Source organism: Sceloporus occidentalis, unplaced genomic scaffold, assembly GCF_023333645.1.
Source record: "Sceloporus occidentalis isolate IW3139 unplaced genomic scaffold, rSceOcc1.0.p SCAF_15, whole genome shotgun sequence".
NCBI classification, from domain to species: domain Eukaryota; kingdom Metazoa; phylum Chordata; class Lepidosauria; order Squamata; family Phrynosomatidae; genus Sceloporus; species Sceloporus occidentalis.
This window is the reverse complement of record NW_028316995.1, coordinates 13418359-13562537: the sequence shown is the minus strand read 5'-3', so window position 1 is coordinate 13562537 and position 144179 is coordinate 13418359. Positions and strand designations below refer to the sequence as shown.

The window sequence follows — 144179 nt, the reverse complement described above, 5'->3', positions numbered from 1 at the left end:
CAACAATCTTCTGTACCAAATATTCCTCTATACCATATATGACAACTGGAGCAGGTGGAGAAAGAACACAGTTGAGAAAGGGATTTGTAACCCAAGGTTTTAGCAAAGACAAATCCTACAAAGCATTGTACAGCTATTTTGTAGGAGGGCACCAGCAATTCTAGTACTGCAGTTACTTTCTTCAGGTCCATCTGTATTTGTCCATTGGCATTTCTCTAGTTTAGCGTAGAGATGGTGCACTTGTAGGCATTCTAAGGTTTATTTTGACATGAGAAAAATAAGATGCCATCTGGGTATATTACTAGGAAAATATCCTAGAATACATCATTCAAGAAGTGTTGGAAGGTTGCTGGAGTATTGCACAGTCCGAAAGGCATTAAGAGATATTCAAAGTGTCCATATCGGCTCTGGAAAGCCTTTATCCACTCATCCCCTTCACTTATAGGTACTGGATTGTAGGCGGCTTAGACCTAACAACTTTATTTAATAAAAAGTTTTTAAAAATAGTGTTGTAAGCTGCTTTTTGTTATAACATAGTGTTCTTCAGTTCCTCTCTAGCTGATGATGGAGAGGAACAGAGAACATACTATTGCACTCTGCATCCTTAACAGTAGTAATAGAAGGACGTAATAGTACGTCACGTGTTGCAAAGGGGTTAAAATTCTCAATCCAAAATTGTCTTTTTGATGATTTTGTAATTAATTAAATAGGCTGGGGATGTATAGCTTATCTATAAGGTATTTGACAGTATCCACCATAGTTGAGTTGATGATAAAATGCCTAAACAGACAACAGAGAATGTTTCTTAATGGAAAATACTTAAATAAATAAAGCCAATAAAGCAGATGGAGACCTTAGGTATCTGTGCTGGGTACAGTACACATGTCTTATTATGATAAGTGCAGATACATTTTTATGTACATCATGTACAAATAACGGGCTGGAAAATAAATAATTTTTCTTTAAAAGCAATGCTCTTCACAAAAGTGACAGAACTCTCCACTTAGAAGTCAGTCACCAAGTGTCTATCTTATAGAAGATGGATAATATTTGGACCGCAATAAACATAGTAAAAGATAGTGTCTAAAGGCTGTTAAAATATTTAGAAATATACGCCACTGCTTTATGAGTCTGACGAAATAAGGAAACCCAAAGCAACAGATGATCTTTTTTACATCATATAACATTGTTACAGCTACCACCTCCTCATAATATTTCTAAACATTTATGGTTGTTTGTGGGAGAGACAATCTAGATGTGGCCTAACACTCCATGAGTTTTTGTTGGGGGCTGACTTGGGCCTGAACCAGGGTTGCACCAGAGGATTCATATCTATGGCCTCCATTCTCTCTAATAAGCCTTAGAAGGATGCATGGTATCAGATACAAAGTGCTATGGATGCTGCCCACACTAGGCACAGACCTCTAAAGTGGAAATGGACCAGTAGGAGACCTAAAAAAACTTAATTGAACAGTGTTACACTATCAAGTGTGATTGCCCAGGTTTGTGGAAGATGAGCAGCTGCCATAGGCCTAGGCTAATTGGCTTACTACTATTAAAAGTTATTTCTATCGCTAGTTATGTGTGGGCTTTGTATAACAAATGAATGGTAAAAAAAGAGATCTGTACAGAGTTAGAAAACATAATACATTTTCAAAAACTCCATATTTATGACTGGTTTGCTCGATTAAGATAAGTGAATAAATACCACCAGAGATGTTAATGTGCTCATAAGAAATTTATGTTTACCGTATTGGCTGTTGCCTCATTCCATTAAAAAGCGTCAGAAACCAGCCTCACACTAATGAAACTGTAAAGCTTGAAACCACTGTCTGGTTTCTGTGGGTAAGACTACTGGCTAAGTATCTGTAATTGTCTATACCATACACAAAACAGCCTTAAGAACATGAAAAATCTGTTTCAAAATGAATACCAGTCATAAGCTTGGGCATTTAACACATGTGCTATAACCACTATTAGACATGTACTGTAATTGTTGGTATTTACTGATGCATTTGTAGTCTTTGTCAGCCCAGCATCATAATTCCCATACTTACCGTCATATAAATGCCCCAGGACATTGGTCACACAACTCTGCCCAAAATGAGTGGTCAGTAGGTGCCTTTTGTTACCTGGTCAATATGGCAACCCTATATAACCAGGTCATCTGAATTCTTCATATTCATGTGTTTTAACAGTACCTGACGCTTTAATAATGCACAAGTAATACTATGTCTGTCAGGACTGCGTTCTACAATCTGTAGGGAAGCTATGAAGCTGTGTTTTGTGAGTGTTTCGCTATCATTTTACTGTTTTCCTACTGGGTCCCATGCTTACCGTGGGCACAGTTATGTACAACTAAGTTGTGCACAAAATAGTAAAGAAGTTTTTTTTAAAACTACTGGTACCCAATATGATTCTTCAACATTCTGCTTGTGCCAAACAAATAAAATATATTTACAGTACATCTTTACATTACAACTTAAGCTGAGTCTCCTGTTTTAATAGGGGCTTCCTGATACCCACAACCTGTAACAGATATCCCAGAAATAAAGTAAGGACACAATTGACCATTGAACTCTCTTTCTCACACTCGCTCTTTAAAGAAATCTGTCTTCAGGTCCTCCTGTGGCATCCAGTGCCTGTGCCCTGGTCCTCCTCTGTGACAGGTCCTGTTAGTTAGCACAAGAGAGACCAATCAGGATGCGCGCTATGTCATCTGCTTTCCCAGTTTCTCCAGAGCCCGTCTACCACAGAGGAGGACCAGGGCACAGGCACCGGGGCCAGACAGCCATCATACATGTTTTGTGGCTGACATTACTTTTTTCAGGTCTGAGTTATGACAAGGGCCCTGTTGTGGAGAAAGAAAGAAAAGAAAGAGAATACCATGGTCTTCGCTTACCCTGTGTGCAAGTATAGTTATATAAGAAAGAAACACTGAGTCAGATGAGGAGGTTAAGTAAAAAATAATAACATAGGGAGAGGCATAGAACACACATATCCCCATTCTTGCCCATCCCACGCCTAGTGAAATGGGTGTTAGATCTAAGTAAACTCTTAGGAAAAGCATGGAGCACCAATGTCTCTCCCCCTCCCGCAATCATCTTTGCTGCCCTGCACTAAAATAAGTTTAAATACAATTAAATTACATTACATTTTATAAATAATTCCTATGTACCCTTTCAGCATAAATATCCCTTGGTAGGAAAGGGTGAGGTCCAACACCTTTTGCTCTAACTTCGCTCTTTGCCTCCCCTAGGTTATTATTTATTATTAAAACCACAAGGGTTTCCTTGTTAAATTTCCCCTCATCACACACACAGTGGGGAAGAGGGACACTCATTTTTCCCCCCTTGTTTTTAATTCATATAGGTGTGCCTCACCCTCACCATAAAGAGGTGGTCCTCAACACCTCTTGAGGAAGTAGGTTAAAATTTGGTTACTGGAAATTAGTTCCATCTCATGCACCCAAATCACAATCTTTTTTTAATCATGAACATACACAAGTGTTGACTGATATCCCAAACTTTAACATAAAGGGAACTTAACTGTTTTTAGTTTTAAGACTGTAATTAATGGAAGATGTTGAGTTATAGAAGCCTCTTTACAAATAGGTTGGGATGATTATGTATTGCGGGGAAGGGACAGGAGTTGAGGTTTTTCAGTGGCATGCAGAAGAGTGGGGTGCTTTTACAAAGGCTGACTTATGAGGCACACTGTTCACCTCATCTGGAGTCTGAGCATTTCTTATATACATCCTAAAGTATATTTAGTGAAAATATTTACCCCAAATATTAAAAACAGAGTTCCCCAGGAAGCAATTGAACCCCACCATGTGGGCTGGTCCTGGGGCAGGGATAATTGCCCCACAGGCAGCTCTAAAATTGGTGGGAAACCAGCTGGGTCATATAGTCTGTTAACAGACCCCATTGTGAAAGCGTGGCTGAAAGTACATAATGTGTAGGCAGCTAAGAAAAACCTATGGGAAAGTAATGGTCTTGGAAAGAAATGGAGTTAGCGAGGGAGTGAGTATGTGTGTGTGTCTGTTAGCATGAGTGTGTTAGCATAAGTATGTGTGTTAGCATGCGTGTGTACATGTAGCATTAGTATGTATGTGTGTGTAAGACAGTGTTAGTACATGTAAATATGTGTGCCAGCGTATATGCTAGTTACAGGGAAAAGGCAAGGGGCCAGTGGGGCCATTCGGTTTTACCTGCCCATAAGCTGGAAGGTGCCAGTCCTCCCTTGCTGACAGGGCCCCCATATTACCTTTCTGTGTGTCAGTCATCCTGAATGCATTGCCACCTAACACTGAATGGGTTAAAGGAAACACAACCCTTGAATTCACAGTGGATTACAGATGTATTTTTTATAAACAAATTGAGTTTATAAACAAAATGAAAATGAAGAAAAAAAGACAGTAGAACAGGCGTATAGCTTATATGTGTGGGGAGTTTTCTTTCTTTCCTATTCCAACTTAATTCTGCAATTCCTGGTATTAAAAATAGAAACATAGAGCTAAATATGGGAATGTGGAAGTGCAAAACAAGAACGGTATTGTAAATGGAAAGTAGCGTGGTGTGTTTCTTTTCACACAACTTCCTTGTTGGTCTGAGTTGGCCTCACAAAAGGGAGCCGTTCATGTTCAGACACATCGCAGACTTCTGACAAAATAGTCCAGGCTCACGAAAATTTACACAGCTCTGGCACAAAGCCGAGTATACAAGTGAGACGTAACTTCAACTGCTTTATGTTACAAATGCCATTTTTGGCGGTAAAGTGGGTGACTTGTTCTGTTGGAAGGGTCATGGCTGTTGAAAGAAATAATAGTCAGAGTACAGAGACCAATTCTTGTAATTATATCTGTCAGATGACTTATAATCAGTGCTCTTAACTGTTTCTTGCAGCTCCTGCTATTTTATTTTTCATGCTTGTGTGACATTAATGTACAACATCAACCTTAAAAAAGTCACTTTTTTTGTTAACATTTTGGGGGGGTACTGGCTGTTATTTTAAGAACACATGGTATAAAATGTTATCTAGAATAATACATAATAATATAGGCTCTGTATCTCACTAATTCAATAAACACATTATTCTCTGTGCGTACAAAGCTTAAATCCATTCTTTCTACAGAAGGTTACCATATCTATTTCGTTATTATAGTTCAATTGTTTTATACAAGTTTTAAAAGTTGCCTTATTATTTTATATTTTGTCTAGTTAATGGTAATATTAATGACCCCTGCCCTCCACATGATGCTGAGCCCTTCCTGAAAGCTGCATTGAAGGGCCCCAATTTCTATGAATGAACCCAGTCAGGGGCGTACCTAGAGTATTTGGCACCCGGGGCGGATCCTGTAAGTGGCACCCCCCCCACACACCAAATGTAAAGACATCTACAAAATTATGTTAAGAATATTTATTGCACCAATTTGTAAACTGTATGTCAACTGTAAACAACAAGAAATCTGAAAAAATAAATTAATAACTTATAAGTAAAATAAATACGTTTAAATAACATTTACTGAACATATAATAGTGCTTTCTTTAATAACCCTCCAAAAAAAACAGCGTCCACATTGCCCACATAGAACCTGACCAGCACCCAAATTACACACACATAGGACGTGCCATCTCTGCCCCCAAACAGCCCAGCATGTGTCAGCATTGTTCCCAAACAGCCGAGTGTACGTCATCTTTGTCCCATGAACACGCTACCTGTGCCATCTTTGTCCCATAAACACCCTGCCTGTGCCATTTTTGTCCCATAAACACCCTGCTTATACCATCTTTGCCTTTTTGACAAATCAACTATACACCTATGATTAACACAAACACTTTTACAGTCACTCACTAATTCACTTTCATTCACACAATTCATTTACACAATCATTTATTCTTTCACACAAATTATTTACACATATTCATTGATGCATTCTCACAAATTCATTAATTCTCTCACTCATTCACACAATTCATCCACACATTAATCCATTCATTTTCGCTCTCTCATTCTGATTCTTTATTTCAATATTCTTGCTACCCTCCTTTCTCCCTATCTACCCATTCTCACCCCCTTCTGCCCTATCTACCCCGTCTCACTCCCTTCTCCCTATCTACCCCCTCCTAACTATCTACCCTCTCCCCCCTTTGAAGTTCACTTACCTTTCAGGAGTCCTGCGGTGGGGGTGCAAGGCCTCTGTCTCCCAGCTCTACCACTGTATGGAACAGTATAGAGTGATGGGAGTTATGATGTACTTTAGAGCATAATTATATAATGAAAAAGACATTGGAAATGGTACAGCATAACACCCATCACTCTCACACATTTACCAATCCACACTTACCAATCCACACATACCAATCCGCATTTACCAATCCACAGATTCCACGCATACCAATCCACACATACCAATCCACAGATTCCACACATACCAATCCACAGATTCCACACATACCAATCCACTCTCACTGAATGATTTCCTACCTTTCCTCTTTTCTTCTTACAGCAGTCAGCTTCTTTTCTTCCTCTTCGCTCCTCTTCTTCTGTCTTCTTCCGGTTCAGAGGGCACGGACTGCGGTGGGCGCGGCTTCAGTGTTGTGCGCCGGGATCTGACAACAAACCCCGGCGCACAGCAGCAGTTGCCGCGTGGATCGCGAGGGAGCGGTATCGGAGGTCTTTAACAGACCTCCGGCTCCCTTGAGTGATTTTAAGCCGGTTCCCTTGAACCGGCTTAAAATCACTCAAGGGAGCAGGAGGTCTGTTAAAGACCTCCGATACCGCTCCCTTGCGAGCCTTCTCCTCCAGCGGCGGACATTACTGTCCGTCTCTGGAGGGGTGCCGGGTGCCGGCAAGTTGGCACCCCCCTGATGAGCGGCACCCGGTGTGGACTGACCCCCCCGCCCCCCGCCCCCCGCTAGGTACGCTACTGTACCCAGTCTTGGCTGTTAATGGCATCATGTCTCTCTGAAATAAGCCAGTGACATGATAACATTGGTAACAACTTCTGCTTATAGACAAGTACAGAAGTCATTACCAGAGAATGTCATTAGTGTGGCATCAAAAGGCCCACCTGTGTACCAAGAAGTCTTGAATTCACCCTCTAGGACAGACCTGGGCAAAGCACGGCCCGCGGGCCACATCCGGCCCGCTGAATAGCTCGGACCGGCCCGCAAAGAGTGTCCTGGTGACTCACCAATGAGTCCGGTGTCCCCCCCCGCCCCGGTCACTTACCTTAAACTCCTGTGTTGGAAGCGTTTGTCTCGGGTGCCGGCGCTTTACGCTGGGCGCCGGCATATGACGTCAGACGCCGGCGATCAGCAATGAAGCGCCGGCACCCGAGACAAACGCCTCACGCTTCCAACACAGGAGTTTAAGGTAAGTGACCGGGGCGGGGGGGGAGATCCTGAGAAGGGGGGGTTAGGGAGTTAGAGGGGAGATACTGAGAAGGGGGGGTTAGGGAGTTAGAGGGGAGATACTGAGAAGGGGGGTTAGGGAGGGAGGTCTTACTGTGTGTGTGTGTCTTACTGTGTTTGTGTGTGTGTGTCTTACTGTGTCTGTGTGTGTCTCACTGTGTCTGTGTGTGTCTCACTGTGTCTGTGTGTGTCTTACTGTGTCTGTGTGTGTCTCACTGTGTCTGTGTGTGTCTTACTGTGTCTGTGTGTGTCTTACTGTGTCTGTGTGTGTCTTACTGTGTCTGTGTGTGTCTCACTGTGTCTGTGTGTGTCTTACTGTGTCTGTGTGTGTCTCACTGTGTCTGTGTGTGTCTTACTGTGTCTGTGTGTGTCTTACTGTGTCTGTGTGTGTCTCACTGTGTCTGTGTGTGTCTTACTGTGTCTGTGTGTGTCTCACTGTGTCTGTGTGTGTCTTACTGTGTCTGTGTGTGTCTTACTGTGTCTGTGTGTGTCTCACTGTGTCTGTGTGTGTCTCACTGTGTCTGTGTGTGTCTTACTGTGTCTGTGTGTGTCTTACTGCGTGTGTCTTACTGTGTTCATAGCTTATTCAGTTATTGTAATAAATATTTTAGCCCATTTTTTAGCTCAAAATATTTTTTCCTTTTTTTTCTCCTCTAAAATCTAGGTGCGTCTTATCAGCAGGTGCGTCTTATAGAGCGAAAAATACGGTATGCACTCCGAAGCCTTGTTCATTTTGTTCACTTCTGTGCTGTGCTAATAGTTATTCAGGCCTTACTTATTCAAGCACCTCTACCAATGACGTAGGCTTGAATAACTTTATTAAACAGCACATAAGTTAACAAAATGGACAAGGCTTCGGAGTTTGTAGTTTGTAGAGGTCTGGCCCTCTAAAACCATTCCAATTTCTCATGTGGCCCCATGGGAAAATTAATTGCCCACCCCTGCTCTAGGACCTGGGGCTGCTAGGAGTTAGAGAGGTCAAGAACCATCTAGTCTGCCTATTTTTTACAGCAGTAAACAAATTACCAAGTTTGTGGACTTCTCTTATATCATGGACAGCTGTAGGTACTGTCACGGTCAGGACTACTTGCCAAGCCGTGACTGTGTGGAGGGTGTGGGCATGAAGGGGTTAATAGCACCAGGCCTCTGGATTTACTAACTTCACCCCTTAACAAGGCATAAGTTACACCAAATTAACCCCCAAATCCTGCCTGTATCCCCCCAGGTAGTCTGCCACCACTCACGATTTTGATACCGGATTCGTGAGAAATCCGAATTAGAACCTTTATCTCTATATATATATCAACCCAACCAACATATATATATATATCCAGTAAAACGTAATAACAACAATATGGTAACGTGTTATCCTCTCTTAGGGTTCGTGGATATCGATACTAGAGCCCAAAGACAGACTTGGATTATGAATATTTTAATAACAAAAAGACAAAGATTACACAGTGCCAGAATTACAAAAAAACAAGACATACAAAATAAAAATAAAACAGCAAACAGTTCTTAAAAACAAAGGGACTTAAACACAGGACCCTCACTCACGAGTTTCTCCAATAAGTAGGCCTGTGGGAACTCCTTAAGTCCAGATGGTTTCTTATGATGTTGTTCCGATCAGAGTATATCATGGAGTTCTGCTTTGAGGTCGCTGCTTTGTCCCTAAATCAGACTTTTGCAAGCAAACGCCCCTCTGACCACATGACTGATTATATGACACCATCCCCAAGAATTGGGTCCCATTTTTGATGTGCCAATAAGTTATGGTGGGGTAAAGGTGATGGAAACCCCCCACTTAAGATAGGAATGGAATTCCTATAACTCAGGGTCCTTATCTGTTAGGCCATGAATCACCACAGGGGTCCTTTGGGAAGATGACACCTCTAGCCAGAACAGATACAGAGGGCATTCACAAAGAAACACATTAAATCAACCTCAGATTAACTCATTGAATGCTTAAACAAAGAAACTAACCACCTCTGCTGGGTTACCCTTCCATGCATCCACTACGTTATATGAGTTAATCATGACACCTCCCCCTTTAAGATGGTGGACAGAGGAGGTCAGCACACGCTGATCTACTATGTCTGCCTAAATCCTAGTCTCCCCCTGACAAGACAAACTGTCAGCACGGGACTCCATCTGAGCAACTTGCTAAACTTCCCATCTACTCTATCTGCCTGAAGAGAAGGGTTGTGATAGATTATAACAGTGAAGTCACAACCATACAAGCATGGCTGTAACTCCTGCAAAGCACACACCAAAGCGAAGCACTCTTTGCCAACCCTTGAATAAGCCTCTTCCTTTGGCGATAACTTACTCGGATGTTTTAAGGCCTCATCCATTTGTTTCTCTGCCCTGCTTAGGATTGCAAAACGCTGCCCATTCCCAAGCAAGACAGCAAACGGGTGTCCATTGTCCTGGGCTTCCTGTGTGGATCCCAGGCTCTGCGCTTCACCTACACTCACAGGGCTAAGGGTTTCTTGCTGACTGGTCAATGCAGCTGTCTTTTCATCAACCCATACTATATTATCCTCTATAGCTGTTGCCCCAGCATCTTGCTGGTAAGCCACTACAGCTACAGGGGAAATATTCTGCCCCTCACACTGCCCACTCGGTAAACACACAAAAGGGATAACAGGGTGTGAATTTTCCTCCCCCTCCTCCTTATCTCCAGACTTTACAGCTTTAGGGGTCTTAGGCACGGTGGAGAAACTACCCCCTTCCTGCTTCTTAACCTCCAGCACTTTAAGAGTTAAATGAAGCATTTCCTCTGGAGCATGAAAGCAGGGTTTTGGCTGTTGACACACAGATACATCACATTCCATATATCTCTTGTTTTCCCTTTGAGGAAAGTCAGTAACATGAATATCCGCAGACACCCCTATATCATGTATACTTTCTCCTGCACCCAAACCTAAATACTCAGGTGCTGTAGGCACGGTTGGCCACACATCCCCAGTCCCCTTTAGTTTTTCAGGGATAATACCTTCTGGGCATACAACTTCTGAAGACACTTTGGCCGAAGTATCCCCAGCATGCCCGAATCCCTTGGCTACCTGATCACCCATAGTAACACTATGCTTTTCCGTATCAGGGGGCATTGAACCAGAAGAGCCACTACAGACTCCCTGTTCCTGAAACTCTGCCCCTCCAAAGGTCAAACCACACTTTTCCCCTAGAGCTTGCTCGCTAGGTGTGGTCCCTTGGTGCACATCCCCCTTCATCCCTTCAGGAGACAGGATCCTGGGTGCTGGTTCAGACAGGCATACCTCTACCTTCTGGGCTCCCTCCCAGCTACCCACTACTCCCAAAGTTTCAGACAGTACCTTAGGTTGGACAGGGCTCTCTACCAGCCCTCCAGGTTTGCAGGTTTCCTCAACTGGTGCATACTGGCAAACAAGTCGACCCAGATCCTTGCCCAGCAAAACATTAACAGGAATATCCTCGGATATACCCACCTCCCGCAAACCCTTGCCCACACCCCAATCAAGGTACACACGTGCCACTGGCACTGCAGGGCGCACCCCGCCAATTCCATGGATGGACATGGTCTTCCCAGGGATATGATCCTCCAATTTTACCATCTCAGGCCGCACCAGAGTGCAAGCAGCCCCCGTATCCCTGAGTCCCATAGTCACACGGCCACCTACGGTTACTCTTTGTAGGTTCTCTTCTTCATTCCCCTGAAGCCTGGAAACAAACAAGACAGCTGGGTGTTCCCCAACTGTTACACACTGCAAATTGTCTCCTTGTGCCTCCTTTGGTCTAGCCACAAATAAAACAGGTACAGCTCCCCCAGCTGTACCTCCATTTCCATTTGTCCATGGAGATGGTCTCTTAGAGGGGCAGGTGACACTCAGGTGCCCAATCTGGTTACACCGATAACACCGGCGGGTATCCCCCTGGCCCGATGTGGCCCCTGCTCTGTTGGCTAGAAAAGGTGTGGGTGATGGTCTCCCTGCTGGCTTAGGAGTTGGTGGCTGGTAGGCTGCTCCTTTCCAGGTAGATGGTCCTTGTGATGCTTGTACCCGCTTGGTTGTTGGAGTACGGTTGTTGGCATAATCGTTAGCCAGATCTGCCGCCTCTGCCGTGGTTTTAGGTTTTCTGTCCAGAATCCACTCTCGGGCCTCCGGACTTCGTGTCCTCAGGAACTGCTCCAAAATCATCAGATCTTCCAGGGCCTCATATGTAGCAACTTGTAGGCCTCCAGTCCATTGCCGGAAAATAGTCCGAAGCTGTCCCGCGTATTCGGTGCAACTGTCCGATGTAGCTTGCTGCATCTCTCGAAACTTTTTCCTGTAGAATTCAGGGGTGAGGTTAAAACTTTTTAACAAGGCAGATTTTATGGCCTCATAGTCCTGATCAACTTCCATTGGTAAGGAAGCAAACACATCCAGGGCTTTCCCCTTCAGACGTGGGGTTAAAAACTTTCCCCACTCTTCCTTGGGCAGCTGGTACTGCCGGCACACTTTCTCAAATCCTCTCAAAAACACATCCAAGTCAGTGTCCTTTTCCAGCATTGGAAAGTGTTCCAGGCGAGGTCGGTTAGCATATCCATCCCCGTTAACAATGCTTTGGGGAGACGGACTATATTGCTTTAACCGTAGGAGTTCCAGCTGATATCTCCGCTCAGCTTCTCGTTCAGCAGCTGCCCGCTCCGCAGCTCTCTCAGCAGCCTCGCTCTCTCTTTCCTTGTACTGCATAATCAGGTTGAACTTTAGCTGAGGATCCACACTCCCCAGATGTTTTAGTACCACTTGTAACTCAGAGTCAATTGCACTCAAGGCGTTAACTTTATCAGGAAAACATCCTTGATCCACAGGCTCTTCCAAAATCACATCTGCTCCAATGGCCTGCTCTGCACAGAGTTTATCATGTTCCAGGAGATCCAAAATCAGCTGCTCTTTGCTTTTGCCAAAAATTTGTATATTCCTTTCTTGACAAACCAGCTCCAGAGATTCTTTGGGCTGTCGTCGATATGCCTCCATAATGCAGTATGGTAGAGAAAAACAAAAGGGAGAGGAACGAACTGTTTTGCACTGTATGTCTGTAATTAGGCACTGAGTAATGTCTTTGGGAAATTACACAAAACCCATGTAATTTCTTCTAGTACTAAAATCACCAAACCGGGCAATACAAATAGTACTAAAAAACTCTAGATATCCCACCTAGCTGCCACCAAGTTTGTCACGGTCAGGACTACTTGCCAAGCCGTGACTGTGTGGAGGGTGTGGGCATGAAGGGGTTAATAGCACCAGGCCTCTGGATTTACTAACTTCACCCCTTAACAAGGCATAAGTTACACCAAATTAACCCCCAAATCCTGCCTGTATCCCCCCAGGTAGTCTGCCACCACTCACGATTTTGATACCGGATTCGTGAGAAATCCGAATTAGAACCTTTATCTCTATATATATATCAACCCAACCAACATATATATATATATCCAGTAAAACGTAATAACAACAATATGGTAACGTGTTATCCTCTCTTAGGGTTCGTGGATATCGATACTAGAGCCCAAAGACAGACTTGGATTATGAATATTTTAATAACAAAAAGACAAAGATTACACAGTGCCAGAATTACAAAAAAACAAGACATACAAAATAAAAATAAAACAGCAAACAGTTCTTAAAAACAAAGGGACTTAAACACAGGACCCTCACTCACGAGTTTCTCCAATAAGTAGGCCTGTGGGAACTCCTTAAGTCCAGATGGTTTCTTATGATGTTGTTCCGATCAGAGTATATCATGGAGTTCTGCTTTGAGGTCGCTGCTTTGTCCCTAAATCAGACTTTTGCAAGCAAACGCCCCTCTGACCACATGACTGATTATATGACACCATCCCCAAGAATTGGGTCCCATTTTTGATGTGCCAATAAGTTATGGTGGGGTAAAGGTGATGGAAACCCCCCACTTAAGATAGGAATGGAATTCCTATAACTCAGGGTCCTTATCTGTTAGGCCATGAATCACCACAGGGGTCCTTTGGGAAGATGACACCTCTAGCCAGAACAGATACAGAGGGCATTCACAAAGAAACACATTAAATCAACCTCAGATTAACTCATTGAATGCTTAAACAAAGAAACTAACCACCTCTGCTGGGTTACCCTTCCATGCATCCACTACGTTATATGAGTTAATCATGACAGGTACATCCTAGGCATGATTAAAATCCATGTATTAACATCTACCACTTCTGCTGTAAGACTGTTCTACAACCCTCTCAACACAGTAAAACTTATTCTATAGGTTTACACCATGACATTTTGTCCTAAAATTTTTCCACTTAAACCTAGTTATCTGGTTGCTCTAACATTAAAATGGTACTTACTCATTAAACTGAGCGTTTAGAAGTATATGTGGTGAGTCTAAATATTCCAACTTCACTGACATCACTTTTAAACAGGGCCAAATTGGCCTACTGGGAAACCAGGGACCGGTTGAATCAGCACTAATGCCACACTGACGTCTATGTGGCCCGACGGCAACCTAAAGTTATTAATGTGATCAGGCCATCCGCTCTAGGAGGCCCGGGTGACCCCTATTACCGCTTGTCCACGCGCCTGGACCCTTTCTTCTAACGCAGGAAGAGGCAGGAATACACCATGTTTAATCATGTTGCCTGATCTTGCAGCTTTCTGGCTTTCCTTGGCGGTAAAAGAGAGGCTGCTAGCGCAGTGTGCGAGCCCCACAGAGAAAGCTGCAGGTGAGGTAAGGGGGTGTGGGAGCAATTATGAGTAAGTGAATGTATGTATAAGTGTGTGTTAGCATAAATGCATTGATGTATAAATGTTTGGGGCAAATATGGCAGAGGCCGACTGGGGCAAAAATGGCACAGACTGGCTGTTTGGGGGATAAAATGGCACAGGCAGACTGGGGGCAAAACAGTACAAACAGGCTGTTTGAAGGCAAAAATGGCACAAACAGTCTGCTTGGGGGCACAAATGGCACAGAAAGGCTAGTTTGGGGCAAAACGGTGTTCCAGGGATTTTAATAATAATTTGGTATTCTGTAATAGTTAAGGAACAATTTAACTGCTCAGGAGAGTGGTCACAACCGCCACTGCAAGAGATTTTGACACTGGCAAGATGGCAGCATGACCTAAAAATAACCAGGTTTCCAAAGTTTCCAAGAGGGTCTCTCCAGACGCTCCTGAGAACTCTAGCTCCCCTTGCAGGTTGAATACAGGTACTGCATTCACCTATGCAAGTCGATGGAGCCCAGCTTTCTAATACAATGTGAATGTGAAAATAATAAAAATAAAATATGGGAAAAAACAAAAAATACCACTGCCATTTATCCCATCAAACCATATATTCTTGAAAACTAGACATCCCAAGGTATTTCAAATGCTGGTATTTTAACCCTTTCCAAACTTTGTGGTAGTTGGCTTTAAATATACCCGATAGCACATGGGGCAGAATGACCAGATTTGGGGGAAAAATGGTTTCAAAATGGCAAATAAAACAAATTAAATAGTATTTATAGATTTGAAAATATATATATTTATATATATATATATATATTTATATATATATATATATATATATATATATATGAAAGAAATTCTACTTACAACAGGGAAAAGATAAACAGAGACGACCGAAGGTGAATGATCTTAAATCATTCAATAGCTAATATTGTCAGATAACCTATAAAACAGTGTGTAAATTGCAATTTACAATAGTAATCCCTCATCACTTTTATTGGTAACAATAAATGTGAGAGCAAAGGGGTGGGACAGAATGTAGAGATCCATACTTGTACAGAGAAGTAAAATGGTTCATTTAAATTCTTAAGAACTGTGTGGGAGTGAAGGGAGACAATAAATATCTCGAAGAAGAAAGGCCATGCGTTGAATAAGCTAATCACATGGTAATCAAAGTAGAATCGTTACAATGCATACTTCGAAGTACATTGGAACACATTGGAAACAGAAATAACAAATGACTCTAATAAGTGACACATTAAATTAATTATGGATTAAAAGCATAAAAGAATGCACAGTGAATAGGAAAATGACTTTGTGTTGTCACTTCACTGTTTATGAGCCTTAATGACCTATTTGGTACAATGCCATGGTGTATAAGGTCTTAGTACAGGCAGGTAACGATTAACTTCTACTTATAGAAGGAACTATACAAATATAATACAACATCAACACAAATACTGTAGTTTATCAGTAATCAAGTATGAATAATTATTTTATCTGGTTTATTTAGATTTTTTTACATTTCTGTATAAATGAAGAGGTTAGCAACCAGCAAAAATCAGACATAATGCAGAGATCTGTATAAAGTATCAACATTTGTACAGGATTTTAACGTCCCTTCAAATTTGAGGACAATTATTGAGCTTTTTTGGTTCCACTTTCATCTATTTATAAAATTAACAATAAACACAAATGTGCAATAACACAGGTATTGAATTTGATTAGTATTATTAGTATTATTATTACTTTAATATCCTATTCATTTTGTTCTTTTACCATAAGACTACTTTTAGCACACATGGGCCTTACAAATTATTGTACAAGCATCTTCAATTCTAATCAAGGGAGAAGAGATACATCAAGTGTTTTGTTTTAATGTAATACACAAAAATGAAAGTTGAGAATAGGGCACTCAGTTATGGAGTGGTGCACGAGCCAGGGTACCACCAGTCCCTCAAATATATGGAATAAAGAAGCAGAGGCTCAACACTTCAATGGTGAGGTGAGTTTATTTCACACAGGCATACCTATTCTATCCTGTTTTAAGAAAAGTATTTCTAGAGATAACATAAAAGAGCCCACCTGGACCAATGAAGAAGTCATGAAAGCTGGCCTATGCATAAGGCAGTAGTATGGTTTTCTACCATTGGAGGGTTGCTGAAACAATCTGGGTTGCTTTTGTGGATAAATCAGGATGAGAGGAAGTTTCCTACCTTTTGCCAGCTAAGCGACAGCTGTTTCTTCCCGCCTGCCCTCTTTGTATGGCTATATTATGTGCTGGTGTGTATTCTTCTTCTATTTGCTGTAATATGCCATTATGTATTTCAGTGGTTTCCTTTCTGATATTGTACATGTTTTTCTCTTTTGAAGTCACAGCTGCAAAACGGGTCAACTGGCCAACATGAAATTCAATGACAATGGAACGGTTAGCCCAAAATGGGCCTGGGGAGGTATGTCTTGCATGGGGCTTCTGTTACCTGCAGGACTTGGACTCTTGCTGAAGGTGTTATGAAGAACTGCCTATGGCTTAGCAGCTAGCCCCGTGTTTATAATTCTATTGGTGTGGCTGGCTTGAGGAATAACTGTCAATGAAGCTGTGACCACCGCCCTACCCATACAATTAGTGTCCAGTGTGTTTATTAGGTCAGGTTGGGAGATGGTTGGTTTTAAAAGTGCTATAGTGCTTACCAGTCACGTTCTTTTAATAGACTATTAACCGACACAGTCAATTAATGCTTACAGCCTGTACAAACACTAAACTTTTGTGTATTTCAGTATGTCTCAATGAACCAAGTTTAACCTTACACACATGGTAAATGACCATTTTGATTGTTAACATTTTTAATGTCACATAGTATTGCTTTGCAAGCCACTTACCCTTACACACTCTTCAGTGCCAACCACCTATGCAATGTGATACTGGCAAAGTCAGCGTTGAAGAACTGAATTATTTTTCTTCTGAATAAGTCCATACTATGATGAAGACATATATTGTATGTATTATAAAAATTAGACAAAACGCCAAAGTTAGAGGAGTAACTACTAGCTAACATGTAGCAAAAGATATTTTGTTTTGTTATGAAGGTAGATTGACCTGCAATATAAAGGTACAACAGTTTGACCTCATACAATTATGCTAGTTGTAATTTGTAGAGTGACACCGTGTATTGGAGAAAGCGAGCAAAGGGAATGTATGTAATGATTCTTCATGTTTCCAGACAATTTCACAAATAGAGAAAGAAATCAGATAAACCCAGCAAACCACAAACACCTAGATTGCTTCACTTTTCACATACCACAACCTTCGTTATTTCGGAAGCACAGTTGCAACTCCTTCTGGTTACAAAGTATGATAGTATTGAAGCTTTTATAGCATGTAACTGTCCTGTGTAGAAATTAGAATTCTGAAATTTCTGCTTTTTTTTCTGGTACTATTAACCATTTTTTTCTGTTTGAAGGTAAATATTACACACTATCCCTCAAAGGGTTAAGTCTTAGGTCCGTAATTGACAGGGGTAAATAAAAGATAAGAACTTACAAAGTCTGAATAAGAGTTAATTAGTGTACAACACATGTATTCTGTGGTCATATTAAGGCAACGATTATACCTTAATGGCAGAATAATAATTTAATGAGATCCAATCTTCCCTTCAGCAGGGCAAATGGCCGAGTAATTTAGGCAGCACAGACTGGACCTGAAATTTTCTTTTTAAAATCTGGTTCGTTTCATGTGCTTCTAAATCAATATAAGGGTTATTTGCAGGCACATATTTGCAGCTGGTCAGATCACATATGCTATCTATCATACAGATTTAATTATGGCTTTCCTTTGACTGTTTATCATAAAACCAGGCATGATGCTAGAATTTATCATAACCTCAATATTGTCATGTTCTAAATGGCAAATGTTTTTGTATTATGACAAGAAGACCGTTCATAGTTAAAGACTTCCTTGAAGTAGACAGAAAATTAGAAAGCTTAATTTGCTGTTACTTTAGAAATCTGGGTCTCTTATGGACTTCCTGGTGGCCTTTAAATTGGCATTGCTGTAAAACTTTAGTGCCGCGTCTGCTTTACAGATGAAAAGAGGAAGAAGATTGAAACCTAAAGGTTAGGATGAAATTCACGTTACTGTTATCTGGGAGAACAAATGAGTTAAAAAAATTTCAAATACCAGAATACCCTACAGGGAGGAGATATTACTATTAAAGGGTTGTTATAGCTGCAATAAATGTAGGAACAATAAAAATAAATTGATGAAATAAATGTCAAAGCTTTTCCCCTGAGCTGCCCCCACACCTTTGTCCAAAAGTAGAACATCTCCAATTACGGAGGGTGGAATCAGCCTTCAGTGACAATATGACAAGATCAAGATTCGGCATACTGGCACAGTGAACACAATTATGCATAGCCTTGAAATATTTTATCAGAGTAGAATATAGGAGAGAAAACAATTAATGATTCAAGGCCTCGACCTCTGGCTAACATCCATGCAACAGAACCTACAAAATATCTGCATCAAAATAAAAAAATAACGTTAAAGTAGAAGACTGCAGGTCACGCTATTGAAATACTAATGTTTGGAATATGATAAAACAGCTATTTTCTATAACATGGCGTTATAGAAAAATGACTGAATTACCCTTAGAAGCAGCATTGATAGGAAACGGTACTGAATAGAGCTTTTAAAACAATAAAGTAGGAAAAAAGAGACAGAAATTGCATGTAGCTTCACAGCAGCGTGAGTTGCTTTGTTTGACTACAACTAGATATAGAAAATTAAAACCTATTAACGTGGGTGTCAATAGTCAAAGCGCTAACACACAGAGACTGGATTTCAGTCGAAACTGAAATCCAGTTTTAACATGGTTGAAACAAATGTTGGAAATGCCTCTCAAACAGAATTTTTGAGAGAATATTATTATTTTACATTTTAGTAATCCCAGCTCATTTGCACATTGTGTAATGTTTCAGGCCCAATTCTCTTGTGCAAGAGTAAAAATAGTTCATAGAGATGAGGCGGTATCTCTGAGATCGTTTTTTCTCTGTCTCTGTGTATAGAGACATGTATAGAGACGTGTGCGAAATGGCATTATACACTAAGGAGCAGCTGCTTAACTATGAAGAAAACAGTGGGCCACAAAGTGTGTAGTAAAGTGGGTGTAACAGTTCAGAGGTGCAAAGTAAAAAAACACTGGTCCCTGAAGAGACTAGACACCAAGATTGTATCACGTACCCCGATGATAAATTGTTGGTACATTGTCTGTGACACTGCTTTTGAAAGTCCTTGGTGCCTGTGGGGTCCCAGGAAGTGCTACAACTCCCCTTTAAAAAATGTTATATTATGGAACAATATGAAAGAGATTGGTAAATGCAACATAAATTTGTGGACTTTTAATATTACTTTGTAATCATTTAATTGTTTTTTTTAGTAAAACATTAGGAAGAACAAGAATGTATTTTATTTAAGCACTGTGCTACACTCGTATCCAACAAAAATTCTGAGATCATAGAAAAGATGATATCAAAGGAGGAAAGAGGTTTTGGCTTCTTCCTTGGCTAGAGATTGAAACTTACGAGGTATGTCAGTCATACGTAAGTCATGTATTAAGTGACTTCCATCTTTTATGCAAATTAATGAAATGACACCTTTAGGTAAATATGCATATGAATTAAAATGTTGTATGGACAATCAAGTCTAGGCAAATAATGTTGTTTCTTGGGTATTGCAGTAATTGATGTCCAGATGGTTATATTGTTCCTTCATCAATTAGGAGAATCCATACCCACAGTACATGTACCACTGCTTTAATTAACCTTGTCACTTATATTGGTGGTCTAATTAACTGTTTTACTGGTAACAGAAGCCAGGGTCCAATAAAGTAATTAAAACATAGTGGTACTATTGCGTTAAAGAGCACTGTCATTGTTATCAGTAGTAAGTCAATTATTATTTTCCTGTGGGTCAATTAGACAAGTTACTGTTCTGGGAACTAGTAATTCATCCAATTGTTGTAATACTCTATGTTAATTGCACATTCTGTTTATTAGAAGATGATACTTCTTATTGATTAGAGTTAAATTAACTAAAAATATCAGTCTTTTTATCACACATTAACCACTTAAAAAAGATATTCTGTTTTATCATGTCTTTACTTTTAATGTAGCAACTGTTTGGCTTTTAACCTACTCTGTTTGACAGTCACACAATTTCATTGGTTATTTTTAGGATTTTATGTTGCGTTTTCTGTACTGTAGCCATCACATCTTTTTTTTTTTATTGAATCTATAGCTTGTAGTTCTTTTTAAAGGTGTGCACAGTGTACTGTAGGACTCAACTATACCCCCATGCCCAGAAGATGATGGATGGACTTCATCTCACCTATCTACAGTTTTTTTTATTTCAATTCAAGGGAAGGAGCTACTTGAAGAAAAAAAACATTAAAAACCCCAAAGCAATGATTAAAAACCAATAGACAAAAATAAAAATCCTTACCCTACTAAAGCATTGTAAAACGACCACTAGTTACACAGATGCTTGTAAATATGCTCCCATTCACCAGCAGTATCAAGTGACTGGACCCCATTCAAGTCAGTTGGGATCTATATCACCCTGGAGTCTTCTTAATTTCCCCGGCCCCTGTTTAGTTTATTTATTATTTTTAGTTTGAATGATTGTTTAAACTTTTTGATGAGTCAGGAGACCCCCCTTGTAAGTTTCAACCCAGATCTTGAACACGCAAGCATTGTGGGTTAATAAACCTGCAAGGTGCTTGATTTTTCAACTCACATTAACTTGACTCTCCTGCTATTGAGTGAATGTGAGCTGAGGGCATTTGCATGTTAAAATTAGTTTATTTTTGAGTTGGACTTAAGAATTCCCAGTGGATAAGTTGGGTCACTTTCCTCCACTCTTCTTGAGCTTGGTTGAACCAGATGCTGGACTCTGGACATGGAAAATCTGTAATCTGGGCATGATTTCTGATTAGGTCTCCTTTTCCAAATTTAGAGATATGTTGAGGTCTTTATCCTGGGTAGCTGCCCCCTACACCAGTAGGTAATCGTCAGCATGTGTCCAATATATAAATTATCTTCATTTAAAATATATACTTATTACACTTAAATTCTGGTTCCTTTTAATGTAGATATCTAAAAATGAGAAGAAAAAAGCTTTGTTACGTGTTTTAAGTTAAGTTTTTTTAACAATTTAAATGTATTTTTGATTTGATTTTTCTATTGCTACATAAACATATTAAATCAAAGATATTCTGTGTATAGTATGGCTGAAAATGCAGATGAAATGCCGAGAGTGGGCTGCTTTTCATTTCGCAAAACTAATCATATTTCTGATTCTATTACGCATCATACATTATAATTACAATAGAACAGCATATCCTTTGTATACACTAAAAATGGATTACTGTGACATTATCACCATCATTCAAGTCAAATCCTTGAACTTTCATCTTAAAATGCGATGCGTGTTTTGTCATGAAATGGGCTCTGGGTTCTGCCATCTTGTAGAATCATGTGTGTCTGTTAACGTGCATTAAAATATCACAACTGTCAGTCAGCATTGAAACTGTAAGACAATACAGTGAATTTTAATAGACAATACTTCAGGAGATTGACTGTGATTTCATCATTAGGTTAAACAGAAATGTCCGACACAATACAGTATTAGTATGTTATAAAGGAGATGTGATCTGGTGATAATGACACAGGTCTAAAAATACAGGAATGGTTCATTGTGATAACTGTTTGTTCAATCAGGGTTGCATGAATACTTTGAACAAAAACAGAGAGAACAAGAGTGTGTAACAAGAAAAGGGATTTTTGGATTGAGGCATAAAATACATACTGCATAAAGATCAGAAATAATCTTTATGAGTATAAGACTAATACATGAATGTATAATACACATCGATGAGTTGGAAATGGGATTTCCTTTAGAAAACTTTTGGAGAGCATTAAGCCGGCATTACTGATGAACATGTTAATAGATGTGCTACTAAAGGAAACCAAAAGGGAGTAGGGGGTGAGGCTGTGATGTGAGATTTGGCTAATGTATAATTTACATCCATCAGAATCCGGTTCTGTCCTAGTCAAACTGATAAAATTGTCTGCATTTTTTTAACAGTCTGTTGGGATTTTTTTTTTTGTAGGTAGTATTACTACTTGAATGAGCATACTACAGGGATGCGCAATTCGTACCGCCCGATGCCTGAGACATTCAGTTCCGCGTGCTGGGCCCTGCTGCGAGCAAGCTCTGTGAGGGACCGGGATCCTCCTCTCTGGCAGCATGGTGGACGTCTACTCGATGCACATAGACAACCTCTGCTACTGCCCACCACTTCCACTGGGGCTTCTATGGCTTCATGGGCTTGAACAATATTATTAATGTTTGGCTTTCTTTATTTAGAATGGAGGGTGGTTTGAAGGTAGGGAGTCACTTGGTGTGGTACAATGTCTGATCCACTGCATGATACTATTTCCTTAATTCCAACATGCACACTTTCTTTGACTATTGATGGAATGGTAGCAAGCAGCCATATTAAGTCCCTTGCATGCACTGGTCGGTGTTTTTAGGAAGCTATCATATATATTTTTTTAATTATTTAGCAATTTTTTAAGCTGCTGCTCACTAGCTCAGACTTCCGTCAGGGAAGCAACTGTTTCTTTGGACACCCTTGGGTATGAAGCAAGCCCCTGCATTGAGGACATTATAAATGGTGGAAGGGTTTAAACCTGCAAAAACAATGTTGGTTCTACCATTGCACCATATTGCTCTGTAACTAGGCGCCTGACAACATTTAGCAATGTAATTGAGAAACTATTCCAACAGCAGTATTCACCCAAACAACATTATTAAAGTTTTCTATATGCAGAATACATTTGTAACAGAATAAATATGAATGAGATATTTAAAGTATGTTTTTTTCCAAATAATTATAAAACATTGAAAGAATAATGACATCGCAGTAAAGTTAGAAAGGCTTAAAGATACAGATATAAGATATAATGTATATATTTTTTTAAATCAGTATTTGGTTTTAACTCTCTACACAAATATGGTATAAGAACAAAGAAATCTAATAAGATCATATATATTACTCCCAAATAAAATGAAGATAAAATAAAATATAGAAAAAATACCACATTAATTACCATTCTCAGTTTCAAGGTTATATCCTCACAAATTGTAACCATTTTAATGTATGCCCACAGCCCTCACCATGAAAATCTAAGCTATTTTAAAACGGCTTAACATACACACTCGCTACTTGCAACAGAAAAAATGCTGTCACTGAAAAATGCATACATTCAACGTATGGTAAGCAAAGGTTAACGTAACGTACACACCCTAGTCTGGATTCCTGAGACATCTTTCAGAAAATGTTCACCAAAATATAAATTTTCAGAAGCAAAATTTCATGAAATTCGTAATTGCATGGAAATTATATGTACAAATGCTACCAATGCCAATTTAATAATTCTGTGAAATTGTATGAGCAGAGTGTGTTGGTGCCAACATAAGACATTAAAAAAAACATTGACATACCTAGTTGAATATATCTGCAAAAAAAGAGATATATATTATGAAATTATATTAAGGTTCGTTAAGATTCTTATGGAGAGTTAACCTTGCTTTCATTTAAATGCTGCATCTTTTTAATCACAATAGGCTCTGTTTTTGGAATTATTCAGAAGGTCTCTGTCATTCTATGCCTAGGGCAAAAATCTGTTGAAAATATTGTTCTTTATTATAACCCCTAGAGATAACTTTCCAGTTCTTCCTTCTGAAGCACTCCTTTTGCTGACATTTTTGCTGTTTTAAAATTGATGATGTGGGATGCAGTACAAAATGAAAATCATGCAAGCACACATTACCTTGAGATTTTAAAGCTAAAACTATTTTGCTTTGAAGCTCTTTAGGATAACTGTTTTGTAGTTAAAAGGCTTGTTCTGAAGGCAGTAAAAAGGCTAAAAGTTTTGAAACGAATGCGGCATGGTGCTTACATGTACTTCCATGTCTCCTTGGAGGCAGCTCAACTATCTTCCTAGGCACTACAGAGAAGACTCTACCCATGGTCTTCACTGCACCAATCAGGAGGGAGATGAGTTGCTCCCCAATGTGTCAGGGCAGGAAATTAGAAAAATATCATGGGGAACGTAAAGGAGAAAGAGAAAGTATGGATTTTCAACCACTGTTGTTTAAAGAGTTATGTATTCTGTCTCTATTAATAACTTCTCTGAAATGCACTTGGCAGGTGAGTCACCAGACCACCAAGTGTTAAAGTTGCAGTACACCTGTCAATCCAAATCCTATCATCCCTGCAGAAAAGCACTAATGATGGGCAAAAAAAACATTTTTACACACAAATGCTTTATCAGTACAGCTGGTTCATAAGGGAAACTCCAGTGTCCCAAACACCCTTGAAGAATGCATAGTAAAGCATTTTAAAATGCTTTAAATTATTATTAGTAGTAGTATTAGTAGTAGTAGTAGTAGTAGTAGTTGTTGTTGTAGTAGTATTGATTTATAAAGTGCAGTGTTGTGTAATGAGGAAATAAGACACAGCAAATAGTACATAAGAATTTCCACTTATGGAAACAAAAAGTAAGTGGGGCCCTGCTTACATTTATAAGTGATCTCCATACACAGATATCTTGAGAACCAATTCTATAAAGAAATGGGACCCCCTTTCCAAGTATATTGTAATATGATATATTTGCCTAAACAATACTCTAAATAAATTCTGTTTGCAAGTTGTTTGTAATTATCATAAAGCATATTTATATTACTGAAAAGGAAGGTGTTCCAATCTATTGTAGATGAATTCTTGTAGTACTTTGAAGTTGGGAAATCATGTGTTTGTTTTTTTAAGTTTATGCTGAATGCCGCTATCATCTTTTCATATATCCTTGGGAATATGTGTGATATTCAATGTAAATGACAGAAGCAAGTAGCTGTTAAGAGACTATTGAGCGATAGAACGCTTGTAAAATGGAAAAATGTTAATTATAAACATGGGAACTATTGTCAGATGCAGAAGGTCTGTTTTAACAAGTGGGAAAAAGTAGCCTCGCTTTTGTGAAAAGTTGTATGAATCCAGCATTTGATTCCCAACAGCTCTGACCTTAAGAAAGCCATTGTCCTGTCACCTATAAAACACCCCTGATTGTATTCACAGATTCATTATCATGTGTGTGTGTATGCATTATTGACATTAAGTACACTCCTCAGTAAAGCCAGCCATTATCTCATTGTACTCAGCGGCACAATGACATTATAGCGAGACCAATTACAATACTCTGACTATTGTGGCCATCAGAAGAGGATTATGGGAAGACGCTTGATTTGAATAAATTACAATATTTTAATGAGCACAGCCCAATAAATCTGTGTAATGTATAGTTACACACTCAAGAGGCTTATTTCCATAATGGTTCATTTGGGTCTCTAATGACAGGTTTGGTATTTTACACTATTTCACACAAAAAAGTGTTGTTTTCCCAAATAACTATACACATAAAGTGCAAAATCTGTCTCTACTGATTTAATTGTGTAGAACACAGTCTTATCATTTACTTTGCTAGTTATAAGAGCTCCAAAAAAGGATGTTATAAACTTTTATGGGATTCCTTGTGCCATTTTTTATTTTAGGAAACTCAAAATAACAAAGAAAACCAAGGCGCTAAAGACCCTACTCCCAAGCATATAATGGAAAGGTACAATGTAGTTTAGGTAAAAGTAAGAGCTCCTGTTTTCTTCTGCATATATTCAGATGATAACCCACGACACATGAGTATCACTTTAGAGCGGTCCATAGCATCACCTACTACTTTACACTTACATTCAGACTCATACAACTCACTAAACTGCTATATGGTTTATTACTGTGTTTAATTGTAAATGTGATTTAACTACTGCCTAGCCCAATCAAGCATATATTTTATTTTATAATTAGAATAATCAATACATTGTCATCAGCTATGTCTTATTAAATAGTTACTTGATATCAAACTTCAGTCCAAATGTACATATACATTTGTATCTTATTTTAAGCTATGTTTTGAAAAAGTACAACGTATTAATATAATCTTGGCATAAAATGTCATCAAATATTATTAACCTAGATAATGACGGGGCAAACGTGATATTTAGCTTTGTAGAATATTTGGGCTGATTAGCACGTTTCTGAAATGTTTTCCCAGAACAGATATTTGTTCTGTAAGATATTCTTATTATTTGCTTATTTTTAGTAGCCTAAAAGTAGATCTAGCACCATCTAGCACACATAGAAAATCCCCTGTTGCAAGGTACTCCATATTAGTAAAACCACTACAATAGCAAGTCTAGTGGTACTCAAAGAGTTAATGGACTATTGTTTCACTTTTTTTTTTTCATAAAGCAGTGCTGAATTCAGAATACCAAAAGATATAAGCCACTACAGTGTCACAGATTTCCCCTTTTAAGTAGAAACAATGAACATGTTTGGTAAACAGAAAAACTCTATAGACATCTGTGCAATAATACCATATCTATTAATTTACTTTACTTTTAATTATTTAAGATAACAAGGACCTTGCGTCCCCTGTTCAGACTAAATAACGCTATTTGAAATGTCAGCTAAAATTGAAATTACGAAAAACACTTATCAATACATCATTGTTTATCTTTCATGTTAAAGGTTACTCTTTTTCTTTTTCAATGAATATAAGAATTGTTTAAAATAACATCTGTTTTAGCAAATTAGCTCTGTAAACAAAGTCCTGTATGTATTTTGTAATTTCTATTAGTTATTTATGGTGTTCATTGCTTATATATTTATTTAATATTTATTTATTCAGGTGGAATTTAGATTCACAAAACTTTTATTCTGCTACATTTTTTTCACTTGTAAAAACATATTAAAAAGTAAAAATACTATATATATATATATATATATATATATATATGTGTGTGTGTGTGTGTGTTTTAATTATTAATTATTAATTTGTGTAAACTACCTAAGGCGCGTGCTTTATAGCTTAATAGTTTACTTTATAGAAACTGAGATTTGCAGCAGCCTAGCTAATCAATTTCAAGTGCACAGGTTCTCTCCGCTCCCTTCACCCTTCCTCAAAAAAGAATGCTTGAGCCAATTAAAAACAATCAACAACTTAACTTTAGAACAGAGATAAGCCAATGGGAAGATGATCTAATGGATGTTCTCCATGAGCTGCATGTTCCATCTCTCTCATGCTAAAACTGGCCCTGACACCTGTGTCTTGGTATGGTGGACCATGCGTACCAGCACTGGCATGCCCCTGACAAAAACATAGTCTAGAGTTAATGTTGCATAGGATATTTCCCTTCTTCTAATTCTCTTCATAAGCCACCTTCTCATCTCATAGTAATGTGCAGAGTGTTAATGTGATAATGCCTCCTCTGCTGAATATATCAACCGCCACTATGTTTGTTCTACAAGATTTCCTGTTAGTTTAACTTGCTGCAATACTATGTAAACCTACTGACGCATGGAGATGTGGCGGCCTGTCAGACTTTTTAATGCTGGAAACTATTTACACAGCATACGTAACTCCCATAATATATACTCAATGTACTTAAAGTTTGTGGAAAGCCCATTACATATTAATAATTGTGTAGCCTTGATTAGATGGCTTATTAGGTTTTGCCCAGCCTTAAATCATTTCTCAGAAATAAAATATGGACAAAGTAAAACACCAAATAACATATTCAAAACTCGATTTGAAAACATGCATGATTCATTTTCTCCCGCTGTGTCCCCGTAAAAAAAATAGACTACTGTGTATTTGAAGCTTTAGTCTGACCTTTCTGGTCCTTGAGTTACACAGTGTTTACATAGCAGGCCAAGATAATTTAGACTGTCTGAGAGAATAAACAAGACCAAGATTGCAAATGTGAAGATACATTCCAAGAATAATTCTGTCTTTTTTTCTGGGTGTGTCTGAAATGCCTTGGCTTGTAATGAAGTCAAATAGTCGCTTTAGCATGAAGATGTAAAAATGTTTATCAGATGGAAATGATTGTTATATCATAGTATCAAAATGCCCCCCCACAGGTGACAAATGGGCTCTGCAATATCTCCCTGAGCCCTGACTGTCTCTATATATATATATATAATCCTCCATTTCATAATTTCATAATCAATTTGCGTGTTGTTGTAACTTATTTATTATTTTCCCCATACATATTAAGATGTGGACAACTTTTACCCACTATTGTTGTGTCATTGTATTCTATTTTGATTGGGTAGTGAGGTCACTAGGCCCGGGCCCAGGAATCGACTATGCCACAGTCAAGTCTCCCTTGCAAAGGCAAAGTGGGATTATGCAGAATCTCTCAATATGCCTCCCCCCTAGTTAATGCTGAACACATCTCCTTGCACATTATGTAGATGCACTGGCCACTTTATTAGGTACACCTTGCTAGTACTGGGCTGGACTCCCTTTTGCCTTCAGAACTGCCTTCATTCTTCGTGGCATACTTTCTACAAGGTCCTCAGTGGTTTTGGTCCATATGGACATGATGGCATTACGCGGTTGCTACAGATTTATCGGCTGCACATCCATGATACAAATCTCCCGTCCCACCACATTCCAATGGTGCTTTATTGGATTGAGATCTGATGACTGTGGAGGCCTTTGGAGTACAGAGAACTCATTGTCATGTTTGAGATTATGTGAGTTTTGTGACATGGTGCATTATCCTGCTGGAAGTAGCCATCAGAAGATGGGTACACTGTGGTCATCAAGGGATGGACATGGTCAGCAACAATACTCAGGTAGGCCCAAAGTATGCCAAGAAAATGTCCCCCACACCATTACACAACCACTAACAGCCTGAACCGTTGATACAAGGCAGGATAGATTCATGCTTTCAAGTTGTTTATGCCAAATTCTGACCCTGCCATCCGAATGTGCCAGCTGGAATCGAGACCCATCAGATCAGGCTACATTCTTCCAGTCTTCCATTGTCCAATTTTGGTGAACCTGTGCGAATTGTAGCCTCAGTTTCCTGTTCTTAGCTCACAGGAGTGGCACCCGGTGTGGTCAACTGCTGCTGTAGCCCATCTGCTTCAAGGTTCACCGTGTTGTGAATTCAGAGATGGTATTCTGCATACCTTGGTTGTAACAAATGGTTATTTGAGTTATTGTTGCCTTTCTGGCATGTCAAACCAGTCTGCCCATTCTCCTTTGACCTCTGATATCAACGCAGCATTTTCGTCCACACAACTGCCGCTCCCTGGATGTTTTATTTTTTTCTGATGCTCGGTTTGAACTTGAGCATGCTGTCTTGACTTGGCAAGTCTAGTTGCTGCCATTGGCTGATTCCAACAGGAGAGCTTTAATGCCACTTGGCTGCGTCAAGAGACAAAGGTTAAGTTATTTTAAGGACATACAAATATGAGATACACTGGGAAATTTAGGCCTAACTATTTAGGAACCTTAAGGTTCCTTAACAGCAGGGTAGAGATCAAATTCACTAGTTGTCTACGTTGTTATATAAACCAGAAAACTGTTTAGTAAATATTCAGAGAAATGTTTGAACATGGAAGATAAAAAATATTCCCTGTAATAAATGGGCAATAACAATAAAATATAATGAACTGGCATTTCAAATTATTGGATGGTCTGAAGATCCTCACAAACCAGATACACCTACTTAAATGGACAGATTCATTTTCCAGACATCGTATTAAGGTTCTCTGTGAGATAGAAAATATAAAAAACTAAACTGATCTAGAAGTTGCCGCCCTCTGTGGAGTTGACTGGAAATAAGTACCGTATTGGCTCGAATATAGGCCGCACTTTTTTCCCCCACTTTAAGTCTTTAAAGTGGGGGTGCGGCCTATATTCGGGTCAGGGCAGGCAGCGGGGTTAGGATACAGATCCAGTCTGATCCAGTCACCGGCTGCGGAGGTTGTTTACCCGCATCACCGCAGCCGGTGATCGTCCGGCACGATGCATTTTACCTCTGCCCCCAAGACTTACCAGAGCAGACTCCCGGGTGTCTTGCGGGGCCGGCGGGGGACATCTACGCAATACGCGTATACAACTTCTGGTGCCGGCACATCCGGCAGCATACCTCGGGGGGGAGGAGGACAGTGGCAGCATATCTCGGGGGGGAGGACAGTGGCAGCATATCTCGGGGGGGAGAGTGGCAGCATATTTCGGGGGGGGAGACAGAGTGGCAGCATGTTTTTTTGTTGCTTTTTTATCCGCGCCAATACGGTATATCACATTCAGGGTGAGTGGCTGTTTCTACTGAAACCAGGAAGCATTAACATGCTCAGTTGTGCCCCAGATGAAAAAAGATGGGCAGCAGCAGTGAACTGTATGTTTGATAGCAAAAGTATGTGCAAGACGTGTACTCACTAATGCTAGCTGCTTTCAGTAGAGGCCTCTGAGAGAGTAGTTTTCTAACTTCAGAAGCTAAAGAAGGCCTCAACAGATTTGCATACAGTAAAATGTACTCCAAATAAATTCCAGTATGCATTTAACATGAAAATAGGACCAGAATGCTCCTTTAATGGAAAAGTTTGTTTGGTAGGGCAGTTACCATGTTTTGCTATGTAGAAAACCTTTGAGGATTCCCTCTCTCTGAACAGTAATGTCCTCTGATAACACAGAGGCCACTGACTGCCATATAAATCTATTCACCACAACAGAACAACCAAAAACTACATAATGTAACAACAAAGTTATTAATTGCATTCTAATTCTGCGAAGTCCAGTGCAACTGATTTCAGAACATATAATCTGCTCTCTGAAATGTCTTATCCTCAGAATGGCAGGGACGCATCAGACAAGGAGCACAGTGTGAAGGGTGAAGTGTCTTCTCACTGATTGCTTCTGCAAAAGGGCAGAACCTCCACATACATTGGAGAAATGAGGAAAAGGCTGTTCTTGTGGTTCCAACCTTTTGCTGATGCACTTCAAGAAGACAGAATATAGCAGACTGATTCCCAGAGAAAAGAAAGGTGCAGAAATGCTTCTCTTTATCCTTAAAGCCTTATCCTTATTGTGCAAAGATGCTACGCCGTTTTCAGCAAGTGCTCCTGGAGACCTGGACAATGGTGGTGATACTGGGGAGAAGCGGAAGAAAACAGAATAACAAGAAGAGGCAAGAGAAGAAGCAGAGTTGCAGACGAGGAGACAGGAATGAGGAAACGGATGGAGGAGGAGAAGGTAGGGAGACATTGAGAGAGAGTAAGAGAGTGAGTTAGAGTAAGTGAAAGTGTGAAAGAATGAGTAAAAGAAAGCATGAGAGAGTGAGTGAGCGTGAAGAAGCAACAAAATGAAAAGGAAATTGATGAAGGGAGATTTATGCTTTGCCACCATCAATGCCTGGCTCAGTATATAGTGATGGGAGTTATGGTATACAACAGGGTGTCCAAGTTTTTTCTATACTATATTTATATGTGTGTGTGGGCCGCACTCATTTTTCACTGAGAGAAAATATAGCCTTTTAGCTTTATAATGCATATTAATATAGGGTTAATTTGGCGATAATGAAAAAAGCAGTGGACAACCATCAACTTTTATATGTCATTCTATCAATACTAAATTATTTAAACAGTAAAACAAAGTCAGTCCACAAACAATTTGAAACAAGTTTAGCCAAATAAAACTGCACAAGCCTGGAGCACACTGTGAGTACAGACTGGATTCAGGCTGGCTGACGCACACTAGAGGCAGGGCCGGATTAAGAGCATCATGGGCCTGGTGCTGAGGATTTTGGTGGCCATTATATGGAAAAAATAAAAGACAGAATCTTAACTCCTTGGCATCGATGTGTACTGGATAAAGATGACATCCCTGCTCGACAAATAATACAAGATAGAATCTTATGTGATGGGATTGGGAGTACCTCAGTATACTAAAAAGTCATCATATACGGGACGCCTGAAGCCACCATTTAGTACCACTGATCCTTTTTAATAAGATATGCAGCTTGAAATAGAGTAAATAACACAAAACCTTTACTCTTCCTCCCACTGATTTATGGGCCTTGAAAGTTTTGTTCTCTGAAGTGACTACAAATTTAGGAGGATGTTTATCTCTGGATAAGTAAAAATTACATAGTTTCATTTATTTCTACAGTAAGTAAAGTACCAAGAAACAGATAACCAAACACACACCAGGACAGGCTCTGCCACACCGACACCCAAGCACACACACCAGGACAGGCTCTGTCACACCGACACCCAAACACACACCAGGACAGGCTCTTGCCACACCTATACCCAAACACACACACCAGGACAGGCTCTGCCACACCGACACACACACACACACACACACACACACACCAGGACAGGCTCGGCCACACCGACACCCAAAAACACTCACCAGGACAGCCTCTGCCACACCGACACCCAAAAACACACACAAGGACAGGCTCTGCCACAGTGACACACACACCAGGACAGGCTCGGCCACACCGACACCCAAAAACACTCACCAGGACAGGCTCTGCCACACCAACACCCAAAAACACACACAAGGACAGGCTCTGCCACAGCGACACTCCAAACACACACACACCAGGACAGGCTCTGCCACACTGACACCCAAACACACACACCAGGACAGGCTCTGCCACACCGACACCCAAAAACACTCACCAGGACAGGCTCTGCCACACCGACACACAAAAACACACACCAGGACATGCTCTGCCACACTGACACCTGCATCAGGATGGGTTAAGCTACACAAAGCATAAAACATGCTTTCCACACTGCTTTGTTGTTTGTGTGTTTGCCCCATGTGTATTTGTGCCCCCAACCAGCTCCCCTTATGCATTTATGCCCTCACACCCTTGTGTATTGATTTTTACGCAATGCCCCCAGCCAGCCTCCCTCCCTTGTGTATTGATGCCCTCAAACCCTTTTGTACTGGTTAATGTAATGCCCCCATACCCATGTGTATTGTAAACAGCCCCCCCCTTTTTGTATTATTTGCCCCAAGGCAGCCCCCATTTGAATATGGGTCCCCTTCCATCTATCACCCTAAGCATTTTTTTTAAATACTTACTTTTTGCTGGCTTCCTTCCCTGCAGACCGCTCCCCTCCGACATGCTCTTCTCCAAGTCACGAGGAATTTTTTCGTGTGAGCCCGCCCCCTTGAGCGTCACGTTGCATCTTCAAAAGGGCGGGACGAAGAGCCTCATGAAGGCACTGGGTGGCATGGTACGTGGACGCCGGCTGCTTCAAAATCATAAAGTGGCTGGCGGAGGCAGTAGCATCTCTGTGTGCCGGCTGGCCCACCGGGAAATCTTCCGGGCAGAACCTTGAAGTCCGGCGGGCTGCAAGTTGGATGCAGTAAAATAAATATTCCTGATTTTTTTTAATTTTGAAAATGTTTTTCAAGATATAAAGAGACCCATTTCAGGCATTTATGTACATAAGGAAAAAACAACCAAAATTATGCCCGAAATGGGTCTCTTTTTCTCTTCCTTCCCTTTCTCTATCTGCACCGATTTTGAGTATATAATAGATTCACAGTACTTACCACCGATGACTGCTCTAAATCGTATGTTTCTGTCCCCGCCCATTGGGGTGGGAGGTTCGCCTGAGGACTTCCCCGAATGAAGGCTGGACAGCTCTTGAGCCTTTTTTTCTGCTCGCAACTTTATCAACAAAAGAAAGGGAAATCACTGGAAACGTACGATCCTAGATGACATCAGCATACGGAAATAAACATGAAAGGGCAGCAACACGGAACAAGAACACTCACCGATTGATTTTACTTCTCCTGAGGAAGCCGATTTGGTGAAACGCGTCGGAAGGATCATATTGGACATTTCTACAATCAACCTTTGGTGGACTTTCTACATGTACGCTCTTATATGCACTTTGTGCATTTTTACCGGCTATATTTGCTTTTATCTAAAGATACTGCACCTCAGTTTGTTTTTATAGATTCTACACGAAGATTATTAAAGATACCATTCCACTTCACTCTGATGGGTCTGAATCATCTATACCATTTGTGAGTGCAATCACAACACCACTTACACTTAATATTGACTATACACTCTGCACTATATTGTATTTTTTTCCCCTTACATGTACCTGTGCCCCATATATCGGTTTATCTATATTTCTACACCCTGAGGAAGAGTGTCTTTTTGGGCTGCTGCGGTCATTTGGGAAGTATTATTTATTTACTATTATTACTGTTTTTTCACTCACCTTATCACAGGTTAGCACGAGAATTAGGTTCAATATTGTTTCAAGATATAATACACAAGTTTTCGCTCATACAGAAGTCATTAGTGTATCCATTATTTTTTTTTTATGTTCTATAATATATTTGCTTATGATTATAATTATCAAAAAAGCAGGGCTTGTTCTGGGTCTTGCTAATGCATCAAAATTCCTTATTAGATTGTTACTGTACTCTTCACTTGAATATTAAATATATCATTATATTATTAATATATAAGAGAAAGTTCAAAATCAATATGAACTTGACCTTAGAATAATCATCTTTTGTTAAAAACTTATTATTGTACACTAACAAAATAATTAATATGATCATATTGTTTTATTTTTTTCCCTAAGTCTTCCAATGGCCAGCTAAGCATTGTTTTCAGTCTTTCCATTCAGTTGATGTCAAAATCGGGTGAATTCACAAGCAATCACGTTAGTAGATTATGAGAGGAATAAAGCAAACCAGTCCATTGGTTGATATGATCATAAGCACTTTTCAAACTCTGCTTTTTACATATAACTTCCAGTGAATATAGCTTTTCCCCCCAAAATATAGACCCTAAACAAACACTAAAATGGCTGATAATTTTACAAAATTCTAAATGTACATTTCAAAAAGTATTTAAATGGTATTTCATATTTTGTAAAATTAGAGGCAACTAACCCAGAGGATGGGTTAAGGATGGGATCTTGGCGAGAACGGACACAAAACACAAAACAGCATGACGTCAGCATTTCAGTTCATCTTTCCCAAGTCTTTTGAGCATTTTGCGTATTGTGGTGGAAATGGCCTGACAGTTGCAGTCCAGTACATGCATTAATAAGTGAAAAAAGCAAGCGCTTCACTTAAGTACATTTTCATTTTACATACATGCTATGGACCACATTGTGTACATTAATCTGGGGTATGCCTGTAGTAGGATTGCATTACAAACTATTTTGTCTTTTTCATAGACCTATACTTTAAATCTCAACTAAGGAAACCCTCTGATGAAACTGTGATGCTTTTGAGTGCTTCATTGACGCTGCCAGTAGAGAATACGTGTACAGAATACACTACAGCACATATCATTTTAAAAGAGGCCAGTGAAGATATTTCCATTATTAAGCAAAAAACTTACAGCTATCTACTTTAAATCCTGCCCCAGAGTTTTATGACAGATCCTACCATAAGATTGTGAGCTAAGCTAAAGATCACACAATACTACAACCAGAACCACAATGATCCCTTGTTGGATTAGATAGTCCAATGGCAGAATAGGTCTCCCAAGGCTTGGCACAGTGTAATTACATACCCTCATGGGTTTGGCTCCCATATTCATTTAAACACATGCCCTTCTGTCTGGATAAAGACAGAAGGTAAGACCCAACCTGAGCAAGGATAATTTAATTGTCACTAAAGTCACATGCAGGACATCTTAAAGGTGGAATCAACCAACGTCATTGTACAGCACTTTGGAATGTGATGGTACTATATAAATCAATGAGTAATACTACTAGTAATAATTATTATTACAAACTGCACAATGTTGAGATTTAAGAGAATATGTTGTATCCTTTTTCTGACTATGTGTTTTTTGGAGGGGAGTGTTTGCTGCTAGAACAAAGTGGAGGGATAGATAAACTCCTGTAGACTTAAGTAGAAAGAATAAGACGAGCAGGTTGTGGACAGAGGTCAGATAAGGAGACAAGTGTCAATTAGTAAGGAGTTGTAGTAATGCTGGCAGGGTATCACAATATTTGCAATATTGTGGAACTGTTGACTCTGACAGAGATAGTGGTGATAGAGAAGAAAGGAAATGACTGAAAGTTCAGTCTTGGGGCTTTAGGTAGTGTGATGCCCTTTAGGATGCTACTTCTGAGAGACAATTACTGTATCTTATAGTTAGATACTTGGTACAGACACATTATGAATTAATGTGTAGATTCTGTCCTCATCTCCTCTGTTCAATATTTCAATTATCTTGATTTGAGGTAGCTATAAAGATTGGCTAGAACAGGGCTTCATTGTTCAGCTACTCTCATTAATCCGGCTTCACCATTCAGCCAGGGTCACCCAGGTAGGTAAACTATAATTCACCTACCATTGGGAAACGGGGAAAGCTTTACTTTCTACTGACCTTATTGCGTGTATAGTATTTACTGTGGAAGGGGGAGAAAAAAGCCTTTTTTTCCCACATCTTCCAGCTCTAGATTAGCTGATGCTCATATCGGAAGAACATAAAAATGTCAGCTCCTCCTGGTTGGTGCTCAGTGGTTACAGCCCTCAATGGAACAAATGCGATTCTGTAAGGATACAGAAAGCACTCTTCTACGTATGTGTATTCAAGTATTATTCCAAAAAGTATTTTTCTGTGGCCCCTAGTTACCCTGATCCAACACTGTTTACTTTAGCATACTGGACACAGCTTGTGTAGTAAATCTCACAGTTCGCTCCTTTAAACAAATATAAACAAAAAGCCACGTGCTTTATTCCCAGTAGAAGCTGCCCTTTTGTATGAATTCCAAGAAAACACTGATTCGCTATGATCTAAACGGTTTAACTCTGTGTACTGCAGCCAACAAAGACAGGGGAATCCCTGCTCCACTGATTTACTCATGAAACCACTGCCGCTGCATGAATGAACGGTATGAATCAATATGTTTTCTCCACTTATTAATCCCCAAAAGCATACTGTACATACTGTCAAACTTTATATAAAGATGTTTTCATGAATGAGTTGGTGCTCACAATACAAGTGCCTGTCAAATTTAATGAGTAAACATACAACTAGTGTTAGGGTGCATAGGGGCTACAGTTGTTGATTCACTAAAAGATAAGTTTTGCTTAGTTAAAAATGTAAATTTTAATATCAACGATTTAGCTAATAGTTTTGAGTCCCCTCAGACTATTATTATTATTATTATTGTTTTAGCTAGCGCCATCATATTCCGCAGCACTGCACAATGGTTAAACAGGACATGACACGAAGTAACAATTAGATTTACAGATACAACAGGTGATGAGGATCCTGCTCAAACCATTAACATTGAAGTGTTTATTTCACATAAACATGTTACAAATTATTTAATGAATAACTATTTTATCACCGGCGCTTAAAATCCTGCTTTCCAAGTTCAATTAAGTTTAAATATTAATAGCTAAAACAGGTCATTGTCCAGAAGATGGCTGTAAAGGTGGTATGTAGATCAAAGCTCTGTAATAAAACTCAGATGACTAAGAACTGTTTATGGCACTTAAAAAAACAAATACACAAAGCCAAACAATGCAAGTGCAAATTAACAAAATACTGTGGGGTTTGAGGAAAAATAATGCAAATGAGTATATATTAAATGTAATGAAATTAATAAACGTTTAAAGAATGCATTTATTTTTTATTTTATAGTCACCTAGAATGTAAATTCCTGCGGGAACAGGGCCCTTCATTCCTCTTGTATCTGTTTGTCAATTGCTGTATTGTACTTGTCATTATCTGTTTTTTAATCTTGTACAGCGCTGCGGAATCTGTCGGCGCTTTATAAATAAAGTATAATAATAATAATAATAGTCAGTGGGATCAAGTACAATTTGTTTAGAGTCAAGTACTAAGAAATAATTAATACAATAATTATAACTATATATACCGTATTTGCTCGATTATAAGACGAGGTTTTTTCAGAGCAAATGCTCTGAAAAATATCCCTCGTCTTATAATCAAGGTCGTCTTCTAATCAGACCTCAAAAAAAATGTCCTGTGGGGCCAGGCTGCTTACCGGTGCTTTGGTCGCAAGCAGCAGGAGAACAGGAAGCTAGCAGAGTGTCACATAATTCTGCCTCCCCCCTCCTTCCTCTGGGGGCGGAGTCAGAGAAGTTGCTCGCACAGCCGGGCCCCTGCAGAAGTCTGCGAGTGGGAGATCTGCAGTTCAGGTAAGGGGGTGAGGGAGAGTTTTTGAGCAAGTATGTGTGATTAATGGAATGGTGGTGGTGGTAGCATGGCATAGGGAGGCTGTACTCACACTCCTATCATCCCCAGGTTCCAGCATGTACTGGCTGCCTTGGCTTGATAGGAGTGTGATTGCTGTTAGCAGTTATATATATATACCTCCAGAAATGCCTTTTAACCCCCTATATGCCACTCTGCCCCATGATATGCCTTTTAACCCCCTATATGCCAGAGTGGCATATAGGGGGTTAAAAGGCATATCATGGGGCAGAGTGGCATATAGAGGGTTAAAAAGCACATCATGGGGCAGAGTGGCAAATAGGGGGTATAAGGCATTTCTGGGGGCAGAGTGGCAACCCTGGGGGCAGATGTGCATAACTGGTGGGGCAGGTTGGCAAATAAAAGGAAATAAAAAATATATATTTTTCTCAATCATAGCTTTTATTAAATATGAAAACATTGTTTACATGAATTAATATTTACTAGTAAAACTTTTTTTCCTATAGGGTAGTCTTATATTCAGGCTTTTTGTTTTTTTCCTAAATTAATATTTAGATTTTGGGGGGTCGTCTTATAATCGAGCAAATACGGGGTTATATATATATATATATATATATATATATATATATTTAAAGTGTCCTTTCTTCACCAGGGCTATTTTGTACTTGTACTAGTATAAAGTAAATTTCTGTAGGCTTGTTTTGTTTTTTTGTGGCCACCATTAAAATCTGAAAACATTACAGCTTGAAGATGGTGATTTGCACCTTGTAGTAATTGCTAAAATTTATGAAAATCCTATGCATATGGGGTGGTTTTCAAATCAGGCATTCCTACGCCAGGAAGTGTTTCTGGTTATTCAGAAAGTAGGTGGATACTGCGGGGTACAGACTGTAACAACGAGATTCCACTTGATTATCTTGAGAATGTGATGCAGAAGCAGTTTGTACCTAATGCAGTACAGATCCTCCAGAAACCTTTTTTCACCCCTGGGACTGTTGGGGAATTGGTCTTACCTAACTGAGTTTTAGGATTTAGTTAAATTTTATAATTTTATTTTTTAATTTTTATTATTATTTGAATGCTTTGTTGATGTACATTCTCAGAGGCGAAAATAACATGCATTTCCCCTTTGTATATATTTTTGGTCTATACATTATTATCTGGGATAGAGAATGGCATGATAATGTTCTTTTATTTTATGCATTTTTGTGTTTATGATCTACAGCACGTGTTATACCAGTTTTAGTCTACTTTGTTCTCTTAGTTATTACCATAACCATTGTGTTCATATGAAATAAATATATAATAATGCATCCAACAAATTTCTCTGGAATCCTCTTATTTTTCACTTTCTATCATAGAACTTCAAGTATGTCTTTATATTTCAATTATTTTGGGAGGCTCGTAAGACTTGAAAGGTGAAATGGGCCCAATGATAACCCAATTGCGGAAGAGAATTATTGCCGTTGCGGTAACTTGTCACATTCAATAACTTGCTTTGCATTTTATATTAGGCGATGTTAAAACAGTGTCACATATCAGACTCTTATGGCCAGAGAAAGTAAGATGTTACTTCAAGCTTTGTGATTGCTGGTAAATAAAATATGACAAAACACCAAGGTGCCCGTTTATCAATGATTTACGGCCCTTTACATTATAAAGCTGAGCATTGCTTCTGTGTGGGTAACGGGAGACCAGCTCATTTATCATGTACCTACTGCCACTATGCCTGTGCCTTCACAACTGTGTTTTGTGGATTATAGAAAAAAATAAATGTAGCTGGAAACAAGTATATTATATATATATATATATACTAAGATGACAGCTGAATATATTGAATAAAATAATTAAACTTAGGTGGTTGTACATATGTGCATAGATATACAGATGGCCAAACGAGGCATAATAGCTTTAAAGTACAAACATTTGGTTCGGAACTGTTTTACCTACATAGTGCTGAATTTAATGCCTGCTTTGCTAATCACTTTCTTGTCCCAAGAAATAATTATTTGAATGTTGTGACAAATAGTTAAGATAGCTGCTTTCGTCTACACATGTATATATTGGTTATTTTAATAGGTAAATATAATTGAATATATTGGTGAAACTCTGAACTGGGAAAAATGTACCATTTGTAAAAATGACAGGTCAACTTAAGGTTTTGCAATGGCAATGGAATTGCTTGTTATGTTTTACCATTCGCAGATACTTTGATTTAAAATATGTCAAAATGAACAGGAAACAGAGAAAATATTTTTGAATGATGCTTTGAATGAAGTGAAATGCCATCAAGGGAAAATAGTACACAAAGAAGATCTGATCTATTTATTATAATTCCCAGAAAATGTTGTAAGAAAAGGGAATATATGTATTTTGTTTTTATAATAATAATAATACATAGAAAGACGCATGACCATATCTAGGATTGGGTATGTTTATGACCTAATAATTTCGCTCCTTACCCTACTTTGCAGCTATGGAGTAAATGGCGTGACTCTAATCGTGCTTGCCAGCACATGTGCAGGAAAAGAAATCCAGACCACATATGTGAGCCTTCTCACCCTAGCAGAAGCCCACCAGCAGCCATAATTAATTTGCATTGGTTTATCTGGAGACATCACATGGGGGGGCACCCTACATGTCTCATGTCCACAGACGCTTAATCGGAGGGCCTCCTGGACGTTTGTGCTCTGGATTTTTTTTTCTTCTAAAATGCGGCTAGTATGGCCCAAACAGCGATGCAGCACACAGAACCTGAAAACAATTGTTAGCTATTAAAAATGCCTCCAACTTCTGCCCACTATAACTGTCAAGGGAAGAGAGGACCACAAAACTTGTGGAGAGGGTCATCATATGGGTAGAATATTTTCTTCTCTATATAAGTATTAGTATAACTAGAAAAATGTATGCATACGGAATACATATACAAAAATACCCTTAAAATATGGAGTAGAGTTCTGCCATTGGCTATTTGGTTTAGCAGCTTGTCATGCAAAGCCAATAAAAGGCTAAGCTCTATATGTGTAAACTTTTTTCGGAGGATATGATATCCTGTTGGGTCATCTGAGATGAGCACATAATTCAGGCATCTGCAATATTGCCGAACACATTTAAATAGATATGTTTGTACTGTGAAAATGATTTGTTAGAACTCGCAAAATAACTTGAAAAGTGGTATCAGTAATAAAAAAAATGGGAAATCATCTTAAAATTTTTACATACCCATTAAATACTGACTACTTTTTCAGGGTGAGTAAACGATACATCTGAATTATATGAAGCCGGAAATGCATTAAAGAGGAATGAACTATAAATCTATGATAAATACTGTAGATGTATCTGTGAATTCTCAAGATATACCTAGGCAGATCTAGATATCACAGCTGATTACCAACCGTCCAAGACAGTCTATTGATCTCAAGTAAGGAAGTGATGTGTAGAGAGTAAGGAGGAAATCTCCAGAACAACATGTCAGGATAGTTTCCAGTTTTGACTACAATGGGATGCATATGAGAGCCCCTACATCATTGCCTCCCCATGTGATAGATGAGACTCTCCTGCACTCGTTCTACCACTATGCACACATAGCTTACATCGGCACAGAATATGCCTGTGCTGACATCATCCTCAACAGGTAGACAAGCGAAGAACACGTGCAAGGGTCCACTGGAAGATACTCTTCTTCTCTCCAATATCGTCAGGATTACAGATCACCTGTTTCACCCTACATTTGGTGATGACCTATAATCAAGATGGTAACACAGGGCATATTTCTTAATGTGAATGGTGAAATTGAGTTATTGTTTACCTGACTCCTTCACTGCCCTTATTACAGTCTCTGTTGGTAACATCATTGTTGTTTCAGTTTGTGTGTGGGTTTTCTGTGTTGTCTATACCCCACAACATTGGATTTTGTAAGGAAGGTGTAGTCTCTAAAAAGAGAGGGGCGATTACCACTTTGGAGAGTATTGAAGAAAATAATTATAATGCTTAACAAATGCAAACAGATGTGTGGTCCATCAAAACCAAAAGGGCAGAAGAACCAAAAGCTCATACCCTGCCAAACCTAAAAGAGTTGATGTGTATTGCATTGGTGTGACGGGCGGTAACAGCTGGCAAAATTGTGTGTGACTACCAACCACCTTCTCCTTGCTGGAGAACGAGACACCATCCACATCTCCAGCAATCAGCTGGAGGTACTAGTTTTGTCCTAATCTGTTTTAGTCTGGTTATGGTTTGCTTTGTACCCTGGAAGCTACTGGAGCTAAAATGTTTTATTTTTTACTTTCAGCAAGAGGATTCTGTGTAAAAAGTATTTCACGGCGAGTAAAAAAAATCTGGTTTTTTTTAATATGTGGATATAAACGGGAAAGAAAATATATTTCCATAAGTGTATTTTGAGTTAAATGTCTAATACAAAGCCTGCTACAAAGCCTTTGTAATTGCAATATTCACTTTGAACTCTTCCCAGTACCATTTTCTTTTTCTCTATCACTAGCTCCAGGCTTTTGACTAGCTAGCAGTGTTTCTATGATGCCAGCCTTAGGACTGGGGCCTGAAAGTCACATTTTTGCTTTGTATGTTCTTGACCTCTTGGCCAAGGAGGGACAGAAAGGGGTTGTGTATCCATTCCTGGAGTGTGGCCCCCAGAAGATGAAGATTTGGGGGTCTGTAGATATAGTGCGGCTCTTACATAGGAACATTTGGTACTGTTCATGTTTTTCTTTACTTATTAAAACACCGCACCTTGTACTTTAATAAACAATCTGTGCCTTACCACTGCATAGAATGTCAATGCCGCTCTGCGTATGTGATATTTTCTGATTTAAATATGGCAGCAAATAGGAGCCAAAATGGCCTGTGTAACTTGCCCAGGACAAGAAACCATTTCTAGAAGAATGTTTATCCAGAAGAAAAAATCATTCAAGTCTTTCTATTTATTGTAGTTTCTATTTATTGTAGTCTCATTTGCAGAACAACAAATTATCTTTTGGGTTATTTGGATAAAATGCTCTACATAGGAAATTCATGTATATTATAATTGTTACTGAGAAATGCAAATACTACCAGAGACCTTTACGCCAAAAAAAAAAAAGTGAAACATGCAAACGTGTGAAACATTGCCATATTTAAAGAGGCAGCCAGACCCAAGGTTATTTTTTCAGGTATGGGTGAATTAAGGAGTTTTCTTCACTGGTCTCTGTTTAAGTGAAATCTGAGCTCTGTTTCTTCTTGCAAACCAGCTTGTTTATTTACCCAGTGTCTGGAATCTGGCATTTGTGTTCAGTTATTCATCTCTATAGGATTCATCTCTATAGGATGCGTTCAAAATTGCCATGCAGGTGACACACTAGCTTGTTTAACAGGTTGGGCTGCCGGGGTTATTTCTGGCTTCTTTTTTTCAAATAAAGAGCCATTACTACAATCAGGTCTCAATATAGTACAAACAATTAAATATTATATTATCTGATTAAGTGATGTAGCAAATTCAGTTAATAAACATGTATTTATATTCTTTAGGCTTGCGTGTGAGTGTGTGTGTGTGTGTAAAGAAAACTCCCCTAGCAAATACTTCAAGTGTGGTCATCTGATGTTTTCTAAGTTAAGAAAGTAACTTGACCTGAGGTTTTTGTAATTGATGGTCATTGTGCAGAAATGCTAAGAATTTTCAAAAAGTCCCCTTGAGCCTTCAAATTTAGGTGAATTATGAAATTCCAGCAGAGGAGTTCAAAGAAAGCGTAATCTTAGCATATGCCTCCAGATGGCCGAATGGATGCCTATATGTAACAGATCATTATAGTTAAATTTTATTTAGAAGTGAAATATATACAACACATATCTACTGAACATATTGCTCCTCCATATGCAGAGCGTCTATAATCGAGTTAAATTTTAAAAGAAAATTATTCACTACACTCGTATTTGTTAAAAGTATTCAATTTTGCAATGTATAATGAATGTTTTAATAATATATGTAATATTCTTTAACTATATATTTTGTCTTAGTAATGTCCGTTGCCAGAAACAAACTGCAGCCGACCCAACAGGGTTAACTGAGCATATGTGAAATTTAGCTGTCATACACCAAAAAAGTGAAAGATGAGGTCATGGGTTACCTTTGAGGTTCAGCAGACATCTGTATTTGAAACAGTACTCCCTTTCAGAGTGTTTGAAGAAATATTGCTTACCTTGCAATTAACCCATTGAGAGAAAAGGAGCTTTTTCTTACACAATTCAAATTCAGTCAAAGGTAAACACCGATTCAAATAGCAAATGCATGCAAGGTCAGAACGATATGTTATGTGGTTTCCTATATTAGTGTATAGATTGCATCAAATTCCCCCAGTGGTAATGTTCTCTTGAACTTTGAGATATAGCTATTCTTATTGTAGTCTGAAGAAATCATCTTTAAGATTTATCTGCTACATGGCAAGTTATGGAATTCATTCTTTTTCGTGAGCCAAGATTTCCCAATTCTTATATTTAATGAAAAAGAAAAAAACAACAAAATGATTCAAAAATGAGAAAAAAGCCAGGCCTATATCTTTACAGTTTATTGTGTCAATTTCATTTTTAGCAACTCAACCTTTTTAAAGGCAAATGTATAACGTGTATTAACAATGGTTCTTGGAATATACTTTCAGTATATAACAACGGTACATCACATTAAATTCACCCAAAATGGGTAACAAATAACATAAGAACTGGCAGATTTATTTATTTATAACTTACAATATTTTACTTTGTACAAACTGCATTAAAATGTCCCCCACCTGTATATTTCATAATGCAAGCAATATATTTTGAAGTTCAGGCACTGATACTGGACTTATTAATTCTGGGTTTTATTGCAACTCGGAGGAACATATAAAATGGAAATTATACGTAGCCAAAAAAATTGTATTTTCTTCACCCAGCTTCATTCATTTTTTTCACAAAGTATTTAAAGTTAAGTTATTGTATCAACAGCAAGTATAATACATTGACATAGTTTCAGTGCTAAAAGATTCTTGTTATCTATAAGTAGGCCTTGAAAATCTAACAATGAACATTTAATGTTAACCACATCATTTTTTTTTCAGTTTGTGAATTTTCAACATAGAAATATATTTATAAAAGTTTATCTGGACAGTAGGTCATGCTTGCATGGAATTTTACAGCAGCTTAACAACACATTATGGATGCCATATAAATCTGGTGCAGAATTCTAACAAACTTGAAAAGGCCTCAATGGTTCATGGTTTTTATAACACCATTAATTTATCACACGGTTAGAAAATGTCACATTTTGTATTAATACGTTTTTTTTAGAGCTCAGAGTACAATGTCTCATTTGTAAAAGTTATGTTCTTGTTGACTAGTTTTAAAGCCCCAGTAAGTGAGAATATGTTGTATATTATCTGTTAAACAAGTCTTTTTTGATGTCTCTCATACACAACAAAGCTGAATTTATTATATTTTAGTTTTGCCATCAGATTTATAATTTGACTTCCATTTTCTTATTGGCAATGGTGAAAATCAGCTGCCATTGGAGCTTAATTTACATTAACATTTTTTTTTTTTAAATCCAAACTATTTTTTAAAGCCTGTGCTGCACACTGGCCAGTGGCCACTCATAGTAGAGAGCAAAAAAATAAAAAAAAATAAAAAAAAAAATACCACCCAAAATAATATTTTGAGTTATATGAGAGCAATAATGCAGAATTCAGGAGGGAGTAATTGGGCTTTGAGAGGATTCCTGCATGGTACATAGGCCAACGCTATTCCGCTAGAACTTTTGTGGTAAGTTGATGAACTTATTTTCATTTAGAGTTATCTGGCCTGTTCATGTTCGTCTTCTCTTTCTTCTCCGTCATCGACAATGCTAGATGTTTTTTTTTATTTCTGCCCAAATTGGTATGCATATTTGTTAATACTTTTGCATATCTTTTCAGACTTCTTGCCATATATATTTGATTGTTCTGTCCTTAGATCTAATGATGCTGTATTTTCCCCCTAGAAAAAAGGGATACAAATCACACTCTTAGTAAATAAAAAAAGTATTCCCTTAAAGACATGTGGAATAAGTAGGTCACATACCAAAATGCATACAAGAAAAGGTAGTGTTGCTCATTTTTACAACAAAGAAAGTTAATATTTGTTCTAATCTGGCAAAAATAAAACAAATGTAAAATAAATTAAAAAAAAAACAAAAAAAAAAACCATAATATATACATTGAAAAGCTATGGAAATGGTAATTCACGCATGGATTGCGAAATGAATAATGGTGCATGAGTGTCTTAGGTGTAAAAACAAAAAAAATGTCTTGAGTTGAGGAGAAATGCATACAAATGTTCTTCTTTACAGCAAATAATGAATGAAGCTGGTGAGATGTGTGAATACCACAAGAAATCTTTATTTATTTATTTGTACGTGTATTTATTTTAGCCCCATTGATTACATTTTTCTTGATTTGAAAGTATTTAGCTGAAACCATAGATGGATCCATAATAAAAGTGATTCTGATTATTAAGAAAATTCCAATACAAAATTGAAAAAAATATTTCTGTATTATATTTATTTTTGTTCAAGGTTTTACATATTTTGATAATAAGTTAAAAGGTATAAAGAATGTATACAAACAGGTAATATATCAAATGAAGGTCTTGGGGGTTTATTCTACTACGGATGTCACCAATAAAATTTCATAATGTTAAATAAGGGCACAAGAGGCTTACAATGTGTACATTATTTCATTTTTTATTTATTTATTTTTTTTATTGTTTTTCAATAAAGGGACAAAATGGGTATATGAACAGGAAAATGCAGACAACTGCCAAAAAAACACAGACAGTGGTTTATCCAATAGAAATTAACAAAGACCAGAAACAAATACAATAAAAAAGCCAGGTTTGTATGACCTTTGGTCATCAAATAAAAAAAATAAAAAATAAGAAATAAGTTTAAAAGAAGAAAATTATAAAGATCAAAAAGTGTGCCCTGGTTTTAAACAAAAGCACATAACCAATAATAAATAGTGACTCCCATAGTAAAAGATAAAATTTCAAGTTACGACAAACAGTTTTCATTACAGGAATAGAAAAGGCCAATAACAAAATATTCTGCATTGCCAGTTACAAAAAAAAATATTAACTAAAGCAATCTTTCACCTTAATATGCTTTGCATATGATGTTTTTTCCTCCAATCTGAATATAAAGCACCATTTAGTTTTTGGCAATGAAATAAAAATAAAATGTGTGTTTCTTTTACTGCATATGAAGTGTTGATGCTGGAATGTAAGGTGAGAGTAAAAGGGACAGAAAGCACATTACAAAACAAACCAACGTCATCATCTTGCGTACTGTATACAGTATGGCAACCAGAGTAGCCAAAACGTAAAGGTATGTACAGTGCTCTGGGACATAGCTCTCAAAATGATATTCTCATGTATTTTCCCAAAGAGCCATCATATGGCTTCTTAACTATACAATATCAGACTTTGTTTTTTGTTTTAAAACATACAAATTATTTTCACTATATTATCCTGCCAAATTTTATATATATATATATATATATATATATATATATATATATATATATATATATATATATATATATATAATACACCGTGGCAGCATGTGTTTTTATTTCACTACCAAAAAAAGGTAAATTGATACCTTTGAACGAGCAACTGTTAAAAATACAAGCTTTAATATAAATACTATAGGTCCTACACTAAGTGAACATTAAATTGAAATATCATTCTAGAAATACAGAAAAAGGATACCATAAGTGTGTTTTAGCATAGGAATCGACATGAGTGTACGTTTTCCTATCTTTAAGTACTATATAGTGTGGAACCTTTCCTAAATGCACATTTTTTCCAACCTTATAAAACTGGGATATGCCCAAGGCATAGAAATTCCTCTACCATTGTTATTTCCAATGAATAATACGTCTTGCACATCACCAAGACAATGGAACCCAAATACAGTCCCCCTAAAGAAAAGTGATGCTTTCTTATAAAAAAAATACATGTTTATACTTCAAACTGTATTTGTACACACAAAAAATGTTGCGCTGTAAAGGCCAAAGCAATTATTATTTTAACGTACATGTGGTCTGTTTCCATTCACAGCATTGTCTACATGGACTTAATGTATATCTGCAAGTCAAGTATGTAGCTGGCACAAACACACCTATGTATATACACATGTGTATATACATGTGTAAATGTGCTATATATAAACATATGCACATATATTTGCATGCCTATATATATGCATGTTAAAACATGGTTGATTTTGTTTTATATAGCTTTGCAAAATTTCCCTTATATGAAGACCTGTAAACAGGGGAAATAGTACAGTGCATTTAATGTATCTGAGCATTTTTATTTATACTCAACCGCTTTGTACCTCTGATTAAAAAAAGGTACACATGTATATGGAAGAGTCAAGTGCTAACTGAACACCAACTGGAGCACATAGTAGCTTAGTAATGAAATAATGATTTTGTTTTCCCTATGAACTGTGACAACTGAAAAATTGTGGGGAGCAAAAAATATAGAATTATAAGAAATTCATTTTTTTTTTCAAGGCAAGCCTTTAAAAATTCAAAGTTAATCATCATTGCCTTAGTTATAGCTTATATGCCTGAATTATTTTCTCCCAATTTAAAAGACTACCACTTTGTGTTCATAAGATGTACATTTTTATCATTTCCCTATTGCTACACTTTATGGCATATCATTTATATCTACTTTTCCAAACAGTGCAGTATCTGAGAACGTTATTAACGTTAACAAGGATTGTCAGTTTGACAACCACATATATAAGAATAACTTATTTTGTTTTAATTTTTTATAATTTTTTTTTACCTGGTTATCTCAAAAAAGTCATTATATTTGTACAAAAATCAAACCCTTCAATATTATATGCTAGGTTGGGTTTAAGACAAAGCTTAATTTGAGAAAATTTCAGAAATAAAAATGTAGACTCCTTCAACGTTGACAACAGGAGTGATTAGCTTACATATTATTAAATAAATACAATGTAAGAACGATGACTAACTAGGACATCCTGGGTCGTATTTTAGGTAGCCTCTGTTACAAGAAATACAATATATCATAATTATATGTCATGTTAATGGAGAACCTTATATTACAATGTCGAATCAAGCTATATGACTTTAGAGATATAGGGCAAACCATAATTATGGTTTTAAATGGGCTGAAGGCACTCTGATATTTGTTTTATAACAAGGCCTTTTTTTTGCTTTGTTGTTCTCTAAACACTACTGGTAACCCTTAGTATAAGGAAATGAAGCCCCTCCAGCATTTTGCAGCACAAGGATTCCTGTTTCTGGAGGATCGGTGAAAAGGTGTTTCATCCGTACATTACAAAACAAAAACTGTACATGATATGTAATACAGAATGTATGCAGCATGGTCATGTCTTAGAAAAAGAACTGGAAACAGCAATGTTTGTTTTGCAACTAATTCAGGGACAATTGAAAATAGATATAAACATACCGTACATGCTGTCTAGTTAAAAAAAAAATAAAAAGAACATACACAACATGTAAATTATTGCACAAGAGAAAGGCTCAAGGTTTGCGTAAAATGCAATAGTATTGCCCCGATAAAGAACATGCATTCAAACGGTGAGAGCGAAAAAAGGATAAGGAATTTATAAAAAGGAAATCAGATGTGCTGGTGACAAGCACGCTCTTGTATTCTTATATTTTATTACGCTTATCACAAGGGACTAGTAATAAAAAAAAAAATCTACAGGGGTTTATCAATATACCTCTATTCAGTTTTTATATCATTATTCAAGACTCGGTCACTGTGCCATTTTTTCATGTGTTTCTCCAAGGTACTGTACACGCTAAAAGGCATCTGACAAATTTCACATTTGTAAACGTCCTTTCCCACCTGACCATGTGTTTTCATGTGCCGGGTAAGTTTGCTACTCTGTGCGCAGGCGTAGTTGCAAAGCTCACACTTATAAGGCCTTTCACCAGTGTGGCTTCTCCTGTGTACAGTAAGGTTACTACAGTTCTTGAAGATTTTTCCACAGTACTCACAAGTGTCGCTGCGCTTGCCCTCTTTAGAACTAGGCCTTCCAGGCCCAGGGCCACTTATATGGGGAGTGCTTCCTCCACTTCCTGTGCCACTACGGCCTGATATCCCTCCATCCATTTCTCCTGGAGGTGTTGAAAATCGTAAACTGCCATTTTCGGATGAATGCTCTGAGGAGGAGGCAAAGGGTGATTGTCTGGAGTCTCCAAAGCTAAGGAATGGATCTTTTAGCTGCCTAGAAGCTGCGTAACCAGCAAGCCACTGAGAGTAAACATTTTCTGTGTTAGGCATAGCTGCAGCAGGTAGATCAAATTCCTTCTCGAGTTTGATGCGCTTAGAGAATGGACTCAAAGAGCTTGGGCTACCAAGAAGCAATTTTTTTGACAAGCCACCTGAAGCGGATTCACCTGGCGAACACCCCCTCCCATTAACAGCAACACTGTCTATACGATCTGATTCTCCTGCCACTGAGTCTTCATCGCAAGTGTCTCTTTGCACTTCTGGTTCAGACAAATGCCCTCTTTTGTGTTTTTCCACCAATACCTGGTGAAAGGTATCATTAAAATGATGCATTGCACCAAGGCCTATACTTTGCATCATATCAGGCATAGATCGGCTCTCTTCGCCAGACCTGGAGTTATTTTGGTGATGGCGAGCAGCTTCAAGATTAAGGGCAAAGCTGTAATCTGGCCTGCTGTCTGTTTCTGTTAAATACTCCTCCTCCTCTTCCTCTTCCTCCTCCTCCTCTTCTTCTTCCTCTTCTTCTTCCTCTTCCTCATCACCATTCTCTGGGATCATATTGGGATCATTTTCACTTTTAAATTTGGCTACCACAGATTTGAGGGCACTGCTTGCACTTCCAACTATATCACTGGTCCCAGGCTCTGGTGAGCTAGCGGTGGAGAGACCATCATCTGATTTTACTGTCATAGGGGAGGATTTATGCATGTGTGTTTTCATGTGGCGTTTGAGCTTGCTAGCCTGCGTGCATGCATGGTCACAGAGGTTGCACTTGTATGGTTTTTCTCCAGTGTGGCTTCTACGGTGTACTACCAGATTGCTTTGAAATTTAAATGTTTTCCCACAAAACTCACAGGATTTAGATTTTATAGGAGGCTGGGAGGGAGGAGGAACTGACTGGAGAGGAGGAAGAGGTGGAGTTGCCAAAAATGGAGGTTTACCGCCCGACTGGAATGGCTGCAATAATCTTTGCATAGGACTGGGCCTGTTGGGAGACAAAGGAGGACTGGAACCAGAAGTGTTTCCAGCTAGCTCTCTAAGTCTCCTTGAAAAATCCATAGCTGGTGGCTCCATGGCCAGGGGATTAAGTCGCAGCACCCTGTCAAAGGCACTCGGGTGATGGGTTGCAAGTGCCATTTCTTCTGCACCCAGGCGTTCAATGCGATGTGGATCCAAGTGATGTCTTGGAGGGGGACTAAATAATGGGGGTGTTGGTGGGAAACGACCCTCTGTAAGACCAGAAGCCTCTCTTGATACTGATCCAGGGATTCGTAATAGGTTAAAAGGATTATTGTCTGCAATGTGTATTCCATGAAGTGGTGGCTGTGAAGGACATTCTGCACCCAGTCCTGATGGAATGCCTACCCTGGGTGTAAGTGGGCTGCCATGTTCACTTTCCAAGTAGATTCTGAAGCCGTGGGTGTTCTGCGCATGTTGCAAGAGAAACCAAGCGCTGGAAAATGGCTGTTTACAAGTTGTACACGTGTAGCTGCTGGGCTCATCTTTACCTGAAAAACAGCATGAGAATGAATCCGTTATTAAATACTATGTCTGTTTTGACTCTGTTTTCAACTTACAGCCGCTCAAAATTCTAAACAAGTCTAAGACAGTATTAAGTTGCAATCATCCTACTGTTTTACTCCTCCCTCCTGCTTTAAAAAATATTTAATATTTTAAAATGCATGTTTTATCATTAATTCCATGCACTGATTTGATATTTCTTACTTCGATAATCATAAATCCTAATAAATATAGTTCAAAATAATTCAAAATAATTCCAATGAAATGTCATAAAAAAAACCCATTGATATCATTGACACTTTATAAGTGTAACATGTTTCCTTGACCTTCTCATTTCAATTAGGCTCAGAAAAGTATTTTGCTAATTCTTACTCTAGCTCAGTAATATACTGAAGGATATGGTCTAGTGACTCAAATTTCTGGCAAGTAGCCATGAGTCCTGGATGACAGCCCTGCTGAAGTCACATTTTTCGCAATCATTCTGAAAAAGATCTGACACTGGAAAGTGCCACATTTGGCAAATGAAATATTTCAGTTCTCTGCCAGGAAGCTTAGGGTGGAAGAGTTAATACATTTATCCACGCGCTCATAAAATAAAGAATGGCTGCCATGGCCTGCATATGCTATAACAATTATATTTGTGTGCAATAGAAATTTGTATTCAAGTAATAAGCTAAAGAGGCAGAGAGAAAGACAGAAATATAATGATATATATACAGTACACATTATATACATTTTGTATAACAGTCCATGATTCAAGACCAGAACAATTACAAGAATTTAAATTGGTAATTGCAAGCAAATTTCAACTTGTTTTAATTATTGTAAACATGTATCTATTACATCATCATACATTAATAAAGGCACAATAATACGACTTCATCTTTTACAGCCGTTGATGCTTTTGATATTGGAAAAAGAAAACAATATCCAATAAAATAAAGCAATACTCAAAGCAATTTCCATGAAAAGTGTTAGCAGCCTATGAAATCTCTTATGTATAAAAAACATTCCTAATAAAGGCTACTTAAAATACAGTGATGCTTAGCTATATACTCTACACTTCACCTTACCTTTAATTTACTTTGCATTGCATTATAATCTCATTAAGTATACCCTGCTCTTGGAGAAATCTCTCCCTAACATTAGATAATAGACACCGAAATTAAGTTTTAAGCATTTCCCTAATGTAAAATATGAAAAGTAGCCAGGTTTTCAAATAAAACTCTGTTGACATTATTGTGACACTAGACAGCCCTCTTTCATTTTAATCAAACAAAGTATTACGCTATTTCCCATGTTTTGTAAATGGAGGGGAAAATGATTAATAAAGTATAATTCCACGTCTAGATGTTTCACTGTTTTAAACTATTCGCACATTGAGCTTTAGCTATCAAATTGATGTAGGTTACAAAAAATATGCATATGATTGTCACATTTATATTTGATTTGTCCTTAAAATTAAGTAAATAGTTAAGTTAATATATTTCCATTTTATTGTCAGTATATAATTACATTAGGTTTAACCATTTTAGTAACAGCCAGTAAGGAATGAAACTATAATTTTTCAAAGGAAATAAAACATATATTCATATATTCATAAACATATATTCATGGTCCAAATCTTTGTGGTATAGACACATATGGGAGCCTTCCAGGAACTCTGACCTTGAAGATCTTCTCCTCCCTCTCAATATGGCAGGAGGTGGTAAAGCCATAATAAAGGAATCCTGGCTGGTCTCTTATTGAAATATCATGATGTCATGGCTATATAAATAGAGCATGATTTTACTATTCATAACCACCACAATTAGAGTTTAAAATATAATGGCAACAAATTAATACAACAGTCATGATTTTCCATGCTTTGATATTTTGATTAAACGTAATATCATATGTTAGCAAGAGAGAGATAAATAGATAGATAGATAGATTGATCGATCAATAATATGATGCTATATATAAATCGGATATATATTTAGATTAATTTACACAATAAGTGTGATTTACACACACCATGCAGCTTGCCACAAACAGAATTTAAATCCTCCTTCATCTGCTAAAAGAGAAGGGCAATGGTTTCACAATAAGGTCAATGAGGTGGGCATTCAACACTTTGCTTCCACATTACTGTGCAGCTTTTAAATGGTAATTATATCCAGCACCATAATAGAAAATAATGCATTCTGTAGTCCCCTTGCTCTCTTACTTTGCTGAACTTAGTCCATTACAACAGGAGATATCTCAATAAGTGTCCTACATGCTAACTTCTACTTGGCTAAATTACTTTGTTCATGTGACCTTCAGGTGCTTAAAGATTTGGACTGATCTATGTTGCACACTTATGTCAACATTTATTCACAGACATGTGAAAATGTGATTTGCTCGGGAGAAAATTTCATAAATTTAAAATAGCTGTATATCTAATATGCACCCCATGAAAACTAGAGTCTTATAAACGTACAGAAAGATACATGTTATAAAGATTGTGAAGATAGATTGTTAATGTTGAAGCTTTTAAATAAATATATATATATGAAATTATGCGATATTCTCTGTATTAGACTTTTTCACTACCGTGAATAATGTTATGTAGGCAAACCCGCTCATCATTTAAGGCTTTTAAGTGGGTGGGACCATGTGACAGCACAGATCAAGTGGTAGAATATTCAAATAATACAAGTATTCATTTTCTTGTCTTCATAGATAAAGCTATGGTGATTTTTGTTAATACAAAGGAATTAAATAACATGAATTATACCACAATTGCAGTCACCACCATCAAGGCATTGACCCTTTAAGGCACAGGAGGAGACACACTCAAATCTTAATTTAGTAGAAATAAATCATCCACCCCGTTGTCTCAAAATTCAGGAAGGTACTTAATATGAACCCTAAATAACAGCAATAAGACCGCAAATTAGCCCATTGGTGTTTCCAGACCATTAGATCATGCAAAACAGCACAGTTCTCAGTGTGAAAGCAAAGAATAAGTAAAACCAGAAGCCACTCAAAAATCAGTTGTTGGATAAAGTAGTATGAAAATAGGTTAGAATGCTTATACATTGTGTACCCCAACACAATCAGAAGACAAAGATAAGCTATACAGTAAAACAAGGTGTATTTAATTGCCTGAATAGATAGAAACATCCATATAAAACACATGGCAATAGAAGAGCCAATACATTACACTATAAGACCAAAGAGTAGACATCCCTAAGGCTGCCCAACGTGTCGGTTGCTTGCTGATACATTATACCCCACAATATAAATACCTTATCATGAGTATTGAGCACGAGCACTTGATAAGGTATTTATTCCAAGGTATACTTTGCTGGGGTAGAGCCACCCATCCGAAACGTAATGAAATATACATAGTTTTGGTGTGCAGATTCTTTATAGTCAAAGTAGAGATGCAGGCCACCAGAAAACAAACAACTTTTGGCATGTTTTATTATGGAACATACCACTTATGAGCATAGTACCACTGAACTGATGGTACCGCAACGGGGAAAGATAGGTGTGCACATCCGATCCGACGCATTCACAAGTTTGCACTTAATTATTTCGATCTTAGTATGCCATCTGTCACATGATTTATTCATGTTCCCCATTATCATTCTGGCAAATGGTGTCCAGAAGCAATAATATCACTGTGTCGAAAAAAAAAAAAACAACACCAAAAGTGAGGAAATAAAACAGTTATAAAATGTGTATGCAAATCTATGATTTGTGGCATATGTAAGTGCACGTATACAAATACATATATCTCAATAATCTAATAATCTTTTTGACACCAGGAAAATATTGTAATTCTATAAAAAAAAAACCCATCGCTGAAAAAAGCAGTGGGTAAAATATTGTCTGTTTCATTTGTAAAACCCCTTAGACGTTTTAGCCCTTTCAAACATATCAGGGTTTTATTCCTGCCTAAATATATCTTTGTAAAAATGTCATAAATATTAAATATTGATTCTGATTCATATTTTTGTATTTGATTTCAGTATAAACCAAACAGCAGTAGGAAATATATATATATATATATATATATATAAATATATAATGTAATTAGTGTTTGCAAAAAAAATAATAATATGTATGAATGAATACAATGAAAAAATGGAGGAAGATTTTAAATTCTTACACTTTCAAGAAACACCGTGTTTAGAAATGAAGTCAAATGCAGCGTCTGGCAGGAATATAGCCACCAGCAGTGGAATCAACTAAGAGGCTGGGGCTTGAGCCAAAAAAGAAGAGAAGCAACATGCAACTACTGAACTAAAACGAAAATAGGTTTCCGTGCCAAGATAGTGTAGGACCAAAGTAAATTCCTCACGCGCCAACTAAATTTGAAAGGATTTCAAAAATCGTTTGGAAAAATAACGATGCTTGCCTTCAAATAAAGGATACTAATTAACTATTGCAGTACCAGTGGTCAGTGATGACAATTCAAGAAATCCATGAACAGAATTATTTTTTTCCCAGATCGGGTTAAAACCATATGGCAAATGTCACAGAAATTCAGTAGAAAAACAAAAAATCAGTTCGCCCGGGGAAAAAAAAGATTTCTGGTTACTGCATTCTTGGAATTTGTCTTAACTTGTATTTGGTAAGGCCTCAAAACGCTACGTACGTCAGCTTTATTGGAGTCATTTAACTATGCCTCAAAACTTGGCATTATACATAGTTTTTGTTTTGTTTCAGATTTTTTTTTCAAGCTATAAAAGGACTAAGAGCCTGGTCTAGGAAAGCGGGAATAGTTACAAAGTTAACCTGTTCATTATATATTATGGGATATTTCCGATAAAATGGAAGAATAAAATACACAAATAAATGGTTTATTGTATATTCCTTATAAAGGGTCCCTCATCCAGAAGAATATTTATTAAATATAATGAATGCTTGGGACCTGGGCCACACTGGGGAAGACTACGTGGTCCTGGCGCTTTAAGGCCAGCGGCTGGAAAATGACATACGTATGTCAGGCTTATGTTACGTTGTTATTCCTTCGCAACACTTCAAGACCTGATCTGCCATTGGACTGGTAGTATAAGTAAATATGCATTTGCCCAGTGGGCTATATGGCCTGCTTGAGGCATGCAGTTACACCAAGTAGGTTTGATAAATACATTGTTGAGTTCCCAAGTCAAGGTCTAGGTGCTTGTCAAAAGCAGCACTATTTTTGGAGTTTTGTGTGAGAAAAACGAGGCTGGGCTTTTGCTCTCACTGTTTTATTCATGATTCACCCAGTTCACTAAATATGCACTACCCAGATAGCTAATGCTATATGTGCCGCAAACAGGAGGATCATTTCATCGGTTGCTATGGTGATCACTCCACATTTAGAACCTTGCACCAGATTTGGCCCATGTTGCCATAATCATATACACTAATTACTATCGTCCTTAAAAATGTATTATTAACCATAAACATTATTTTGGGATCAGCAGTTTAAACTTAGAATGTGCAAGGAAGTAAAGTAACTAAATTCTATTTGTGAAATAGCGCACTTATCTCACTTGTAAAATTTATCACGCTCCCCCTATGATGTTCACATCTACTATAAGTGAAAAAAAAGATTAATTTTCCCTGCATCAAAGCATTTTTTTAGCATACACCAAAGTAATCTCTTTATCTAATCTTTGCATGCATACCGAAATATTTCCCTTGAGGCACAATACATAAAACAAATGCAATTTCTTGACTAAAAGAATATAAAAAGAAACTGTGTGCCAGGATAAGTTTAATAAACCAAACTTGTTGTTATGTAACCCCTATATTGCCAAATAATATGCATGGTTACTCATACAACTAAAATCGGCAATAATCTGTCATCCAACCCAAAGCTATACTCCATTATGTAAATATGAAATAAAAACAATAATCAATTATTTAAAAATTCAATGACAATATGCTACTTTGAAATCACATCATATCGCATCAGTTCTCATGGAGCCATGCAAAAACTTCTATGTAAATGAAAAACATAATAGACCCCACTTGGAAGACATGATAGGACAGGGACCAAAAACTTGCGTCTTGTCATCATAGCAACCTATGGAATGTTTCTGTTGATTGGACTATTTCATGTGTTGCTATGGTGATAAGGCCACTTCAAACTTTGAACCAAAATATTTTTTTATACATCACACCCAAGGACTCAGCTGATCCATGGTTATGTGCATATGAGTTCCAGTTATAGCATCCTTGTAACTTGTTCTCTCTACCAGTTGACACCAGCGACGCTTGCCTCCCTAGACACATTTTCCACCCTTACTAGTAAATGGGGGTTGAGAGAGGTCTTATTTTGATTAAAAGGGTACAATATTTATATCGACCTATCGCACAATGAGAAAACAGGTTAGTGGCTATACATAAGAACTCTCAGGGTTTGACCCATTTGCTCCAGGGTCTTAGCATAAAGAAGCAAAATCTCAGGGTCACACAGTCTGGAGCTACATTGATCTGATGATACCAAAAACTACCAAGTTATGATTTTGCAATGAGTATGTCATGGTTGATATTCCTGTTTGAATGCATGTTACACAATTAAATGTATCTTTAAATAATGAAAAGTGAAGGTTTCCATGAGGACTGGTATTAAAGTGGTTAACACATTTGATGGATTGCTACATAGAATCTGTATGATGAGCCATAAAAGGGTTAATATTAACAGCCTCGTGCTCAGCTCATTTAGAAAGTCGCCAGGTATAGTTAGTGGTCCAAAACGCGAATGTCACCTGAGATCTGGTTTGTTAGTCCATGTAGTCCATACAAGGGGAAATTTAAGCTGACCCCAATCTCCAAAACATAGATAAAATCCTGTACAAAACCTTATTCATTGGATAAAAAAAATATCAAAATCAACCTCCATGTCCCTATATGTTCTAAAATGTAAGATCAAATTTGAATCACTGAATTGGTTATATAATCACACCACATTGAAATTTAGCAAAAAGGAATATTGGCAAGAAGAAAAATATTAATATAATATATAATATATAATTTTTAGTACATAAGCGTAACTTATTGCAGTGGGTTAATTTAGCTTTAATTGGTGTAATAGACACATTTGCACACTGGCTGTGTCATACTATAATTGGATTATGCCATCATTTCCTATAACAGAATACATTATTTCTTCTTGCATTTTCAAAATAAACATATTAAAATAGCGCCATATGGTTTTGAAGTAGAGGCAGAAATACTAATACAAAATCACCCAATTAGGCTTTTCAGTAGCTAATGCAATCCAAAAGAATTCCCAGGAGAAATCTGATGTAATGTGATGTTTAAGGCCACTTTCATCTCGGCTCACAGGACTAGAAATTGCATTCCACACTTGCAGTAATCATGACTTCTCTGCTGGATATAAACATTGGATATGTTTCATTTAAAATGGGCCTTTTTTCCCCAGCAGATATTTTTTTTTTACTTTGGGACCAACATCAAAACATTTTAGAATTGCTATGCTCTACAATATTTTTAGGCAAAGTCCCTTTATCTGATGTTTTATAAGCTCTTATGTATTCATATTTGTGTCGCATGAATGAATGCCTATGATGTTAAAGATATAATGTTTACTGAGAACACTCATTTATATGTTTTAAGTTTTTTATAAAAAATATGGTTTTGTTAGCATCACCTTTATAAAAACAATTACATTAATTATGCTAATTTTTCGGTATAATGTTTTTTTTTCCCATTCATTGCATGTAAATTTGCTTGGGAAATATTAATATAAAATTTAGAAATTAGTGTAGTTATAAAAAAATTATTTCCTATTTTTTATTTTTATTAAAAGCTAGATTTCCATTCCAAGCCAACAAGGAATGTGTCTAGAAAAGCATGTGAAGGTGACATAAAAGTGGAGCTCAGCAGGGACATTATGACCCATCTCTGATAACGTCTTTCCTACACCCATTAATGCCTTACCTACAAATGTGGGCAAAACTGGTCTTAAAAAATATAACTTTGCCTAATGAAAGCTGGAAAATGTTCTAGAACAGATTTTTAATGATCCCGAGAATAATCCTAATTATTGAGGTATGTACGTGTCATTCTTAATAAATGATGCAAAACAGACCAAAGAACTACGTACCCAATACATATTCAACTGATTATAAATATAAATATGCTAATAAATCATATTTATTATATGACATATATATTGTATACATGACATAAATGCTTAATGTTTGGGGAGAGATATATTGACAGCTACTCGGAATGGCAAGGTTCAGCATGATCCTGTGACCTTGAACTGCCTCTTCCTCATTGTGTTTGCATACAACTGGTAAGATTTTATCAATCCCAAACTAAAAATATGGATCATAGATCAAGTTGAGTAGGGGATGCTTCCTATGACCCAAATAGCATATCAGGTTCTAAGTTGTTTTTTTTCCCCCTAAAATTATCACTTGGAGCTGTTGCTTCAGACACTGCCATAAAAATTCCGTTAGCCATGTTAAACTGCATTCAGTTCATCTGATTATATAGTGCCTTGCTTTCTAGAATAAGTAATCATGTCTTTTTGATGACATTTTAAATATCCATCTAGACAAATAATTGTAGTAATAATTGATAGCACAGTCGCCTGGAAGGTTATTGATTGGCATTGTACCCAGTGAAAGAAATGTTCATTTCTCAGTCATTACAGGAAGGATGCTTATATCTGACTTTTGAAAATAAATTACTTTTTTAAATTTATAAATATTACCACTGCTGCAGAATCACAGCCCAGGGATTTACTTATCCGGGGAATTACAAAAAAAAATCAACTAACGCATTTTGTTAAATTATATGTGCAGAATTGTATTGCAAAATATATTATAGTTATTAAGTCTTGCTTTATGACATAAACATGTATGTGAACCCTATATAATTGCACTGCATACCAACTTCAGGGTTCACTTCATTGTACTCTTCCCACATTATACATGTGGCGCCACAGCACCCGACACCCATTTTATATGGAAAGATCCAAGAATCCTTCCCTTTATCACATTCACAGTACATGATTTGGGCAAGTTACATGCAAACATGGCAGTAGTCTCCAGAATAAGGAGACTGGCAGGGTTCACAAGTTTAGCTGTAAGGACAGTCCCAGCCAGGTCATGACAGTTATACATCCAAGCTTGTCAAGATTTTGAGATTAGCATAACTGCAGTTACATGAGTCTTCATGCGACTATTTCTTGATTATAAACGAATTTGTGTTTCTGTCTGTTCAAACCGTTATGTGATACAGTATTTGTTTATGCAGCGCTGTGGAATATTAAGGCACTATACTATGAATAATAGACCTTGGAGGTGGTGGATATGATCCATATCCACCACCTCCAAGGTCTATTATCCGTCTAACAGCTCACTTAAATAACACCAGAAAGTCCTTCTATAGGATCCCCTTAGCTGTCCTACTACTCGTAAAGTCAGCCTTCATCCTGCCAACTCACTCATGGGGCGCTCTCTCTCTAGCAGACTCCTGGTCTGGCCTCTTTTGACATTTCTTTTTCATTTTCTAACAAACAAAAGAAAGTGCAGCGCTCCGTTTGTAATAACTCTATATTAATAGTGTTATGCAATATTTGAACATATCCGTCCTTACAAAATAACACCCACGTGCATAGTAAATACAAAAAACAAACAAAAAAAAACCAAAAAAAAAACAGGTATACTTAGATTCAAATCACATGTGATGTCTTCTATGAGACTCTCAGCAGGTTCACATGAAAAATAAAAGAAGCATATAGATAATAGTATAATATTGTTTATACAAGAGATATTAACCCTCCTATAAGATTGGTACTCACAATCTTTTGAGCAACCAAGTTTGCTCAAACTATAGGGCGTCTGTGTAGAAATATCATAGGATCCAATAGTTTCTGGAAAACAGCAGCTTTGTGGTGTTCCACTCAATGTTGTTGTTCCTCAATGAGCATCAGCTCAAGATATACAGGAGGTCAAAATGAAGAGGAGGATTTGAAAGTAAAAATAGCAATTTATTAGTAGTAAAATCTAAAGAACGATATGCTTGCAACAAGCAAACAAAGTTTGTGCTACTTCCAGGTGGGCGTATCGCCAATTTGCATAACGCGTTTCACCCAATCAGGCTTCCTCAGGCTTCATTTTCTTCTTCCTTTCCTACCCTCCCCTTCCCTTTCTTTAATTTTATTTTACTAGGAGACTCCTTTAAATAATTAAAGTGGCTGATGGCAATCATTCGGACAGTATAGAACTGGCATACATTATCTCTGATATTAGTAGTGAGATATCGCTGTCTCGCTACTCTTTTAAATTTCCTGCAAAAACCAACAAATAAACAGAAAACAAAAAAAATAATTAATAGACCTTATCTGAAATACACCTCAGGTCACGCGTTTCGAAAGATTTGAGCACTAGAAAATATCTCCCCAGCTCTAAATGGGTTAACCAGTTTTGGCTTTTTTTGGGCTGTATTCTGCCTAACATTGTATATTATAATGAGGATACACATGACGACTAAGCTGACACTGTTGGAAACCATTTTGACCTTTTTGCCCGGTTAGTTTTTTACGTGTTTTTACTAAACACTACTTCACACTTCTTGGCCGATAATACACATGCAATAAAAAAAGAAATGAATACAGTGGGTGGTCGTATTGAGGTGGAATTGCTAATGGAGGAAGAGTATAAAATTAGACGTTGCAACTGAATTTTTTAGTGAGAAATCCAAGAAATTTAATTTCATGGAGAAGAGGGATGCCTGTAGATCTGCTTGTAACATTGTGAAATAAAGCTATTATGGGCTGATTGAGTCTCATAGCTACTGTTAAAAATCAGAGGCTTGTTAGACCTAATGATTATCTGTGCCCTGACACTTACACAGCATATGAGGGGGCTTGTCGTGCAGCTTTACTCTAATTTAGAGATCCTCGGTTAATTATAAAGCCCTATGATATTTTTTTAACACAGATGCAGGTCAGTATCGACAGCTCTGGCTTTTTGATCCATTCCACGTGACAGTTGTTGGACTGATTTTCCATAAGCTGGCAGGGTCACCTAGTCTTTTACTATGTCAGGGAACTCACGCCAGCCGGCCTGCCTGCCTGCCAGCCAGCGAGCTTAACCAGTAAGGATACAGTCATATATTCCGTTTCCTTGCATTAAACAAACGCTGACAAAACCTGCTAAATATAGACACAGTATTTTCTTTTTTTAGAGGGAGAGTCAAATGGGGAGGGAGGTCAGCTAAAGTCATGACGTAGCCAGAGTTTCCAGGTTATTAATGGATTGGCATCCTCATGTAAGAAGTTTATGTTAAAGATCTCATGGAATGACAGTATCATGTCTCAAGACGTCTCTGTGAAGGAAAAATAGTATGGGAGAAAAGTAAAGCCTCCCTGCCCCATGAGACTATTCTGGAGAGTTAAAATACAGACATAAAATTATTATTATTTATTATTTTATTATTTCTGGTAGCAATTTTGCTTTAATTATGATTTTGAATTAATTGCACACTATTTATTTCCATTCCTCTACATATCTGTGGCTACCAGTAATAATGCAATTTTGTGTCAAACATGATAGGACTTTCTGGGAGAAGGAAAGGCACAGGAACTGCAAATGGGAGGAACAGAAAGATAAGCACATATGCAAGGACAGTCTATGATGAAGAAGTATGAGGAGTTTAGGAAGGAAGACAAGCTAATACGACGTGATCTAATAATTCCATACTTAAAGTTATTAACACTACAGATACACTCGAGTCATAAGGATACGGTAGGTAGGATGTAAAATGCTCCTGTTCATCAGGACCAGATTAACACAGAGCACACAGAGCAATTGCTCCAGAGCCTCTGGTCTGTGAGGGGTCCATAACTTTCAGTACCAAGATGTGGTAAGTACTTTATCCTGTAGCTCTCTTACTCACACCGCATGCCGGGAAGTGGAGTCATTTCCATGTGCACAGCACAGTAAGGGAGCTACAGGCCAGAGTATTTAAAGGTTGTGGTAAGTACTGTGGCCTATGGCCACCATCACTTTGCTGCGTGTATGGAAATTACGTCACTTCCCACCGTGCAGCGTGAGTGAGGGAACATGAAGAAGGACCTATGAAGGACATCTGGCAAGCAAGCAGTGGATGTGGTAAGCACCTAGTAGAATGGGGAGTAAGAGGGGACCTTTTTTGTATAGCTTCCCTAGGGCCCCAAGTGCCTTAATGTGGCCTTGCTGGTCATGAAAGGGTTAAAGAGACCTGACCAAGTTGTGTGGTCACTTTATCCAATAATGGATTACTAAAAGCACCTTAGAAATTTTAGAACATAGCTTTGTAACTTCCATCATATGAGGTCCAGGAGCAATTCCCCCTGTGTGACCCCATATGTGGTGCTCTAGTAGAAGGTTACCTGGAAATCTCATTTTCCTGCTCCTTTCCGGTGCACTGAAGCAGATGGTATATGAAGTCACATTCATCAGCCCTTTGCTATTATAGTATAAAATGAGAGTCTTGTATCTGTTGAATAAAATCTGCCTTTTAAATAATGTTTATTTCCCAAGATTTCTTATGACTATTAAGAGTTTTTGTATCACTTGTTACTATCAACAGAAAAACTCTTGCCAGTATGTCAGATCTCTTCCATTAATTATTTTTTAATGTGGCTTATAAAATAATAGTCAAGGGTATTGTGAGTGCTCTTCAAATTGCATCAGGTCCGCGTATATTCCTCTCCAGTGTCCGAGGCAATCCAGTTAAGAGTCGGCTGCACTTAAAGATCACACTATTTAAGATAATGGGACAGTGCTGTAACAGGATTACAGGAAATGTGAAAGAAAGGACACTGCTATGAAATGTCATTCAGATAAACCCATCGCAGATGAGTTGATGACTATATTGGTTGACCAAAAAAAAAATAACAAACACTTAGCTAATACAGTAACAGCTTTGTGAAAGTCATAAATTATATCCAAAGAGTTGGTTAAACATTAACAGGTCACTAAATATGTCCTTGTCACTCGCAAACAATGTGCATACCTAGCACAAAACAGACCATTGGTGATCACTGGAGAAAGTCATATCTCCCAACAGTCTTGGTTTTCCCAGGACAGTCCTGATTTTTGAGTACTGTCCTGGATAGCTGCTCAAGAAAAAGCAATGGTGAGCATGGGCCAATTGGAGAGAACCTCGAGTCTACCCAGACTGACCAAGGCAGGTTAAAGATCAATGAAGATCTGTGCTGTTGAGCACAGACCTCCATAAGCGCTCCCAATGACCCCTCTCAACACTAGAATGGCTAGGTCGCTGTTTGTGTAAAAGCTCCTATCCCACCCACGTCTGGGACCAGCTAAGATTTGCACACCGGAAATGTTGGGATTTATGACTTCATTGTAGAAGAGTCTATTGATGCACATAAAACAATTCACAACTAGCAATAGTATGCACAAAGCTCTGCCTATAGTTTTTGTTATCATTTTATATCAAGATTTCACAAAGTATTTTTTTTTTAAATAGCGTAAAGACATAATTACACTAATAAATAAGAAGACAGAAATTAAGTATACCCTAAATGTTAACCTTAACCTCTTATGCTTCTACACTATGCTCGTCCTTTTACATCTCATATTACTAATTAAAAGCTTACCCTGTTGTGCTGACCTCCCTTTCGCATTGAGGTGGTTAACAGCAATATTGAGAGGTCAGGCCTGTGAAATATGAATGCCAACACCATGGCTCAGTTATTTAGCTTATTAATACAGTTTGAGTTATTTTTTATCAATTTAGAATAGAAAAAAGGAAACATTTGGCTTCCAATGTGATGTTAAACAGTCTCCCTTATGTAGCCCTCCACTAGACTTATCTGCCAGGGGGGTTTAAAGAGAAGTCTGGGATGGTGGGGATTGCTTTTTGTATAATGGGTATGCCGAATAACTGCCTAATGGTAGATGTTGACCTTCAGTTCATCAATTTGCACAAAACAAATATCTCTGGTAAGAGCCCTTAAAAATACTTGCCATGCCAGATCTTTAAAAAAAATACAAACACATGTATTGACACATTTACTATACCAGGTAAGGAGAAAAAAGAACCAATTTGGATTTCTTAAGATTGGTTGATGGAAAAATACTAATAACGTTGACCAGTAGGTGGGGTGAAAATAACTTGATGGTATTTGCATCATTTATGCTTCTGCATCTTTCTAATGAAATTCTGGTGGGATTGACATATTAAATGTATACACCCCCTCTGTTGTCCTAAGCAATACATATAAATTAAAATGAAAATCTATAAATGATGATTTCTAAGGCTCATGTTTGTTATAAGGATTCCCATAATATTCTGAAATATGGAGCTAGCACATACACTCGAGCCTGGTGTACCATCAAAACAGGGAAGGTTGTCCCCATCAGTGGTGGGGCCAAAGACCACTGTTCCAGTTTAGGTAGGTATAAGACATCTATTTATATTAGGTATTTGGTCTGTCTGGACTCCAGATGAATAAAATGAAATAACATAAGATGCGTTTCGTACCTAAAACCATAACTGCTTTTCTGCAATGCTATTGTTGCTTCTTTAAATTACATCTTTGCAGATTCCTTGGTTATCACTCACCAAACAACCGCACACCTGCAGAGTCCCATAGGATAATCATAACTTGCTTCAAGAACCAAGGTCACCATAGAAGTTGTAAAATCAGAGACGGGGTGGGGAATGGGCAGAGAAGACATGAAAATACACACTAGAGAATGGCTGTAGATAGAAGGTTCCTCTGGGTACAGCCTATCGGCCTCATTACCTAGGCAGCTGCATCTAGTTTCCAGCAGTAAGATCCCTTAAGACAAACCGGCAAATAATACACCTAAGTTGCTGACATATGCTTAAGTCAGAGGTGAAAACGTGGTACTTAAGACACCCTTTGCAGTGCCAATAAGCTTCGGTTTCGCGATTTAACCCATCAAGAAGTGCCCGTTACACTCATAATCACATTCTAAACTGAAACATATACCCATAAAATAAAAAGTGGAGGGGTTTTTTTGTATCTTTGCTATTATTTCTTACTTTTCCTGCACACAGATCCCATAATCTTGCAGTCAAAGGGTTATTATATAGTCTCAGACAATTCAATGGCTACTATAGAGGTTAATAATTACTCTTGCACCTTGCAAAATCAGTATTCCTTTCTTTATTTTTTTTCTTTTTAGAATATTGCAGCTGCCCCTTCTCAGTGCTCAAAACAGCTTCCTCATTGTCCCAGACCAGACGTTTTCTTGTGTGCCAAGCGATTGACCACAAACAAAAGCTTGTTTGACCAACACTTGTTCACTAACAAAACACTGGCTAAAGGAGGAAGCACAAAGAAGAAGCCTACACTGAAGTTCTGATCATTTGGAACCCAGACAAGGAAGCATTACCCATTCTTTAGCCAAGCTCTCTTGGCAAACAATAGTGTCTGGTCTAAAGACATATATATATATATATATATATATATACACAACCATTTTTCAGACTACATAACCATATACTATGCATATATATATATATATATATATATATATATATATACTAACATTGTACATATCAAAGTATAATAAATATTAAAATTGCACCAAAGTAATTTGTTATATATGTTATTTTTTTAATGTAATTTATAGAATAAAGCGGAAGGTATGATTTAATGTATGATTTCACACACTGCATTTTTTTCCCCTTCCAGAAGCAAAACATTTTTTTTTTTTAATGTACATCTTTTAATGTAATCAGACATACACTATGTGCTTGAGCAGGAGTAGATAGGTTCAATTGTCTTCTCTGTACCAAATCTTGTATTTGTTATTATATGATGGTATCTCATTAAGTCAAGCTTTTACTGCCATCTAATGATAAAAAAACTAAGAAAACTTATTTTGCCTTATGGGCCAATCAACTTTGTTTATTTTCCTTAAATGTTCCTATGTTCCTAAAAAAAATGCTGCCTTCCCCTGCCGACATGTAATATTATTTAAAACCCAGAGTCTGAAAGCGATTATACATTCTGACAACTATGCATATTTTCTTAGGGGCGCGCAGGGTTTCCTTTACAATAACGGTTCTGAAAAACTCAACGTATTATGATGGTGATCCTTTAAAAGAAAAAATCCTTTTAACTTTATGATTTTTTTTTTAATAGAACTGACCACCCTTGCAGATACTCTCAGCATCTTTTATATCTCTTTATTTTGGGGTTACATGTCATTTATTTGGGGTTTCCAAAGTTCCAGAGACTTGCCCTCAGCTCATCATACTTAACAGCTAAATTCCAACATCTGTAATGGAATCCAGAGAACTTCACAGCTGTTACTTAAAGTGACAGCGCAAGGAGGTCTCATGAGGCCCAGCTGTCCAGGATTTTTTAAAAGTACAGTTTAATAGAAATAAAACTGATTTGATATTAAAAAATATGTGCAAAAATACAGGACGAAAACATCCCAGTGTTTCCCACAGAAACCTTTTTTTTAGGCATACGATAATCAAAATGAGCTTAAGATTTTAAGTATATGCCAAAAAGTATTAATCATAGGTAATAACTAATTTCCCAAAGTGTGTACTTTTTAGTAAAGTCAGAACCGGATTAGCCTGGTGGGCCAGTGGCCAAGAGTGATGCACATCGTCTGCAGTGCAGACACCCAGCGTGCGGCCGATGGCTGGATAAAGGAGGATAAAAGCTGCCAGCCAGCGGCCACTCTTACATCATTTAGTGACTGCCAGCCTTAAAGTGTGGGGGCTACTTCCTTCCTCACTCCGGTCTGTTAAAGTTGTTCAATACTTGTCATTTGCATAATATTTAGATTTTTTGGTAATAGTACATTCAAATTATTTGGTAAAACGTCTGCACTTATTTGGGACATACCACGGATCACACTTTATTATCTATGATTAACTTATTCCAGGTTTAAATCCCAAATTCTACCACACACTAGAATTCAGGGGAAGGTGCCAAACATTTCTTTTAATTTCCAGGCGTAAAGCAATTCTTTTTAAAACAAACAAAAAATGTAATAACCACATCTATTTTAGCCGGCCTAGGCCTGGATGCCTGTATATTTAGCGGAGTCACTTTTTGTTATGTTATATAAATGATATCGGGTCTTTCCAAGTAAGTTGGCTCAGTGAGCTGATTTCTTCAAACAGATCACATTCAACATGAGAATATTTTTAAATAAAAACAAATTCAGCTTTTTACAACTTCTCTTTTTGTTGCTGTTGATCAGGCATACCACAGGAATCCACTGCCCACATCTGTTCTAGCCACAACATTTCTGCTCGAGTTAGTGTAAATGTTGATTTATATATATTTTTTTATTTATTTTTTTTCACCCCATCCTCAATTATCATGGGTCACTTGTCATACACAATGTCTCCCCCATTTAAGTGTTTAGATAACAGTATGTCCTGTGAAAAAGATTTTCATTAAAGTTTAGAAACACATGGGCATACCTGGGGCCTTTCTAAGCAAACTGAGACTTAACCTAAGTCTATATTAGGTTAACCTATATTAATAACATAATATTAACCCTTAAATGGCCCATCATGCAGATTCTAAGTGGGATTCAAATGTGTTATACAAATGTCGAAACCTTGAATGGAAACCTTGACTTGTCTTTAAAGATACACTTAATTGAGTCACCTGTATTCAAGCAGGAATATCAACCACATTAAACTGGGAGCAAAAGCACCAACTGCAAGTCTTATATATGATATGTGATTATATGTGATCCCATCAGTGTAGAATAGTAAGGAGTCAGCTGCAGACTGTGTGACCTGAGAATCTGCCCCTTCACCCTGAGATTGAAGCAAAACAACCCAGGGTAAACTCAGGGTAAAACTTTGAAGGTTCCCAGTTATGCACATGGCTAACCTGCTGGTCTGACCCAATGATTAAAGGATTGTGTTGTTGACCTACCCAGCGACAGTGATAAGGTTATCATAAGGAACTACCCCAAGCGAAATAAAAACAGAAACAAAGTCCGCGAATGGCTCTTACCTTTGGCCTTTTTACCACCTATTTTTATTATTATACAGCCATGAGATGTACACCTTGCAGGGAGCTGCGCTTTTTTGTTTTTGACTCATCCTACCCAGATGCATCAGAACTTAGTGGTCCAACGGTACATGTTTCCATATTTACACATATATACACCATATGCTTTGGTCCATGCTTAGGAAACAAATGTTTTGACTGATGCTAGCTATGCTGCGGCGCCCATTGTTCTGCCACCCTGAGGAATACTATGTGTTCACCCACCCCATTTAACCCATGCTTTATAACACCCGGTGCTGGTGGGTGGTCAGCTCGGAGGCATTGTTCTTGTCCTGTATCACACACTATTCAAACCCAGTGGGAACAAAATCAGCAGAGGTCTTCACTAAATACACAGCTGTGGGGTGATATCGTTTTCTTAATTAAAAAACAAGGGGCTTTATTTGGTCCCTACATATCGGAAGATAAATGCAACTCTGGATTATTCTGACGTGTGGATTTGGTTACAGGAATAAGACTCACATCTTAGTCGTCCTGTGGGCAGTATCCAGGCAGCCAGCAATGCAATTACATATTACTGTGACCAATCTATCTGTTTATGTAACTTAATAAGGCAATTAGAATAATGTATTTAGTGACATAGTTTATGACATAATCAGGTGTTTATTTAAGTTTTTTGGCAAATTTTAGGCTGTAGAACACTGTTATAGACTCACACAACAAAAATTATACAATCCTAGAAAAGAGGAAATTCACGGGAGAAAGAAGGGTTTTGGGTCCCATAAAGTTCTTCTCTCCTTAAGGAGGACACTTGGGAAGTATGTTATTGGCACCGCATCATGAGTGCTGTCATCTTTAACCTGCAAACTTTTGGGTTTACCTACGTGTGATTTAGGTGGTCCTATTTAGTACAATAATAAAAAAAAATCTCTGCCTTTAAACTTTTAAGCAAGTTTAGCGTGCAAAGTATTACAATCATTGCGACAGCTTGCATGGGGAGTTTGGAAAAATGCCGGCAGCATGCTGCAGAGTGATAACAATTTTAACACATTTTGCTGCCGATATCCTTGCTAACATATTGGGCTTCTGATATTTTTATATATATTTACACAAAGATAAAGAGGAAAGCAGCCTTCTGCTTCTTTACCAAATAGGTTTCTGTCTCCTGGGTAAAGTCAGTTGCGTAATAATAATAATAAATACATGTCTTTTTACATAATACTTAACATTAGTGTGTAAAAAGCACACTGGCATTCTACACGATGGCCAGCCATTGTATATAATGTCTGACGCTTCTAGTCAAATTGTGAAAGACAAACATTTTCTTTTATGATAACATGAAATACTGTATAGTCAACATGAGCCATTAAACTGTATTTACTGTGTCCGTGTCTACTGAGGTATACAATAAGGGTTGTGTACGTTTAAAAGAAGAGGTATGGTTATAGACAGCCACTAACAAAGATTATGTAACATATATGAAAATTGTGACGGTTCCATGAAAATCAGGACACTTAGGAAGTATGTAACTATGGACCTTACATACAAAATATTTAATGTGGGGTTTTTTGGAATTTCAACCTCCATTTCACCTGTAAACAAGGTTACTTCTACTGTTAAACATGGTGTTATTGCCTATAGATTATATATTAAAGGGACTACAAAATGAATACAAAGTATTGGATATATTTTCAGTTCCTTACCAGTAAATCATATGTATTAATGTTAATGGTATGTTAATGGTATGTTAATGGTGCCATACAAAAGGCAACTACTCACTGTAATTTATTTTGTGACATTAATATAACCTAAGTGTATTTGTGCCATGAAAAGATTGTCTTTAGGAGTGAGTAACATGTGCGGCACTTAAGGGGTTAATAGCTGGTTTGGCTTCTGTGAAGGTATGGGAGTATAAATAAATACATGCTTTGAGGAGCATTGTGGGAGTTGTAGTCCATAGAAAGCTGGAGGGCCAGAGGATGGCTAACTTTGGTATCTATTGTGATATAGCTATCACACATTCAGGAGTATTAACACCATGAATATATCACGAGCATTCTAATGAAATGCACATTAGCAGACCCATCATGTCTACCTCATTACAAATGGGCTTCATTCACTAGAGAATACTAGTACCCATTTTCTACATCAGTAGCCTCATAGATTTCAAGAAATGGTCTTACTAGAATAAGAGCATTTTATAAAACACATATTAAACGTTTGCGTGATTATTGTTATGCAAAATATTACCAATGAACCTTCACTTGAAAAGTTAAAGGTTTGGCAGTACAATTGTGGTTTCAACTCTCCCCCTTCACTATTCATGATGAAGAGCCAACACTGGAAGGTTTCTCCAGCAAGAATGGCTGAGCTGTATAATGTATTTTTCAATGGGACAGGAGACTTTGAAGAAATCTCACTGATTACCTTAACATTATACAGGGCCAGCCAAACTCTTCCTGCTGCAGGCGCTCACTGCGGTTGGACCTCCATAACGTATAATAAAACGAAGGAGCTGAAACGCATCTCTCTGGGAAACTCTCTTATCTAGCCTTTCTTTAATGAATAGACCCCAAAGGTGTAGATATAGCTGAAGTCACAGAGCTTCACCGTATATCAGTAAAGCAATAATCAGTTCTCTAATGATGACTACGTCTCAACATCAACCAGGCTGTTAACTGTTGGATCCCTGTCTGTTCTGTTGTCTCTGAGTGTTGTAGTGGGTTTGCTGCGTTTAATGAGTGCGTTACTGCCTAAATAAAAAAAAGATTGGGCCGAAAAATTTTTGGAAAGCCTTGTGAGTTATAGTAATGTGACGGAAACAGCTATCTGTATAAATATTTGCAGATACACTTATCAGAGCAATAATCAGACTGCAACCCCCCTTTCTAGCTGAATGGTTTCAATAAAGGTAGTAGATTAGTTTGTAGGTCAGTTAAACATAATTACGCAAACAGCAAATACCCTTCTGAAACTTTTTAGTTGTATATTAATAGATTTGACAACTCCCGTGACTCGTCTGGTGATCTAAGTAAGTCAAGTGATTATTTCTGTCTGCTTGAAACCCAAATTATACTGAAAGTGCTTTGCGGAATAAAATTTATGAAATGTAACTAAAGGTAAGATGGTTAAAGTTATAACACTGTGAAAACAATTACACTTCCTGTTTCATGCTTCAATACTTCCTTCAGGACACGCATATACACATACACACACTCATACTCAGAAATCTGGGGTGTGGCAAGGTGGCAAGGGGTGGGGCCAGAATCAGAAATGGGCGGGGCCAGAGCAGGGCCACCCGCCCACCTTATCCAAAGTTTCTATGTTTCTAAGTATAGGCTAAATAAATTTTATTTAAATAAAGAGGGTAGTTAGAAGCCCTAACTTTTATATAAAGCAAATAGGTGTCAGAGGAACAGAGACAAATGTTATTAAAACAATTGTAATAAAAACTTAATTGAAATTGGCGTTTTGGTGTTTTCAGCCAGCTTACATTCAAGGCATGGTCACTGACCAGAAAAATAACCAAAACAATGTATTATTAACAATAGTATTTGAACATCTCGACACGTGTTCTTTTTTTCAATCCATGTTAACTCTCTGTTCTGAGGATCTTTATGATTATTCCTCCCCACCAAGTTATATCTTCCCCAAGTTGCTAGTTGTTACTTGGTTGTGCGTTAAAAGCTTCACTAACAATATCTATTAAAATATTTTCTTTTTCCGGGTGTAGAAACTTCCGTGTTGTTTCAGTGCTGCAATTGCAGTAATTTGAAGAATGGCGCTCTGTAGATTGTCCCTAAAATAATAACCACTGTGTTTCTATGACCCATTCACAGAGCGCAGTTTCTGCTATTACAGCATTCTAAAAGAAACATGATGTTATTTGGAGTGGAAAACCCCTAAAAGGCTACAAGGTAGCTACAGCTATAATATGCTCTACCGGTTTTTAATGTTGTTTCCAGATCACATACCCAATATTTTCTTGTTTTTGCTAGAGTGGCCATTTGTTCTCTATCTGTGGGGGGCACATTGTTGCCTTGGTGACTGTGTTATTTTATTGGAAACTGTGTGAAATTGCTAAGAGTAGTTGATGGTGGCGCCGATGACAATATCTAATTATTTTTTTTTAACCCCTTAATTTTTAGCAGCTCTGTCCTAAAGAAAAGAACAGAAGTCCCCAGTGACACCATTGGAGGATCGGAGAGTAGACACGTAACCTTCTCCTCTTGACCCCGTGTTCTTTTGAAGTCACTGGTATCATGAATTCTAGGATATTGTTTGAAATGAAAGGAGGTTTCACGAAAGATTGTTTTAGAGTCAGTTTTTTTATACCAAAAAGTTAAAAGCTTTTTTCTAAACATTTTCTGTTGGAAATATAGATGCAGGTTAGAACGTGTTTTATGCCTTGTGGTGGAATACTGTAAAATACAGGAATCTTCTGATAACCGTGTCATCTTTTCAGGCTGCATGTGAGCTATCTCTAAACTGAATGTCTACCTGAAAATATTCATGAGAGAGAGAGAGGAGGGAAAGCCAGTTCAAAGTTCGTGCTTTGTGGATTTTCAAGCAGTAATAACAACCGGTAGGATCAGAGTAGCCCTGTTGGGACTTGCAGGTGAATTGTATAAGTGCAGCTGTCATCATGTGTATAGTAGGGTGGGATTGGTTTCAGCTGGACAAACATTTTATCCACATCAACTGATGTGCAACTTTCTGTCCTTCTGAGCAGGCAGATCACACGCTCCCCACCATCCCCTTATCTTTCTATCAACACGCTATACAGGTGGCTGCTTTTTCCTTATTACTGCACCCAGGCTAAGCAAACAGTATCAGAAAAGAGGCAGTGAGTATAGGCAAGCCCTTTGTGACCAAAGTGCATCAAGGCATTCAGCTGTTCCACATTTACTGCCCCTTCTTCTCAACTTGCACGTACACTCACTGCAAAAAGGTTATGGCCTTTGTGTTCACGGACTACAACCCTCATCATCCCTCCTTGTGAGCCAGCAGTAGCAGCAGCTCTAGGTTGATCAGGGGACACAGATGAGAACATAGACTGCTAGACTGCATTCAAAACATGTGTTACCCGATACATTTTTTAATTTAAGGCCCTGAAGTGGCTTGTCATCATAAATTATCTGTACCCCTAAATGTTTGTGATCCCCATTCTAAAATGTATACTAATATCTTTACATATACATTGCACACAGTGTAACATCTTCATCTGTAAAAAAAACAAAAAAAAAACCACAGTGGAAGCTCGTGAAGATTTCAAGTAATAATAATTACTTTCTAATAAACCTTAAATTATTTCACTAAGTAGTAATTAATTGGACACTAAATGAAACCAGTAATTATAATGAAAAGTATTGCATTACCTGGAATTTAAAATATAAAAGGGGGTTGCAGGTCCCTTTTTACCGTTTTTTTATTTAAAGAGGAAGTATTTTTTAATAAGTGAAAACATGGTCGTTTCTCCGGTTCAGCTTTTGTTTAATATCTACTAAACGGATGTTTGGCAGGCAAAATCCATTGATTTCCACAGGAACTTAATTTTCTTCTCAAATGATAATCATTATTAGGAGTTCATGTATTAAATGCTAATATATTCAGTAACACTTTATATCATTCGGTCATCCGATTTTCTACGCGACAAAATCTGTCATGACGATGGACTCTCAGCTGAGTGATAGCCACCTGAGCCACTTCTCCTAGGACTTGGATTTTATTAACTATTATATACGTGTTTATGGAATTCATGTAATGCAGTGCTCCTGTAAAATTATCGTCCCCATGATGCATTTTTTATAAGTATACTTGGTTAAAGCGGCCATCTGGTCACCCTAGTACAATAGGCTAACACAACATACAAGAAGTTGGTGACATTATATGTTTAGACATAGCAGAACAAAAGGTGATGAGGGCCCTGCTCAAATGAGCATATGGTGTAAAGAGCAGTATGTTTTAAAATACAATTTATCCCTGGGAATGGCCAAACAGAAAAATCTTTAGCGACTCAGTACCTGATTAGGATGCATTTTAGTTTACTACAAAGTACACTGGTATTAATTAATATAAAGGCATACAATGTCCACACTATGTTTTTATTAGAAATACTTTTTAAGAAGAGAAAATAAATGATGTGACTTTATGAGTGACGATCTGTTTTTGTTTTTTAAATAGCTATGTGTGTCATCACCATTTTCTGGATTTCACCTCTGTATCTTAGTTATACTTTGGCTTGTATTTGGCTCTTTGAAAAGATAAGGTTACAAGTTGATGCCATGTCTAAAGTTCAGCCCTTTAAAATGTATTTTTTTCCAAATATGCATACCTGGGAAATTCCAAGCTATATTGACCCAAAGGACCTCTCATCTCGTTCCAAAGGAGTCAGTAATACGAGGAGACCAGAAACCAATGGATGGCTATGGTACTAAGGCATCTCAGGTTATCAGCCTTTGATGCACTGTGATATGAATGTGGAAAACGTTTGCTGCTTATATCTATCATATACTCTTTGACTTATAATAATTATGTTTTTTCATTATATACCTTTGTGCTGGTCCTATTTTTGGGTATCTCGAGGCTACCTATCTATAGTTCATTCTTACTAAATGTCTGCAAATCTGAATGGCTATTAACTCCCATACCAACAAAGAGGTTAGGTTTTAAGGTCAGGTGTCCATGATAGAAACGGATCAGACAGAATCATTAAACTATAAAATCCCAATTTATTGTTTGTTCATCTGATAACCAGTATTGCAAAACTCTGTTCTCAAGGGCTATAACCCCATCTTTTTATTTTTGTTAATATATTATACCATATGTTAGGTATTATTCACAATTCCTGGTGTATATGCATCCTCAGAGGGTGTAAGTTTCACATGCTCATGGGCCCTGACCTGTTTGTGCCCACAGTATTTGAGAACACCTGCTTGAAATAACTGTTAGGAAGTACACAAGACAGAAATTGCCACAAATAACGTGACAGCACCAATCTACTGGACAAAGTACAAGTAGCATAAAACATTTTTATGGTAATTACGCTATTTCCCATTATGAATGGTCACCAGGTAAACACAGATGTGAGATAGGATGAACTTGATGAACTTCTTGTATTATGTGGCTTGGTCAAGAAGAAAATAAACAGACAACAAAGGACACTTGTCAAAAGGTCTTCAATTATATGTCTTTAAAGTTGATGTAATCATACATAAGGGCTATGCCTTTTTGATTGTTGGTTGGCAAAGTTAGTGCCATGTGGATAAACACCTGGATAACTAATTACCTGACCTTGTCTCTAAGATCCATAAAAAGCCTTCCAAAGCCTGGAAGGACTACTTAAAGAGGCAGGTTGATCATACAAATGCCTTGACAAATAGATTAGATGCTGCCCACACAAGCAAATGTATAATCACCAGAGACTTGCGTACTTGGACTAGAATGGCGCTTAGTTTTTGCTCCTGTTTTTTGGTGTTCTAGATATAGATAGTAGTTACAAAAACTATACACAGCCACACTAGAGATAATCAATATAGATCATGGTAACACCAAGTAGTAGCTGCCCCTGGCATCTTAGTGGGCTACAATTTCTATCCATGCACACTGCACTATTAGTCCAGTTATTGTAAAAGAAAGAGAGTTAAGAACCATGTCCTAGTGCATGTGAGTGTATATGTACAGATACTCGGATATGCTGTCTAAACTTTGTTTTTTCAGTTTGTTATACTTGTTCTTGCATTTCATCTATACTCTTGTACGCTATACATTTGGTGTAAAAAATGTCCAAAATAACCACTTACCTTCAATGTTTCATTGAAAAGGTAGAGGTTTATAATTGTAAAATGTCATTATGACCTTCAATGGAGCACATGGGTTAAAAGAAAAGAGACTTGGTTCATTTTGTCATAAAGAGGCCATTCTATTATTAGTGTATTTTTTTTTATCCTCCACCAACTAAATCATTGTACAGTAAGAAATGAGTAAATGATTGGCAGCGTTCATTCACTGCCATCATTGTGGGGTTAACATGTGATTTCAGGCATTTTAGAAACATTTAGGTCAATAAGACCATTAATATTAAATGGCCACTTTCCAAAACCCCAAATTGTATCACATCACAGGATACAATCATGAATTGTCCTTGCTTGTTATATACCGCTCGACTGTCTCTGATATGCATAGATGTAAACAAACTATGCCCCACATTAAAGGCTGCTTGGAAGTATCTTTGTGCCTATTCATCATGAAGGACCAACATAAAGTCCTGATTGCCCATGAGCAATGTACCAAATAGTTATATAACTAAACAAAGCAAAAAAAAAATTCAGGGGTAAACTCATGCTTCTGTACAGTCACATAATGCAGAATAAGTCTGAATGACATGGAAAGCTGGAAGAAAGGCTTTATTACACAGTACAACGCCCCAGGCTAACTTCGCTACAGTGGTGAGACACGTAGGCCCAGCAGTGCAGTCAATAGCTACATAAAATCTGACATTTACACATACAAGAAGGGCTGCTGGCTGCTGTGAGACAAACATCCATAACACACTTTTTCAAGGAATACAGCTGTAGGGTTTGGTAACACCCAGCAAAAGGCTATATTTTTGTGTAGGACCTTAACTTTTAATACAATGAAACATTCTAAACATAATATGAAAGATCCTGAATGTCTTTCATGAGTTCAACAGGGTGATAAAAAAATCTTGCTTTTCTCTTATGGTTATGGCTTAGAACATCTATTCATCCTCTGGACATCGGTGAGGTGTTCTTTGAACATTCACATCTTCACTTTCAGCATGACCCTACGTATCTCCATGTGGGACCTTTTGTCATAATATTCAAGTCAGCAGATAAAGTTGAAATGATCTCCTCAACTGTCTGCCACATTTAACAGCTGTAAAAAAGTAATATAATATAAGAAGACAGCTGCCACCAGACTGTATATCAGACTATAATACGGCTAATTAATTTGCTGCCCTGAAATGAACTATTGTCAGAATAACCATTCATCGAATGTTATTAATGGGGTATTACACCCAAAAAATAGACTTTGTGACTATTAAAGCAATAACTTGGTCAAAGTACCCTTTATAATCCCCCAAAAATTGATGCCCACAAACACTATCCTTGTGCTCGTCATCATCCTAGAAAACTGTGTTCTGCCCAAAACATAGGTACTTTAACTATGCCTATGCATGAAGCGATAATAACACATACCTAGGGTTTCTAAATGTACTCTTCATAAAGGACGTATGCTAAAAAATAATGACTACCAATGATATCAACCTTATTTTTTTTATATAGTAAACTATAGGAATTTATACTTTTCCACTTAAAGTAATTAAGTTCCTCTCCAAGCTTTGTGTTGACAATGTCCTTATGCGGTCGATGAGGAGAGATTACTTGAGTGCCAACTGCCTGCCGTAACCCTTTGAGATTTTCCTTGGTCTTAAATAGTTGTACATATAATCAATGAACTAAATCTACATCACTAGCCCACTAAGCCCGACAAATTATTTATATCGGAAATTTGATAGTAACAATGTAGCCTCAACGCTGACCTTTGAAGTTCCAGATATATATGTAAATGGAAGGTCTGATCACCCTATCCTACACCTATACCACACCTCCAAAGTGTCCCGGGTTCAGGTAGTCCCTTTACAAACATTGTCTACCATCTGCGTACCATACACCAATGCAACCATGAAATTCTCCAGCTGCTATAACACACAAGCAAAACAACATCGTAGGTTAAATGCTTCCAACAAAAGAAGAATGCATAAATATGAACAACCGAACAGCTATGATGTGTGTAAATAAATGTTTCTTTTATAGGGTTTAACTTTAATAAAAATAAGTTTATTGTGCAAACACTGGCAAGTTACATTAGTATGATTTACATATTATCCATATAACTGAAGGATTTTTACGATTACACACAACCAGGCCAAATAAACAATCTTAAAGCTGAGATCACTAACAAGAAGACCAGTTAAATTGCAGATTATTAATAGGCAGTAAAGTGAAATATCAAATATCAAATATTTAAAGAGAACCTGCTAGAAGGTCTTGGATGGCTAATTGTGGAATCAGAAAACATGTTTGTGCTAAACAGAAAAACAAAAAGCTAAAACGGTACTATAAAACCATACACCATTGTCTTTTGCAATGTCATTTACCTAAAGGGAAAATAATTTGCATACCGTGCGACACATGTGATGTCACTGTTATGCTGTTCTGTTTTGATATTTTACCTTAGATTTTCATTTTTATTTTTTTTCTTGAAATTCATCACACATTGATTCAAATAATTTGGCATTCATGTCAAATTTTATTTTACCTGTAAATAGAATCTAATATGTGAATGATACTATTTAGTACCTTTGTGAATACAGTAAAGATGTATGAGTTAACATCCTTATAATGACCTCTCCTGTTTATGTTCCATTGCGTTCAAGTAACCTAATTAATGTAAAACACAATGTAATTAAGGAACATATAAAAAATAAGACCTTTTTTTCCCCTTATTTACAGTTTAGAACAAAGACAAAGAAAAAAATGTTTAAAAATAAATAAATGCTCATACGGTTTAAGCGATCAGAGATAGCTGTGAGAGGTCTGGATTCAAATAACTTGCCAATTTGAAAATTAATGCTATTTTGCCTGGCTGCTCTCTGTTCCATTACCAATAAAACACTTAAAGATGCTATTCATGCAGACATAAAGTGCTAATGGCCACTTGTTAACATGTTTATAGTGCTAATATTTTCCTCTTGTTCAGACGGTTCTCTATTTTGCTATATTAAAGACAGAGGAGTGTCAATTTCATCACGAAGACTTTAAAGAGCTTCGGTCTGAATAACTGTACTATTAATGACAGCAATTTTCATTTGCTGCCACATTTCATCCAAACAATCTTCATTCAGTAAACTTAGTTTGTGAATGGTGGAATATATTTACTGTACATATTTCCTGCATTTAGAGCCTCTTTATAAGTCATTCTTTATATCAAAGTTTTACAAGAATGCCGCACGCCATAATGTATTTTGCCGCCATAAATCGGCTTTACAAGTCTAGTAACTCTGTAAAAGGAAGATAATAAATGCAGACTGCAGGGCCATTGCTTTCCAATGTTTTTCTGCCATCGTTGTTTTATAACTGCATACTTAATAACAAAGCTGGGTTTTTTTTAGATACTTTTATTTCCAAAACTGTGATAAGTTTGTCTGGTGGCCACTTCTCTGCCGTTTACAGCACCTGTATTTATTCCGTACTGAGAATGTATGTAAAATGGCTGCCTTTAATGTCACTGCTCGTGCATAAATTTGGGTTCCAGTCACAGTGTTGATATCCCTATTGAGAGAAAGAGAATAACTCTGAAGTACAGGACCCCGCTAAAGCTGTGTTTCTTACATAAACATGCCCCTGTGGGGAGAAAAATATGCAATCTCTATGCCTGGAAATGCACCAAGCCAAAAAAAAAAAGTACCCGACTTTAGTAAATACAGAATAGTGTTTTTCGCTGATTAAAACAGTTCCTTACAGTTCACAGGGCTACAGAAAAATGGTCATTCTTAATTTATTTTTCAAGCTGTTTTTTTTCCAAACGCTACAGCTGCCGTTTCTGTTTTAAAACTGTAAGATATATTAATGGCTTGGTCACAGTCCACAAACTTGTCGACAAATAGCAGAACTGCAAGTTTATTACAGACCACTAAAGGTCCATTGTGGGTTACAGCAAGCGATCTGCCGCTGACATTGCCTTGAATGGCAGTTAATTCTTCACTGGGTGTATTATATGGAAATAAGGCTCGGAAAGAAAATCAGTAATTCACAAGAAACTGTTTCTAGTTTTGGCATAAGGCTTTAAAAAAGAGAATGAGGGATAAATATAATGTAATTTTTATTACCAAAATAATAGGAAAGGGTGTTATCCAAGCCATTGATCTCATGACGTTTTGTGCTTCAGGACCACTGAATCTAATTAAAAGAAGTTATTTGTAGTCCTGCTTTTTCCCATACGTATCTACATACTATTTTTAACATAGGTTCTGATGAGCCATGGGCGGAGTGGGGGGCAATGGACAATTGCCCCACCGAGAACAGTGGCAGCATGCTCTGGTTGTAGGCATAAAGAGCTAAGTCCCGAGTAAATCCAGACTTAACTCTTTATTCAGTGTGTCTCTGTGCATGTGTGTTAGTGTGAGTGTCTGTGTGTTTCAGTGGCTGGTTGTGTGGCTGGGAAGTAAGAGTGCAAGGATAAGGGTCCTACTATCGTGACCCATGTAAAGCCCTAAGAAATCAGGTTCCTACCAATTGTTAAAGGGAATTCCGGAATCCAGATGAGATCCAATGTATTTCAATTTTCTTTCATACACCCCGTATGACCAAGTACACATGTAAACAATTCTAATGAAAAGTGCTGTTTGTTAGTCCACCTGGACGGAGAAGACATATCTTCTTGACATCTTGAACTAATACGCTGTGTTTTGCCAGGAAATCTCAGGCTGGTGGGTCCATCAATTTTCCCATAATTTTTTTTATTATTAGTAATTTCCACTCAAAGTTTTATTTTGAGCTTCATAGTTAAAATTGCTCCTGACCCATGAGAAGTTGCAATGCTGGTTCATCACAGTATTTAACATGGCAGTGTTGTGCAGCTGAGATCACCAGACTGATTTAGTTTTAATTAAATTCGACAAGTATAATTAAAGTCTTCACACAAATCCATGTAGGTCTGTTGACCACTAAATAAATAATACAGCGAACTGTAAAGATTGTGTTGAACACGCATGCAATGTTACACTGATTAGTCATTAAAGCTAAATGTGTGTTTGATTTGATCCTCTATAATACAGGTGGCATATTCCTTTAGGTTAGTAAGCCATTAAAAAAATCTCACCCGTTTGAAAACCACATGCAAAATATTTTTCTCTGTAAACTTTGTATACAACATATATTTTTGTCATCTTAGTAAAATTTTTAAGTAAAATCCCTTAAAATATCAAACCATTCTGTATTCTTTCATGTATCTCTTAAATTCCACTATATATATATATTAAGCATTAGCTCCTAATGATATTTTGCTAAAATAATAAAAATACCGAATTACATATTCAAAGAATGTCTAATATATACTGTACAATATTTGTTTACAGTGAAAAAAGGATGGAAATGGAGTAGAGAGCATGGGGCAGATAGAAATATATGTCCAGTGACAATCATGGAAAGCGAATAACTGGAAATGGTAGGTAGAGACATCAGTGTCAAGCAAAGTGGTCAGAATAGGTAAAAAAGTTGGTCTAGAAGAAATTGAGTTCTGTGTGAGAAAAAGTGTAGCAAGAAAGGGATTTATAAAACATAGTTATAAAGTATGGGTGAGTAGACTGCAAATGGCCAACTGTAGGTTACCATCATAACATATCATCCTTATCTGACAATGGGAGTAAATGATAAGAGCAACTGATTTCAGCCAAAAGAGAAGGTTTAACAGCTGTCAGGGCCGGCCCTACAATGGAGCCGAGTGGGGCAATTGCTTTTTTTTTGAAGCGGAGGAGAGAGAGGGGCGCCGAGTTTTCGCTTACCCGCTCGGCGTCCCTCTCTCTCCTCTGTGAGCCCTCTAGCTCGGTCTCGGTGCTGGCTTGTAATGCTGAGCGCCGGAAGTGACGTCAATTTCCGGCGCTCAGCATTACAAGCCGGCACCGTGGCAGAGCAGGGAGACTCGCCGCAGGGCTGTCTAAAGGTAAGTACAAAAGGGGGGGGGGTAGATAATGGCGTCGGCGAAGTCTAAAATGAGCCCCCCCCCGGCGTCGGCAGGGGGGGGGCGGCATTTTAAACTTCGCCCCAGGCGGCGTTAAGTCTTGGGCCGGCCCTGACAGCTGTGGTAATCTGGACAAATATTACTGTGCCGGTATTTATATAGGTTGTACGGACTATGAGCTGCACTCTTATATTTGATGCGTTGGAAAACAGAATTGATTGTTTTGGTACGGTTCCAGTTATGAAGAACACGTCAGTTTTATGATTGCAAAAGTAACTAGACCTTTTTTCATATGTTTTAATATGAATCTTATTGACCCCATACTATATTTAAACGACTATGTTATTTTGACGTGCTACCGCTAACTCCTTTAAAACAAATGTGTGTAATGAATAATCATTACCGATGTTCTAATTGCAGAACTGAGTGCCATCTGTTTAAATGCAAATACAAATTCTGTGCTCCAAGCCCCTTCAAGCTTTGAGAAATAATAATAATAACAGTAACACTGGGAAGCCTGGCTATGAACCACAACTAAAAACATATCAGATTGTAATGTGAGTGAACATGGGAAGGTAAGATTAAACATGTTAAGACATTTTCTTTGCACTTTGCCAAAAATGTGACTTCATATTTCAGGTAAAGTAGGGTGTGGACCAATTCGAAAAAAAAGGTTCTTACCTTCCTTCTCTAATGACAGACCACAAGTTTTAATCACAAGATTAATTACCTGATATGGCCATAAAAGTAATAAAAACTTAAGAGCAGATCAGAATGCTATACAAGTAACATCTATTAGCTTTATCTTCAAAGAGAATGCTTTGCAGATCATAGACATTAAGGACCATGTATCTTATCTCATTTAATGTAGAGTGTGTGTGATTAACTGAGAAACATTGTGTTGCAGGTTAGGATACCTAGAATCCCTCCAGGTTTGATAAAGAGTCTCTGGATGAAACACTGCTTCCCTGGGTTCCCGGGTCACTTCTCTCTTGGGCAGAGATAGAGTGGTGTTTAGCCATGTCCACTCTCACCTCCTACTCAATGCACCATCCCACACGGCGCTTGTCGAGCCAATGCAACCAGCTAGCCATGCTCCCTCTAGAAGCCACTTCCCCAGACAATGGAGAGCTCCATGTAACTCCAAGGTATGGAGGTGAGAGAAAAAATTATATCTTGCCTTATGATTTTTACCTATAGTCAATTTCCCCTGCAAGATGGACCACAATAGCTCTTCATGATGCCAAATGCATAGGCAAATAGTGGTTGTCTTCAATCCTGAATCAATCCCAAGCACCTATACAATGCACTGTGATACATGAATATGCATCCCAGTGCCTTGAGCATGTATTCTTGCTCCCTTAAGTAATGAAAAAGTAAACCATTTAAGGTTTAAGGCCATTTAAATGTATATCATAAACCGAATACGTTTACTACTGATTATTGCATTGCAATGTGGAGCTTATTGCCCCATGAGGAATGAAAAAACTCTCTATGCCAGGTGATGAAAGTACCAAATTACTATGGGCAGACCCCCCTCGACCTCACTCCTAGTTCCTCTGTATTCACAAGAGAGGTGGTCAGGAACACCTGCAGAGGTTCCAGTAATGTCTATAGAATCTGTAGGGTGGACAGGAAGCTCTCAGTATTTGTTTCACTTCTGGTTTTAGCAAAATAGGTAATAGTGAAAGGAGGGGAAGTTCTAAATGAAACCCCACTTGTCCAATTAAAATGATGATCGGGCTCTGACACCCTCAACGCAGTCTCTCATTTTTTCCGAATCTATGAAGTGATGTAACTATCAAAAACTTTGCTAACTACTATGTAACCTTTTGTCCTAATGAACCATTATAAGTTGAAGTAGTAAATAAAGAAATGTTATACCTCTGGTTTCTTTTGTTGAAGAAATTAAGTTTACAGTTACTTGGTTATAAAAAGTTGAAGGGGGTCACAGTGTTCCTTTAAACAGTCCTGAGACATGCTGCTTGTAAATATACCTGAAAGGTGATTTACAAATAACATGCATCATCATGTCAAGTGATCATTGTGTAGCAGAAGAACAGAAATAACCTGTCCATCTGAGCAAATATCTTTTTCTTTCATCAGGTGAGACAAAGCCGCGGTGATGGCAAGACAATGGTTGACATTCTCTGTCCCCGTGGAGAACAGCTTGTCAGGTACCTAATCTGAAAATAGTCACCTGTGGTTTTCATACCTCCAATAAGGGGAAAGAAAAAAAGGTTTCCTTCATGGCACCCTGTACTTGTTGGTGCCAGATTATATTTCCACAACAGCTGCTTCCTTTGTCTGCTTTCAGTGAAGCCAAACCAGCCTAAAATTTAATTTAATCTCTTGTATACAAAAGTGTCAGACACTTAGGTGGCAGCTAAAAGCACCACTCTCAGATAACCGAGTGACACTTGTTAATAATAGGCAATGCATAAACAGGGCACCGGCGGACATTTTATGCAACTTAAGTTGTGTATGGGAACTGATCAGAGTGGCTAGTCCCAGCTTCTTATACAGCAAGCCAGCCAAGCCCACCCGGTCTTTTATGTGATTAGCTGCACTAAAGCCACTAGTGACCTCCCTTTCAAGAGAGAAGCCAACAATAGCACTGCCTTTTGTTAACGAAAGAACAAAATGGCATTATTTTCCGCTCTAGAATCATAGCTTTCTTCTTTTTTTTGTCTCTAAACCAAGACCACATCTTTGCTTAACATGGAACCCCAGGTAACAGATCATTTCCTTTTGTCACGTTAGAGCATAAAACGCATGGATATTTATGATATTCTTTGCCCCATTCTGACGCACTATATAGTGAGTCACTGGGCATTTATTATATACATTTTCTTTTCCTTTTGTTTATTAGCAAGGCACATAGTGTTTGATGAGTTTTCTAGTATGCAAATTCTCTCGTTTTGAAGTCTGCAAGGAATTACAAAGTTATGTAAAATATACTTCTTAAAGGCTTTTTTTAAAAACATGTAAAAGGTCACATATTGCGTAACTGTAAGACGCTATTGGTTAAAAATATTACTTGTCAAACACTGAACAGTAAAATGCTCATCTCAATGTGGTATTAAAGTATTAAAAAAATCGTGTTTATTTGATTATTCTGCGTTCTTACGCACCTCAATTCCCTGGTGAAAGGGTTAAGAGAGATGCGTGTTTGAAAGAGAACAAACACACAAATCCTTATGTAACCTTTAATACAAGTCTGCAGTGCTAACGGAAGAACTACCGGCAGTCTTCTAACAATTCGTTGATTGCTTTCTTTGATAAACTGCAGACAGAAGAGCAGAGAAAATCTAGTGAACAAAAAACTATGATAAATTTACATTTCTTCAGACTACTGTTAATTAAATCAATGGATCTCTTTTTTGGATACGTAATAAGAATATAACTTAAAAGTCTGAGCAGCTTAATGTCAAGTAAAATAACAGTGAAATAATAAAATAATGATAAGCCACAAGACCCACGCTCTTCCAGATTATTCAGAGTCCCTCCAGCCTCACAAGAAATATATAGTCATGATAGGAATTTTTTTTTATCACACGTGCTTGAACACATGTCGAAAAGCACATATTCTACACAGAAACCCCATGTAAAAATAAATGAATCCATTTATCTTGAATGTCTTCTTATGAAGAAAGGAGTATTTAAGCTATTATTCTGAGGGCAAGTTCAAGACTCAGAATTCCCCCTGGGGGGAGGACATACCTTGAATTAAAGTAAAATAATTTAAAAAAATCCAGTATTAGGTGGCCCTGTCCAGACCAAAGAACATTTTATCTTAATTCTGGTGTGGTCTTCTCCTACCACCCTCCATCATCACATACCCACCTAGCATAATCTACAGGAATCCTAGTGCCTCTTACGGTAACGCACGTAACAGAAAATACAGAATGAGTATACACGTAAAAAAAAAAAGGATTCTAGTGGGTTCAACCTCACACTTGACTGTGTTTCATTCCTCCCATTTCTATATTTAAATAACTATATACATAACTAGGTGCATACTTAGACTATACAACCATTTTTAAAGTAATATCATAGTCTGTATTAGACTGTCATAGGGAATGTCTTTAAAGTTGTTGGATTAGTATTCACCTTATAATTTTTTTAAGTCACTGCCTTGTAAGAAAGTATCCTGTTTCACAAACCTAGTTGTGAATTTGAGCCACGGCTTAGAAAGTTGCAGTTCTGTATGTGAAGGAACACAACTCTTAGTATACCTCGAGAGCCATAGTTGTATTTAACGCAACAAGGGACCACCAACTTCTAAGTACCTGCTAAACGATGAACTTCTAGTTAAAATATCCTGAAGTTGGTTAGTTTATTAGCACAGATAGTCCACAAAAACCTGCTGGGAAAGTTGAAAGGAGAGTACGTTTGTCGAGCTTGTCTTAGATATACAGCTGACTGGATGTGTCAGTTATGTACCAAATGGGTTTTTACAGGTCAAGGTTCTGTAGGCATTGGGAGCATATACTATTTTTAGACGGGATAAGGTCGCCATGCCTATAGAGACAGCGAGGTCGACAACAAAACTTATTGATCAGTCTCTGGAACCAGCGCTCTAGAGACTTGCAGAATGAAACAAAAATTGGCCAGCCTTTCCCATAGTAGACACGCCAGCTAAAAGCATGAAGGTCTAAAGATCTTTAAAGGAAACAAAATGATTACAGTAGTTCACTTAAGTGGATAAAAAGGGAGGAAAAGTCACAAACACGAAGAAAGCAGACACACATTGAACATATAATCATCAAAACTGTCCACGTGTATTTATCAAACAGCTGTGTAAAAAAGATGGACAGCCCCCCCCATCCCCCGCTTCCGGATCATGAGTCAGAAGACTTGCCCATTTTAGAAAAGTTACCTCATTTCCCCTTTAGTCAGCCTTAAACCACCCCTTTTAGACCCAAAAGCAAACATTAAGCAATCACATGAGAATTTCTAGCCACAGACCATTGTTATGAGATTCTAAATATTATCGTATAATGCTGCGAAATAGGGGCTGTGCATAATTTATTATTATTTAATTATTTATATAGCACCATCGTATTCTGCAGCATTGTACAATAATGATCATGTACTTAACTGAGAAAGTGGACAGAATACAAAAAAAAAACCTGTGTGCCCTACATACCCTTGATTCACACAAAGATAAAAGGGAAAGCAAAGTGATGATTTATTGGGTCAATTTATTGGTCGGGCACAGTATTAATAATTGTTTGCAATTAAATATGTCACCTTCTGGCATTAAGTGGTAACATCTTTTTGAGATGAGTTGAGATAAGGTTAAAAGCTTCTTCTAAAAGCTGACTTATATGACCCTAGACATATATACACAAGTAAATATAAACTCCTTGCAAGTAAATATAATGAAAATCTTTGCTGTTTCCCTAGTTGTGAAAAGAATAACCCTTTAACGACTATTTTTGTAATAATGTAAGGAAGTTTGACTTTACTGAGAGTGTGGTAGATAAATGAAACAGCCTCACAGCAGAAGTGGTAGAGGCTAATTTAAATACACATTGCATAGGTGTAAAGCTCTCTTGAAAGACAAGACCAAGGATCATTTAAGATCTTTACATCAGGAATGGGCAGATTAGATGGATTGAATGTTTATGTGTTGTCAAATTCTAGGTTTCTATATTTATTGTATATTTAGTTTAAAAAATGTTAGGATTATTTTTGTATCAAATTTGCATGAACTGAACTATTTATTCCATTAAATCACATGACTCACATGACAGATTCCTGCAGTTTTAGGCTTTTAGTAAGATAATATTTCAAGCTTCGGTGAGGATGGTAGCCCAGTCTGTCTAGAAATCAAAGAGTTAAGGAACTATTGCGGATTCAACATTTATTTTTAAGAAGTCCTTTTTAAAATGACTCAGCCGCTTCCAACCATAGCTTTACTTAACTAAATAATTTGTATCCATTTAACAACACTGTACATTACAAGACAATTGTACAGCGCTGTGGAATATGATGGCACTATATAAATCAATAAATAATAATAAGAATTTGTGAAGGCAGTGGAGTTTATATATCACGGCACCTATCCAAACTTTTGTTCGGATTATGCGCTAGGTGATTGTTTTTTAATAACGCGACTTTAAGGTTTTTTTTTTTTAAATCCTCCTTTATAAATATTTAATTGTTCAAAATTCAAACATTCTGTTTCAAGCTGCTATATTGATTATGCGTTTTGCCGCCTGACCTGAGGCAATGTCTGCAGGCATTTTTCACAGCTGAAGGTTTCTTCGCCAGCCCCTAAATTTCAACCGAAAAGCAAAGAGCGTCTCAGAAAATGGAGATGTGGCTCTCTTCCTGAACCAATTCTTGTAGTAAAAAGTAATATTTTTACAAACATGCAATTTATGATTAAGTAACATTTTTTGTCATAATGAAATCAAATATTAGCAGTTCCATGTAATATGAAATTCAAAATGTCTGATCAACTCGTCAAATAAAACAATTTTAGCTCAAATACTATGTCCTGGGTTTAATTGCTACGACACACTCAATAATTCTTTGTTCTAAGAGGGATTTTAAGGACATGTCCACTTTAATACAAGCCGCTCAACAAAAATACTGTCAGTGTACAAAACAACAAAAAGGGCTCTGGGCTACACAATATTTCTAACCGACACATAGATGTTCGATGTATTAAACTTCGTCTTACAGTCAGGCAGTACTCTTGGTTCATAATGATTCATTAAAGTGGGTTGTAGGTGAATTGAGGTGAAAGGACCGATTTCTTCTCACCACATAAACAATGCGTTATGAAGTACAAAACCGGCTTCTCTTGAATCATGCAGGCCCAACTCACGGGCAAAAATTCTACTTTAGAGCAAGGGTAGTGAGTACCTGACTTTCAATCAGTGTAGCAAAGCAACTGAAGAAAGATATGCTAAAGAAATAATAAATACTTCTTATTCATGAATTATTCTGAATAATTGACCCAAAAAGGGCAAACTGCACGTTGTCCAGGTCTGTAGAATTTAGAGGCCACAAATAATGCAGGGAAAAGAAATCTATCGAATGGAGGCCAGATCTCATCCCGTCTCCTTCCCTTTTCTATCCCCTTCTCACTCCAGCATGTATGTAATCTGAGAGGTAAACACTGATTAGGAACTGTGCCAAATATAATTCCATATAGGACCTTCATCATGCTTGTCCACCGGTGGAAGCAGAGTGTTGCGAAAACAAGGCTATAAAAAACAATGTGCAAGTTGCTCAAAACCATTCCATTTCCCAAAGAAAACAACAAGGGGCAAGGTTGGTGATGTCATTTCCTCAAGGTCATGATGACCTTATACATCCTATCTCATCTTTTGTACATCTGAATAGACCTGCTTTATCCATACTTCAGACTTTTTTTTTTTTTACATTGGAGAAAAAAATTATAGCGTAAAAGGAAATAACGATACCATGAAAGCTTTGCATGTGCAGAATGCAGTCAGTCATTTAGTAAAAAAAAAAAAGCTGGTGTCTTCACCATTTAGATATTGAAAAGTGCACAATTAATTACTGCGGATTCTCTCTCATGTATCTATCTCATGCTGAATCGCCGAAATTGGCCTGTGAAATAAAAATGTATGGAGTAATTAAATGGATATTTATAATTAGAACTTAATAATTTGCATCGGGGACAAACGAGCCCTGATTTCAATCTGCAGTGCATTTAAATTAGCCTGAAGATAGTGTAATTTGAGCCTTTGTAGTCCTCCTCTTGGATTATGAAATAATGGTGTCTGCAGAACACAGCCTTGTGTCAGGAGTAGGGTGATATTCTGCAGCCATAAAGTAAGGCCATGATGGAACATGTTAAAAGGCTGACCAATGAGACGTTTGATTCATTAAACCCCGCGCGGCTCCGTGTACAAGCCAAACACACAGTGAGTACTGTAAATTATCACTAGTCAACAGCATTGATTTTTAGTCAACATTTCAATCAGTTTGAAGAACAAATAATACACAACTCGTTCAACCGCCTATTAACCAGTCAGGCATGGGAGTCGCTAACATTTTAAAGGTGCCTTCGCTCAAACAGGGATATCTATCAAATGTACTATATTAGACTGTTACAACGTAACACGATAATTACCCACTTTGTGCTCTTTTGAACGTGTGACTTGTAAAAAAAAAATTTATATATGGGTTCTTACGGTTGATGCCTGATCGGTGGTTTTGCTAAAGAAAAAAAGGGAATATATATATAGTTCTGGAACATATCACATTTTATATTGGGTCTATAAGTTGTAAATTCTCACAAAGCATTTCCATTTGTGCGTATTCCAACACCTTAAGCATTATAAATAAACAAAATAGAACCAGTAGACCCTGTGTGAGAAACAGTAATTAAAGATGGTTGGATTGGAGAAGTATGTGATGACTTTAGTAGGTTCCTGGATAATGCTTATATAAAATTTGTATTTATCAACATAACGTTCCTTGAACCATACTTTGAAAATCAGAGTGACCCAGGTTATAAGGACTCCAATGAGTTTTATTATTATAATCCATGATTCCCCATAATTTAGGTTTCCACAAGCTTTCAGGTTCCTCTTCCTAAAGAGGCCTTGGCTTTTATCATTGCAGGTCCTAATTACTAGTTTAGGATTAGACTTAGTGGTGTCTAATGTTCTACTTTGGTAGTTTATTTAAACTCTAAAAGGTTTACAAACTTTATAGTAGAGTCCTGTTTTTCTCTTGCCTGAGGTCAAGAGCTCAACCTGAAGTGCAGCTGGGTTCTTATAAAAACTGAACCCCCTAAGACAATTTTAACATTTTTTGCTAATATACATGGAAAATAGGAATGGTTACAAACTAAGGAAGAATATAGTTTATCATGGATACAACTATGCATTAGCAATCTTTAGTAAGACTGGGGCAACAGTTGTCCGTGAAGAAAAAAAATGTCCTACTACTGTGTGGATTATGAGATATTTGTATAGCTTGATGTTTATTCCAGATGGATTAAAGCATTTGTGTATTAATTAACTTAAAATGTGCAATTCAAGAAAGTGTGTGTTATCTGTATGTTTTATTATGTGACAAATTTGGTTCCTGGAAGCAGGAATGAACGCCTCAATTGCTAGCCTAGTGTAATAAACCTCTTTATAGAATAGAGAGGGGACCTCCTTTATTATAGTGTATATGCATGGCAACTCTATATAAACTAGCTAAGCGTTATGGGAATTGTAGTCTATGACAGCAGTACAAGAAATCCATTGTGCATTATGGCTTTATTTTATTTCCCAATACATTTTTTTTTCGTTATTGAGAAGTAGTAAATTGTTTGCTTTTTAAATTTGTGAAGTGTAATACACTTAGTACATCATACACTGAATGCCCATTCCCGACGCCTATGCATGCGCAAGCATGTTCAGAAGATCAGACGACTTGTTCCTCAAGGTTAGTGAACAAGAAGCAATTCTATCCGCTACCCACATTTCTCTCAAATAACAGGAAAGCAAAACATTTCCTTTAATATTCACGGACAAATCTGCCTCTTTAAACTCAATTTTACCGTTCTAGTACTTGTATCATTTATTCCTCCTCTATTCCAACAGTAATTGGTCGTTTATAGCCCTAGTTTAATCTGATTACCTTCTAAATATGGTAGAGAGGAATTGGTTTTACACTACTGTATATACATTAGGGGCTCGTTAAAGAATAATATCTAAATGAACAAACAAGGATACAGTGATTCTAACAAAACAGTAACTTGGGGGACATATTTTGTCTGTTTTATTAGATTTGCCCACATTTAATAGTTAACCTTAAATTGCTTTACATCAATCAAAAACAAAGGCCGCCCTTAACTGAAATACAGTATTAATCCATCGACAAAGGCAGCTGTAGGTGGTTTTGGAATAAAAAAGCATTAAGAATGTGTGAAACTGGCTTCCCGCAGCTATCCCCGTTGTCAAAAGAGTTAAAAATAGAATACTAAAAATGGATCATCTGATTAACATAATATCATTGTATTCACAGTGAATACATGGTACGTGTGGGCAATGCAAACCTTCAGCAGTGACAAGCATATACTGAATTAATGACATTTGCAGAGATATGTTTATTTCTCACTGCGGATAAAGTAGATATGAAGATGGATTTTTTGGTGTAAGAGGATAGTTTTTAATTAACTTACTAGTAAGTGGGTGCGTGTACGTGATGTATAGGAAAGATAAATGAAGTAAAAATTAGACTGAACCAGCATTAAAAAGCTATTAAAACCATTTTAAAAACCTATTAAAAACACCATGTCCCATAGATTTGTTGTTATTGTTAATGTTGCCGAATGAGTCTTGTTAAGGATTCTAGACATTCATTGTCATGCTCAGTTTATTATATTATTATCACCCGAAGAGGCAAAAAAGCTGGCAAAACTTTTAGTTTACTATTGTTTTAATTATTACATTTATTGCACAGATGACAGTCTAAAATAGTCATTAGGCATCTTACTGTGTTTCATCAGGGCTAAGCCAGTTTACATCAGACTTCATTTTCCAGACTCTAGAAGGGCCATAACTTCCATAGGGCGAGAAGGGCAGCCATCTCAGGCTCTGCAAGGTGCTCCAGCTTCCAGAAGTGTGACATCCACAGCCTTAGTTAAAGCTTTGGATTCTAGTATTCATGTATAGATACTTTATGGGAAGTGTTCTTTAAGTCCTTACTGTACTTTATTAAGTATCACGGTACCAATTGACCCGCCATACTTACCAACATTCATATTACTTGGGCAACCCCATGACATCTATGGAGCACCCATGGAAAACACCAATTTTTGCCTTTACACAACTATTGGGGCCAGTTGCATTTTTCAGTTAGAAATTCTCACCTGGAAAAGGTTTGTATTAGTTGTGAAAGCTACACGCAAGTTTTGTTATCTCTGCTAAATTCTGGGATTCTATCGTTGGTCGACCTGGTAGGTTTTTAGCCTTTGCCTGTTCCCTGGCTTTCCCTTCCTGCATTTTGTCTATCAGTGCTTGGAATCCTTCCTTTGTCCTGGACCCCTGGGTTGTCTTCCTGCCATCACCACAAGTCTAACTACTTTTTTACATGTAGCATCAAGCCAGTAAATATAATGGCACCTGCCTGCGTGGCCAAATGACTGGTCTCAACTGGTTTTCTGAGAACAAAAAAAAATTGAGCTATTTTGTTTTCCTTTCTGCCTTCAGCCACAAGACCTGAGAGACTATGATGAACAGTCAGCAGGTATAAAAAATATTGAATGCTCTTGGGCTATGACACTTTCTCATCAAAATCCTGGACTTCATCCAAGTTCATCTGTTAATGGACAGCGTCATCCCACCCCTCCCCCACCCCATCTTCTTTTCCGACACGGTCTTCAGAACGCCTTTAACCTACTCCCTGCCAAAAACGACATTCTATTGTAGCTACAACTATGAACTTAATTCTTCACCAGCGCCAAAGGGGTTATCTCACCATTATCTGTTGCTTAAGTTACAGTAATGTAAAAGCCACTTATACCTTTCATTGATTTGTAACTTGCTTGACATAATTTCAGATATATCAATTTTTTTTGTCAAGGCTTTAAAGTAATACTCCAGATGGCATAGTATGAAATATAAAAGAATTTTCAATTAATTTACACAAGGTGCGTTCGGTGGATAAACCAGTCTGAGTCTTAAGGGGTTTTTTTTGCCCACCCGTACCTATATATTTTTATGAATTTTTTTAAGTATTTACAAAAAATATATATTTATATATCATCTGGGGTGGTTTGTATGATTAACGCTAAATCTAGTACACCAGCATGCTTCCTGGAGCGTAAATGTGTTAAATAACAATTTTGTTTTATTTTTGCTAGCTATCCCTTCACCCCCCACTCCTGGAAGCTCCTGCAAACTAGACACTGATTATGTCTGTGCTTTCCCTTTTTCTATTCAAGATAAACAAAGTGCTTTAAGATCAGGGCACACCCTGGGACCCTTGACAAAGCAATCTATCATTCTGTCTGCTAAACCAGTCTGGTCACACTAAGACTAAAGGGACGAAATCTCTCGGTGCACAATTTTTCCATTGTATCGCTGGCCTATTACAACTTACTCCTTTTATTTGCCACTTTCTCTAGAGCAGATGTGATGGACCACTTGGCTTAAGCCCCTCCTAGTCCAGACAGGATTGTTTAAAAAAAAACAAAAAAACTCGGGCATTCAAAAGTAAGACATGGCCTGAATATATAAAACACAAAAGCAGTCAACTCACTCATTTATATGTATGTTTTCACCTCTATAAACCCAAAAATTCGATGTTTATCAAAGCATGCTTTTCAGCATCACAACTCTCTATGGCAGTGATTGGGTACTAAACAAAGCAAACCACACAATACTCGTAACACAGATAAGAAATACAGTTATTTGATTTTTGTGTAGTTTTTTTTTCCTGATCCAGCTATAAAAAAAATTATTATTATTAATATCTTTCATTTATATAGCGCCAACAATTTACACAGCGCTTAGTACATTACATATATTAACACTAACGCTATCATTTCAGATTGTTTTGTCAATCTGTTATGTACTCCATTGTTAATTCAAATTTAACCCAAGGTTTACTATTTAATTTTTTTTCTAATCTGGATTAACATTTGTGAATGTAGATCTGTTTTTGCCTCCTGTACAATTTTCCTTCATGGAATGACCACACACAGTTGTTTCATTGTGATGTTTCAGCAGAGACTAGAGGTCATCTTCTGTTTTTTAAGGTCACTAGTAAAAAGCACCTGCAGTACCTGAGTTTCAACCTAAATTGTAAGTAGAAATGGGGGGGGGGGTTAAAACATTTCAGTGTATAGCTAGTTTTAAAAAATATAATAAAATATTGAATTTCAACTCACACCAAACCTATTAGAACAACAACTGGGGGGAAAAAGAATAAATTATATATATATATATATATATATATATATATATATTCGTCAAATATCTATGAAATGCCTGTTATGTCACATCACATATTGTGAGTATTATGACATGCTGGAAAGACTCCAAACATCATTCCACAAACTCATAAAGATGTTGATATATTGTTGAACAGTTTGTATGCACTTCTGCCGCGACTGTCGCTTGGAAGATGAAAATATACGATTGGTTATAAAGGATGTTGTAAGTCGTGGCCTACACCGTCCCTTTCAACACTCACTAAAGAAGGGAGTCCCGCACCGATCCTTCCTGATTTACAGATTGAGATGAATTTGCTGGCATAAGTGTGTGTTCGTTGATCAAATGTCGCATCATGTGCTGGCCGTTATTCTGACTTACAAAACCTGCCTTGGCTCTTAAGGCTTTGCCAAAGACAACAAAACATTTTTATTTGAAGACAGGATAGGATAAGCAAACATGTTTTAAAAAGTCATGTGGTGTTCTAGCAGTTAATAAACGTAACGTTTCTCTCCATTTCACATGATATGTCAAAACGCGATTCTCAAGCCTTTGCAGGAGAACCAGCTCCGTGTGCATGTATCAGCTTTATTTGACTGATTTCATGCTAATTTGACCAGCTCTTGGATTTTTGTCATTGATATTCCTTGAAAGCCTGAGTGGAGTCAACCGATAACACTAGAGACATTACAGATAGTCTAATTCACTTTGCATTTATGTTAACTCCCAGTTTGTCAAAGTAGTAGTATAATTAAAGGAAATCACTGCTATGTGCTAATAATAGGGCCATAGACTCTTTATTCCTAGTCATACTTGTTCTTAATTTTACAACACATTTCACAGTACTGCTAATTTGTCCTAATTGCTGCTGATTGGGAATAGAACGCATAACTTAAAATAACCAGGGTAGCAAAGGACAGATATGTATTGTCAGAGGAGTAGGTTTTCATATTCCCTGAATAGGACCGCAGCACGTCTTTATTTGTTGGATAGATATGACATATCAAATGCCAAAAAGCCATTGCAACTCCGGAACAGAACATTTATTTCAGCATTTTGAGCTACGATAAATCACCTTTTTAGAACAGCTTTGAAAACAGGTATAAAAAGGAAGTAAATTATTTTAGTTACACTACTTTTTATATTTATCTTCTCAGTAACACTAATTTCTTCTCATCACAAATGAGAAGCCTTGTCGGGGCTGGGTCTTTGTCCAAAATATTCTGTGTTACAAATCTCTTCTTACGTAATCTTTTCTACAAAAAATGTAGTATAGTAGTAATGTTTGTATAAACATTATTCCAATCTGTCCATTTCTTTCCAAACTGCCTAATGGGTTATTGGCCTTGTCGTATGTTTGGGGGAGCCTACCCATTAGTTACTAATGATATGTAAGATGTCTGTTTCCAGAAACATCTAATTTCGTGCATTCAGCACACCCAAATGTATTTTTAATTACATTACACACGTGCAGAAGAAGTCCATTTTGAACATTCTCAAGGACATTTTGAGAAACACCTTGTGCATTTGGATGGTGTCAAAGAAGTATGTGGGCTTGTTGTACCTCTCTCTCTCTCTCTCTCTCTCTATATATATATATAGGAAAAAATAGATCATTAAAACCAGATGAGAAAGTTTTCTCACGGAGTGTTCCGTTTCCATGTGCGATTCCTTTTCTCTACGAGAAGAGATATAACAAAGTAAACTGGTAATACTATCAGATGCCATTTACGCTGACCGATACAAGGTTGGACAGTTAAGGTTTTTTGATCATTTTGAAATGGTAAACTATCCATTAGATTTCATCATATCTTACTGAATCAATTACATCAAGAAAATGATAGTGCGTGTGGAATCAATTATGCATGCACTTGGCCAGAGACCAAAGGCTATAGAGTCGGAAAGGGCAGAATCGTTCGACACACACAAATAAAAAGCCCCTAGATCTCACAGATGGACCCCATCAGTTCATCTTACTGCCTAAAAAGTTCATGCACTTAATAATTTATTTGTGCTCTGGATACTGTTTCCCAGCTGAATATTAACAACTTTGAACTGAACTGTGTTTTTACTACACTATGGTGAAGAGACATTGAAGGGCAGTACTAGGTTCCTTTTGAGGTTAAAATACATTTTGTTAAAAAAAAAATACTCAACAGCATATTCTGTTTCCATTCAAATATTGGGTTTTTTTTATTTTTATTTATTTATTTTAGATTCATCTCATCCAGACCATTAGTTGTGAGATACTGACAGTATGTAAAGCCATATGCTTTTTGGCTTTAGATAAATGCCTGATGAGATAAAAACAACAATGGAGCTTTGTCTTGAAGACTGTTTTAGCATTTTCAATTCTACATGAAAGGGAGGCAGCTGAATTTAGCCGTTCGTGGCTGCACAATCTTCTTAAATTATAAAGCATAATCAGAAAGGGGTGTGCACGCACCATATGAGTGTGTATGTGTGAATGTAGTTATAGCAAGTATTGTCAAATAGAATTAAATAATAAGAATCATTACATCTTGTATGCTCAAGAGTTTAAATATACAGTTACTAAATATGTTAAAGCATAAACATATGATTTTTGTGCTCAACTTTCCCTCAGGGTTTTAAATGAGACACAAAAAGCATCATTTTTCTGTGGTTCTTCATAAATTCCTTCCTTTCCCTTCACCATAAATCATACCATTTACCTTACCCCGGTTTCTAATAAATCTTAGGCTCTCTTTTGTAGCTCTTCGACATGGGTTTATCAGTACCGGCCAGCTTGCATACTTAAAGTCACATGTTAAGAATTACGCAGATGAGGTACTTTGGGGCTATCAATGGGGAAACTACCTTTGGTGTTGCTTTGAAATGGAAGTGCCCAGCCATTACAAACACACAGCACATTGTATTATATAGCAAACATTAGAACACGGTGGTCAGCCAAGACAAGACAAGTAGGGCCTACAAAAAACAACAGTTTCTATAGTCCCCTTCCTAGCACACCACATGCTTATCATTTTAATAGATACCTTCAAAAAGTTGTATTTATGATAATGTTCAATGTTGTTGCTTGTGGCATCTATACATTTTTGAGAGACTTTTCATGTAATTTTGAGAGACCAACTGACTGATCTTCTGATGTTATCTTGGCTTATTTTTGTGGTAGTTTCTGCATCTAAAATCCTGAAGCCCCTGACCTCTTACAAACACAGAATTTGATGGTAGATAAGAACCATTCTGTACATTTTACTTCTATAAAAACACAGAGAACTAAAGAGGGAGGACAGAGAAAATGAATTAAAATTTTAACATATGAGTGAATGAACATTTCATTTTTTTTTTACAACCCAAGCCCACCGTCAATCAATGATAGATGTTTCTATAAGATTGGATTTTTATATCTCGGATCACAGCAGCCTCGTAGAACAGCAACAACCCTAAAGCATTCCGTCTCACTATTGTCAAATTGCTCGCAGCTTAACCTCGCTGCCTTTTTGCCAAGATCAATTCAACTGAACCGCTGGGAAACGGGGGGGGGGGAATCTACATTTTTTAAGGAATGTCTCCCCCAAATGGGAACAGTTTCATTGTACATTTCACAAACTGTATTTAACATAAAAAAGGAGAAAACTGATAAAACATATTTAATTACTGGAGGTTAAGCTCGTAATTCCTCAATTCACTAAAGGAAAGTTGGCATGGAGATGCATCATTTTGCTCCTTTTTGCCTGCGCATCTGAGGGAGAAAAGCCAGTGAGGCAGCTAATACACAAAACATGATCAAAAGTGATTAACAACAGCTTCATATGCAAATTACATTAATGAAGGAGTGCAAAGTCATCATGTAAATTAAATATGTCAAATCTCTTGGTGAACTTTCACTCTTCAGGAGAAAAAAACAGCTCCTTTTTATTTTTTTATATCATAAATATCCACGGATCGAGGGTGGGGGTTGGGTTGGTTAGAAATCTTAAGAATCTTCGTGCTATAAACAATTTTCACCTTTTTTTTCCTCCTCCAGCAAGCTGACAGGCCAGCCTGATGTGCGCTGAATGCACATGTTAATAAGCCAATCAAAAATGCAAAACAATTCGCAATTACTGCAAGGACCTAATGGTCATTAGAATTTACAACTAGGTAATGAACTAAAGTCTGCCCATACCATGCATATTCATAAAGCAATTTAGCCTTTGAAGATTAAAGCAGTGCTTAAAATTCAAATGAGCTTTAGCAAATTATCAGTAAAATTCATCCAAAAAGCACAGTGCTGCTGGTCCCGCGATTTTCTTATTTATTTTTTCCACTCTTTTTTTAATGGCAAACCTGCAGGGCCTCCTTTATGGAGAGGTGCTGATCAAGCCAGAAGGTACAACTGCCCCGGGCCTAACGTATTTAGGCTTATTTTGCTTCATATCACTCATATATCACATATTTCTTTTTAGTGCACAGGCTGTTTAACTCATTCACGGCCTTCTGTGTTTATCACGCTTGATTCGGTGTATACTCGATAGGTCAGTGTCAGTACCCTAAATCTAGATTGTGATCCTAGTAATGTTTTATTTGTCAACAAGGATCATAATTAGCTCTGGAATTACAGCGAGGATCTTGAGATCTCCTACACAGGATCTGTAAAAATGTACATATTAGACATGTAGGGTCGTTCTTTTGGTGAACACTTAAATTTGCAAAATATCCTGATAGCTATAATATTATGATGTGTTCAGATAAGTGTATTTAGCTTCTCTAAACAGCTAAATTTATATATTGAGTTAAACAGATAAAAAAAACACACACAACAAAGGGACTTAGAATTTATGTTTTATGATCCTAGGACATTTTCACATTTGAGGCTGAAGGATATTATTATTTCACGGGCTAGCTATCACCTACCATATGGGCATATCATCAAAAGAGGTGTTCTTTGCACATCATTTTACTTTTGTGATGTCTTGTGATCATGCAGCATGGTCTCGGGGTGCTATCAGTGCCAGGCATTTACACGGTACATCAGAATCCATCATGTGTAGAAACCATTAATAATAAGTTTATCTCATTTGAAATATTTGTTTGTTAACCACTTATTTCTGACAATGTAGGCCTACTGAGACCCTTTTATATTAACTATAAATGGCCTTATTTATCAAGACAGGTGTATTGAATTTGGGTGCCACGTTTCTGGCAGACTCAATATGTGTGTATCTCCTGATTTCTCAATTTTTTTGTTTTCCAGTTTTGTTAAATATGGCTCGGTGTAGCTTAATCTCTCTAACTATGAAGATCCAAAAATACACAATCCTTACACAGTATTATGGTCATTTTAGAATAGTAGCATAAAATCCACCAAAATACGTATGTGTGCTATAATTTTTCAGTAGGGGAACAGGGTACATTTAATAAGAAGTGAAACCCTGGTCTGTTTTTCACTTGCGTCTTTAAATATCAGCTGTGGTATATCAGACAGGCAAACTAATGCCTCAAGATGCATTCTGGAAACTGAGATTTGCATGTACCAACCAAACCATGTGAGACAATCAGTTATGGGTACCGTTAAGTTCCACTTCACTTTATAGTTTTGAGGAAGTAACGATACTCCCCAGTTTCATATTTTTTAAAGAACGTATGTGCCAGCTCATATTATTTGAGACTCTTGCGTGATCTTGTCTGCTAAAATTCACAGATACAAACATCATGAATGTATCTTTGTATTTCTTTTTTTAATCAACAAGACTTTCAAAAAGATCTGTTGTTATTCTCAAAAGATCACATTATTTGTCGCTATGCTCTTAAGATCACATGCCGTAGAAAATATAATTTATTTAGGAGTGAAGAATTAACCATTTGCATGACAAAAGATTGCCAAAGAAAAAAAAATAAGTAATACTGAGTACTGTATCATATGGCATTAAAGGGGGTTGTACAAAGTTTTTTCTAGATTTCCTTGAGATCATTCAATTTCTTCTTATAAAATCCTTTGGGACTTCTTCAGTAATGATAATTTACCCTGTAGAATAACATAGGAAGGCACTATTTGGCCTCTTTTAATAAAGATTTAGTCATTATTTAAAGTTTTTAATAACTGATACAAAGCTTCCTAAAAGACTTACCTTTACATAAATCATTTGAATTACTTTTCTGGAATGTTTGGGACTTATTGTTCATGGTCAACCCCATCTTTGCTGGACTGCAAACTGAATGCGTTCCTGCATGATCTAACACTACGATGGTGTTCTAGAAACACTGCTTCAGTATCTTACCTTTTTTTTTGATGCATAGCGGCCACTTTATTATTAAAGGAGACCGCAGAGAAGCGTTCCTCTGCAGCGTGAGCCGCAGGATTCTCTAATCTCGCTCAGTGGCAGGCAGTCTCACTAATTAGTGGCCACACATTTGAATTCTACACTTACACATCATAAGATTTCCATTAAAATGTGATTTGTTTGATACGGAATTCCCAGATCTCATGCATCATGTATCATTAGAAGACTTTCGCGGTTCTAGCGGCACCAAACAATACACAGCTTCCTAATATCCAATAAACGATATTCCTAATCCTCTGAGTCTTTTGGTTGAATTGATATTTTTTTAGAAGTGTCGCTGCCAACATTTGCGAATTAAATATCCTTAATAATTAAAGTCGTTGCACATTATTTTAAAGATCTACAATCATATGGTACAGGCTTTGTTACACAGTGTCCTTTTAATAATATGGTTATTTTAAAAAAATTAGTTAATAGTTTACAATCAAATCAGCGAATCGAACTCAAACATACATTGGGTTTGTGGTGGACCTAAGAATTACTAAAGCTTCATAAACCCCTCTTAAACTACAATTTATGTACCATATATACAGAATATTACGTTAAAACACAGATTTTGTGTTAAAACACTATTTTGTGGCTTACAGGTCCCAGATTAACCCTTTGTAAATTCAAAAAACCCACAAAAACAGTTAAAATCAGTTTATCACGCCAACATTGACAACATATATAATCTTTTTTTTTTAAAAAAAAAACCTCAACAATGAGTACTTTAAATGATCAATTTGATTTGGCATGAAATCTGCACTGACACAAAAAACTTTTTTTCGGGAGACATCTTTGTCAGCCACAGGTCTACCTTACACACAATCCATCCCTGTTCCAAAGTTATTGCACAAAGAGCCAGAGCCCAGCCATACTTTACATGGAATCTATCAGAGCCAAGACAAAAGACTAAAACAGACAATAGCTTGCAATGCAAATGCATCTAGAAGGGGCCACAATTCTTAACCTGCCAAAAACGCTTCCCCTTTTTTGCAACGTTTGCAGAAAACTAAAGCAGCCTTACCAGGGGAGGAGAAGAAAGAAAAATGTCACAAAGGGAGGTTGAAATATTTCTAAAAATTAAGCAATTAACTTTTAGGCCGAATTCAGCAAGCGATCGTAATAGACTGTTCTGCATAAAAAGCAGGAGTCGTGATCCTCGATCTCAGACCCGCAGCCAGCACAAAAGAGGCAGCCCCTGCACAATGCCTGCTGTCAGCAAGTGAATTATTTTTATACAGGAATTTTTATCTCTATTGTACAAACAAGTATGTGCCTGTGCTGACTTGTTAAGCAAGCCACTTGTATGTGAAATAAGAAATACTTTTTTTTCCCCTCGCTGCTACTAGTGACATTAGCCTTAACATCAGAAGAAAAACCATACACTTTGAAGTCCCAAAATGTTTAAAAGCAGTTGTTTCTAAGGAGTGAAGAGTTTTTTTTTTAATCAGAATTTATTTCGTATATCACCTCTTTATTTCATAATGCATAAAAATAGGTTCCAGGTTTAAATGGGTCCATCGACTGTTTGTACGTCGCAAAATCCTTTTGCATCATTGTTACAAATTTCTTTTTTTTTTCATACATTATAAGTATTCCAAACATTTGGCTTTTTTTTCCCACAAAATAATATGCAATTATAAATGTTCTTAAAAAAATATTGTCTATTAGAAGTTTCAAAGCATATAAGTAATATAAGAATAAATGCAAATTTAAATATCTCATTTTTACATGCATTGCCTGAAGTTTATTGATTCTAAAAATAAATTGGATTGCCAGAAAGGTAATAAACATTCTTGTTCATGGCTCACGTTTGCCATTAGTAATATACTATATATATATATATATATATATATATATTTATTTATTTATTTTTTGAAAACTTGTTTTAGTTAAAATCCCAGCAATGACACTTCTACCACAAAGGAAACAGACTTAAAAAGTAGAACTGTCCTGATCCTGCAGTGTCAGATATTCATAAAATAATTTTCAGATACGTTCTGAATGACGCTAATCAAGTCAGGATTACAATATACATTGCATATCTTTTATTATGTTTATTTATATGCATAATATATCAGATTTATAAGACGGATGACAGAATCCAACGATACATTGCTGTCTAATGTACAATACATTTCTAATTCTTAATCCCTGACGGCCTTTTGCTGAAGAGCGCATTGATCAATTTGATCTTGCTTCTCAACATTTTTATATATTCACATATATACTGCACATATATCAATAATATACTGAATGTTTTTTCCCCATATAGTTGCCTTCATGCTAACACACCTGCATAAGAGATTTCTTTATATTTGAATGAGTTTGAAAACTAGACACTAAATATTTTCTGAGGATGAGCAAAAAGTTAAGGCAAAATATTCATAGCTACTCAGCATTTCACAACTCCATCCAAAGAGGGTCTACAAAATGTTGCCCTAGAGTTTACTAAAGACAGCATTTAACCCATACAATTTATAATAAGAGTTTTCCTATATCCTTATCTGGTGATCTGGTGATAAACTCATTGAGATTATGCATTGTACATGTATTATTGTATATGTATTGAAGCTTGCAAGCAGGGCCTTCTTTAACTAATGTATGGATTTGTCTTAGTCTGCCAGTTCTAGTTTTGACATACTTTTTGAATGTATGCACTGTAAGAAGCGCTGCTTTTTAAAATAAAACATAATAACGATAATAATAATCATAATAACATGTGTGCTATTATATTTTATCATGTTTGTCACTGCACGATACGTTTTTGTTTTGTAACCTTGTATAGTGCTCCATACTCACACCACATAAATATAATTAGTTAAGGAATATAATATATCTATTCTTCTATGGAGTCTTCTGCTTGGAATTCTTAGTCTAGACTAAATCAGTATAATTCTATACCTGTGGCTTTGTCTTTATTCAAATATTCCATTATATTGTCTAAAAGTCTTCTCTGGTATGAAAACACCATATGCAGCCTTCAGATTGACAGCCATTTGTCCAGCTACACCCTACATCACCCCAGGAAGAGACAAGGTTCCATTGTGGACCAACATGGATTCAGAAGAGCAGTCAACACTCCTAAACACACTGGGTAGGAACACATTTCTTCAAGTGCATTTTATTATAAGCATGCCTTTTTTCTTTGCATACTCTTGTTAATTTGGCCCATCTGCCAACGAAGATGTTCTGCCTACAAAACGGGCATAATGATGGAAAAAAAAACCTTCCCACCACTAAACAAAGGAAATGAACATTTGTAATGAAAATTCAAGACATTTAGTGTTAGAGGGAGGTGTTGGGTAAAAAAAACACGTAGAAAGTGGGTTGGATACGGCTATAAGCATAAAAAGGGTTAATAGAATATTTTGATAAAAATTTTACCTATATTTCAAGAAAATAAATCTAATGGATCATGCAGTGAAACACTCATATATTTGATATATTTGATAAGACCAATCAGTTGATATTTTTACTGCTAATTCTATTAAAAAGTGGAAAATAAAAAGGAGAAGGGTGGCTTTCACCGGCTGGCATAGATAAAGCAGAAAAGACCATATGAACATTTTAACAACACTGTCATTCGCGCTGGGATACGGATTGTACTATTCCCAGGGCTGGCTGCACATTACAGTTTGAGCATGTAGCTGAGCACAACTCTATTACAGGAGAAGGTGAGTGGTGCATTAAGATTCAGCTGTTGTATCTGCCAAGAAATTTGCATGCGCTGATCTAAACTCACACCTAAGGGCCACTCAAAGGTGTGGTATCTTTTGCTTCTGTTTCATACACAAAATGAATTCCGTACTGAAAATCTGAAGGTTCTGAAGTCCAGCTCGTTGCCATTTTGGAGACGACAAACAACCCATATTAAAACAGTCCCCGTCCCTCAATGAAGAAAAAAAAAAGTATTTCCAAATTCTTAGGTAAATGTTCAGTGGATGTAAAACAGACAAACTCATAACAATCTAATCAGCCTCTAGATGCTGAAAGGGAACTGAAAAAATGTATCTAAGATACAAATACGCACATTGTACGTACTGGGCTTTGGACAGCCCAATGCCGCAGGTGCCCTAAATGTCCCGTTACTATATTGCATATGATTGTTTAGTTATTGATCAACGTCTCTTTAGCATGTATCCTTACAAAGGTTGTTTGAAAAAGAAAAAAGAAAAGGCGTTAAAAAAAATTGTCATTTGTGAGCAAGTGGCTACATATCACATTGGGGTGGAGGTGTATAAAAATGTTTCGGCAGCACTAGCGGTTTAAAATGTATCATCTAGAAAGTAAAACAGTAAAACAAAACTGTCTATTGCAAAATCTATCCTAAAAAAAAAGGTCATTAAATTATAGCACTATCTAGGCAGATCTTGCAACAATCGCAAATATATCCAAAAATGGTTAGCATTTGGTTATATCAATATCGATAGTAATGGAAGCAAACGAAGCACCATGAGGACTCGAGAATTAGAATTTAGTATCACGTTCTAATTACCCCACTGATAGTAAACCCACGGCAAAATAGATCCACAACCAGCAGAAAGAAAATAAAGATCCATAGTGAGTAACTGGTGGCACAATGCCAGACAGCGTCCAGCTTGATGCTAAGTGTCGTTTATCGCACAGAGCTGGTACTACGGCATACAAATGCCAGCTACATCGCGGGCACAACCGTATCTGCCTATAAGAGCGCACAGACTATTTTTGAGCTATATCATCCATACAAAGCTTATCTTTTTTCTTATCTTTGTCTATTATTACTGCATTAGAAAATAAACTTTCAACCCAAATTCTTTTGTTATTGCTTGAAGCAAGGATTATCAATCATGTTACGGTTGAATACTTTTTATTATCTATTTAAGCCAATAAGGAAAAATGAACTCCCCCTCAATGTACATGATACAGCCATTACTGGCTGTATCATTGGTGTCGCTGTTTGCAATCTGCAGAACAGCATTGTATCTGAAGACTAAAAAAAAAATCACAATTCGGGATAATGCAGCATCTGCAATGTGAAATCTTATAATACTTTATAAGTATTCTGCCAAGTACAGAACAATCAAGTACTCACTAACTTCATTGCCTTGCTCAGATTGAACAATGTGAATTTCATTCGCCGGGACAAATAAAATCTCTTAAAGATCCTCAAATCCGGCTCATACAATTTATTGATATATAAAATACATCAAATTTTTTAAAAAAATCTATATATTTAGATATAGACCATTTTCATTATGTAACTGTTTTTGTCTTAAAATGCAGTAAAAGAATAAACTTGCCTGTGCAGATATGCCCGTGTATAATATAAGACATGAAAGATAATTGTATATAAAAAGCAAGGTACATTTAAATTTCTGCATTTCCAGCGGTACAAATCGGTTCGGTTTCTGCCTACGTTTAATATAGTTTACATGTGGTATATCGGCAGTTAGTTCAGCACATACTAGCGTTGAGATGGATTCCATAACTTTGACCATTTATAAGTGAAAATGCCTTTTTAGAGCTACGGAACGCTGTGAGTATTGCTGTGTTATTTACTATGAGTTACTGAGACATCAAAGCCCACAGGCCTTCTCTGTAATATTTACATTGAAGCAGGATCACAACTACCGCATACTAATTAAATCATTCATTTCAACACAATACAGGAACTTTTTTACATAGAAATTAAATTTTTGCCTTTTTGAGCAAAATAGACAAAAGCTAAACAGATAGATGATAACAAATGATATTGCGATGCTGCAATACTTGTGATATTTGAATGGGTGATTATGGGCAGCGGTAGGAAAATACTACTGATTTTCTTAACCCTTTGAGAACGAGAGAAGGAATTCACACATGCTTTGCTTGATATCCCTGCTACAAACCAGATGAAATGCAGCAGTAAGTAACAGTTCGCATTTGTAAAACCCTAAGACAACTTGCATTTTAAAGCCACTAATTGTTTACGGGCCAGCATACTCGTATTGTCTGCAACGTCTTCTTCTGGCACTCACACAGTTAACCACCAAAGGCCTCATAAATAGATTCACAAAGTATCATCTGTCATTTTGTCAAGCCCTGTTAAATATGATTGAAAAATATTAGGATCTAGATTAGATTATTTCAGTTATTTGTTAATATAAATGTATATAGGTTATGGGCACAGTAAAACTGCCAGCGGTCTAGAATATATGAAGCATTAAAGAAGGTCATCGAACAGGATTAACTAACGAACTCCTGAACAGAGAAATGTTGATCCTTAAAGCATTCTGGAGAGTTTGTATTCGTGACACCCATCCTTTCTGTATTAAGACATTTAATTAGAAGGTTCAAATGGTTGCCCAATGGAACTTAAGTTAGAGGTAAAAAAAAAATCTCACCCTTCCAAAATCCTTGAAAGCACTTACAAATGGAGTGATAGAAATTCAATATTTAGCCAAACACCAGGACTACCCATTTTCGGACTCTAAACAGATGCCGAACGTGAATAATTTGCTTACTCTCCAGATACAAGGCTCTTAATTTTCTATTAGGAAATGAAGGTCATTTTTTTTATCTTGTATACTAAAAGAGCATGTGCTCATAAGTGATTACATTCTACATTCGACTGCACAATTTGGGGTGTTTTGTTTCCATTATGAGCATAAGATTACAACATAATATTATTCTAGTTAGCCGTGCCAGTATCTACCCAATTATTTCTTTACGAGAACTTGCACCAAAAATATTTAATAAGTCATTATAAAACTTCCAGAGAGCATTAGTTCCAAGACTTCTTAATAGGCCCTAAGGAACTCTGTGGTATACATTCTAGAAGCCTTAGAGGCTCCTCATTAGACATGAAGAGGATTCAAAAAATGTCAAGGAGGTTTAATTACTTATTGGAAATACTACAGAATTAGTTTTTAATAACAGTACCCCACACCTCTGTCTTAATGGACACCATGATCAACAGTTACAAAGAACCATCTCTTGGTAGTTTCTAACGATGAGGAACTGTATGAACAGAGTGACCTATTTGGGACCGTGGCAAGACATCTGGTTTTAATTCCTTCCTGACAGATACTGTGTTTTGTCTTTTAAACAGAGCTCTCCGATATGTAAATATGATGTTACATCACAGTGGTGTTACTCCATATTTGGCCATTTAGAATGGCTTTGGATCTCTGGAGGCTACAATTCCCTTCCACCAAGAGCTGGTTTCATTAATCACGCCTGCTCCTCTGCTCAAAGTCCCTCAAATTAAAGACAGCAAATGGAAATGGTCACTGGTACAGGTCCTTCGTGGAAGCAATCTTAACCCTACAAGCTCCTGCGATTTCTACAGATCCATCTGCTATGTGCTGTACTGTGTAATTATGCGTGTATATATATATATATATATATATATATATATATATATATATATGTGTGTGTGTGTGTGTGAATTTATATAACATTTACAAACAAGATGAATGGGGTCCTGCTCATTCAAAAAACTTTCCAGCAACTTTTAACGGGATCTAGTTATGGACACATCACTACTACTACTTGCAGACACATGCGCACACGATACGTGGAACACAGTAATACCTGTAAGCACAGGACTATGCTTGGTAGTTGACAGACGTCATTAGTGAAATCCCAGGATTGACATGGGATCTAAAATTTTGTCAGTTGCTACCACGAGCCGAAATCTAATTTTATGAACAGGATAGCAGCAACCACTTTTTTACAATGCTGCTCAATCCTGCGTTAGACAAAGGAAAAGGGACAACAAAACCAAAATGGGCCTTGCTTTTCTGTACAAAAGTTCATTGAACAGCTACTGGCAACAACATCTATTTGAAACAAGAATTCCGTTTAACCCTTTGTCTGCTAGGTTGGGAAGAAAAAGCAAAACACTTCAATATGTTGTCCACCTCTCCGGCACCCGACGAGCTGGATGTCCCCCTCACACTTGTTTGTGGGACCATGCATCAATAGCCCATAGTATATAATTGCAGCCCCCAATGGCTATGCTTTTTGATGGGTATAATGCCTTCCAAGTTATAATGCTGGACAGCAGTGGTATGTAACATAAATAGCTGGATTTAGCTCCATCATGCAACTGAGAGCTGCTTCAGGCTGTGTCACTAAATAAAGCACTGGAGTGCTCACTCCCAATCTCTGTGAGGCTTTAAGTCAATTCACATTTCATTGTCTGTGTCTAAAAGGTTAAAACAACAGATACAAAAGAGAGAAGATCTCATAAAGTGTAATATACTGGTGACCTATTCATGGGAATGAGGTTTGTCTGGACTTGAAGCAGCAGTTCGTGAATTCCAGTGCTTTTCAGTATAACCATTTCAAAGTCATAACTGCACTAAGATCATTTAGAAATGTATAGTTCACTCTGAATGGTCTCCTAATGCAACTGGGTCTTTTACAGGCTATATATATATATATATATATATATATATATATATATATAAAGAAAGAGAGATATGGAAAGAGAGAGAGAAGAGTGAGAATGAAAGTTACAAAGTTATAGAGCAATCTAAGGAACGTTCCATAGGCTGCTATCGTCATTGCGCCATATCTCAAACTTTGCTGCGCAAGGGCTTTGCTTAAATGTGAGTAAAGCCATTTAATGCATTTAACAAAATATGCAAATGATTCACATAAACAGATAAGGATAAATGATCTGTCTATCCGTCTATCTATATATATATATATATTTGTTATGTGAAGAAAATCTGTGCTGGACATCTAGGATGAGGTTGTGTAAGCCACAGAGGGAAAAGATGCATCTGTCAAAACCACATCAGAGACATGGGAGAGCACAGAGAAGCATTTATCATTTGGCTGAGGAGGTAAGCAGCAGAAAGCAGCCTTTCCTGTCAGACCAACCTTTTGAAATTTTGAACATGCCCTTAAACTTTTCGAATAAGCATGTCTGTGCGCTTCAGCAACTGCCCTCTCTACTCTGGTCTGGCCAGTCGAAAATGGCATCTTAAAGTCAAGGTCAGGGGTGTCACAATGCCATGGGGCTGTTTTTAATTACAGCCTGCATGCTGACAGCCAATATGGATCCAAGACTAGCTGGAGCTTTTCTTAACCCCTGCAATGCACACTTCCTCAAAGAGTTGTAAAAATACAGAGCGATAGACAAAGTACAGAATTGTCTTGTTATTTGTGAAATACACTAATAGGTTTTATGAATAATCAATTCAGCATTCATTTTGTTCACATCTATAACGATAAACTAATTTTAATTAATAGTAAAATACATTTTTAAATAACATTTCCATGTAGGAAACATATTTTTTGTATATGTACTAAGTGCTAACACACTGTAATTCTGAGTATTTTACACTTGGCATGCAAAAAAACCCCAGAATCGATCGATTTTTCTGTGTTCTGAATTTAACCATGGAAGGCTGTGCTGGGAGGAGAATCAACGCTACCGTAGGTTATGAAGGGAAAGTAGAAAACATAGAGGAGCTCCTCCAATTTAATTTACCTGCTGTATTTTCCTGTTTTGGACAAACTCCTCTAGATGACGTTGACAAACAATCGTCATCCTCCGGTGTGACCTGGATGCCAACCTCCACAGGATTGGATGCTTTCTTCAACTCACTTGGCGTAGGTGAGGGTGGCTTATCCACAGCCTTCTCTAAGCAAAGGCTGCCATTGCATTGTTTCCGTTTGTGCTCAATAAAAATAAGAATATCTCCCAAAGGGAAGTTCATCTGGCACTGGCCACAAGTAAGGAGGTCATGGTCCCCTTCTCCAGCTCCCAATGTGCTGTTGTCTGGTTCGTCATCAGGAAGAATGGCTTCGACAGGTTCGGCTGCAATATAAAAAAAAAACAAAAAACAAAATAAGTAACATCAGCTCTCTTGAGAAGAGAAAGAAAAAAAGCAAACAAACAATCAGTAGGTAAGCTTAGCTTACACCCTACAGATCAAATTTTTTGTTGAACGCCCATATGCTGTCAAACAATAACGTGATAAAGGAATCAACACGGCTGAGGTTTTCAACCAGCAAATGCTATCATTACTATGAGGTGAACCTGTCAGTAATTTTTTTTCTAGGGAAGATATATTGAAACAAAACATGTAAGATCCAGAGAAATTTTAACCCTCAATTATTCCATGTACAACTAAGTAGAACTATTATCGTCGCTGCTGAGTACGACTAATGAATAGAACAAGATTCCAGAGAAAGAGACAATGAAGACAATTCCACGGAATATTTTGGAGTGCTTTTGAAGATTATTCATTTGTTTCATTGGAGGAAAGGGGTGTCTGGAACACATTCTGTACGCTGTTTACACGAGCGTTCACCATGAAATAAAAGTCATTGTGGTCAAGTGAATGCCACATTTCATAACAGCTGATAAAGGGCCATTCCTTAAACTCAAAATACCTATTCTAGTGCTGTCAGATATAATATTATCTGCATTGAGCCCTTAGCAGTTTTAGTGGTTGATTAAAACCATGTCACTATTGAAATGTATACATAATAGTAGCCTTATTTATTATAATTAAAATATATATATATATTATGTTGATAATAAAAGAAACAATAACATATTTAAAGACGTAAATATCGTCCTAAAGAAAATAAGTAAATGGAAAATCCGCGTGATTTTATTTTAGGCGAAGAGTCAAAGGAACCCCCTAAACATAAATTACAACACAGTCCAAACCAAAAAATATGAAGGTTCTGAATATAACTATCAAATAGTTAATCAGGATGACCTTCTTAGCAGGCTGCCAATTTCACATTTTAATGAACTTAAAGCCACAGAGAATCAAAAAATAGATTTTAATTTGGTTCCAGACTATTGGAATAGATCTTAGTAAAAGTGCAAAAATCTATTGAACGCAGGTTAAATTTATTTGGACCCCACGAAGAGAGAATATTGAAGGGGAAGATCTGGATTAGCTCCCAGTCGAGTTGTTTGAAATAATATAAAAGAAACAATGTATTACACCTAGGATCCAACTAGGACACCGCTTGGACTTTCTAGAACCTCCATTCTAGCTCCTTGGGTCAAGCATACTGTTAAGAAGGTTACAGTTCCATACTCTTTGCATGTTATTATATATCTTAAAATGTTTAGTTTTGACGAAACCATGCAAGCAGCATCCCGATTTCAAAGGTCTTCTAGGTATGATTATTTTATATAAATCAAGAACAGATGCATTGGTGTGGTTAAAAGAATTCTGCACAAAATAATCGAAAGTCTTCTGAATGTAGTGACTAGCGTGATATACAATCAAAACCAGGAAATGAAGTGCTTATTCAGAGTTAGCTGATTACCCCCTCCACATTTCACCTAATTAATTTTATAGGAGGCAAAGTTCTTGAAAATAACAAGATCATCAGATGTACAGATATAAAATCTATAACCTTAACGTTTCTGATGCTCTTGACGTAAATTATTTCTAATTAGCTAGGAATACATCCTGATAAATAAGTACATCAACACGGCATTCATTTCATATATTTGGCTCCTGATGTATAGAGATAGCAGTAGAAACCGATTTCATTATTCAGTTTTGTCATTAGTATTAAAATCAGATGCAGCAGTGTCTGTGGGAATCAGACAGTTTAGCTTCTTCCGTAGACCCACATGTAATACACGTATGTAATGCATGTACTAAGTCACATCTGTTACGTTTCTGTGTTTAACTAGCGATTGCAAACCGCACACGAAATGCAAGAATATATGTCCGACACGAAAAAATAACGATGAAATTAAAATACCTCTTCCAAAATTTAATTTTTTTATTTTGAATGTCAGAGGTGTGCGTGATGCTTTGTGCAATTCTCCTTTAAACATAGGGTTAAAAAAATTAAAAGCCGGGGAAATTATTATTTATTTATTTTTTTTTGCTTGGTGTTGTTCCCTAACCAAGCTGTAAAGGGAAAAGGTTGAAGGTTTCATGAATAGTTTGACAACCTAAAGGGCGAAAAAGCAGATTACCAAAATAATTATGCTATCAAGCGTCTGGACTGGTCTTGGATATAATAAAAATACGAAAGATCTTGCCCAGGCAAGTAGTGTTTTTGAAGTGAACTTTACAAATAATAAAGACACAATGGGAGCCAGAACAGAAAGCTCAAACCCTCCCTCTTCCTCTCTCTGTCCAAACACGTGGATGAAAGGCAAATATATCAGACAGTCAACAAGGAACTTCTCTGTTTTAGGAAAAACCTGTTTCCCTCCCCTCCCCCTCAGACACAAGGCTCTCTTGCTTTTCCTCCATCGAGAGTTAATAGAGAACAGAACAATGTAAACTTTAAAAAAGGCAATGGGAAAAATCCACATGTCACAGTTAAACTTCAAATTAAACAGTAAATTTACCGAACGTCGGGAACAGAGATACGGCAGCATGTTCTCTTGGAATTTTTTGAAAATGTGTTCTGGATTGTTCTGGATAACCTTATTCACGTTAACATTTCTTTAGTCATTTAATCTGCAGCTTTTCTAGAAAACTAATATATATGTTTTAACAAGTAAAATCTTTACCCATATTTTACCGTTTCTAATTATATGTATAGACATGCAAGAAATTACAGAGCAGCTGCCATATGGTAAAATTTTTGTAATTTTTTTTTAATTTTTTTTATTTTCTTTACAATATGTTCCTTTAGAGATGAGGGGAAGTGGCGTTTCAAACTATGGCTTGTTTTCTTCCCTAAAAAAAAAAGAGCACTCATATACGAATAAAAAAGGAGAGAATTCAGACGGAGACAAAGAAATGAGGAGGCAAAACAAATTGTGCCTTGATTCACCTCCGCCATGAAGAAAGAAAATATGAAAATGAAGGAATATATGTTAAACAGGTCAGGTTCAAGTTTGTATATGTTTCCTGATCTTTCTCTGCTCCCTAGTGGACAGATCCGGTATCACAAGGCACGTCTTAAGTGAAACCTCATGTAGTCGATCAGTCCCCTGGAACTCCTTTGGCAAGGAGGAGGGGTGTGTGTAGTGAGGGGGGTGGAAGGGTGAATACCAGAAATAAACATTGCAGCCAACAATGAGAATAGAAATCTCTAAAAATGAGCAAAATATTAACCCAGAACCTTGTTAGAAAATTAAGGACAAGACAAGTAGATATGCGAAGCGTCAAAAGTAAGTAGAATATTATATAGCCATATCGGCAACTTTGCCAATCTGTCTTAAAACTAATGTAAAAACACGCATTTCATATCAAAACAGGAAGCCGAACCAAAGCAATGTGTTAAATTTGAAATACTCAAGTCGAAGAAATATAGCAGGCAAAATGGGTTTCTCTGTGGCTTTAATCAATATCTGGGAAATTGGGAAGGGATTGATTAGACTTGTGGGAAGGGAGACATTCCAGGGGGGAATCTAAAACTACTTTTTTGATAAATTTGATCCAAAACAAACAATTCTCTCTCGACAAGGTATTTTAAAATCTGAATGTATAAAGACCTCTTCTTTTTTAAGAAGTGATAGTGGTCTCACACATGGTAATTCTATAATGTAAATCTGTAACAATCTATAGTTATTACTCACCTAATTTAAGAGATCAGCAAAGACTAATCTAGTTCCCTGATGACCACGATATAATTAACGCATACAAACCCCCACTCAGATTTTGTAGGTTTTCAAAAGGAATTTGATTTGACAGAAAACCTGCCTATTTTGATTGTTTCATCTATTTGATTTTTTTTATTTTTTTATTTTTTTTTGCAAGAGAGATTAATTTTCCTTTTCCTGTCTTAGTTGTTGGCAGGAGACTCTGCACACGCGGTGCTTGTAAACATTCAGACACGAGATTTTTCCCAATCAAAATCCACTTCCACTTTTTTGAAAATCTTCCAAAAAATAGTAAAAAAAAAAAAAAAAAAAGGAGCGAGGGAGAAGGAAAGAAAAAAAAAAGAAGGGATTTCCTCTGCCAGCTGCAGATCGAGGACAAAGTTTTGAAAGAAGAGTTTTGGATAAGATTTCTTTTTTTAAAAAAAAAAAAGGAGCTGTTGCAGCCACAGATCAGACTCCCTCCTTAGAACAGAGTCTCCCTGGGCTTCAAGGAGCAGCTAATACGGCAGGACAGAATCAGCACACACAGACCTTCCGCATGCAGTGCTTTTAACAAGCCACGAAGCTCTGATCTTTTTGCTAGACCCTAGAACCTAAATGTTACTTCTTTTAAAAACTTCACTCAGAAAAGAAGAGTTTCATTGAAAAGAACAATGTTGCCTTTTATTTTTTTCCTATTTCCACGGTCTGTATCCATTCAGGGACAGTCAAAAAGGGATCACTTCTGAATGATATGTGTGTCCAGTCTCACCCTCGTCACCCAAGACATATTTTACTCGTATCAAGAATCTCTCTGCCTCGTTCTCTTTTTTCTCAAGAGGAAAAAAAAGTATTTTTTTCCCCTGCTCGCTCAGAAATCAAAGATTAAAAGAAAGTGTTAAATATCTGATCCTCAACAGTTTTTTTTCTCCCCTTCATCTTTTACAATGAACGCCTGTGAAGCTACATCCGTGTGCAGGTAAATCATGGCTTAAGGAGGTTACTTACGTGAGTATTCCCGTTTGCTTAAGTGCTGAGGCTTGCCTTGCTTTCGGCGAGACATGTTGGTTGGTGGGTGGCTTGTGAGAGCTCGGTTCACATCGGGAGAGCAGGGTTAGAAAGAAGGAGACTCCAGAGAAAATATCTTCATCAAATGCCTTTGACATCCAAAATAAATTAGAAATAATAGAAAGATGGTGCTGGGAAGATGAATTGTGGGACAGCCGTCATGGCTTTTTTTTTTTTTTTTTTTTTTTGGAGGGGGGTGAAAAAAAAAAAGAAGAGAGATAGAGAAGGAGAGAAATGAAAAAAATGGCAAAAGCCCCCCTGAGCTGCAAGTTCAAGTGCGGACGTGACGTCCCTGCAAACTTGAACGTCAAGAGCTGGATGGACAGAGACATACAAAACATGGGCAGGGCCAGGGGGAGAGAAGGGGAGGGGGGTAGGCAACACCAATGGACACTCATAAGGGGCTGGACAGGAAAACCAGACCCGGGCAAGCCAATGGCCAGTGATCACAAGTAGAGGGGGTGGGAAGAGGGCACTCACTGTTTAAGGGGGAGGGTGAGGAGAAGGGGCTTAGGCACAAGCTGCTGCTTAGTGAAAGAAAAAAAAATATCAAGATGCACAGAGCAGAGGTGGAATCTGATCTTGCCGGGGAGATAGCACAGAGGAAAAAGATCGTAGCCTCTATCACATAAGCGGACCATATATACGTAGGGCCCTGTGAGATTCAGATGCATTCAGATGGCATTCACAAAGCAGGCAATGATAGAGGTGACATGGTGAATTCCACATCACTGGCGAGCTGATGTTGGACTGTAAATGGGCTGGTCATCTAAGAATAGGAAGAGGGGGGGAGAAGCTGCCAAGTACTATCTAGGGAAGAATAGAAAAAAAGTTTTTGCACGTGTGCGTGTGTGTGTGTGTGTGTGTGTGTGTGAAGCAAGGATATGTGCGAGTTAAAGAAATGAAAGGGAGGGGTTATGAAGCTGTATGGGGGGAGATTTAAATGAATGAAGGGTATGAGACGTTATCTAACATGATTCATTATTAAGCATAACGAGTAACATATAATGGTCAAATATATAGCTAAAAGGAGGGAAGTATAACATGCTGAGCAAATGCATTTTAACATCTATAGTGAATGAAATATGAAGTTGGAAGATTCTGGTTAAAATGCAAAGTGCTTACTCAGAAGAACCGTAGATATCTTTACACTAAAGATCTGAAAACGTTTAACCACTTAACTACAGAAAACTAGAAAAACCCTCTGGTGCACAAAGCGTTAAAAATAGTGCAGAGCTGTGCAGCAGCAAATGGGTTAAGACAGAGGAGGAGGAACTGATAAAGGCAGAGAGAGATAGGTATGTGCAGACAATGAAGCAGAGTGCATAGGTTTCTATATCTCTAAGGCCAGAAGAAAGGAGGGCAGAGTTCAGTGTGATAGCTGCTAAAAGCAAGGGGCTGGCCAGACATGAGAAGTGTTAAAAAGTAGTACACAGGGAACTATAGAGTATTGACCGTTGGGGGAAAAAAAGAAAGCAATCATCCACAATAAAACGGCACGGGAGACCTCGGTACGTTAGAAGCAAAAGTCTAACACTGTTATCAAGAAGCACATCAATAACTACACCTGTGCCTAAAATAGCTGGGAGACAGAATTCCCTTAAGGCTGCAAATCGCTGTCCATCCTCGACTGAGGACACAACTATATAAAAAAGAAAAAAAAAGAAGAAAAGGTGCCTATAAATTACAAAAGGCACAGGTTAACGATAGGTATGGTGGTTTCAGGAGTATAAAGGATTCCCTAAGATTAACCAAAAACACAAGTAAGGTATTGATGCAAGTCTTTTTTGTTAGAGGAGGCTTGATGACAAAGCGTTCCCCTTTAGTTTTACTATTTGGAAGGCAGCCGGAGCTTTCACCAGCTGTACGGCAAACAAAAGGTTAACGCGGCATAGAATTAACAGAACAACCGGTTGCAAATAAGTGCAATAAAAGATATAAAGTGAAATGCTGATAACCCAGTGATAACGCAGTCTAAGGCGGAGGTAGGGGGAAATTAGAGCAGAATATGCCTCGATAATACCTGTTCGATGGTAAACCTAGGCATTGCTTGGGAATTTTATAGTTGTCTGAGATAAAGGAAATATTGTAAAATAAACTGTTCTGTTTCTGCTGACAGGACTTTGTCTTGGGGGCACAGACAGCTTTGAAGAAGCTTATTAAGGAATGTGCAGAAAATCTGTTGGAAATAAGACACTGCCGGAATCCTACACAGAGCTGGCTGCTGGCAGAAATCCCCGTCTATTAGAACCGGCGTACTTTTAACAGCAGCACCCCCTACGATCTTGAAGTTTATTATGAAACAATGAACTTCCCGTCACAATCTACCAACATTCTCAACCAGGTTAAGAAAATCCTTCAGATCAGATAAGCAAGAATCAAATTAGTGGAATAGCAGATCTGAAAGGTGAGTGTGAGATGGTCCTTCAGTGAATCAATTAATTGTGTCAAGAATCCCTCCAGAGAATTATATTCAGCTAGAGAATTCTTGCAATCCAACATCTGTTACCTTCCTCGGTTTGGGCACTTGTACAAAATATTAGGATGCTGTTGTAAAAGAATGTGCGATGTTCATGATATCTCATGTGCACTATAAATTAAAACAATTGACTCTTCTTGGTTGGTGATTAATGAAGTTCTGTATTTTAAAATGCAATACGACAGCGTAGGAATTAAACGTAAATTTTTTATTTTTTTTTGGATTGTTCTTTATTTTATTTCTACCATTCTTTGCATTTCTAGATATAGGGGGTGTGTTTACAAAGAGGAGGAGTTGGGGAGGTACAGTGTGATATACATAACAATACATTGTGTAAACGCTTATATACATTTTGTCTGGTACGGTTTCTAGAAGAGCTGTATTGGAATAGATTTGTAACATACTATAGAGATGGAAGCTTTTACCTGTATAGGGTGCCAGAAATGTCCCCGACACACCGTTCTTCAGCACTTTTTTTTGTGTGCATGTAACTGAGGGAACTAAGAATGTTTTTTGAGTTGCTGTAAGTGAGAATTTGTTTGGTAGGTTATTTGTTTTCCTTCCAGAAAGAGCGTAATCAAGTGCTTATACTGCAAGATAAAGCCATTTGCGGCCATCAGGCTAGAAGGGACCAAAGTCCATACAGAAGGTGGTTCTAGCCTGTAGAGATTTAGGTGTACGGTCTTCTACCCATAGTCTAGGTGTTTTGAGCCTGTAACATGCCAACAATAACCATATAAGAATAATTATGTATCCACAGGTGTGGATTAACCATAGTAAAAGGGATTTATGGCAGTTAGAACTAAACATATTTATGTATTTTTCATCACGTATTCTATCGTGGCAGAACCCTTATAACTGTCCAATCAACTCACAAACAGAATCTTTTTAGGGCCAAAAATTAATTTAGTGGACAAACAATATTTAATTATATTAAATTTTGAAGAAGTCTTCTAATTTAGATACGTTTTCATATGTGAGCTTACTCACATTTCATTATTTTCTTATGTTTTTTGTTGTAATAAGGTTGTTTATCGTATATGTTTTGTTGTAATAATCAGAACACGAACACCATAGAGATTCATCTAGAATGCCGTAAATGTTTTCTCGGCTGCCTATAGTTACATGTAGAAACAAGTCTATTATTAAGTATGCACAAGAAAGCATTTGCCAAAATAATATATGCTGATATATTGGTTATAATGCATACACATATATATTGATAAATGCTTAGTCAAATAGATGCATGTAGTGTTATAATGCTCAGACCACACGTAGTAGCTTTTAGAATGAAGAACAATTAATTATATAAGTTTATAAATGCAAACGGAGGTTATGGAAATACCCTTTGGTGGTTATTTCCAATCAATAAATTGCATTGTTATATTGATCTTCTTTTAAAAAAAATCACAATAAATTCCAGAGCACTTAGTTACAGTAGATCTATTTATTACTATGTCTTATAGATGGAAGAAGTGACTTCACAACCGCATATGGAGAACCTTGTTTATAAAAACGGACTTTTGCATCTATTCTCTAAAATGTCAGAGATTATGGAAACAGCAGGCTTTACCTTGGCTTCCTTCTTCCACTATGAAGTCCAAAAGCAAGTTGTTTTGGATATTTAACGTGTTATCTTTTTGGCATCTCTTGCATGTAAGCTCCTACCTTTATTTTGCACGGCTCGTGTTGATATACAAAATGTTTTACTGGGTCACTTGATCGTACATATTCACAAAACACTGAGTTATGAGATTAGAAATGCGTAACACCAATTAAGTATACATTATGGAAGACAATTTCCTGCAAATTTCTCCTGCAAGAAGAACACCATGGCTCCACACAATGGATGGTTTCATTTGGGAATTGTTCATTTAACTGTAACTCAAGTATAACTCATTGTTCTGTGAAGAAACCCTAGTACTCTAGTATCGTCCAGTTAACGTAGGTTTTATGTCTCGCCCACCTTTCAAAGTATAAATTAATCTGTTCTAATAGACCATGTGTTTTTTTGTTCTCAATAAACATAGTCAATGTTAAAATAATTTCTTGGGTGTCCATTTTATTTTCCTGTTGGGATGCCTTCAGGGATTTCACTTCTGTCTCGTAATTATGGTCAAGTTAATAAGTCTTTAGCCAATGGAATCTTTGAGGGATGAGTGCATTCATTATCCATATGTGATTAGTAACTTACATACTTTTTGGGCCAGGTGTTCTTCTAGTGGCTCCTTGTACAATCTTCAGACGCTCAAGCATGCCCTATAATATAATAACAAGTTTTCATAAATGAATGTACATATATCTCCGACCGGTAGATACTCTACAGTATAGAGTTGACTAGATCTATATCCTAATGCTCTAAGAGGGTGTAAATCACACAGGATTTCATAACCCTTTCAGTAGTTTTGTGTATGAAGTATGAGCAGCGTGGCCTCCAGACGTAACCTTTTGGAAAAAAAGACAGTGCTTTTATTTTATGGTGTAAAGTGCTTTTAGCTTGAGGGTTCGAAACGTGAACGTGGTCAGCAAACAGCTCCTATAGTTGAGCTTGATAGAGCTATGGCTCCTGCCTGAGATTAGCCTCGTGTGAGCAGGAGGCGAAGGGGTTAATGGTTTATGTCACTAGGAATGACAAGATCACAGCAAAGGCTCCACATATGACTTTTTGGGCCAATGCCATGTGTTATTTACTTAAATTAAAAATTCATCTGTCTTCAAGAGACAACTTGCTGATAAATTATATTTTCGGTGTCACATATACTTGAATAAATTATACGTAAGTACATACTGAAACGTAGGTTTGCTCGGTATACGCCTTACAATCAGATGGAAAAGAAGAAAAAAGCTTAGTGCTTAAAAGAAACATAAATAACCAAATCCAAGCCAATTCTTACACTTATTGTATTACTGAAATTGTGTAAATTGTATAATTGTTGGCCAGGACTAGAAAACATTATGTGTACTGATTCTTTATTTTACCATCCTTTACATTAATATTCCTACAAGAACAGTATGGTTTTTTTTGTCAGGGTGATAAATGCCAGCCTCCCTGTAACAGACAAAATATGGTTATCCTGTTAATAACGGTATTGAGGATGTACAGAGCTTTCATGCAGTCTGCATAGTCTTTATTTTTTTCTCTCCAAAATTACATTGGTTTAAGCATTGCCTTGCTGTGGGAATTGTTTTTATTTATTTGTTTACACTTGCATAAGGGGGATTTATATTTTTTTTCTACTACCTTCCCTGACGGCCAGGCAATCATAATGAACTGCAGGAGGTGCCATAAATATGCAAATTGCTGAGAAATGACTAGTTTTAGTGATTTTACCTTTGAATGCCTAAGACTCCGAGAATTCACGCATTCAAGGTTTACTGCTGTTTAAGGGATTAGTGTGTATGCATTTGTGTGTCCATATCGGGCATATAGAGATAAAAAGATAGATAGATAGATAGATAGATAGATAGATGGATGGATAGATATAGGTCCTGTTTAGATACATTTGTAGCTAGATAGATATCGCTAGAGCTTAATATGTGTGCATTAATATAAGAGTGAATGTATGAGAATAGATACATATCTAATGATAAAAGGGAGAAAAAGGCAGCAATCAGATTGATAGGTAGACAAACCACGGACTGGAGCTTTGCTGTATGTGTGCAAATGTGCAATCCTGCGTATCTGCATGAAACATAAAGAGATATGTAGATAATTCGTAAGAAGCAGTCTTTTTAAAGATTATGGACCATGTTAACACTGGAAAAGAAATCATATAGAACACCAACCACACTTGTTTATTAGAGACACTTAAGGGTATACAGCTGGGGAAAATATCTAACCTCATTAACACACACACACACACATATATATATATATATATTTGATTGATTATATGTATTTTACCGTGTTTAACTCACTCAACACCAGCGAGGATTCACTGCACAGTCACCCAGACATTGAAAGAGTTCAAGAAATCATTTAACAAATAATTGAAAGTTTGTACTATATATAATATATATAGAGATCTAGATATATATAGGTATGTAATTGATTTGTATTTTTTTTTTTTGTACTTTCAATAATATAGAGAAGCATTTTTGATGGACATTATATTAACAAATATTGCAATTTAATAGTGCATTGTCAGCATCAATTAATGCTCATGGTGTGTAGAGAGAGGTATCCTGTGTACTTTGTTTATATAGGAAACACGGCAGCTCACGTGTTGTGAATATAAGGCCAGCTCCAGTCCAATGTTAGACACATAATCATTTGTCGCTTACCTTACAGATACTCAGGGTAGCCATTGAAACTATTGAATCAAAAGACTGTGATCTTATCTGCATCTGTGAACTGACTGTCAACCTGGGTAGGCTGCATATTAAAACATCTGCAGTGGCTATGTCAAGCTGGGATGATCTGTTAATTCTAAATTTATTAACCCTTGGAGTACAGTCATCATGCTTAATCTACTGTAACCAATATTGGTTTTAAGAGACTAAATCCTTCTTCAAGATAGGAGTGTGCTTTAGGTTAAAGAACCATTAATGAGCATTACATTATGATAATTGAAAAATACAGTCTTTGATGCTTGATCTCTGAGAGACAGAAAAAAAGGAGAAAAAAAAGCACTGATTACCATGACTCCATTTATAATGGGACAGCATTTACCCAATGCAAAATGAGAGTAAATTAGCTTGTCAAATCCAGAAAAGGTCTTCCCTGGTTTTTTTTTTCTTGAGGTTAAGGAAGGGGGTGGTGGGTTAAGAATGGTTAACCCTTTCAGTATGGGAACTCAAGGGTTAGTCCGCAAGAAAAAAAAATAAAAAATCACTGACTTTATTTAGGAAGAAATTGGATCATTTCCCCAATTCTGCTAACAATATTATATAGGAAAAATGGATATTTATAACTATATATTTCTAATAATTCAATATCACATATGAAACCAATAGGTGTTTTATTACTAGATACGCATTTCAAAGATCACTTTCCTGTAGGTATAATTCCAATAATGGCACAGACAGGTAGGTATACAGTATGTAATGCGTGTATATACCTGAGTGTTCTCAGAAGTAGAAACATATATGTAAATACATATATATATATATATGTATATATATACCTAGACACACCTTTCCAAATCATTACGGCTGGATCTCAAGCCTTGATTTCAGGCACAAACTATCAGGCATGCTTCTTTTTTGGTAATCACGTGCCTGATTTGCCTCTAATGTAGCCTAATAACAATTTTAGCATTCAGATGAAGCAATTTCATTCTATGACTGCCTTTTCTATTAGATTTGATTTTGAGAAACCCCAGTGGGTGCCTCTAAGGCACAGATCTATCTGTGAGACTGCAGCCGATTCAATAGTAGACTGTGCTAACCTTGACCTTTTCCTAGACCCTGCTCCATCTGGTGCCAGCCTATTTTTTTTTTCCTCCAGCTTCTTACTTCATACATTGATCACAGCAGATTCGAGCATCTCATCATCTTCTCCAAGGGCTAGGAAGACTCGAAAGGACAGCCCATTTCAATATATGGAAATGATAAAGGCTCTTATGCAATCATAAATCTACATGCAGGCTCGTGATTTGATATTTCATTCACCTCCATCTATTCCTCTCTCTCTATCTCCGAGATGTAAAACCACTTCCACAGATCATAGGATAACATTCGTTTCACGCTACCTACCAGGGTTGGGGGGGGGGGGGGAAACGCACAATAATGTACAGATCTTGTATTGAAAAGGCTTTGCTAATAAACTGTGCTTAAGATTCTTTTTTTGCACCTATTACGCGTGTGTTAACATTGCCATGAGACATCGATTTTACAAAAAATAAAAATGCAAAGCGCCCATGTTTTAAGATCGCTAAGGCTTTTAAAGCATATCATCAACCGAGCTGTCATATTTTATATAATGAGATGTAAAGAGGGAATTAGGCATATGCCAAGCTTTGAAGGGTACGGTGCCTTAAGTGGGTTTTATCCATTCGTTTTATCGGGGGCTCGTGTTTAGGACAAGGTACGTAGCGAGAGCTTGCATTCAGCGCACCGCATATGACATCGATTGCCTGTTCATATCTTTAATGTTTTTGTCTTGATCAAAGCCTGGGATGCAGAATAGATGGGAGGGGGAGTGAGATCGGTCACATGGGTAGCCCATGGGCAGCAGTAGCAGCCGCTCAAAGGAAATTGAGTGACTGGTCGCTTGGGCGCATTTCAATATATGGAAATGACCAGAGGCTTCTGCAATAAATCAACATTCGGCGCTGACATTTTTTTTTCCAGTTCTGCAGTATTTTCTGATCCGTTTCCTTCTCTTTCCTGGAAAGCTTCATTTCAAACAGTCATTTTTCCAGGTTCTGTTAATTGGAACGCAGTGTCAGGGATTTTTACAACACGCTGTATACTTATAGGGCGACCGATGCCGTTTTTATTTGATGTCTGACTTGCGTATAGCAAACGGCGGTATGACATGCCTTTATATGCAGGCTGCTGATGGGGTAGCTGAGCGTCTGTATATTGCGCAGCCTGCTTAATACACATGAGCCTTCCCGGCGCGCTGTGCTTTGTACGCAGCATATACGCTGTGATGTGAGGATTCACACGCGGCATTTAATTATGTCTTGCAGGAATCTTCACTTTAAGGCCATCGTGCACCGAGTAAAAAAATAAACCTACGTGAGTAACCTTTTGCAGGATCTTGTCATTTTAAAGAGAAAGAAAAATCAAATCTGAAGAAGAGGGTTTCTACTTAACTTAAGGTTGTTGGGCTTTCAACTTAGTTTCTATTTCTGCCGTCAAGCCAGATGCAAGGCCTGTCGTTCTAGCCTTATGTACTATAGTTATTATAAGGTCAACGTGCTATTTAGGCAGTAATTAATTATATTTACAGAAATCTGTAAATATTAATAGAATTTTGGTCAAATGTATATATTATAATATATATATATATATATATAAAATATTATTTTCTCTTATAAAAGCATATTATTTTGTGAAAATGAAGATTTCCTGATGCTATATTAAGATAAACCATTAACACATTCACTGCCACATCCCTTCTACAGCTCAAAGAGTCCTCTTTGACTCATCAATGGACTCTGGAGTCGCATGTTGCCTAAATGGTCAAATGTGCATCTATTGTAATCTCTTTACGTAAAATAGGTTAGAACATGATTAAACAGATACGCGGTTATCTTTCTGAAGATATAAATATGTTTTTTTTTCTCCTCAAGACATTGGAGATCCAATGATTTGATGTTATTATTATATCTTCCTTCTACTGCTTCTACCAGAAATATCGTAGTTAATAGCCTCCAGCAAATGTCATATTCACAGACTATGATTCTGCTGTCCATGAGTTCATTTCTTAATTATAAGAACATATATTACATTATCTTTAAATTAGAGTGATAATAGCATTTATGTTTTCCTCTCCCTAATTTAAATATTAACAGAATTTATAATCTCCAAATATTTTTTTTCTCATTAAAAATGATTTTAAGTTTGTGTGTAAAATTTAGTACGTATGATTTGTAGACTCAAATAGGCTGATGTACCTGCAATGAAATCAGTAAAGGACTGGAAATGGCGTCGGGAAGTATAATGCCCATAAGCCCAAGCAAGCCCAATTGCTACCAATATTTCCTGGAGACCACTGGACACTTCATAGAAACATAAACATAGAATCTGACGGCAGATGAGAACAGTTCGGCCCATCTAGTCTGCCCACTTTTCCTGATGTAAACACTCAGAGGTTAATCAGCATACCTGGGAACTTCGGGGCTCCGGCTACCCAGAGCCTGCCCTTTGCATAACGCAAACAGGACTGCCCGCTGACGTCGGTGGGCGGACCCGCTGATGACAGGGGCGGACCCACTGACATTGGAGGCATTCCTGCTGACATCACGAGAAACACCTGCATTAAAAGGGAAATGGGCTGGGAACGGGGTGTGTCAAGACCCCGCTCCCGGGACCCGGAGGATTCGGGTTGACCCGGAGAACCGGTGCTTGACCCGGAGTTCCCAGGTATGTTAATCTGTCTTTGGTCTCAGGCTCGTCTGAGCAGGGCCCTCCTCAGCTGTTGTCTCTGTAAGTCAAATTTGTTATGTTACATATTATTTGGTACGTCCTGTCTACCCATTGCACAGCGCTACGGAATTTGATGGCGCTATATAAAACAATAAATAAATTAAAATGAATTCTGGATGGCTTCATGCCAACCCCGTACATGTTTTAATCTCATCGCTGTATTAGCCTCTTCCAATTCTGATGGGAGACTTTATTCCATTTATTCACCACCCTCTCTGTAAAGTAAAACGTTCTCACATTACATCTAAACCTCTGACTCTCTAGTTTTAGATTATGACTTCTGGTTCTAACGTCACAGCATGTTTGATGAACAGAAGGTTTTTAAATACAGTTAGAGATGCTTTGGGTAGCTGTGAGAATGAAACCACCGCCAAAATCCACAAACTACATTGAAATAGACCCCGACAACAGATAAGAACCATTCGGCCCATCTAATCGGCCCTTTTTCCTGATGTAAGGATTCGATCGTTAATCAGCCATATGCCTATCCCATGCCAGTTTAAATTCCATTGCTTTATTTGCCGCTACCACTTCTGCTGGGAGGCTCTTCCACATATCTAAAATAGAAAGAACATAGAGAAAAGATGTTGTTTTCTTTTTTAGAGATATTTTTTAGAGATATTCTAGCTTTGATGCCGTGCTTAGAAATGACCTACGCTGTATTTATAGTTAAATAACTATAAATTAAAAAACTATAATTAAAGTTCCAGCAGATTTCATAGTGATTTTACAATGGCGGAGAATACAAATCTGACTATAAAATGAAGAATACACAAAAGTAAAAATAACACAAACACACATTATGGTGTCCTGTACAGAGGGAGAAGGGGGCCCCGCTTTTGCCATCTTACAATCTATTTAAAAACCCGTTCCTGCTCCGTTACCGACTGATAAGTATGACCCTTTGTGAGATGCTCCCTGGGGGGGTGTCAGTTTAGACATTGCATGAGGTTTAATTCCTAGTATAAAGCCTGTGAGAAAAGCTGGCACAGCAGGGTATGGGGACAGAGGTAAAATTGAGGACTGTCCATTAAAAGTCATGACAGTTGGCATGTATGCAATTCTCCCAGCATGTATTTAAATAATATACTAACATTCAAATTAAAACTCAAGAAAATTAAAGAAATGTGTCAATTTGTTGACGATGTGGTGACAAGCTGAACATTAACTGAAGGTGAATAACAATACACTAATGAGCTTCTCCTGCTGTTTGTGTTTTACAACCCCCCACACCCTCAGCCAGACTAGACATGATAGCCCACACTAGCCCTAAACACAAATTATTTGTAAACAGATTTAATAATGCCAGTTGACCGTACGTTTGGCCAAGCAGCTGTACTTCTTTAAAAACCGACATAATTATTAAGGTGACCACGTCCCTTTATGCTAGGGTGACCATTTTTTCCAGAGCACGATATTACGATTATTCTAATTATTATTACTATCTTTTATTCATATAGCCCCAACACGATGTCTTACATAATAATAATAATATTATTATATATCATTATATATATATAATAATAACAATTTACTCAGCATTTCTTCCAAAATAATAATTATTATTATTATCATTATTATATATTATTTGTATAGCTCCAACAATTTACGCTGCATTTCTTCCAAAATAATAATTATGATTATAAATTATTTGTATAGCGCCAACAATTTACGCAGCGTCTCTTAAAATACATATATATATCACAAGGGGTATAACAAACCCAGAATTGACAGACTAAGACAAACGGATACATTTGCTAGGAATGGCCCTCCATTTTCCCCTGTTGCTGATCAGCATTCCGCACACAGGGATGTATTTATCCGTGATGTTGCCCTAACCCTGACCTAAAGCAGTGCCCTAGCTGTTCCCGGAGCTCTCCTCCACAGCCGCCATCCTTATTGCTGAGGATGGTACGTAGGGTCGGGGACAGCGCGCTTTAGAGGATGTGACGTCTCTCCATACTGTAAACGGAGATCTCCCTTATGACCGCCCCGTTGGGGCAAATCGTCTGTGGGTGCAGCCCCTTTGGGGCAAATTGGCTGTGGCTGCAGCCCCTAATAGATTATATCTAATAAATTACTCATAAAGTACTCAGTTATACATCTCACATTCTGATGGGTTAGTGCTAGTCGGCAACATGTAAAATTCATATGTGCCAAAGAACAAATGGCCTATGTTACCACCATACTATAGGCATTTCCTTAACTGCTTTCTATTCCAGTGTTGCTGGGGGTGATTCCTAATAACCACTACTTTTCCTGAATACATTTATTCCTTTGACCATCAGTTTTACACCAGCTAACTTTAATTTCCCTCCATCCTGTTTTAACATACTGCACAACATTTCACATTTTCTTTGAGCAGGTGGGGTTAGTGGTGTGGCTTTACCAAAACTTCTTCTTTTTGGCTTATTGGTTCAGGCAATTTGATGAGTAGTGTATTTTAGGTAGATAATTTCATTTATAGGCACAACTGCAGGAGTGGTGAGAGGTAAGCGAGGGCAGGAGGTATGATGTATATATATATATATATATATAGGTGTTTGTATATATGTATGTATGGATGTGAGCATGGATGTATACATGAATGTGTACTGTGTGTGTGTACTGTGTGTGTGAGGATGCATGTGTATTATGTGTGTGTGAGCATGCATGTGTACTTGTGTGTGTGTGCATGCATGTGTATGTGTGTGTGTGCATGCATATGTACTTGTGTGTGTGTGTGAGCATGGATGTGCACTTGTGTGTCTGTGGGCATGCATGTGTACTTTTGTGTGTGTGAGCATGGATGTGTACGTGTGTGTCTGTGGGCATGCATGTGTAGGTGTTTGTAAGCATGTATGGGTAAGTGAGGTTAGATGCAATGTGTGTTACTCAGTATGAGTAAGTGTGTGTAAATTGTGTAAGTGTATTTATATTTGGTGTATGTTGGAAGGGGGAGCAAAGGTCAAAGAAGGCACAGACAAGTTGAAGTTGGGGGCCCCGAGGCAATTTTTGCACCAGGGCCCGGTGGTTTCTAGTTACTCCCCTCACTCCTACCTTTCTCATATTTTCTTTATCATTACAAAGATGCAAATAACATAAATTTACTGGAGAAGAATTTCTAGGGATATTAAAATGTTAGGGGCAGGAATCCACCCGTTTTCAGAGCACACGTGGCTCTTGTGATCTATCTTCAGGAAAAATAAATGCATTGATGTTCTGACCTCACAAAACACAGCAAGAAGTGATATTTTTATGGCGCAAACATGTATAATGGATCTTTTCAGTGTTTACAAAGCTTACTGCTATATTTTAACGTAAAGCACTAGCAGAGGACGGTGATATTTCTGTTTTATGCTATTGTTTATATAAAATTATTGTTACATTGAAACACAGAATTTAGCAGCCGATAAGAACCCCTGTACCCATAGATTCTGTCAGTATTAGCACTTTGTCATGTCTTATATTCAGGATAGCTATATGTCTATCCAAATGCATGTCTGCATTCATTTACCACGTTTGCTGGAATGCTGTTCCACTTATCTACCACTCTCTCAATCAAGTAAAACTACCTTTCATTACATTTAAGCCCCCCGTCCTCGAGTTTCTCTCATGTACTTTGTTGAATCTCTTCACACACATTGAGATCTTTAGTTTTTCCTGGTAAATTGTGCCCTGTATACCATTCACCTTTGAACTCTCTCCAGAATATCTTTCATATTTTTGCATGTGAGGTCTACAATACCATACCCCCAATATTTTAGGTGTTCAAGTTGGGGTGCATTCCAGTGATGTGTCCCCAGATGAGAACAATGGTTGGGTCAGGTGCAGAAGTGGGAAAGGCTGGGGTTTGGCCACCCGCCATACCCGAAGGGCCACCTCACAATGCTCAGCGCCGACCCCCATTGATTTTACAGCTCCATTGGCTGGTTAGAGGAGATCCCCATCCAGCCCAGGATCCCCACTGCCCATAAAAGCAGGATAGTGTGGCTGGTACGCCGGACAGTGCCCGATAACCCAAGACTCTCTCACAAAAACAGGACGCTTGGTTTGCAATACGCTACATCAGTTCTGACCAGAGATCTCAGAAGCATCATTAGGTATATATATATATATACATACATAGGCCTGAATGCCTTTACCGAGGCTGCTCACGAGGGCCTGCAGTACGCTGATAATTTAGCACACTTCCCCATTCTTGCACATGGCGTCCCCTCCCACCTTTGACCTTCTGTAACTGACCTACTTAATCCAGTCTACAGGATATAGGAAGTTGGCTGTTTCAGAAAACCATCGCAGAGCCCTGTGGTGGTTACCAAATGTACAGCCGGTTCTTGTAAGAGGCGGCAAGAGCTCTGTGTAACCTGAGAAGACACAGGGGGGCCTTGGTATTGCTATTCCACCTTGCTGAAATTCCCTGGGTCACTTTAGCGCAGGGCTCTGCTCAGCTTCAATACGCTGCACGTCATGCCGTGTCTGACACTTTCACATTGAAAAACTGCTGTCCCCAAAAAAGGGTGAATAGTGTTAAGACGGTGATACGGAACAAAAACCCTTTGACTGCCGGATTGTGCTGACCACAGCATAATTATGTATTTCCATTGCTTCTTTTGCAAATAGATATATATCTATATATACTACCGTTCAAAAGTTTGGGGTCATTTGGAAATGACCTTGCTTTTGAAAGAAAAGCAAATTTTGTCCGTTAAAATAACGTGAAATGTCTGAAATACAGCACAGACGCTGACTATGGTAGCTGGAAACGGCTAATGACACGTTCTGCTCGCTAGTCCAAATTAAATACTTTTTCCTCACCTTTCTGCTATTTGGAACTAGAAATAAAATGCAGCTGGCAATCTAAACTTTTTTCTACAACTCTTTCAAAACCATTAATAAATTTCTCTGAAGACTTAGTAAGTACTACATAGAATATGTCATTTGTGATGTGTTTGACACCAAATAATTTGCCTGCGTTTGATAGGTTTATATTATTTTCACGATGCAGTCCCTTTAAACGTCAAAGATTACAGAACTCTGTGTGGGCACTTAAGGGTTAAATCTGCACTTTTTTTTGCTGCATTACTCAATGGGAATGTGGTGTGAATTTATCTTTAAAGGGGCAGCGCGTGTAAAATGAGACGGGCTCGGACACTTACAAATGTTTTGTCAGAGGTTAACTCTTTAAGTACCAAGGAGGTGTGCTATGCATCAAATACATGGCTGCCACAAATATCTGGCATGTTAACTGTAATTTCTTTTAATAACTGCAGTTTCCTTTGGATATATAAATGGTCATGTGTTACTCTCAAACCGCAGCTGAAAGTGCTTCATCGCAGAGTAACGCAGAGTGTCTGTTTTATGTATTATCAGTGGCCTCTTTGTTTTGTTTCAAAGGTAAATATGAAGTAATTGGCCTCATGTCGGTTTGGATAGAAAAGCATGTTTATTATGTTAATTCTGGCTAACATTAACTAATTTATTTAATTTTTTTAAAAAAAAGGTTTTGGGGGGTACAGAATAGTTAAGTGAATGCATTATACCGTATTTGCTCGATTATAAGACGACCCTGATTATAAGACGACCCCCCAAAATCTGAATATTAACTTAGGAAAAAAAGAAAAAGCCTGAATATAAGACGACCCTAAAGGAAAAAAGTTTTACCAGTAAATGTTAATTCATTAACTATTTTTTTAAATAAAAGCTATGATTGAGAAAAATATTTTTTTTGTTTTTATTTCCTTGTATTTTCCAACCTGTCCCGGTGCGGGGAACTCTGATCTCTGACAGTCGGGGAAGGTATCCGCGACGGACGCAGACAACCCCCGCTGCTAGCCACACCTCCTTCCGGCTGCAGCGGACGTTGTCTATGCGGATCGCGTAGACGTCAACCCGCTGCCCCGGCAATACAGCAGGAAGCACCGGTAAGTGGGGGGGGGGGAGACAGGAGGATCCAGGTCCCCTGCAGCGGTGCGAGGGATCTGGATCTTAGTCTCATAATCAGACCTCTATTTGAGGTCTGATTAGAAGACGACCCCGATTAGAAGACGAGGGGTATTTTTCAGAGCATTTGCTCTGAAAAAAACCTCGTCTTATAATCGAGCAAATACGGTACTATCCTTGTAATTTGAAATTTCCTGCCTCTTATACAGCCCCCACAATACCTCTCCCCTTTCTCCATACCTTATGTTTCTCCTTACCCCATTCCCTTTAGATTGTAAGCCTGCGAGCAAGTGGCCGGTGGACTGCTGGCCGACAGCCACACACTTGCCAAATCTGGCTCTCAAGCAGCAGAACGAGTGCCGTTAGCGCCTGGCTATGCCCAGCTGCACACTATGTGAGAATAAAAACGTAGCGTAGAAGCCAGCCTTATCCAGACTTACATCATCAGGTGCCAAGACCACCTCATCATTGCCAGTCTGAGAACGCCACCATCTACTTTAAGTCAAATACAGCAACTTAACTGGGCCAGAAGTTAGAATAATATTATGGAATGTGACCACGTTTATTGGTAATAAAAATTTTACTCAAACTACTGACATTTGCCTAGCACATTCACCCTAGATTACAAAGAAACAGGCGTAAGTAAAATAGAAATAACAACCATTTTGTCCATCACTCCCATATTTAATACTTTGCCCTTCTCTTATGACCGTAATAATAACCTTATGTCTTGTTAAGTTCTGTTAATGTATAATAAGCTGGCCTAAAAGTGGAGGCGGCTGATCATTTGTCCTGGGAAATTAACGGAGTGTCCAATAAAGTGGACCTTGGTGCAGCTAGAAGTAGAATGTGAAACTAGGTACAGATGGAAGTATGGTTTTGGTGGACGCACAACTGGAACCATAAGATATGGCGGAAGAATGGGGTGGAAATGGGCATGCCTGAAGGGAAGATGTTCCGGAACACCCCTAGAACAAAGGAATCGGGCAGAGCGGCACAATAATTTCTATGGTTTTTAACTAGTGTCACAAAATGCCTTTAATCACCTCTACACCAGGCAGATTGCTTTAATGTAATGTTGATATGATATTAATATGTGATTTTGTGAAGTTAACAGTGTAACATACATAAAAATAAGTTATATATGTTGCTGTAATATGCAAGTTTAAGTTAACATGACAAAATGTCATCGGTTATAAATTTGTAGGGTACAATCTGTTCATTATCAAAGGATATTAAAAATTATATAAACGCTGTTTATTGTAAAGTACGTGATATTAATATGTTTGCAGTAAAAGAAAACCAACCAAAGAATAAAAAAACAATAAGATTTCTGCAATTCAGATCACCAGCAGCCACTTTTCGTTATATAATTCTTATATAGAAAAAGTGTTATATAGGTCTTAGCAGTGCTTGTTAATATACTGAGCGACAAGGTGTTTTTCATCTCTTTGGCAGGGAAACATCCTGCAAGCAGTCCCGTCCTCAAATGTGAGAAAACTGACCACATTATCAGTCAAGGGATCCAATGACGCTGTGTTCAAGTTATTTAACTGGCTGTTCTGGCTTTTTCTTGTGTCTTCTTTCCCATCCACTGATCGTACAGTATATTATTATTATTATTATTTATTTTTTTTTTATATAGCGCCATCAAATTCTGCTGTACAGTATATGAACCTCAACTTCTCCAAGATGTAGTTACGTTTTTATTGACTATGAGCTAGTAGAGTACACTGTTCATTAGTGATATTGAAGAGTTCTATGTAAACCTTTCATGGTTATGTATGTGATATTAAAATGTTTGTTTGTAATAAATGAATGTGGCATAACATACAGACCGGTGGACATCCATGCAATGACCATATACTGTATATCCAATAGCTGAAGTAAAATCTATCGACTAAAAAGAGACGTGTCCGTGTATTGTATTCAACTCGGCAATACTGAAGTTATTAGAAAAAGGATAGCTGAGGAGGGTGCAGATGGAATCATAGTGGGATGGTGGATATTGTAGTTGGCATAACTGGAAACATAATGTTGGGGTAGGTATATCGGGAGTAGTTACAACTGGAAGTGTAAGATGGGTGCTTGTATACCCTGAAAAGGGTGTAGTTTCATGCAGAATTTGGCAATGAGTATAACCAGAAGTTGATAAGCAACTTATAAGTAATTTTTGTAACCCTTATGGTATTTTAAGTATGGTCTGAGAAGGAAGGGCCGATTGCAAGACACAATTTCAGTTGGGTAAATGCCGAGACATTGAGCGAATGTGGTTGCGTGGCCAGTTAGAGGTAAACCATAAATTATAAATTATGTACTGCAGTTTTTTTATACTGAGAAAAAAATCTATTTTTGTTTCATTTACCATAAACACTGAATTTCTTGAGAGTATGATTAACACTGCTAGGTAAGAGTTTTGAAATAGCTAATTTGCATAGCTGCCAACTCTCCTAAACTGAGAGAAGTTGTAAATGTTGAAGCGTCCAGAAAATGAAGAATTTGTGGAAATATAAGACACTTGCAACAAGCAAATGAAGATTCCCCCAAAACACCAAAGATCTGTACAGAATACCAAATAAAAGGAGACAATAATGAATAATATAAATATGCATACTTCATGCTTTATCCTCAGTGATCTTCAGTAGACTTCCAAAAAATATGATATGTAATATAAACAGATACAGTAAATATGTAGTGTAGTATGTAGCAAACACAACAAATAATGATGTTAAAGGTAATGTGGTTCCCCTCACACTTGCCAGAGCATACACCTGTTGTGGGTTATGTATGTCTATTCTTTAAAGGTGATAACGCCCTTAAGGGCATTTCCTGAAGCAGCAGTATCAGAGAAAAGCTTTAATAATTCCACTCTCTGTAATGTCTATCAATAGGCACATTATCGTATGAAGAAGCCATGTCCTTGTTTAAAGGTACAACGCACACAATGTGTTTTGCCTGCAAGTAGACCTCAGCTGTACTAAAACCAAAAAGGTGAGATAATATCAGGACTTCCGGGTTGTGCTTCTAATGTCACGAGATATAATTTCTGGTTTCACAGCATCATTAACGATAACCATGGAGCCAGGGCCGGCCTTAGGGGTGTGCGACCTGTACGGCCGCACAGGGCGCCATGGCAACAGGGGCGCCTGCCCGGGACTTAAATTAAACTTTTTTTAACTTTATTTAACATCTTCCATATTAAATAAAGTTGTTTTAACTTTATTTAACATGGAGGATGTTAAATAAAGTTAAAACAAACCAAAAAAATGATGTTTCAATTTAAGTCCCGGGCAGGCCAGGCGCCGAGTGGTCGCTCGTGAAGTTTTCAGCAACCGCTCGGCGCCCCTCACTCTCCGTGACTCTGTCGCGGTGCCAGCGTTTCTTGGGAGAAGGGGCAGAGGGAGGGGGCAGGGAGAAGGGGTAGAGGGGGGAGGCAGTGAGAAGGGACCGAGGAGGGGCAGTGAGAAGGGGCAGAGGGGGGCAGTGAGAATGGGATGGGGAGGCGCCAGAGGAGTAGTCCGCACAGGGCGCCAGAACACTTAAGGCCGGCTCTGCATGGAGCGCATATATATGCGCTCCATGGTTATCGTTTGTGTTGTTCAACACTTTGATGAAGAGTGTTAATGGAAGCTGCTTTACATTGGGGAGTATTTATCTATATTTATTTATTTTTATTATAGTGGAATTTAGGTTGTTTTTTGTCTTCACAGCATCATTGAGAGATACACAGTAAGATTCCTTCCCTCAGTCTATATCACATAGAGGGGAAGGTTTGTATCTAGGTTTAAAAAACCCCCAGAAATATACATAATAAATCCTATAATGGTCTTAAAGGACCTTTTTGCAGAGTGGGAGCGATGATTTCCATCTCTTGGTGATAAGGCATATGGTCATGCTTGGGAACTTTCCAGGGTAAGCTAATCTGAACTATCTATTCCTGTGAAGGGGTGGCCGTCATGCATATTGGAAGAATTAGCTCCAGATAACCTTTAGTGGGGTGGGAAATGGCCAAACATTACTTCCTTTCCAGGACAAAGAAGAAACAGACCCATAGACCCTAGGAGGCAGAGCTTCTCCCAGAGACTTCCCAGGTATGCATATGATCAGATGCAGGAGACATCAGATCAGATATTTTTCATATTTAGATACAGGATAGTGTTGAGACAGAGTAGGAAGTTGGCTGGTTCAAAGGGAACTGAAAGCCCTTGTGTGCCTACATTTCCGTTTAGTTAGGAAACTCATGTTGTTGGTTTGTACATCTGTTAAAAGGGTTCACGGTGTTCACGGAGTGACACCGATTTACAGCCCCTAATTCAAAACTAAACTAAAATGAACTCTGCTCTACAAGTAAACTCAGTTGGATTCATCAACAGTTTGCGGGCTGCCAAACTCAGTGCCAAAAGTAACCATGTCATAACTCAGTAGGCACGTGGCAAAAACATTATGACAAATCAACCAGGTTGGGAAAATACATTTTCTGTAATAAAATCAAATTTTTATAGTAAGACAAGATACATTTCCATACTACTTTTATCAGGTTGTTTAGAAAACCATATATAGATTCCCAAACTTTCTCAACATGCTATTATTTCTGACTCTCCAATTATAATTTTCTCTGAGGAGTAAAAGGAGAATTACAATTTTAAATCATTTTCTTTTAAGATACAAACATCCCCAGGTAAGTGCAATTTACCTATCTAGCAAACTTTGCTGAAAATGAGGGGATACAAAGAGTGATGTAACACAGTGAAAGAGCGGACAACGGGACTCGGGGGGTAATTATGGAGGACACACAGGGGTGGCCTGCACAGGGCTTCTGAACACCTAAGGCTCTCCCTACCCGCTGTGTGCCAAGTGGGCACCTAGAAAGCCTTCTGCCGGGCAGCTGCTTTTTTATATCTATATACATCCTCAAGGCTCCAGCTCTTCCATTGTGTAATGGAGGAGGACTGGAGACTTAGGCGCTGTCAACACGCGTTGGGGGGGCCATGTGTAGGATGTGCTCGCAAGACTCTACCCCTAAGGGGGCACAAAGGGGTGGAGCCAAGGGGGATTAAGTTTTGCCTAAAGTGGCAAAAATCCCTGTCCCAGTTATGTGTATAGTACAGTATGTGCGCACACCCTGAATCACTCCCTGATTAAAACACTGAAAGACATGAATCAATGAAGCAAACACAACCTCTCGGGTGCCTTATAAATGGTGGTAGTTCCCCTTTAAAATATTAAATCTAAAACATAAATGTTTTCTTCACCATGGAAGAAAAACATATTTAAGAAGAATGTATATGTGTATAGACGTGCGCCGGCCTGTGATTTGGTAGAACAGATGAAGAGATATGTCTGACAGCAGTATTCTTTCTTAGTAATCTCATAAATCCTTCAGGTCTTCGTGTGTAATGTGTTGCTTGAGAACCTCTGGTCAGTGTAAGCAAATACTATAGAAGTCCCAGACCTGGAGATTACTTCAATTTGCTCGTAGCCAGCAGTGAGCATACAAGGACCTATTGAAAATGTCTTGCTTCAAGTACAGACAGATGGAGAGCACAGGGGTTAGCATAGTCAGGCCTGAGAATGACCTCTTTGGAGAAAATTAAATCAGTCTGACCCTGTTGTTAGGCCTAAATTATAGCCCCAGACCCCCATATAATGCATCTTTAATACATTGCTGCCCTCTTTTTATCAGGCTCCCTACCTCGAGGGGTTTTTGTTCACTAACTACTAATGTTAAATTGGAGCTCTTTATACTTGCATTTGTGACCTCAATGGTCATCTTGCAGCATCTTTAATTGAGAACACTTCAAAACATAAACCCAAGTCTCTAAAAAATCCTGCATTCTTTCTGCAAGAACAAAAGAAGACAAGCGAGAAGGGGAGAAAGGGAAGAATCTTTTAAATTAGGAGGATTAGGATGGTCTCTGCAACCTCGTTCTCCCACAAATTAACACCAAAGCAGAGCAACTATTGTCCCTGGTTGTTTTTCTTCCCCTCTTTGTCCAGCGAGTCTTGAGTCTGGACACACATTGTGCATTTTCAAACCAAATATAGAGCAGGTGTGCTTGAGTACATTTGCACAGATGACAGATAAATTCTACAGAAAGCTTTAAGCATTATTAAATTCTAATTTCAAAATGATATACCCATAAATATCTATAAAAAAGGGATTTCATGGTGTGTAGCTTTAGGCAGAGATTAATAAAGCAAAAAGTAACGTTTTCAACAAGAAACAGCTTTTTCAAGTAATTTACAGGGTTTTTTTTAACTTTTTTTTTTTACTATCAATTAATGTATGATGCCTACCCAGTTCACCTATCTAAGCAGTGCCTGTCTCTCAAGCTATGTATATAGTCATCCAGATAAAGTGCCTGCAGATATTTTTTTTCACATAAATCAAAGAGATAAATCTAGGGCTGGATCAACATCTCTGGTGCCCATAGGCACAAATACTACAATGGCTGTCCATCGGGCAACGTAAGCCATGAATGACCCAGCTAAGGTGGCATAACCAGTGGGGGAAATGGTTGTTGAGGGCAAGTGCCTCCCCTTGCCCTGATACCGATCACATCTATCTAGATCTATCTGATCACCTATAAATAGATGGGTCGGAGTAAGCTTTTCAGCAGCCGAGGTGTTAAAATTGAGATTCTTGTACCATCTGAGAAATAAGCAAAGCCAGCAGAGCCATCTTTTCGCATTTTTTTCGTATGTGAGGTACAGAATGAAAGCACGGGAATTATTTTAAAATCCCTGCTAAATCAAACCCTGCTTCGTTCTCATGGCAGACCGAGGCTTGACTAGTTAAGACAGAATCTCGCGCTGACAATTAATATTAATGGCTAGATTTCACAATGTGGCATTATCACACAGTGCAATGGGTGGGCATACCAGCTGGGTTTTGGCAGGTATTAGATGTAATCAAAGGGATTACGTGGCTCAGGGTGAAACTGAAAACCTTTTGGGGGTTGTTCAGCCTTTTATTTTTCTTTTGTTTGGAATCTTTCTAGGTGTGTTTAAATAACGCTAACAGCCTTTGCATTTTGATTTCAAAATCCAGCGGTTTTGTTATAAAGATAATACGTAGGAGAGCTTCTGTTTTGCGTCTGTAGCAATTGTCACTTGCTCTATCCTCCCGTTAGTCTTTTCTGCAATTGATTTCCAACCTACAGCATTTAATTTTCATTCCCACACTCTTCACATTCTGAACAGTTTTAAGTCCAAAGCAGCGGAAGCAAGTAGATGAATGCAAACGAACAGTTAAAAGAACCATACTACATATGTCTTAATATTCTATGATTTTTTTTTGTGTGTTTTATGTGTTTTTAAACCATTTACACAATTTCTAAAACGCAATAGAAGCAGACTTCGAAAAAAAACAAAAACCTTGTAGAACGGGAGAATTGTTTCTGTTTTGTGCACCAAAACTTAGAATTTTGGTGGGATTGGTAGTTGTCCCCTAAATGCATCCCCTTTCTTAGTTTAGAGTTGATTGTACGTAAGTAATTCTCATCAATCTGTTATAATGCATGACCATGTTTATTGCTGTAGTATTTAAGTTGTTGTTAATTTTACACTAAACGGTTGTTATGATGATGAATGGGGAGGCGGCGATGCCACGCATGGGATTTTAAACCATTTATCCGATGTTGAGAACGGGGTTTAGTCATTTCGTGATTAGCATTTCCCATAACTTTTATTTGTAGGGTGAAATTGAACAGCGTCTGGCAGACCAATATTGTTGCATGGTGATAGACAACAAAGTTAAGCCATACAATGGAATCAGTGATCCTGTTCGGGACTTGGTGCAACAAATAGCCCGTACGCATAATGTTTCCTTTTGTATGAAAGACAGAGAACATTTGTAAAGCGCAGTCCATTGCACAAATTAAACACAGAGGCAAACTTTTTTGTGTATAGCGTGTTTTTTGTTTATTAGCATCTTTTAATATTAGATTGATTCCTTGCTTCCGCATTATCTTACTGTAGGGGAAAAACATGTGCAGGTCTGTGTGTTTGTGTATAACACAGGTTTATTTGCAGAAAGTTCCGTGTTCCGTCATGCATTTTTTTTTTTTTTGGAAAATGCCAATGCTGTTCTTCAGCCATCTCCGCTTTGAAGAGTCCTAGTTTTCCTTTTAATTATTTTTTTTTTTACAGCGATATAACGATTGCATGATACTAGATAATTATGGGATTATTTTTTTTTCCCTTTAGAAGGAATCTTTTGATTCCTCTGACTGCCAGCAAATAGCTCTACAAACCACTCGAGAGCACCCTGGGGCAGTAAGAATTAACCTCAAAACATCCTATTCAGAATATTTTCTATCTCATAAATAAAGAGATATATCTGATACAGTATATATATTTAAATGAGGATGATGTAGGTTACTCGTGAAATTTTGCGTAAGACTGATCAAATTACGTGGAAATCAATTTTTTTCTGTTTCTCATTTATTAAGCATGTTGTGATCTTGTGCTCAAGAATTTTGTGATATATAAAGTCCAATACAGGAACGTACACATTATTTATTGTCAGGAAAATCAGATGTCTATCGCTCTAAACACAAAAAAACAAAGGTCCAAAAAGGCAAAAAGAAAAGTCTGAATGTTATAGCGACCAAAAAATAAACATATAACATGCTTCAACATATATGTTCTGTTCAGTATATCCATTTTATACATAACATGAACAGGTAGGTAGGAAAAGTCACTCAGATGACTCTAGATGTCTAAAGTATAATAGTTGAATAAATCATCACACAAAATGCTTGTTGAAAGGGTATTTCAAGAAATGCACTTTTCTGTAATATAACTAAATATAGAACATTTACAGATAAGCGTTAGATTATCCAATAATTTTAGATTAAATATTAGCCTAACCTTTCCTTCATTTTTTATAAGAAAAAATCTACAAACTTTATTCTTTTTTTTAAATGATGTTTGTTGTAATATTAGCATTTCTGTAAAGTAATTTTTGATTTGCTTTAACGTCATGGTATATATAAGAGATCTTTTCTCCAAATACTATTTTCACCTTGCTCCAAAACAGAAAATATTATATCGGCTTGCTGTAGGCATTGTGACTTTTCTTCTAAGTGGTCCAGATATGGAATCCCACGTGGTGAACAATATATATCAAAGAACTCCCAAATCCATTACTAGTTTCACAATTAGAGGAATGCATTACAACTCATAATGTATTCTAAATCTGAGCTTTAAGGACTCTTGTTGACATTACCAGATCTCAGATGAGGATTTAATAATATTCTTTGTCTTTGGGACTGAAGCTCATGGAGAGTTTTGTAGCTAGATGGCACCACCTAGAGGACAAACCTGGGACTGCCACCAGTGATTGTTTATGTTACAGAAGTATTTGATCCCACAGAAATTGAACATTTTCATATAATATAATAGAAAGATCTTTAGCAGAAGTTTCTACTGCATAGAGCCTATAAACCACGGCGATCAAGGGCAGATTCATATTCATTACAGTGCTATCTCTCAAAAAATGCCATTAGAATTACTTCTCATGTGATGATAAATCTGGTTCATGGTAACATAATAAAAATAATTAATAAAAGCAATCATAGACAAATAAAGGTACATATGAGCACCTAGACGCATAGAAACACATAGCAATAAATACCATTATATATGTGTAGACATAGTTGAATTTTGTTGCTGTACTCCAAAGAATAGTACAAAATCATTGTGACCGGTAAAAAAATCTATTTGCATTATACTAGAATTAAAGGCACACAGAATTATGTACTAGTATATAAAAAAAATGCCTCCCCCTTTAGCTTTCTTTTGTAGCAAATGTGTAGCGGTCCATCGGCGCAACTAAAATAGTAGAAATGAGGTCCATGAAATCATGAATCAAAAGCACTTTCCACTTTTCCTATAAATCCTCATCTGATTCAGTCCCTATATACAAGCCATAAACAACTTTTTGTTGATTCGGTAATGGACGCCTGATCACGC

At 37.5% G+C, this 144179-nt stretch overlaps 1 protein-coding gene across 3 annotated transcripts; it reads right to left on the bottom strand.

Annotated features, from left to right (window-relative positions):
• Nucleotides 1-50119: 50119 nt before the first annotated feature.
• Nucleotides 50120-117695, bottom strand: LOC149303279 (BCL11 transcription factor A-like). Of its 3 annotated transcripts, XM_089481501.1 has the most exons (9): nucleotides 117641-117695; nucleotides 112577-112924; nucleotides 106444-106465; nucleotides 88416-88433; nucleotides 77416-77425; nucleotides 70500-70525; nucleotides 67000-67004; nucleotides 51998-52140; nucleotides 50120-51481 (listed from the first exon to the last, which is right to left on the bottom strand). In XM_089481501.1, the coding sequence occupies exons 1-9, from the start codon at nucleotides 117693-117695 to the stop codon at nucleotides 50120-50122; spliced, it is 1989 nt and encodes a 662-aa protein (XP_089337627.1). The 3 variants fall into 3 exon arrangements, with proteins under 3 accessions (XP_089337627.1, XP_089337625.1, XP_089337626.1); XM_089481499.1 differs by having other exon boundaries at nucleotides 50120-52140; XM_089481500.1 differs by lacking the exons at nucleotides 67000-67004; nucleotides 70500-70525; nucleotides 77416-77425; nucleotides 88416-88433; nucleotides 106444-106465 and having other exon boundaries at nucleotides 50120-52140; nucleotides 112595-112924.
• Between the last annotated feature and the right edge of the window lie 26484 nt (nucleotides 117696-144179).

Excerpts from the sequence above, each read along its gene's own strand:
- LOC149303279 (XM_089481499.1), bottom strand. The coding sequence starts at position 117,695 with ATGTCTCGCCGAAAGCAAGGCAAGCCTCAGCACTTAAGCAAACGGGAA. Across the intron at positions 112,925-117,640 it reads AAGCAAACGGGAATACTCAC|CCGAACCTGTCGAAGCCATT; the intron begins GTAAGTAACCTC and ends TTTATATTGCAG. Across the intron at positions 106,466-112,576 it reads AGGTAAATTAAATTGGAGGA|CCGTATCCAACCCACTTTCT; the intron begins GCTCCTCTATGT and ends TTATGCTTATAG.